We start from the raw sequence: 144,179 nt of genomic DNA, 5'->3' as shown, positions 1-144,179 counted from the left end.
CAATGCCTCGAAATGTCTTCTTGGATCTCTTGTGCCTCCAGAGCGTCTACGTGTCAGTGAAATGTCACTGACTATCTTCTTAGCAATCAATGCCTCAACATGTCCTCCACTGCCTGTAAAGTGTCCTCGTGATAGTGAAGTGTCATTGAATATATTCTTAGCAATCATTGCCTCGAAATGTCCTATAAGATCTCTTCTGCTGTCTCCTCGTGACATAGAAGTGCCACTCAATATAATCTTGGTAATGAATGCGTCGAGTTGTCATGAAACTCTTCTGCCTCCAGGGTGTCTTCATGACAGTAAAGTGTCACTGAATATCTTCTTAGCAATCAATGCCTCGAAATGTCCTCTTAGAAATCTTCTACCTCCAGGATGTCTTCGTGACCGTCCTAATGGACTGTCTTTGTGACAGTGGTTGGTTGGTTTGTTGTTTAACGCCGCACTCAGCAATATTCAATATGACTATATGACGGCTGTCTGTAAATAATCGAGTCTGGACCAGACTATCCAGTGATTAATATCATGAGCATCGATACACGCAATTGGGATCGATGACATGCATCAACCAAGTCAGCGAGCCTGACCACCCGATCCCGTTAGTCGCCTTTTACGACAAGCAGAGTCACCTTTTACGGTAAGCATGGGTTGCTGAAGACCTATTCTACCCCGGAATCTTCACGGGTCTTTTGTGACAGTGAAGTATCATTGAATATATTCTTAGCAATCATTGCCTCGAAATGTCCTATTAGATCTCTTCTGCTGTCTCTTCATGACAGGGAAGTGTCACTTGGTATATTCATGTCAATCAATGCCTCGAGATGCCTTCCTGGATCTCTTATGCCTCCATAGTGTCTTCGTGGCAGTGAAATATCACTGACTATCTTCTTAGCAATCAATGCCTCGAAATGTCTTCTCAGAAACCTACTGCCTGTAGGGTGGCTTTGTGACAGTGAAATATCATTGAATATATTCTTAGTAATCATTGCCTCGAAATGTCCTCTTAGAAATCTTATGCTCCCAGGGTGTATTCGTGTCAGAAAAGTGCCACTTGATACATTCTTAGCAATCAATGCCTCGAGATGTGCAGTTTCAACTCTTCTGCCTCTCGTGTGTCTTCGTGACATTGAAGAGTCATTGAATATCCTTTTAGCAATCAATGCATCGACCTGTCCTCTTGGAAGCTTTCTGCCTCTAAAGTGTCTTCGTGACAGTGAAGTGTCACTGAATAGCTTCTTAACAATCAATGCTTCGAAATGTCCTCTTAGAAAAATTATGCCTACAGGGTGCCTTCGTGACAGTGACGAGTGACAGTGACGAGTCACTGAATATCTTTTTAGCAATCAATGCCTCAAAATGTCCTCTTAGATCTCTTCTGGGGTGTATTCGTGCCGGTGAGGTGCCACGTGTCACTGAATATCATCTCAGCAGTCAATGCCTCGAAATGTTATCTGAGAAATCGTCTGCCTTCAGGGTGTATTCGTGACAGAGAAGTGCCACTTAATACATCCTTTGCAATCATTGCTTCGAAATGTCCTCTTAGATCTCTTCTTGGCATTCTTCCTCCCAGTGAGGTGTCACTGAATATCTTCTCAGCAGTCAATGCCTCGAAATGTTCTCTTAGAAATCTGCCTTCAGGATGTCTTCGTTACAGTCCTGATGGAACTCTTCTGCTTCTAGGGTGTCTTCGTGACAGTGAAATGTCATTGAATATATTCTTAGCAATCAATGCATCGAAATGTCCTCTCAAAAATCTTCTGCCTCCAGGGCGTCTTCGTGGCAGAGAAGTGTCACTTGGTATACTCTTGGCCATCAATGCTTCAAAATGTGCTCTTAGAATTCTTCAGTCTCCAGGTTGTCTTCGTGACTGTGAAGTGCCACTCAAAATATTTTTGACAAATTAAAAACTTCACATTTTTAAAAGTAATCCCATATATGATATACAACGGACAAATGTATCAGAGAAGGTACTTTTTAATCATTAATGTCCAAAGAAGGATTTGAATTAATGGTGGTAACCATAATTTGTTCCAAGCACCTACGGTATTCGGTAATAACATCAACAGTTTTAAATCATAAGTCCCAAGCACGAGAATCTGATGGCACACAAGTTCAGTAGCGTGTATGGCCACCATGTGCGTTGACAACTGCCACACAAGGCCTCCGCATAGACCATTTGATGCTTGTGAACAAATGATCGGGAAGACGACGCAATTGTTGCTGCAAAATGGTGCCAAGATCTTGCTAATTCTGTGGTTGGTTCTGGAGAGTGCGCAGACTTTTGCCAAGAGCATCCCAGACGTGTTCGATGGGATTGAGGTCGGGAGACCTTGGCGGCCAGTCCATGACGTTGACTCCCGCATTCGGAAGGAAATTCCTTGTCAAAATTGCTTTATGGGGTCTGGCATTGTCGTGTTGGAAGATCAAACCGGGTGCATGTGCTGCCATAAAAGGCAGAAGTTCTGGTGCCAGTACCTGGTCGCGGTAAGCAGCAGCGTTGAGGTTGCCACGGATGACAAGAAGCCTGGAACGTGCATTGCCACAGAAAGCACCCCACACCATGACACTTCCGCCTCGAAATCTGTCAACTTCCTGTACACAACACTAGGCGTAACGTTCATGACGGCGCCTCCACACCCTCGCCCTACCATCAGCAAATCGAAGATTAAATCGGGATTCATCACTGAAGACGGCTTGATTCCTATTCCTCTGAGTCCATCGTAAGTGTCGCTATGCCCACAATTGACGTTGACGTCTGTGTAATTGAGTCAGAATCGGCCCGCTGTATGGCCGTCGTGCTTGAAGGTGAGCAGTTCTCAGACGGTTTCGAACAGTTTGCGCACTCAGTCTACCCCTAAACAGTTCATTTCTGGTTGATGTAGCCGTCAAAAATCGGTTACGGAGGTGATGTTAGACAATCTGACGATCCTCTGCATGTGACGTCACACGTGGTCGGTATTATGAGTCACCTTTTACACGTGACCAGTTGCAGGTGAAAAACCAATTTTGCCCCTATAGTGCTGTGCACATGATTTTGATCGATTCACCTTCAGAAAATTGGTGTTATCTGAAGACAATACGTGGACATTACTGTTTAAATACACAATAAGGGCCCACAATGATAACTTGTCAAAAAGTTAAAGTTTTAGGATTTTGAAGTTGTTAATTTGGTTCAATATATTTACGTATTTCTTTGAAACTAATGCTTACTTATTCTGGGTATGCAATCAACAAAACCTATGGGTACAAAATCACTACATTTCAACCGGATTTCATGGAGTGATGGGATAGTAAAAAGGAGATATATCGCCTGTAGGTTTCCTTTTCACATTTTAAAAAAAGAATCGGTTTTTTTCCATGTTTGTGCTACCTTTTACTTGAGACCTGCAACATGTATTCTTTCCAAATGTAAGAAACACATTCTATTCTAATAAGAAAGGTGCAGTCCAAATGTTCATTTTGATATGTGTATTTTATGAAACAATATTCTTTTCTTACAAGTTGTGAATGTGTTTTTTTTAATTCAACATCGTGCGACCTTTAAAGTGAGAACTGCCACATGGGTTCTCTTCAAATTTAAGGAACACTTTTTTATATACATTGGAGAGATGCAGTGCGAAGGTTGATTTTGATCAACACAGAATGTTTTTTTTATTTTCTGTTTGTGCTACCTTTTACTTGAGAGCTGCTAAATGGATTCTTTCCAAGTGTGAGAAACACTTTCTATACTAATAGAAGAGATGCAGTGCAAATGTTGATTTTCATATATGTATTTTATTAAACAGTATGATTTTTTGCATATTTTGAACCTAGAATGTTGTGTTTAATTCTATGTTTGTGCTAGCTTTTACTTGAGAACTGCTGCAGGGATTCTTTCCAAATGTGAGAAACACTTTCTATACAAATATGAGAGGTGCAGTACAAATGTTGATTTTGATATGTGTATTTTATGAAACAATATGATTTTTTGCATGTTTTGAACACAGAATTTTTGTTTTGATGCTATGTTTGTGCTAGCTTTTACTTGAGAACTGCTGCATGGATTCTTTCCAAATGTGAGAAACACTTTCTATACAAATATGAGAGGTGCAGTACAAATGTTGATTTTGATATGTGTATTTTCGGAACAAATATTGTTTGAATGAGTTGAGGTTACCCTTGTTCATTTTAGTGTTAAAGCTTTTCTGCCAATGTATGATCCAAGAGCATCATGGTATTACTGTCCATGTCACCTTCCCAGTTTTAGCAGTTTTGAACAGTTTAATGACTTGGGCGGGTGGAGGTAGTACTGCTGAGATCTTTTTCAGACATCAAATTATTATTTGGGGGAAGGCAACTTTTTAATGTCAAAATATGTCCCATTCCTTGTAATTTTATAATATTTGTGTCATTGTTTTATTCAGTTACCAAGGCAAAAGCAGTGACCATGGATAAGGTTGAAGATCATCCCTGTGATAAGTTCGTCTGATTCCTCATTTGAGGACTGAAAAGGCTCCTCAAACACTTAGCCCAAGTTCTGACTTGTCATTTAACAAATAAATAAAGGTCACCTAAACCAGAATTCGACTGTCATTTTGTCGCTGTCATCATATTTTTTAATGGATCAAGGCAATCAATCATAGGACATCCGATGCATGGACTATTTTGCCTGTCTCAGTGTTGCTCTCAATGCTGAATGTATTGGGTAAGGCCAAGGAAAATTAAATGTTTCAATTTGTGCCGGGCTTATTGTCTGATGGTTTTTAATTTGCAAACTCGTGGGGAAATAATATATCTTTTAATAGTGTTGAAACATTTGTGAACAATTTGCGCATAGTCTTGAAATTTGTTTTGGAAAGTAAATATTATATCACGAAATTATGCATGTAATTATAACCATTTTGAATTTTGTCTTGGCCGTATTTGAAACTATGTATACCGAGGTACCCTGCCAGAAGACAGCACATTTAATTGACATACTCTTTCATGGATAGAGTTCAGAGTGAATTCAGCTTGCAGAATTTACTGCTTGATACCTAATATTGTAATCAGATTGGTACAAACATTTCAAGCTGCCTGGGAGGTATTGAGTAATAAAACAGGCGTAATCTAACGTTGGACCAACGATGTCTATCAACGTTGGGCCAACGTTGTTTTGACGGACGGCACAACGTCTGACTTCTTTCTGGGATGTGTCATGTACCCTGTGATCTGTGCCCTGTACTATTTTTTGTGATATCTGATGTGATTAATTGCATATTTGTGATGTGTGATGTACCATGTACCATGTGTGTTATGTATCCAGTGATCTGTGTCATGTAATGTTTATGTTTGTGATATGCGATGTTATTGATTTTAAGTGTGCCATGTACCATATGTGTCATGTATCAAGTGATATGTGTCATGTAACGTATTTTCGTGATATGTGATTCATGGTACATTTATGATGTGCCATGTGCCATATGTGTCATGTACCCTTTGATCTGTGTCATGTAATTTTTTTTATGCGATATGTGATGTGATTAAGTGTTAATGTATGATGTTCCCTGCAATAATATATGCAAACATCTTTTATAATAAAAATTTAGATGTTTCCTTTTTTATGTTTGTACATGTTTTGAACTTAGAATGTGTTTTTTAATTTAAAATTGTGCTACCTTTAACCGGAGAACTGCTACATGGATTCTTTCCAAATTTGAGGAACACTTTCTATACAAATAGGAGAGGTGAAGAGCAAAGCTTGATTTTCATAAGTGTATTTTTTATGAAACAATATGATTTTGTACATGTTTTGAACTTAGAATGTTTTATTTAAATTCATCATTGTGCGACCTTTAAGTTGAGATATTAATTGGAGAGATGTCGTGCAAAGGTTGATTTTGGTGTGTTTATTTTTTGAAACAATATGATTTTGTACATGTTTTGAACTAAGAATGTGTTTTTCTATTCAACATTGCTCGACCTTTAACTTGATATATTAATTGGAGAGATGTCGTGCAAAGGTTGATTTTGATATGTTTATTTTATGAAACGATATGATATTTTCACATGTTTTGAATACAGAATGTTGTTTTAAATTCTATGTTTGTGCTACCTTTTACTTGAGAGCTCCTGTATGGATTCTTTCCAATTCGAGGAACACTTTCCATACAAATGTGAGTGGTGCATTGCAAATGTTGATTTTGATATGTATATTTTATGAATCAATATGATTTTTTACTTGTTTTGAACTGAGAATGGTTTTTTTAATTCAACATTGTGCGACCTTTGACTTGAGATATCAGTTGGAGAGATGTATTGCAAAAGTTGATTTTGATATGTTGATTTTATGAAACAATATGAAATTCTTGAAAATGTTTTGAACATAGAATGTTTTTCTTTAATTATTCTATGTTTGTGCTACCTTTTACTAGAGAGTTCCCGAAAGGATTCTTTCCAAATGTAAGAAACTCTTTCTATACAAATAGAAGAGGTGCAGTGCAAATGTTGATTTTCATATATGTATTTTATTAAACAGTATGATTTTTTGCATATTTTGAACCTAGAATGTTGTTTTTAATTCTATGTTTGTGCTAGCTTTTACTTGAGAACTGCTGCATGGATTCTTTCCAAATGTGAGAAACACTTTCTATACAAATATGAGAGGTGCAGTACAAATGTTGATTTTGATATGTGTATTTTCGGAACAAATATTGTTTGAATGAGTTGAGGTTACCCTTGTTCATTTTAGTGTTAAAAGCTTTTCTGCCAATGTATGATCCAAGAGCATCATGGTATTACTGTCCTGTCACCTTCCCAGTTTTAGCAGTTTTGAACAGATTAATGACTTGGACGGGTGGAGGTAGCACTGCTGAGATCTTTTTCAGACATCAAATTATTATTTGGGGGAAGGCAACTTTTTAATGTCAAAATATGTCCCTTTCCTTGTAATTTTATAATATTTGTGTCATTGTTTTATTCAGTTACCAAGGCAAAAGCAGTGACCATGGATAAGGTTGAAGATCATCCCTGTGATAAGTTCGTCTGATTCCTCATTTGAGGACTGAAAAGGCTCCTCAACCACTTGGCCCAAGTTCTGACTTGTCATTGAACAAATAAATAAAGGTCACCTAAACCAGAATTCGACTGTCATTTTGTCGCTGTCATCATATTTTTTAATGGATCAAGGCAATCAATCATAGGACATCCGATGCATGGACTATTTTGCCTGTCTCAGTGTTGCTCTCAATACTGAATGTTTTGGGTAAGGCCAAGGAAAATTAAATGTTGCAATTTGTGCCGGGCTTATTGTCTGATGGTTTTTAATTTGCAAACTCGTGGGGAAATAATATATCTTTTAATAGTGTTGAAACATTTGTGAACAATTTGCGCATAGTCTTGAAATTTGTTTTGGAAAGTAAATATTATATCACGAAATTATGTATGTAATTATAACCATTTTGAATTTTGTCTTGGCCGTATTTGAAACTATGTATACCGAGGTACCCTGCCAGAAGACAGCACATTTAATTGACATACTCTTTCATGGATAGAGTTCAGAGTGAATTCAGCTTGCAGAATTTACTGCTTGATACCTAATATTGTAATCAGATTGGTACAAACATTTCAAGCTGCCTGGGAGGTATTGAGTAATAAAACAGGCGTAATCTAACGTTGGACCAACGATGTCTATCAACGTTGGGCCAACGTTGTTTTGACAGACGGCACAACGTCTGACTTCCTTCTGGGATGTGTCATGTACCCTGTGATCTGTGCCCTGTACTATTTTTTGTGATATCTGATGTGATTAATTGCATATTTGTGATGTGTGATGTACCATGTACCATGTGTGTTATGTATCCAGTGATCTGTGTCATGTAATGTTTATGTTTGTGATATGCGATGTTATTGATTTTAAATGTGCCATGTACAATATGTGTCATGTATCCAGTGATATGTGTCATGTAACGTATTTTCGTGATATGTGATTCATTGTACATTTATGATGTGCCATGTGCCATATGTGTCATGTACCCTTTGATCTGTGTCATGTAATTTTTTTTATGCGATATGTGATGTGATTAAGTGTTAATGTATGATGTTCCCTGCAATAATATATGCAAACATCTTTTATAATAAAAATTTAGATGTTTCCTTTTTTAATGATATCCCAAATCTAAAAGGGCGGTTGATAAAGTCATACCAAGGATATACGTATGTCCATCCTTCCAAAGACATTTTGTGTGTGAGTGCATTGGAAAGGTTCATTTTGATATGTGTATTTTATGAAACAATATGATTTTTTACTTGTTTTGAACTTAGAATGTTTTTTTTTAATTCAACATTGTGCGACCTTTAACTTGAGATATTAATTGGAGAGATGCAGTGCAAAGGTTGATTTTGATGTGTTTATTTTATGAAAGAATATGATTTTGTACATGTTTTGAACTTAGAATGGGTTTTTCAATTCAAAATTGTGCTACCTTTAACCGGAGAACTACTACATGGATTCTTTCCAAATTTGAGGAACACTTTCTATACAAATAGGAGAGGTGAAGAGCAAAGCTTGATTTTCATAAGTGTATTTTTTATGAAACAATATGATTTTGTACATGTTTTGAACTTAGAATGTTTTATTTTAATTCATCATTGTGCGACCTTTAAGTTGAGATATTAATTGGAGAGATGTCGTGCAAAGGTTGATTTTGGTGTGTTTATTTTATTAAACAATATGATTTTGTACATGTTTTGAACTAAGAATGTGTTTTTCTATTCAACATTGCTCGACCTTTAACTTGATATATTAATTGGAGAGATGTCGTGCAAAGGTTGATTTTGATATGTTTATTTTATGAAACGATATGAAATTTTCACATGTTTTGAATACAGAATGTTGTTTTAAATTCTATGTTTGTGCTACCTTTTACTTGAGAGCTCCCACATGGATTCTTTCCAAATGTAAGAAACTCTTTCTATACTAATAGAAGAGGTGCAGTGCAAATGTTGATTTTCATATATGTATTTTATTAAACAGCATGATTTTTTGCATATTTTGAACCCAGAATGTTGTTTTTAATTCTATGTTTGTGCTAGCTTTTACTTGAGAACTGCTGCATGGGTTCTTTCCAATTCGAGGAACACTCTCCATACAAATGTGAGTGGTGCGTTGCAAATGTTGATTTTGATATGTATATTTTATGAAACAATATGATTTTTTACATGTTTTTAACTGAGAATGGGTTTTTTTAATTCAACATTGTGCGACCTTTGACTTGAGATATCAGTTGGAGAGATGTATTGCAAAAGTTGATTTTGATATGTTTATTTTATGAAACAATATGATTTTGTACATGTTTTGAACTTAGAATGTGTTTTTCTATTCAACATTGTTCGACCTTTAACTTGATATATTAATTGGAGAGATGTCGTGCAAAGGTTGATTTTGATATGTTTATTTTATGAAACGATATGAAATTTATACATGTTTTGAATACAGAATGTTGTTTTAAATTCTATGTTTGTGCTACCTTTTACTTGAGAGCTCCTGTATGGATTCTTTCCAATTCGAGGAACACTTTCCATACAAATGTGAGTGGTGCATTGCAAATGTTGATTTTGATATGTATATTTTATGAAACAATATGATTTTTTACATGTTTTTAACTGAGAATGTTTTTTTTTAATTCAACATTGTGCGACCTTTGACTTGAGATATCAGTTGGAGAGATGTATTGCAAAAGTTGATTTTGATATGTTGATTTTATGAAATATGAAATTCTTGAAAATGTTTTGAACAAAGAATGTTTTTCTTTAATTATTCTATGTTTGTGCTACCTTTTACTTGAGAGCTCCCACATGGATTCTTTCCAAATGTAAGAAACTTTTTCTATACTAATAGAAGAGGTGCAGTGCAAATGTTGATTTTCATATATGTATTTTATTAAACAGTATGATTTTTTGCATATTTTGAACCTAGAATGTTGTTTTTAATTCTATGTTTGTGCTAGCTTTTACTTGAGAACTGCTGCATGGATTCTTTCCAAACGTGAGAAACACTTTCTATACAAATATGAGAGGTGCAGTACAAATGTTGATTTTGATATGTGTATTTTCGGAACAAATATTGTTTGAATGAGTTGAGGTTACCCTTGTTCATTTTAGTGTTAAAGCTTTTCTGCCAATGTATGATCCAAGAGCATCATGGTATTACTGTCCATGTCACCTTCCCAGTTTTAGCAGTTTTGAACAGATTAATGACTATGACGGGTGGAGGTAGCACTGCTGAGATCTTTTTCAGACATCAAATTATTATTTGGGGGAAGGCAACTTTTTAATGTCAAAATATGTCCCTTTCCTTGTAATTTTATAATATTTGTGTCATTGTTTTATTCAGTTACCAAGGCAAAAGCAGTGACCATGGATAAGGTTGAAGATCATCCCTGTGATAAGTTCGTCTGATTCCTCATTTGAGGACTGAAAAGGCTCCTCAAACACTTGGCCCAAGTTCTGACTTGTCATTTAACAAATAAATAAAGATCACCTAAACCAGAATTCGACTGTCATTTTGTCGCTGTCATCATATTTTTTAATGGATCAAGGTAATCAATCATAGGACATCCGATGCATGGACTATTTTGCCTGTCTCAGTGTTGCTCTCAATGCTGAATGTATTGGGTAAGGCCAAGGAAAATTAAATGTTTCAATTTGTGCCGGGCTTATTGTCTGATGGTTTTTAATTTGCAAACTCGTGGGGAAATAATATATCTTTTAATAGTGTTGAAACATTTGTGAACAATTTGCGCATAGTCTTGAAAGTTGTTTTGGAAAATAAATATTATACCACGAAATTATGCATGTAATTATAACCATTTTGAATTTTGTCTTGGCCGTATTTGAAACTATGTATACCGAGGTACCCTGCCAGAAGACAGCACATTTAATTGACATACTCTTTCTCGGATAGAGTTCAGAGTGAATTCAGCTTGCAGAATTTACTGCTTGATACCTAATATTGTAATCAGATTGGTACAAACATTTCAAGCTGCCTGGGAGGTATTGAGTAATAAAACAGGCGTAATCTAACGTTGGACCAACGATGTCTATCAACGTTGGGCCAACGTTGTTTTGACGGACGGCACCACGTCTGACTTCTTTCTGGGATGTGTCATGTACCCTGTGATCTGTGCCCTGTGCTATTTTTTGTGATATCTGATGTGATTAATTGCATATTTGTGATGTGTGATGTACCATGTACCATGTGTGTTATGTATCCAGTGATCTGTGTCATGTAATGTTTATGTTTGTGATATGCGATGTTATTGATTTTAAGTGTGCCATGTACCATATGTGTCATGTATCCAGTGATATGTGTCATGTAACGTATTTTCGTGATATGTGATTCATTGTACATTTATGATGTGCCATGTGCCATATGTGTCATGTACCCTTTGATCTGTGTCATGTAATTTTTTTTATGCGATATGTGATGTGATGTGATTAAGTGTTAATGTATGATGTTCCCTGCAATAATATATGCAAACATCTTTTATAATAAAAATTTAGATGTTTCCTTTTTTAATGATATCCCAAATCTAAAAGGGCGGTTGATAAAGTCATACCAAGGATATACGTATGTCCGTCCTAACAAAGACATTTTGTGTGTGAGTGCAGAGGAAAGGTTCATTTTGATATGTGTATTTTATGAAACAATATGATTATTTACTTGTGTTTTTTAATTTAAAATTGTGCTACCTTTAACCGGAGAACTACTACATGGATTCTTTCCAAATTTGAGGAACACTTTCTATACAAATAAGGAGAGGTGAAGAGCAAAGCTTGATTTTCATAAGTGTATTTTTTATGAAACAATATGATTTTGTACATGTTTTGAACTTAGAATGTTTTATTTTAATTCATCATTGTGCGACCTTTAAGTTGAGATATTAATTGGAGAGATGTCGTGCAAAGGTTGATTTTGGTGTGTTTATTTTATTAAATAATATGATTTTGTACATGTTTTGAACTAAGAATGTGTTTTTCTATTCAACATTGCTCGACCTTTAACTTGATATATTAATTGGAGAGATGTCGTGCAAAGGTTGATTTTGATATGTTTATTTTATGAAACGATATGAAATTTTCACATGTTTTGAATACAGAATGTTGTTTTAAATTCTATGTTTGTGAGACCTGTTACTTGAGAGCTCCTGTATGGATTCTTTCCAATTCGAGGAACACTTTCTATACAAATGTGAGTGGTGCATTGCAAATGTTGATTTTGATATGTATAAATTATAAAACAATATGAATATTTACATGTTTTGAACTGAGAATGTGTTTTTTAATTCAACATTGTGCTACCTTTAACCGGAGAACTACTACATGGATTCTTTCAATATAAGGTTACCCTTGTTCAGTTTAGTGTTAATATCTTTTCTGCCAATGTATGATCCAAGAGCATCATGGTATTACTGTCCATGTCACCTTCCCAGTTTTAGCAGTTTTGAACAGTTTAATGACTTGGACGGGTGGAGGTAGCACTGCTGAGACTTTTTTCAGACATCAAATTATTATTTTTAATGTCAAAATATGTCATTCAAAAGTATGCTACCTTAAACCGGAGAACTGCTACATGGATTCTTTCCAAATTTGAGGAACTCTTTCTATACAAATAGGAGAGGTGCAGTGCAAAGGTTGTTTTGATGTGTTGATTTTATGAATGAATGAATGGCATGGTTTGAACATGCATGTTTTGAATGTTTTTTTAATTATTCTATGTTTGTGCTACCTTTTACTTGAGAGCTTCTACATAGATTCTTTCCAAATGTAAGGAACTTTTTCTATACTAATAGAAGAGGTGCAGTGCAAATGTTGATTTTCGTATATGTATTTTATTAAACAGTATGATTTTTTGCATATTTTTAACCCAGAATGTTGTTTTTAATTCTATGTTTGTGCTAGCTTTTACTTGAGAACTGCTGCATGGGTTCTTTCCAATTCGAGGAACACTTTCCATACAAATGTGAGTGGTGCATTGCAAATGTTGATTTTGATATGTATATTTTATGAAACAATGTGATTTTTTACATGTTTTTAACTGAGAATGGTTTTTTTTAATTCAACATTGTGCGACCTTTGACTTGAGATATCAGTTGGAGAGATGTATTGCAAAAGTTGATTTTGATATGTTGATTTTATGAAACAATATGAAATTCTTGAAAATGTTTTGAACAAAGAATGTTTTTCTTTAATTATTCTATGTTTGTGCTACCTTTTACTTGAGAGCTCCCACATGGATTCTTTCCAAATGGATTAATGTCAAAATATGTCATTCAAAAGTATGCTACCTTAAACCGGAGAACTGCTAAATGGATTCTTTCCAAATTTGAGGAACTCTTTCTATACAAATAGGAGAGGTGCAGTGCAAAGGTTGTTTTGATGTGTTGATTTTATGAATGAATGAATGGCATGGTTTGAACATGCATGTTTTGAATGTTTTTTTAATTATTCTATGTTTGTGCTACCTTTTACTTGAGAGCTTCTACATAGATTCTTTCCAAATGTAAGAAACACTTTCTATACTAATCGAAATATTCTCTTGGATCTTTCTGCCTCCAGGGTGTCTTCGTGACAGTGAAGTGTCATTGAACATGTTCTTGGCAATCAGTGTCTCATGTCTCGAAATGTCCTCTTGGATCTTTCTGCCTCCAAGGTGTCATTGTGACAGTGACGTGTCACTAAATATCTTATTTGCATTCATTGCCTCAAGATGCGTTATGTCACCGTTTCTCTCCAGAATGTCTTCGAGGTGTTGCTGAATATCTTCTCAGCAATCAATGCTTCGAAATTACCTCCTAGAAATCTTCTCCCTCCAGGTTGTCTTCGTGAAGGAGAAGTTCGGCTTAATACATTCTTGGAAATCTTTTCTTCCTCCAGAACGTCTTCGTGACAGCAAAGTGTCACTTGATATATTCTTGGCAGCAATCAATGCCTCCAGGATATCTTCATGACAGTGAAGTGTCATTGAATATATTCTTAATAATCAATGCCTCGAAATGTCCTCTTGAAACGTTTCTGCTTCAAGAGTGTCTTCATGACAGTGAGTGCCACTCAATATATTCTTGGCAATCATTGCCTCGGGATGTCCTCATGGAATTCATCTGCCTCCAGGGTGTCTTCGTGCCAGAGAAGTGCCACTTAAAAATTCTTGGCAAACAATGCCTCGAAATGTGCACGTTGATCTCTTCTGCCTCCAAAGTGCCTTCGTGACAGTCAGTTTCCACTGAATATCTTATTAGCAGCATCACTGTATTCATAAGTCTTCTTGACCCCCTTTTGCCTCCAGTGTGTGACCGTCGTTATCCAGTGGTCGGGCATGCTTCAGGCGGATACAAAGAGGCCGACACTGCCTCTGACAACCAAACAATCCCCGATTTTGAACCTAAATCTAAATAATTTGGAAGTGTCTTTCTATAAAGAGATGCGCCTACGTGCAGGTTGTTAGTACGGGTTAGTGCAGGTTAGTACAGTGTTAAGTCTCTGAACCTAACGTGCCTCAGAAGCATACCCGACCCTTAGATCGAGGTCTCCAGAGGTCTTATTTGGGTACCAGTGACAATTGGAGTTGGGAAACCTGGTCCTGGAGAGTCTCCTGGTGTTGCTTTTTGCCTCAATGATGTCTTCTTGGCCATTTTCCGCCCCCAGAAGTCTTGTTGGCACTCTAATGCTTCCTGTGTTTCTTCGTGACAGTCAATTGCCACTGAACAGCTTCTTGGCAAACATTGCCCCCAGACGTCTCCTTGCAACTCGTCTGTGTCTCTTCTGTGATTTGTTAAAGACTATCCTCTTGGACATCAATGTTTCCAGAAGAAATCAAGGCACCTTTCAGCCTCAATGGTGTCGTCGTGACAGTGAAGTGCCACTGAATATCTTCTTGGCAGTCATTGGTTCAAGAATTCTAGGATGTCTTCTTTACAGTGAATTGTCACCGAATATCTTCTCGGAAACAATCGCTTCATGAGTTGCAGGACGCCGTCGTGAAAGTGAATTTTCACTGAAAATCTTTTTGGCAATCATAACTCATAGATGGCTTATTGGCCCTGTCCTGCCTCCAGGGTGTCTTCGTGACAGTGAAGTGTCACTGAATATCTTTTCAGCAATTAATGCCTCGAAATGTCATCTTAGCACACTTCTGCCTTCAGTTTGTCTTCGTGAAATTAATTACCACTGAATTTCTTCTTAGCAATCAATGCATCGACATGTCCTCTTGAAACGTTACTACTTCCAGGGTGTCTTCGTGACAGTGAAGTGTCACTGAATATCTGTTCAGCAATCAATGCCTCGACATGTTCCATTGAAACGTTACTACTTCCAGGGTGTCTTCGTGACAGTGAAGTGTCACTGAATATCTTTTCAGCAATCAATTACCACTGAATATTTTCATAGCAATCAATGCCTGGAAATGTCCTCATTGAATTCTGTATCCAAGGCGTCTTCGTGACAGTATTAATGGTATTAAGTGTCACTGAATATCTTTTCAGCAATCAATGTCTCTTAGCACACTTCTGCCTTCAGGGTATATTTTTGGCAATTAATGCCTCGAAATATGCACTTTGATCTCTTCTGCCTCCAGGGTGTCTTCATGACAGTGAAGTGTCATTGAATATATTCTTAGCAACCAATGCCTCGAAATGTCCTATTAGATCTCTTCTGCTTCCAGGGTGTATTCGTGTCAGAAAAGTGCCACTTGATTCATTCTTAGCAATCAATGCCTCTAGATGTGCAGTTTCATACCTTCTGCCTCTCGTGACAGTGACGAGTCACTGAATATCTTTTGAGCAATCAATGCCTCGAAATGTCCAATCAGAAAACTTCTGCCTCCAGGATGTCATCGTGACCGTGAAGTGTCACTGAATAGCTTCTTAACAATAAATGCTTCGAAAGTTTCTCTTAGAAATCTTATGCCTCAAGGGTGCCTCCGTGACAGTGACGAGTCACTGAATATCTTTTTAGCAACCAATGCCTCAAAATGTCCTCTTAGCTCACTTCTGGGGTGTATTCGTGCAAGTGAGGTGCCACGTGTCACTGAATACCATCTCAGCAGTCAATGCCTCTAAATGTTATCTGAGAAATCGTCTGCATTCAGGGTGTCTTCGTGACAGTCCTATTGGATCTCTTCAACCCCATGGGTGTCCCCAGAGAAGTGCCACTTATTACATTCTTTGCAATCATTGCTTCGAAATATCCTCTTGAAACTTTTCTGCCTCAAGCTTTCTAAGCATCAAAACTTTAATGAGTTTATTTATAATCTGAACTTATTTACATAGTAACAAAACGATTTATTTGCAGCATAATGCAGATTGTGTAAAATAATCATACTATTTGTAATTTTATGACTCCTTGCTGAAATCGGAAGCACATACAGCATCGTACATATCGAAGTCTAAGTTTTGAAGCCGAAATCGGAAATAGTCATGGATTCTACGCTCGATGATTTTCGAATTGTTTTTTGAAACAGGGCGGCAGGGATAGATATATAACATTTTGATGTGACATAAATGTACCAAATAATGGTGTTATTGGTCTATCATTGCAAGAAGGACAATTTAGAAAGTCTTTACAAACTTTTTCTGAGAATCTCCCGTTCTCAGAACGGATGGGTGGGTGAGTGAGTATGGTTTTACGCCGCTTTTTTCAATATTCAAGAAATATCACGGTGGAGAACACCAGAAATTGGCTTCACACATTGTACCCATGTCGGGAATCTACCCCGGGTCTTCGGCGTGACGAGCGAACGCTTTAACCATTATGCTATCCGACAGCCCCTCTCAGAACGGATGAAACAAGATACACGTGATGTTTGTGATGTACCATAAAAATATTTTCTACCCAAAATGTTTATTGATTTTGTACCAATGAATATATAACAATCGATCTATATAATTATATTTCTTTTTACATGTATATTGCAAACTAATATTTACGTATATTTTGAACTAATGCAAACTTATACTGGGTATTCAATCAACAGAAATTATGGGTAAAAAATCACAACATTTCAACCGGATTTCGTGGTGTGATGGGATAGTAAAAAGGAGATATATCGCCTGTTTCCTTTTCACATTTTAAAACAAGAATGTTTTTTTTATTCCATGTTTGTGCTACCTTTTGCTGGAGAGCTGCAACATGGATTCTTTCCAAATGTAAGAAACACATTCTATTCTAATATAAAAGGTGCAGTCCAAATGTTGATTTTGATGTGTGTATTTTATGAAACATTATTATTTTTTTACAAGTTTTGAATGTTTTTTTTAAATTCAACATTGTGCGACCTTTAACGTGAGAACTGCTACACGTGTGCTTCCTTTTACTTGAGAGTGATAAGTTCGTCTGATGCTTCATTTGAGGACTGAAAAGGCTCTTCAACCACTCGGCCCAATTTCTAACTTGTCATTTAACAAATAGATAGAGGTCACCTAAACCCGAATTCTATTGTCATTTTGTTGCTGTCATATTTTTTAATGGATCAAGACAATGAGTTATAGGAGATCCGATGCATGGACTATTTTGCCTGTCTCAGTGCTCTTCCTCGGAAAGAGTTCATTCAGAGTGAATTAAGCTTGCAGAACTTACTGCTTGTTACCTGATATTTTAACCAGGTTGGAACAAACATTTCAACTGCCTGGTATGTATTGAGGAATAAAACAGGCGTAATCTAACGTTGGGCCAACGATGTCTATCAACGTTGGGCCAACGTTGTTTTGACAGACGGCACAACGTCTGACTTCTTTCTGGGATGTGTCATGTACCCTGTGATCTGTGTCATGTAATATTTTTTGTGATAACTGATGTGATTAATTGCATATTTGTAATGTGTGATGTGCCATGTACCATATGTGTCATGTATCCTGTGATCCGTGTCATCTTATGGTTTTTTTGTGTGATATGTCATGTGATTATTTGTATATGCGTGATTTGCCATCTGACATATGTGTCATGTATGCTGTGATATGTGTCATTGAATTTGTAAAAAAAAATTATATACAATGTGATTAATTTTATATGTGTGATGTGTGATGTGTGATGTGCCATGTACCATATGTGTAATGTACCCAGTGATATGTATCATGTCATGTTTTTGTTTGTGATATGTGATGTGATTGATTTTATATATGTGATGTACTATGTACCATATGTGTCATGTATCCAGTGATCTGTGTCATGTAACGTATTTTCGTGATATTTATGATGTGCCATGTGCCGTAAGTGTCATGTATCCTGTGATCTGTGTCATGTACTGTTTTTGTTTGAGATATGTGATGTGATTATTTGTATTTGCGTTATGTGCCATGTACCATATGTGTCATGTATCCAGTGATCTGTGTCATGTATTTTTTTGTGATATGTGATGTGATTTATTGTATATTTGTGATTTGCCATCTGACATATATGTCATGTATCCTGTGATATGTGTTATTGAATTTCAATTTATTTATTTTTATATGCAATGTGATTAATTTTATATGTGTGATGTGTGATGTGTGATGTGCCATGTACCATGTGTGTCATGTATCCAGTGGTCTGTGTCATATAACGTATTTTCGTGATATGTGATTCATTGTACATTTATGATGTGCCATGTGCCGCATGTGTCATGTATCCTGTGATCTGTGTCATATATGTTTTTGTGATATGTGATTTATTGTATATTTGTGATGTGTCATGTGCCATATGTGTCATGTACCCTTTGATATGTGTCATGTCATGTTTTTTGTGCGTTATGTGATGTGATTAAGTGTTAATGTGTGATGTGCCCTGCAAAATATATACAAACATCATTGATAATAAAAATTTAGATGTTTATTATTTAATGATACCCCCAACTAAAAGGGCGGGTTTGTAAAGCCATACCAAGAATATCTGTCTGTCCTTTCAAAGACATTTTTTGGTGTAAGTGCAGTGGAAAAGTTGATTTTGATATGTATATTTTAATAAAACAACATGATTTTTTTCTTGTTTTGAACTTAGAATGTTTTCTTTTTAATTCAACATTGTGCGACCTTCAACTTGAGATATTAATTGGAGAGATGCAGTGGAAAGGTTGATTTTGATATGTGTATTTTATGAAACAATAGGATTTAGTACATGTTTTGAACTTAGGATGTTTTTGGTTTTTTTATTTAACATTGTGCGACCTTTAAGTTAAGAACTACTACCTGGATCCTTTCCAAATTTGAGGAACACTTTTTATACAAATAGGAGAGGTGCAGTGCAAATGTTGATTTTGATATGTATTTTTTATGAAACAATATGATTTTTTACATGTTTTGAATTTTGAATGTTTGTTTTTTTCATTTAACATGGAGCTACCTTTAATTTGAGACATTAATTGGAGAGAAGTAGTGCAAAGGTGGATTTTGATATGTTTATTTTATGAAACAATATGAAATTTTTACATGTTTTGAACATAGAATGTTTTATTATTCTATGTTTGTGCTACCTTTTACTTGAGGGCTGCCACATGGATTCTTTCCAAATGTAAGAAACACTTTCTATACAAATATGAGAGGAGCCGTGCAAATGTTGATCTTGATATGCGTATTTTCGGAACAAATATTATTTGTTTCATGTTTTGAACTTTGATAAAATGAATGAGTCGAGGTTTCCCTTGTTCATTTTAGTGTTAAAAGCTTTTCTGCCAACGTACGATCCAAGAGCATCATGGTACTGATGTCCATGCCATCTTCCCAGTTGTAGCAGTTTTTAACAATTTAATGACTTGGACGGGTGGAGGAAGCACTGCTGAGACTTTTTACAAACAACAAATTACTATTTGGGGCAAGGCAACTTTTTCATGTCAAAATATGTCCCTTACCTTGTAATTTTATAATATTTGTGTCATTGTTTTATTCAGTTACCAAGGCAAAAGCAGTGACCATGGATAAGGTTGAAGATCATCCCTGTGATAAGTTCGTCTGATTCCTCATTTGAGGACTGAAAAGGCTCCTCAACCACTTGGTTCTGACTTGTCATTTAACAAATAAATAAAGGTCACCTAAACCAGAACTCGATTGTCATTTTGTTGCTGTTATCATATTTTTTAATGGATCAAGGCAATCAATCATAGGAGATCCGATGCATGGACTATTTTGACTGTCTCAGTGTTGCTCTCAATACTGAATGTATGGGGTAAGGCCAAGGAAAATTAAATGTTTCATTTCGTGCCTGGATTTTTGTCTGATGGTTTTTAATTTGCAAACTCGTGGGAAAATCATATATCTTTTAATAGTGTTGAAAAATTTGTGAACAATTTGCGCATAGTCTTGAAAGTTGTTTTGGAAAGTAAACGTTGTATCACGAAATTGTTCACGTAACTAAAAACATTTTGAATTTTGCAATGGCCGTATTTGAAACTATGTATGCCGAGGTACCCTGCCAGAAGACAGCGCATTTCATTAACATACTCTTCCTCGGATAGAGTTCAGAGTGAATTCAGCCCGCAGAACTAACTGCTTGTTACCTAATATTGTAATCAGATTGGTACAAACATTTCAAGCTGCCTGGGAGGTATTGAGTAATAAAACAGGCGTAATCTAACGTTGGACCAACGATGTCTATCAACGTTGGGCCAACGTTGTTTTGACAGACGGCACAACGTCTGACTTCTTTCTGGGATGTGTCATGTACCCTGTGATCTGTGCCGTGTAATATTTTTTGTGATATCTGATGTGATTAATTGCATATTTGTGATGTGTGATGTACCATGTACCATGTGTGTTATGTATCCAGTGATCTGTGTCATGTAACGTATTTTCGTGATATGTGATTCATTGTACATTTATGATGTGCCATGTGCCATATGTATCATGTACCCTTTGATCTGTGTCATGTAATTTTTTTTTATGCCATATTTAGATGTGATTAAGTGTTAATGTATGATGTTCCCTGCAATAATATATACAAACATCTTTTATAATAAAAATTTAGATGTTTCCTTTTTTAATGATATCCCAAATCTAAAAGGGCGGGTTGATAAAGCCATACCAAGGATATACCTCTGTCCGTCCTTCCAAAGACATTTTGTGTGTGAGTGCAGTGAAAAGGTTCATTTTGATATGTGTATTTTATGAAACAATATGATTATTTACTTGTTTTGAACTTAGAATGGGTTTTTTTAATTCAACATTGTGCGATCTTTAACTTGAGATATTAATTGGAGAGATGCAGTGCAAAGGTTGATTTTGATGTATTTATTTTATGAAAGAATATGATTTTGTACATGTTTTGAACTTAGAATGGGTTTTTTAATTTAAAATTGTGCTACCTTTAACCGGAGAACTGCTACATGGATTCTTTCCAAATTTGAGGAACACTTTCTATACAAATAAGGAGAGGTGAAGAGCAAAGCTTGATTTTCATAAGTGTATTTTTTATGAAACAATATGATTTTGTACATGTTTTGAACTTAGAATGTTTTATTTTAATTCATCATTGTGCGACCTTTAAGTTCAGATATTATTTGGAGAGATGTCGTGCAAAGGTTGATTTTGGTGTGTTTATTTTATGAAACAATATGATTTTGTAGATGTTTTGAACTTAGAATGTGTTTTTCTATTCAACATTGTTCGACCTTTAACTTGATATATTAATTGGAGAGATGTCGTGCAAAGGTTGATTTTGATATGTTTATTTTATGAAACGATATGAAATTTTCACATGTTTTGAATACAGAATGTTGTTTTAAATTCTATGTTTGTGCTACCTTTTACTTGAGAGCTCCTGTATGGATTCTTTCCAATTCGAGGAACACTCTCCATACAAATGTGAGTGGTGCATTGCAAATGTTGATTTTGATATGTATATTTTATAAAACAATATGATTTTTTACATGTTTTTAACTGAGAATGGGTTTTTTAATTCAACTTTGTGCGACCATTGACTTGAGATATCAGTTGGAGAGATGTATTGCCAAAGTTGATTTTGATATGTTGATTTTATGAAACAATATGAAATTCTTGAAAATGTTTTGAACATAGAATGTTTTTCTTTTATTATTCTATGTTTGTGCTACCTTTTACTTGAGAGCTCCCACATGGATTCTTTCCAAATGTAAGAAACTCTTTTTATACTAATAGAAGAGATGCAGTGCAAATGTTGATTTTCATATATGTATTTTATTAAACAGTATGATTTGTTTGCATATTTTGAACCTAGAATGTTGTTTTTAATTCTATGTTTGTGCTAGCTTTTACTTGAGAACTGCTGCATGGATTCTTTCCAAATGTAAGAAACTCTTTCTATACTAATAGAAGAGATGCAGTGCAAATGTTGATTTTCATATATGTATTTTATTAAACAGTATGATTTGTTTGCATATTTTGAACCTAGAATGTTGTTTTTAATTCTATGTTTGTGCTAGCTTTTACTTGAGAACTGCTGCATGGATTCTTTCCAAATGTGAGAAACACTTTCTATACAAATATGAGAGGTGCAGTACAAATGTTGATTTTGATATGTGTATTTTCGGAACAAATATTGTTTGAATGAGTTGAGGTTACCCTTGTTCATTTTAGTGTTAAAAGCTTTTCTGCCAATGTATGATCCAAGAGCATCATGGTATTACTGCCCATGTCACCTTCCCAGTTTTAGCAGTTTTGAACAGTTTAATTACTTGGACGGGTGGAGGTAGCACTGCTGAGATCTTTTTCAGACATCAAATTATTATTTGGGGGAAGGCAACTTTTTAATGTCAAAATATGTCCCTTTCCTTGTAATTTTATAATATTTGTGTCATTGTTTTATTCAGTTACCAAGGCAAAAGCAGTGACCATGGATAAGGTTGAAGATCATCCCTGTGATAAGTTCGTCTGATTCCTCATTTGAGGACTGAAAAGGCTCCTCAAACACTTGGCCCAAGTTCTGACTTGTCATTTAACAAATAAATAAAGGTCACCTAAACCAGAATTCGACTGTCATTTTGTCGCTGTCATCATATTTTTAATGGATCAAGGCAATCAATCATAGGACATCCGATGCATGGACTATTTTGCCTGTCTCAGTGTTGCTCTCAATACTGAATGTATGGGGTAAGGCCAAGGAAAATTAAATGTTTCAATTTGTGCCGGGCTTATTGTCTGATGGTTTTTAATTTGCAAACTCGTGGGGAAATAATATATCTTTTAATAGTGTTGAAACAATTGTGAACAATTTGCGCATAGTCTTGAAAGTTGTTTTGGAAAGTAAATATTATATCACGAAATTATGCATGTAATTATAACCATTTTGAATTTTGTCTTGGCCGTATTTGAAACTATGTATACCGAGGTACCCTGCCAGAAGACAGCACATTTAATTGACATACTCTTTCATGGATAGAGTTCAGAGTGAATTCAGCTTGCAGAATTTACTGCTTGATACCTAATATTGTAATCAGATTGGTACAAACATTTCAAGCTGCCTGGGAGGTATTGAGTAATAAAACAGGCGTAATCTAACGTTGGACCAACGATGTCTATCAACGTTGGGCCAACGTTGTTTTGACAGACGGCACAACGTCTGACTTCTTTCTGGGATGTGTCATGTACACTACTGCCTAAAAGTTCATTCCCCTAACACGCGTTGAGAACGCGTGTAACACGCATGTGACACGGGTGTGCAACGGGTGTGCAGCGCGTGTGCCACGCGTGTAACACGGGACCGGGTTCCAGTTGAAGTTGACAAAATTATCAAATGAATAGTGAGATAAAACAAAACAGTGAGATGTGAAATTTGAGTTAATGAGCGGCCATTGAGCTGTGTTCACCAGACCGTAAATACAAGGTCGGCCTGTCTTAATTAGTGTTCGGTTGTTAGACTTTTATGGCATGACCCATTCCACTAGGGTCCCGTCTAGCCATTGTGGCTAGCCGACAGTAGAACAGTAGTGAATTTAGATGCGAGTTTATTGCTAGGGGAACCCCCGTGTTGACACGATTGTCGCGGGTTGGTAAATGTCCGCCATTAATAAAATGACTGTTTGTGGATTTGCGAACATATTCATTTGCCCACACGAGTCATTCCATTTGATTGCAAATATGACGTTTTTCGTTCGCCAAATTTATGCTTTAGACAGTACAATTATGATATAGCCGTTACCACTACTAATGTCTCATTATTTCACGTAGGAATATGTCCCATTTCCCCACACCCCACTTTCTGTTTTGTATTTTGAAAGAATAAATAAAAGAAGGTTTTGTGTGGGACACTTTTATACTAATTATAAGAGGATGTTGTAAATGAATATGAACAGCCATGCTGTCTGACTGTTGATAGAATTTGAGATCTTCACAATCACCGGGTGTGACCATGTAGACAGAATCTCGTTAGGGTTTGTGATTTTTACATTTGCCCAATGACCATAGTGAGTATTGCTGGGGATACCAAACGTAACAGTTTATTATTAGAGGTTGTGAGTACCTATACCACGTAGATAGGATATATTTAGGATTTTAATCCTTCTTTGAGAGGCATTTAGAAGTTGGAGTACTACGTTAGGATAAGATTTATGGGTGACTTTAATCCTTTCTTTCTCTGTGGGTAATCCTTTCACGTTGATTGGAGGAAGTCACTCAACCAGGTCATGACAGGTCGTGAGTTTACTCACTAACTACTGTGAGCGTTTTTGGCATAACATCTTTTGTTGTATAAACATAGAAACGATGCTCACTCACTGTTAATCTTCTGCAGTTTGCTGGCAAAGTGGGGATAAACCTCAGTGTCAAAGACGATCAAACTTAGTTCGAATACTTGTTTATATGTGACATCTCCCAAATGGGGACATGTTCATAAACTTGGCAAGTGATGATGAATTTTAATATTAATATTATTATAGTTTATGAAATTGTTAATAAAACTTTAATAAAATTGTGCTTCACTCTCACGAAAAATATATTGTCTGTGAGTAAATTTATATATCACGTTTCATCGGCATTTTTCAGTGATATTGGGACTACATGAAACATGGCTGGTTTTACATTTCTGATACAGGTGCTTGACTGACTGAGTAGTTCATGATCAATTAGATATGTTTAAATCAGTCAAGTTTGCAACAATAGATGAATAAGTTGATACATTTGGACCGCAGTTACCGATTAACAACTTAAGACATAGAGACAGGGAGGAGATATATAACCAAACCTATGGTCCTGTTGAGACAGTTGACAGTTAGAACGTTGGATTAAATGACAGTAACTAATTTGAACATTCCCCAGTAATATCATAAAATACATCATAACTCATAACAGTCCGAGAAACAGCTTCCAGCCATATACTAGTATTGAAGGGACAATCGCTTTTGACAGTTTAAAAATAAACTCACCTTAAGGTGCTTGGCAAGTCAAAACTGACCTCCCTGAATATGTTTTTTAGGTTTGACAGCAACTATGCTTGTGGATTTCAGAGATAGACATGATTTGTTAGCTAGATGTTATTACAATAAGCGAAAATGTCTTAAAAGTCCACAGTTTGTTTAATAGTACAAAAAGTGTGTTATAGATCTATCATTGTTTTCTTTTATTGAACATAATATTTGCACTATATTGCTGTGAGCTGTAAATAATCTAGCCTCCCCATGTACGTAACTTACATATATTTATGTATGACCAGAACAGCAAATAAAGTTCTGGTAGATAGGTACCTCGGAGATTTAACGTGCGCTTTCCGACTTAAGCCTATCTCGCACACGGGGAAGCACTTATACTATTAGGGTAAAAAAGCGTAATGATTAAATAAAGAAGTGCCACTACTCTGGAAGAAGTGGTACAAGTCTGTGTAGTTTGTGATGTCGTACTCGATGTCCTGCCCCCCCCCCCCCCCCTTCTTGTGCACCATGACGAAAGGGACTCCTTGTTTGGCGTAGAGATGTTCCTTTGGGGTGTTGATCTGGTCAACCTTGAGATCCGGCCGGGCCTGGTAGTGGTTGATCGGAATGTCTGACTTTTCCACTAGTAATTAAAGTTCTTTGGTATGACCTCTTTTATCCCTGCTGACGTTATCCTAATGTTCAATTTCAGTCTGCCTCACCAAGCGTCAGAAAGCATTGTACATGTTCTGATAAACCATACTGATGCAATTAAGCAAATGAATATTTGCTGTGGGCAAATATCTATTTTCTATATATATATTTGTGGATATGAAGCATTCTAGTTAATTGTGGATACACTGGGCAGACAGAATTGTGTTTATTTCCAGGCCATCCTGATCGTCGTTTACTACTATAAGGTGTATGTTTTGAGGCAAGATCAAAGGCGCCGCACAGCATTTATTAGATAACAGACGGGGTCGTCCGTTTCGCTTTAAACAACCACCCCACCCTGTCTGTAGGAGTTATATAATCGGTGCGCAAATAACTGTGTCAAGTCCACTGCCGGGCTGATGCGGTGTCAGTGTCAGGGATGAACATGAATGCTCAAATTATAGACCTGTAGCACTCACAAGTTGCTCAGCCAAAATATTTGAAAAGTGTATATTCAATTCTCTGATAACAGCAAATATAACCTTAGAAATAGATTCAACATACAAACAATCAAATGTAGAACACAGACCTATGCTTTATAATAATTTCTTCTGGATATGATCAACCTGCGGAACCCTCTATCCGATGAAGTAACTAATGCTCGCTCATTAAAAGAAATCAAATCATTAATTAATCGTTCTGATGCAATTACTAATAATTTTGACTTCAAATATTTTCATAGATCATGCCAAATTGTCACTGTCGCCTTAGGCTCGGCTGCAGTGACTTAAACGCTGATAAGTTTAGACGACATGTATCAGACATACCAGACTGCACTTGTGCATATCACCTTGAAGATGCAATTCACTTTTTTCTATAACTGTCAAAAAATACGATAATATCAGAAACACTGTGTATTTCTACACACATGGGTATGGTCTAAAAATGATATTACGTGGAAGTAGTTAAGCAGTTCTACAAACATGACTCTTCTTAAATCAGTTCACGACATCATTGTCAAAAGCAAAAGGTTTGAGTAGCTTAATTTTATGCATGTAGTAAAGGAAAACTGCATTTCCTTATTTCACAGACACCACTTGCTTCAGTGTATTGGCTTCGTGTATTTCATTTGTGCATTTTGTATGTTTATGTTCATCACTCTCTTATATATATCCAGCTGTTGTTAAGTTGTTACCTGGAGTGGTATTACATAAGCAAGTTTTGCTTGTTTACCGATCCAGATTTCTTTTGAAATAAAAATACGTTTAAGCCAACACAGCTAACCCTAAAACACATGATTGTAAACTATTCAAAAAGGGGCACTAATCTCTGGCTTCTTCTCGGGTGTCGGACTCAAACTCAAACTCATTTATTCTTAGAATAACATGACATACAATTATCTACAATTTTTATTATGTACAATTTAACAAAAATAATAAAAATAGGATACGTGGATACTAATACAATTTACCAATTGTATTGTACACATTGTTAAGGAATTTAGATAGGCCTTTTAGATTTCTTACACTGTTAGTGGTCATAATTTTCTTAAATGTTTGGAAACTTAAGATATTGCTTATTTAAGAGTTCATATCGCCGTTGGTGAAAAGCTTCACATTGGAATAAATAATGCAATTCATCTCCCATAGCGATAGATTCACAGAGTGGACACTGGCTGTCTTCCCTGGGAATGTTCAGCCATCGACCTGTTTCAACTGGTAACCCTTGGTTAAAAAGTTCTGACTTTAATTTTGAGAGCAGTAGATATTTCGCAAATGAAGGTTGATTCTTCAGGTAATACGACCTTTGGATTTCCGCTTGGGCTTTCTAGCTGCCGTGAGTCAATTTGCTCGTTAACGCAACCGAGCGTGACAAGAGACTGGGCTACCAGTCTGCAAGGACAGCTAAATAAGCTTACGCATTTTTGAAAACTGATTGGCTACCCGTGATCTATGAAGATTTCAACAAAGGGCGCATGGTAATTAATTTCTTCAGTCTAAACAAACAGACAAATAACGGCGAAAGCTCATCGGATGTCGTTATTTGGAAATACCCCTGATGGTTACAGTTTAATAATAAAAAAGTATCCCTGAGTGAAAGCATTTGCGGATTTCGGATTGCGTGGATGATACAATTACTACTCCCTTGTTGTCATCCACATTTTCTGGTATAGCCCTACACTTGTGTATTTGTCGTAATTCACTTGCTGCTCAGTTAATGAATTTATAACATGTATACTTAGTTGTAGCACCACACAGATTATAAAGGTTCAAATTTGGTCTTTCTTGTACCTGGGGTAATTATTCAATCTAAATCCAGGTTTGAAGTGAGGTGGAATGTGAGTTATGTGATACGCACGTGGCAGCCCAGCAAGAGATGTATGGTCAGTTGCTTTACTTTTTTTTGTAAATCAACTGATCATTCCCAGACATCAAAGGATCAACAGGCAATACGTTGATTGATTAATTACTGTTATCTTGCACAGTGGATATGTCAAAAGTAAGTGTTTATATGTGAAGGTAGGTTTACTAAACCTAGGCAATACACTCATATCATGGCGTGAAGTACAGATGTAAAAACAACATACTTTGTTCAAAGGGTAACCGATAATACACTGACTAGTTGTTCATTGTTATCTAACTCAATGTATGTTTTTAAGAACCGAGGACATTATAAAAATAGTTGTCACGTGGGCTTTCTCAGCTAACTTGGCAGCTATGTGAAACAATTGAAACAAACTAAGTGATCAGTTAAGAAACAAACACGGGTTATAATATTCGATACATTTAAATAACGTTTAAAACGATATATTTAAATATTTTAATATATTTCATATATATTCCAAATATTGTTTCCAAATAATTATTATTAAAGTATTTGATTCTCACATAGACATTTGACATCGAATAAGTATTTTTGTACAGCTGCAGACGCAATGGATATTGTTCCTTTATGTTGATATTCCCGGATACATTATAACTTTGGTAGGTTGTAATAATTATATTTGCATTTTGTTTTCATTCATTCGCTGCAGCTTTGAACAGAATCATTCTTGTTCCTTTCCGTTTGGTTGGGAAGTTTTTCGATGCGCGATAGACGTTGTTTTCACAAGTATTTTCTTTTGTAAGCGTGTATATGTTACAGTCAATGTGTAAAATATGATTCACTCAGGCAATTTATTAAATATCTAAATATTTCAGTCATTTTACAAATTGACTGAATAATCCATTCATTTATTTAACCGACAGACTAAAAATGATAAAGACGATCAAAAGAGCTTAAACACATCACAATATATTAATTATGCTAAGAAAAGAAGCCCAACAATACAGAACTGTACTTGGTGATGATATTAAACATAAACAAATATTTGGAATTCGTTATCATATTAATAAAGATGGACATATTTTTCAGTTAATTTGTAAAATAAACTGAATATTTAGGCGTTTAATAAATTTCCTTAGTGAAATGCTCCCCACAAATATACCTACATTTCCAAAACTGTATTTCATTTTTGTTGACCAATGTGACCATACATCCTTCTACTTTCAATAAAAATGCGCTTACGAATGGCGAGCACAGGTCGCGAACAAGTCTAGATTTCTGCTATATCATCCGGGTACTCACTGGAAAATACAGTAATGCACAGGTAACAACTACTCCCGCGGAATTGCTTTAGATCAGTGCTCCTTTGTACGTTGAAATACTATATTTTGTGAATGCCAAAATGATGTATCAAGGATCAAGTAGAAGATACATTGACCGTAGCGCTGGGAGTTTATTCAACAGACCCGTGAAAATAACACTGCTGTTTCTTACTATTTATTTTAGATGACGCAGTCAAAGCTCACTTCTCCTGGCGGCCATTATCGAACGGCCAGCTAAAACACAACCCCGCGCTTACGTCTACAGGTCTCTTCCTGTAGTACGGTAATTAGTATTCTCTCCCTCAAGTGTATCCTCAATGATATAACCCACCCTCATTAATTACATGCTGCTCTTTCCCAGCCTCACGGCTATGGAGCTGAGATAAAGAGTCCAAGTCATCATAAAGTAATTAGGGTCCAATAAAAACAATGCGCCGCCAAACCTCATACATATTATCACTGAAAGTCGTTCTACAGACGGTTAATGTCAAATCACAATAAAAGCATTTCAATTGCAATAACATGTTCCAGGACCATGTATTCTCTTAACACAATCGGATTTAGAAGCAATGGTCGTATAAAACAAGACAGATCTATTTAAACACAACAGTATTCATGTTATTCCCACAAAATCACATAAAGAAAGGAGACATTAGCAAATACATGTGTATTATCATTTTTCGTCAGGATAACAAAATTTTCTCTCCTTGTTACCACCTCAAGGTTCAGCTTAAGACGGGTCCTCCTTTGGTCAAAAGTTTGTTCCCCCTCTAATGAGTGTGTCACGCGTTGCACACGAGTGGCGGACGGGGTGCACACCCGTGTGCAACGCGTTGCACACGGGTATCACACGCGTGACCAACCCGATGCACACTGGTTGCGTAACGCGTTGCCCATGCGTGTAAGGGGAAGGAACTTCTAGGCAGTAGTGTACCCTGTGATCTGTGCCGTGTAATATTTTTTTGTGATATCTGATGTGATTAATTGCATATTTGTGATGTGTGATGTACCATGTGTGTTATGTATCCAGTGATCTGTGTCATGTAATGTTTATGTTTGTGATATGCGATGTTATTGATTTTAAATGTGCCATGTACCATATGTGTCATGTATCCAGTGATATGTGTCATGTAACGTATTTTCGTGATATGTGATTCATTGTACATTTATGATGTGCCATGTGCCATATGTATCATGTACCCTTTGATCTGTGTCATGTAATTTTTTTTTATGCCATATTTAGATGTGATTAAGTGTTAATGTATGATGTTCCCTGCAATAATATATACAAACATCTTTTATAATAAAAATTTAGATGTTTCCTTTTTTAATGATATCCCAAATCTAAAAGGGCGGGTTGATAAAGCCAAACCAAGGATATACCTCTGTCCGTCCTTCCGAGGACATTTTGTGTGTGAGTGCAGAGAAAAGGTTCATTTTGATATGTGTATTTTATGAAACAATATGATTATTTACTTGTTTTGAACTTAGAATGGGTTTTTTTAATTCAACATTGTGCGATCTTTAACTTGAGATATTAATTGGAGAGATGCAGTGCAAAGGTTGATTTTGATGTATTTATTTTATGAAAGAATATGATTTTGTACATGTTTTGAACTTAGAATGGGTTTTTTAATTTAAAATTGTGCTACTTTTAACCGGAGAACTGCTACATGGATTCTTTCCAAATTTGAGGAACACTTTCTATACAAATAGGAGAGGTGAAGAGCAAAGCTTGATTTTCATAAGTGTATTTTTTAAGAAACAATATGATTTTGTACATGTTTTGAACTTAGAATGTTTTATTTTAATTCATCATTGTGCGACCTTTAAGTTCAGATATTATTTGGAGAGATGTCGTGCAAAGGTTGATTTTGGTGTGTTTATTTTATGAAACAATATGATTTTGTAGATGTTTTGAACTTAGAATGTGTTTTTCTATTCAACATTGTTCGACCTTTAACTTGAAATATTAATTGGAGAGATGTCGTGCAAAGGTTGATTTTGATATGTTTATTTTATGAAACGATATGAAATTTTCACATGTTTTGAATACAGAATGTTGTTTTAAATTCTATGTTTGTGCTACCTTTTACTTGAGAGCTCCTGTATGGATTCTTTCCAATTCGAGGAACACTCTCCATACAAATGTGAGTGGTGCATTGCAAATGTTGATTTTGATATGTATATTTTATGAAACAATATGATTTTTTACATGTTTTTAACTGAGAATGGGTTTTTTAATTCAACATTGTGCGACCATTGACTTGAGATATCAGTTGGAGAGATGTATTGCCAAAGTTGATTTTGATATGTTGATTTTATGAAACAATATGAAATTCTTGAAAATGTTTTGAACATAGAATGTTTTTTCTTTTATTATTCTATGTTTGTGCTACCTTTTACTTGAGAGCTCCCACATGGATTCTTTCCAAATGTAAGAAACTATTTCTATACTAATAGAAGAGATGCAGTGCAAATGTTGATTTTCATATATGTATTTTATTAAACAGTATGATTTGTTTGCATATTTTGAACCTAGAATGTTGTTTTTAATTCTATGTTTGTGCTAGCTTTTACTTGAGAACTGCTGCATGGATTCTTTCCAAATGTGAGAAACACTTTCTATACAAATATGAGAGGTGCAGTACAAATGTTGATTTTGATATGTGTATTTTCGGAACAAATATTGTTTGAATGAGTTGAGGTTACCCTTGTTCATTTTAGTGTTAAAAGCTTTTCTGCCAATGTATGATCCAAGAGCATCATGGTATTACTGCCCATGTCACCTTCCCAGTTTTAGCAGTTTTGAACAGTTTAATGACTTGGACGGGTGGAGGTAGCACTGCTGAGATCTTTTTCAGACATCAAATTATTATTTGGGGGAAGGCAACTTTTTAATGTCAAAATATGTCCCTTTCCTTGTAATTTTATAATATTTGTGTCATTGTTTTATTCAGTTACCAAGGCAAAAGCAGTGACCATGGATAAGGTTGAAGATCATCCCTGTGATAAGTTCGTCTGATTCCTCATTTGAGGACTGAAAAGGCTCCTCAACCACTTGGCCCAAGTTCTGACTTGTCATTTAACAAATAAATAAAGGTCACCTAAACCAGAATTCGACTGTCATTTTGTCGCTGTCATCATATTTTTTAATGGATCAAGGCAATCAATCATAGGACATCCGATGCATGGACTATTTTGCCTGTCTCAGTGTTGCTCTCAATACTGAATGTATGGGGTAGGGCCAAGGAAAATTAAATGTTTCAATTTGTGCCGGGCTTATTGTCTGATGGTTTTTAATTTGCAAACTCGTGGGGAAATAATATATCTTTTAATAGTGTTGAAACAATTGTGAACAATTTGCGCATAGTCTTGAAAGTTGTTTTGGAATGTAAATATTATATCACGAAATTATGCATGTAATTATAACCATTTTGAATTTTGTCTTGGCCGTATTTGAAACTATGTATACCGAGGTACCCTGCCAGAAGACAGCACATTTAATTGACATACTCTTTCATGGATAGAGTTCAGAGTGAATTCAGCTTGCAGAATTTACTGCTTGATACCTAATATTGTAATCAGATTGGTACAAACATTTCAAGCTGCCTTGGAGGTATTGAGTAATAAAACAGGCGTAATCTAACGTTGGACCAACGATGTCTATCAACGTTGGGCCAACGATGTCTATCAACGTTGGGCCAACGTTGTTTTGACAGACGGCACAACGTCTGACTTCTTTCTGGGATGTGTCATGTACCCTGTGATCTGTGCCGTGTAATTTTTTTTGTGATATCTGATGTGATTAATTGCATATTTGTGATGTGTGATGTACCATGTACCATGTGTGTCATGTATCCAGTGATATGTGTCATGTAACGTATTTTCGTGATATGTGATTCATTGTACATTTATGATGTGCCATGTGCCATATGTATCATGTACCCTTTGATCTGTGTCATGTAATTTTTTTTATGCCATATTTAGATGTGATTAAGTGTTAATGTATGATGTTCCCTGCAATAATATATACAAACATCTTTTATAATAAAAATTTAGATGTTTCCTTTTTTAATGATATCCCAAATCTAAAAGGGCGGGTTGATAAAGCCATACCAAGGATATACCTCTGTCCGTCCTTCCAAAGACATTTTGTGTGTGAGTGCAGTGAAAAGGTTCATTTTGATATGTGTATTTTATGAAACAATATGATTATTTACTTGTTTTGAACTTAGAATTGGTTTTTTTAATTCAACATTGTGCGATCTTTAACTTGAGATATTAATTGGAGAGATGCAGTGCAAAGGTTGATTTTGATGTATTTATTTTATGAAAGAATATGATTTTGTACATGTTTTGAACTTAGATTGGGTTTTTTAATTTAAAATTGTGCTACCTTTAACCGGAGAACTGCTACATGGATTCTTTCCAAATTTGAGGAACACTTTCTATACAAATAGGAGAGGTGAAGAGCAAAGCTTGATTTTCATAAGTGTATTTTTTATGAAACAATATGATTTTGTACATGTTTTGAACTTAGAAAGTTTTATTCTAATTCATCATTGTGCGACCTTTAAGTTCAGATATTATTTGGAGAGATGTCGTGCAAAGGTTGATTTTGGTGTGTTTATTTTATGAAACAATATGATTTTGTAGATGTTTTGAACTTAGAATGTGTTTTTCTATTCAACATTGTTCGACCTTTAACTTGAAATATTAATTGGAGAGATGTCGTGCAAAGGTTGATTTTGATATGTTTATTTTATGAAACGATATGAAATTTTCACATGTTTTGAATACAGAATGTTGTTTTAAATTCTATGTTTGTGCTACATTTTACTTGAGAGCTCCTGTATGGATTCTTTCCAATTCGAGGAACACTCTCCATACAAATGTGAGTGGTGCATTGCAAATGTTGATTTTGATATGTATATTTTATGAAACAATATGATTTTTTACATGTTTTTAACTGAGAATGGGTTTTTTAATTCAACATTGTGCGACCATTGACTTGAGATATCAGTTGGAGAGATGTATTGCCAAAGTTGATTTTGATATGTTGATTTTATGAAACAATATGAAATTCTTGAAAATGTTTTGAACATAGAATGTTTTTCTTTTATTATTCTATGTTTGTGCTACCTTTTACTTGAGAGCTCCCACATGGATTCTTTCCAAATGTAAGAAACTCTTTCTATACTAATAGAAGAGATGCAGTGCAAATGTTGATTTTCATATATGTATTTTATTAAACAGTATGATTTGTTTGCATATTTTGAACCTAGAATGTTGTTTTTAATTCTATGTTTGTGCTAGCTTTTACTTGAAAACTGCTGCATGGATTCTTTCCAAATGTGAGAAACACTTTCTATACAAATATGAGAGGTGCAGTACAAATGTTGATTTTGATATGTGTATTTTCGGAACAAATATTGTTTGAATGAGTTGAGGTTACCCTTGTTCATTTTAGTGTTAAAAGCTTTTCTGCCAATGTATGATCCAAGAGCATCATGGTATTACTGTCCATGTCACCTTCCCAGTTTTAGTAGTTTTGAACAGTTTAATGACTTGGGCGGGTGGAGGTAGCACTGCTGAGATCTTTTTCAGACATCAAATTATTATTTGGGGGAAGGCAACTTTTTAATGTCAAAATATGTCCCTTTCCTTGTAATTTTATAATATTTGTGTCATTGTTTTATTCAGTTACCAAGGCAAAAGCAGTGACCATGGATAAGGTTGAAGATCATCCCTGTGATAAGTTCGTCTGATTCCTCATTTGAGGACTGAAAAGGCTCCTCAAACACTTGGCCCAAGTTCTGACTTGTCATTTAACAAATAAATAAAGGTCACCTAAACCAGAATTCGACTGTCATTTTGTCGCTGTCATCATATTTTTTAATGGATCAAGGCAATCAATCATAGGACAACCGATGCATGGACTATTTTGCCTGTCTCAGTGTTGCTCTCAATACTGAATGTATGGGGTAGGGCCAAGGAAAATTAAATGTTTCAATTTGTGCCGGGCTTATTGTCTGATGGTTTTTAATTTGCAAACTCGTGGGGAAATAATATATCTTTTAATAGTGTTGAAACATTTGTGAATAATTTGCGCATAGTCTTGAAAGTTGTTTTGGAAAGTAAATATTATATCACGAAATTATGCATGTAATTATAACCATTTTGAATTTTGTCTTGGCCGTATTTGAAACTATGTATACCGAGGTACCCTGCCAGAAGACAGCACATTTAATTGACATACACTTTCATGGATAGAGTTCAGAGTGAATTCAGCTTGCAGAATTTACTGCTTGATACCTAATATTGTAATCAGATTGGTACAAACATTTCAAGCTGCCTGGGAGGTATTGAGTAATAAAACAGGCGTAATCTAACGTTGGACCAACGATGTCTATCAACGTTGGGCCAACGTTGTTTTGACAGACGGTACAACGTCTGACTTCTTTCTGGGATGTGTCATGTACCCTGTGATCTGTGCCGTGTAATATTTTTTGTGATATCTGATGTGATTAATTGCATATTTGTGATCTGTGATGTACCATGTACCATGTGTGTTATGTATCCAGTGATCTGTGTCATGTAATGTTTATGTTTGTGATATGCGATTTTATAGATTTTAAATGTGCCATGTACCATATGTGTCATGTATCCAGTGATATGTGTCATGTAACGTATTTTCGTGATATGTGATTCATTGTACATTTATGATGTGCCATGTGCCATATGTATCATGTACCCTTTGATCTGTGTCATGTAATTTTTTTTATGCCATATTTAGATGTGATTAAGTGTTAATGTATGATGTTCCCTGCAATAATATATACAAACATCTTTTATAATAAAAATTTAGATGTTTCCTTTTTTAATGATATCCCAAATCTAAAAGGGCGGGTTGATAAAGCCAAACCAAGGATATACCTCTGTCCGTCCTTCCGAGGACATTTTGTGTGTGAGTGCAGTGAAAAGGTTCATTTTGATATGTGTATTTTATGAAACAATATGATTATTTACTTGTTTTGAACTTAGAATGGTTTTTTTTAATTCAACATTGTGCGATCTTTAACTTGAGATATTAATTGGAGAGATGCAGTGCAAAGGTTGATTTTGATGTATTTATTTTATGAAAGAATATGATTTTGTACATGTTTTGAACTTAGATTGGGTTTTTTAATTTAAAATTGTGCTACTTTTAACCGGAGAACTGCTACATGGATTCTTTCCAAATTTGAGGAACACTTTCTATACAAATAGGAGAGGTGAAGAGCAAAGCTTGATTTTCATAAGTGTATTTTTTATGAAACAATATGATTTTGTACATGTTTTGAACTTAGAAAGTTTTATTTTAATTCATCATTGTGCGACCTTTAAGTTCAGATATTATTTGGAGAGATGTCGTGCAAAGGTTGATTTTGGTGTGTTTATTTTATGAAACAATATGATTTTGTAGATGTTTTGAACTTAGAATGTGTTTTTCTATTCAACATTGTTCGACCTTTAACTTGATATATTAATTGGAGAGATGTCGTGCAAAGGTTGATTTTGATATGTTTATTTTATGAAACGATATGAAATTTTCACATGTTTTGAATACAGAATGTTGTTTTAAATTCTATGTTTGTGCTACCTTTTACTTGAGAGCTCCTGTATGGATTCTTTCCAATTCGAGGAACACTCTCCATACAAATGTGAGTGGTGCATTGCAAATGTTGATTTTGATATGTATATTTTATGAAACAATATGATTTTTTACATGTTTTTAACTGAGAATGTTTTTTTTAATTCAACATTGTGCGACCATTGACTTGAGATATCAGTTGGAGAGATGTATTGCAAAAGTTGATTTTGATATGTTGATTTTATGAAACAATATGAAATTCTTGAAAATGTTTTGAACATAGAATGTTTTTCTTTAATTATTCTATGTTTGTGCTACCTTTTACTTGAGAGCTTCTACATAGATTTTTTCCAAATGTAAGAAACACTTTCTATACTAATCGAAATATTCTCTTGGATCTTTCTGCCTCCAGGGTGTCTTCGTGACAGTGAAGTGTCATTGAACATGTTCTTGGCAATCAGTGTCTCATGTCTCGAAATGTCCTCTTGGATCTTTCTGCCTCCAAGGTGTCATTGTGACAGTGACGTGTCACTAAATATCTTATTTGCATTCATTGCCTCAAGATGCGTTATGTCACCGTTTCTCTCCAGAATGTCTTCGTGACAGTGAGGTGTTGCTGAATATCTTCTCAGCAATCAATGCTTCGAAATTACCTCCTAGAAATCTTCTCCCTCCAGGTTGTCTTCGTGAAGGAGAAGTTCGACTTAATACATTCTTGGAAATCTTTTCTTCCTCCAGAACGTCTTCGTGACAGCAAAGTGTCACTTGTTACATTCTTGGCAGCAATCAATGCCTCCAGGATATCTTCATGACAGTGAAGTGTCATTGAATATATTCTTAATAATCAATGCCTCGAAATGTCCTCTTGAAACGTTTCTGCTTCAAGAGTGTCTTCATGACAGTGAGTGCCTCTTAATATATTCTTGGCAGTCATTGCCTCGGGATGTCCTCATGGAATTCTTCTGCCTCCAGGGTGTCTTCGTGCCAGAGAAGTGCCACTTAATAATTCTTGGCAAACAATGCCTCGAAATGTGCACGTTGATCTCTTCTGCCTCCAAAGTGTCTTCGTGACAGTCAGTTTCCACTGAATATCTTATTAGCAGCATCACTGCATTCATGAGTCTTCTTGACCCCCTTTTGCCTCCAGTGTATGACCGTCGTTATCCAGTGGTCGGGCATGCTTCAGGCGGATACAAAGAGGCTGACACTGCCTCTGACAACCAAACAATCCCCGATTTTGAACCTAAATCTAAATAATTTGGAAGTGTCTTTCTATAAAGTGATGCGCCTACGTGCAGGTTGTTAGTGCGGGTTAGTGCAGGTTAGTACAGTGTTAAGTCTCTGAACCTAACGTGCCTCAGAAGCATACCCGACCCTTAGATCGAGGTCTCCAGAGGTCTTATTTGGGTACCAGTGACAATTGGCGTTGGGAAACCTGGTCCTGGAGAGTCTCCTGGTGATGCCTTTTGCCTCAATGATGTCTTCTTGGTCATTTTCCGCCCCCAGAAGTCTTGTTGGCACTCTAATGCTTCCTGTGTTTCTTCGTGACAGTCAATTGCCACTGAACAGCTTTTGACAAACATTGCCTCCAGACGTCTCCTTGCAGATCGTCTGTGTCTCTTCTGTGATTTGTTAAAGACTATCCTCTTGGACATCAATGTTTCCAGAAGAAATCAAGGCACCTTTCAGCCTCAATGGTGTCGTCGTGACAGTGAAGTGCCACTGAATATCTTCTTGGCAGTCATTGGTTCAAGAATTCTAGGATGTCTTCTTGACAGTGAATTGTCACCGAATATCTTCTAGGAAACAATTGCTTCATGAGCTGCAGGACGTCGTCGTAAAAGTGAATTTTCACTGAAAATCTTTTTGGAAATCATAACTCGTAGATGGCTTATTGGCCCTGTCCTGCCTCCGGGGTGTCTTCGTGAAAGTGAATTACCACTGAATTTCTTCTTAGCAATCAATGCATCGACATGTCCTCTTGAAACGTTACTACTTCCAGGGTGTCTTCGTGACAGTGAAGGTCACTGAATATCTGTTCAGCAACCAATGCATCGACATGTTCCATTGAAACGTTTCTCCTTCCAGGGTGTCTTCGTGACAGTGAAGTGTCACTGAATATCTTTTCAGCAATCAATTACCACCGAATATTTTCTTAGCAATCAATGCCTGGAGATGTCCTGATTGAATTCTGTATCCAGGGCGTCTTCGTGACAGTATTAATGGTATTAAGTGTCACTGAATATCTTTTCAGCAAGCAATGTCTCTTAGCACACTTCTGCCTTCAGGGTATATTTTTGGCAATTAATGCCTCGAAATATGCACTTTGATCTCTTCTGCCTCCAGGGTGTCTTCATGACAGTGAAGTGTCATTGAATATATTCTTAGCAACCAATGCCTCGAAATGTTCTATTAGATCTCGTCTGCTTCCAGGGTGTATTCGTGTCAGAAAAGTGCCACTTGATACATTCTTAGCAATCAATGCCTCTAGATGTGCAGTTTCATACCTTCTGCCTCTCGTGACAGTGACGAGTCACAGAATATCTTTTTAGCAATCAATGCCTCGAAATGTCCAATCAGAAAACTTCTGCCTCCAGGATGTCATCGTGACCGTGAAGTGTCACTGAATAGCTTCTTAACAATAAATGCTTCGAAAGTTTCTCTTAGAAATCTTATGCCTCAAGGGTGCCTTCGTGACAGTGACGAGTCACTGAATATCTTTTTAGCAACCAATGCCTCAAAATGTCCTCTTAGCTCACTTCTGGGGTGTATTCGTGCAAGTGAGGTGCCACGTGTCACTGAATACCATCTCAGCAGTCAATGCCTCGAAATGTTATCTGAGAAATCGTCTGCATTCAGGGTGTCTTCGTGACAGTCCTATTGGATCTCTTCAACCCCCTGGGTGTCCCCAGAGAAGTGCCACTTATTACATTCTTTGCAATCATTGCTTCGAAATATCCTCTTGAAACTTTTCTGCCTCAAGCTTTCTAAGCATCAAAACTTTAATGAGTTTATTTATAATCTGAACTTATTTACATAGTAACAAAACGATTTATTTGCAGCATAATGCAGATTATGTAAAATAATCAAACTATTTGTAATTTTATGACTCCTTGCTGAAATCGGAAGCACATACAGCATCGTACATATCGAAGTCTAAGTTTTGAAGCCGAAATCGGAAATAGTCATGGATTCTACGCTCGATGATTTTCGAATTGTTTTTTGAAACAGGGCGGCGGGGATAGATATATAACATATTGATGTGACATAAATGTACCCAAATAATGGTGTTATTGGTCTATCATTGCAAGAAGGACAATTTAGAAAGTCTTTACAAACTTTTTCTGAGAATCTCCCGTTCTCAGAACGGATGGGTGGGTGAGTGAGTATGGTTTTACGCCGCTTTTTTCAATATTCAAGAAATATCACGGTGGAGAACACCAGAAATTGGCTTCACACATTGTACCCATGTCGGGAATCTACCCCGGGTCTTCGGCGTGACGAGCGAACGCTTTAACCATTATGCTATTCCGACAGCCCCTCTCAGAACGGATGAAACAAGATACACGTGATGTTTGTGTTGTATCATAAAAATATTTTCTACCCAAAATGTTTATTGATTTTGTACCAATGAATATATAACAATCGATCTATATAATTATATTTCTTTTTACATGTATATTGCAAACTAATATTTACGTATATTTTGAAACTAATGCCAACTTATACTGGGTATTCAATCAACAGAAATTATGGGTACAAAATCACAACATTTCAACCGGATTTCGTGGTGTGATGGGATAGTAAAAAGGAGATATATCGCCTGTTTCCTTTTCACATTTTAAAACAAGAATGTTTTTTTTATTCCATGTTTGTGCTACCTTTTGCTGCAGAGCTGCAACATGGATTCTTTCCAAATGTAAGAAACACATTCTATTCTAATATAAAAGGTGCAGTCCAAATGTTGATTTTGATGTGTGTATTTTATGAAACATTATTATTTTTTTACAAGTTTTGATTGTTTTTTTAAATTCAACATTGTGCGACCTTTAACGTGAGAACTGCTACACGTGTGCTTCCTTTTACTTGAGAGTGATAAGTTCGTCCGATGCTTCATTTGAGGACTGAAAAGGCTCCTCAACTATTCGGCCCAATTTCTAACTTGTCATTTAACAAATAGATAGAGGTCACCTAAACCCGAATTCTATTGTCATTTTGTTGCTGTCATCATATTTTTTAATGGATCAAGGCAATCAATCATAGGACATCCGATGCATGGACTATTTTGCCTGTCTCAGTGCTCTTCCTCGGATAGAGTTCATTCAGAGTGAATTAAGCTTACAGAACTTACTGCTTGTTACCTGATATTTTAACCAGGTTGGAACAAACATTTCAAGCTGCCTGGGAGGTATTGAGTAATAAAACAGGCGTAATCTAACGTTGGGCCAACGTTGTTTTGACAGACGGCACAACGTCTGACTTCTTTCTGGGATGTGTCATGTACCCTGTGATCTGTGTCATGTAATATTTTTTGTGATATATGATGTGATTAATTGCATATTTGTAATGTGTGATGTGCCATGTACCATATGTGTCATGTATCCTGTGATACGTGTCATGTTATGGGTTTTTTGTGTGATATGTCATGTGATTATTTGTATATGCGTGATTTGCCATCTGATATATATGTCATGTATGCTGTGATATGTGTCATTGAATTTGTAAAAAATTATATACAATGTGATTAATTTTATATGTGTGATGTGTGATGTGTGATGTGCCATGTACCATATGTGTAATGTACCCAGTGATATGTATCATGTAATGTTTTTGTTTGTGATATGTGATGTGATTGATTTTATATATGTGATGTACTATGTACCATATGTGTCATGTATCCTGTGATCTGTGTCATGTACTGTTTTTGTTTGAGATATGTGATGTGATTATTTGTATTTGCGTTATGTGCGATGTACCATATGTGTCATGTATCCAGTGATCTGTGTCATGTATTTTTTGTGATATGTGATGTGATTTATTGTATATTTGTGATTTGCCATCTGACATATATGTCATGTATCCTGTGATATGTGTTATTGAATTTCAATTTATTTATTTTTATATGCAATGTGATTAATTTTATATGTGTGATGTGTGATGTGCCATGTACCATATGTGTCATGTATCCAGTGATCTGTGTCATATAACGTATTTTCGTGATATGTGATTCATTGTACATTTATGATGTGCCATGTGCCGCATGTGTCATGTATCCTGTGATCTGTGTCATATATGTTTTTGTGATATGTGATTTATTGTATATTTGTGATGTGTCATGTGCCATGTGTGTCATGTACCCTTTGATATGTGTCATGTCATGTTTTTTGTGCGTTATGTGATGTGATTAAGTGTTAATGTGTGATGTGCCCTGCAAAATATATACAAACATCATTGATAATAAAAATTTAGATGTTTCTTATTTAATGATACCCCCAACTAAAAGGGCGGGTTTGTAAAGCCATACCAAGGATATCTGTCTGTCCTTTCAAAGACATTTTTTGGTGTAAGTGCAGTGGAAAAGTTGATTTTGATATGTATATTTTAATAAAACAATATGATTTTTTTTCTTGTTTTGAACTTAGAATGTTTTCTTTTTAATTCAACATTGTGCGACCATCAACTTGAGATATTAATTGGAGAGATGCAGTGGAAAGGTTGATTTTGATATGTGTATTTTATGAAACAATAGGATTTAGTACATGTTTTGAACTTAGGATGTTTTTGTTTTTTTTATTCAACATTGTGCGACCTTTAAGTTAAGAACTACTACCTGGATCCTTTCCAAATTTGAGGAACACTTTTTATACAAATAGGAGAGGTGCTGTGCAAATGTTGATTTTGATATGTATTTTTTTATGAAACAATATGATTTTTTACATGTTTTGAATTTTGAATGTATGGTTTTTTCATTTAACATTGAGCTACCTTTAATTTGAGACATTAATTGGAGAGAAGTAGTGCAAAGGTGGATTTTGATATGTTTATTTTATGAATCAATATGAAATATTTACATGTTTTGAACATAGAATGTTTTATTATTCTATGTTTGTGCTACCTTTTACTTGAGAGCTGCCACATGGATTCTTTCCAAATGTAAGAAACACTTTCTATACAAATATGAGAGGAGCCGTGCAAATGTTGATCTTGATATGCGTATTTTCGGAACAAATATTATTTGTTTCATGTTTTGAACTTTGATAAAATGAATGAGTCGAGGTTTCCCTTGTTCATTTTAGTGTTAAAAGCTTTTCTGCCAACGTACGATCCAAGAGCATCATGGTATTGATGTCCATGCCACCTTCCCAGTTGTAGCAGTTTTTAACAATTTAATGACTTGGACGGGTGGAGGAAGCACTGCTGAGACTTTTTACAAACAACAAATTACTATTTGGGGCAAGGCAACTTTTTCATGTCAAAATATGTCCCTTACCTTGTAATTTTATAATATTTGTGTCATTGTTTTATTCAGTTACCAAGGCAAAAGCAGTGACCATGGATAAGGTTGAAGATCATCCCTGTGATAAGTTCGTCTGATTCCTCATTTGAGGACTGAAAAGGCTCCTCTGGTTCTGACTTGTCATTTAACAAATAAATAAAGGTCACCCAAACCAGAACTCGATTGTCATTTTGTTGCTGTTATCATATTTTTTAATGGATCAAGGCAATCAATCATAGGAGATCCGATGCATGGACTATTTTGCCTGTCTCAGTGTTGCTCTCAATGCTGAATGTATGGGGTAAGGCCAAGGAAAATTAAATGTTTCATTTCGTGCCTGGATTTTTGTCTGATGATTTTTAATTTGCAAACTCGTGGGAAAATCATATATCTTTTAATAGTGTTGAAAAATTTGTGAACAATTTGCGCATAGTCTTGAAAGTTGTTTTGGAAAATAAATGTTGCATCACGAAATTGTTCACGTAACTAAAAACATTTTGAATTTTGTCATGGCCGTATTTGAAACTATGTATGCCGAGGTACCCTGCCAGAAGACAGCGCATTTCATTAACATACTCTTCCTCGGATAGATTTCAGAGTGAATTCAGACCGCAGAACTAACTGCCTGTTACCTGATATTTTAACCAGGTTGGTACAAACATTTCAAGCTGCCTGGGATGTATTGAGTAATAAAACAGGCGTAATCTAACGTTGGGCCAACGCTGTCTATCAACGTTGGGCCAACGTTGTTTTGACGGACGGCACAACGACTGACTTCTTTCTGGGATGTGTCATGTACCCTGTGATCTGCGTCGTGTAATATTTTTTGTGATATATGATGTGATTAATTGCATATTTGTGATGTGTGATGTGCCATGTGCCATGTACCATATGTGTCATGTATCCTGTGCTTTGTGTCATGTAATGTTTTCTTTTGGTGATATGCCATGTGATTATTTGTATATGCGTGATGCGCCATGTGACATGTGTCATGTATGCTGTGATATGTGTCAAGGCATGTTGTTTTTTTAATTTTTCATATGCAATGTGATTCATTTTATATGTGTGATGAGTGATGTGCGATGTACCATATGTGTCATGTATCCAGTGATCTGTGTCATGTAATGTTTTTATTTGGTGATATGTGATGTGATTATTCGTATATCCGTGATGTGCCATGTGACATATGTGTCGTGTATCCTGTGATATGTGTCATGGAATTGTTTGGGTGTTTTTAATATGCAATGTGATTAACTTTATATGTGTGCTGTGTGATTTGTGATGTGCCATGTACCATGTGTGTCATGTATCCAGTGATCTGTGTCATGTAATGTATTTTCTTGATATGTGATTAATTGTACATTTATGATGTGCCATGTGCCGTATGTGTCATGTATCCTGTGATCTGTGCCATGTATTCTTTTGTGGGATAAGTGATTAATTGTATATTTGTGATGAGCCATGTGCCATATGTGTCATGTACCCTTTGATCTGTGTCATGTAAATTTTTTTATGCGATATGTGATGTGAATAAATGTTAATGTGTGATGTGCCCTGCAATAATATATACAAACATCTTTAATAATAAAAAAATATATGTTTCTTTTTTAATGATATCCCGAATCTAAAAGGGCGGGTTGATAAAGCCATACCAAGGATATCCGTCTGTCCGTTTATCCAAAGACATTTTTGTGTGTTAGTGTAGTGGAAGATTGATTTTGATATGTATATTTTATGAAACAATATGATGTTTTACTTGTTTTGAACACAGACTGTTGTTTTTAATTCTATGTTTGTGCTACCTTTTACTTGAGAGTTCCCACATGGATTCTTTCCAAATGTAAGAAACACTTTCTATACTAATAGAAGAGGTGCAGTGCAAATGTTGATTTTGATATATGTATTTTATGAAACAATATGGTTTTTTTGCATGTTTTGAACCTAGAATGATGTTTTTAATTCTATGTTTGTACTACCTTTTACTTGAGAACTGCTGTATGGATTCTTTCCAAATGTGAGACACACTTTCTATACCAATAGGAGAATTGCAGTGCAAATGTTGATTTTGATATGTGTATTTTCGGAACAAATATTATTTGTTTCATGTTTTGAACATTGAAAAAGGAATGAGTCGGGGTTACCCTTGTTCATTTTAGTGTTAAAAGCTTTTCTGCCAATGTATGATCCAAGAGCATCATGGTATTTTTGTCCATGCCACATTCCCAGTTTTTGCAGTTCTTAACAATTTAATGACTTGGACGGGTGGAGGTAGCACTGCTGAGATCTTTTTCAGACATCAAATTATTGTATGAGGGAAGGCAACTTTTTAAGGATCAAAATTATGTCTCTTACCTTGGAATATAATCATAATGTGTAATTGTTTTATTCAGTTACCAAGGCAAAAGCAGTGACCATGGATAAGGTTGAAGATCCACCCTGTGATAAGTTTGTCTGATTCCTCATTTGAGGACTGAAAAGGCCCCTCAACCACTCAACCCAAGTTCTGACTTGTCATTTAACAAATAAATAATGGTCACCTAAACCAAAACTCGATTGTCATTTTGTTGCTGTTATCATATTTTTTAATGGATCAAGGCAATCAATCATAGGAGATCCGATGCATGGACTATTTTGCCTGTCTCAGTGTTGCTCCCAATGCTGAATGTTTGGGATAAGGCCAAGGGAAATTAAATGTTTCAATTTGTGCGGGGCTTATTGCCTGATGGTTTTTAATTTGCAAACTCGTGGGAAAATCATTTATCTTTTAATAGTGTTGAAACACTTGTGAAGAATTTGCACATAGTCTTGAAAATTGTTTTGAAAAGTAAATATTATATCACGAAATTGTTCACGTAATTAAAAACAATTTGAATTCTGTCTTGGCCGCATTTGAAACTATGTCTGCCGAGGTACCCTGCCAGAAGACAGCGCATTTCATTGACATGCTCTTTCATGGATAGAGTTCAAAGTGAATTCAGCTTGCAGAATGTAGTGCTTGTTACATCATGTCTCATATAGATTGCTACAAACATTTCATGCTGCCTGGGATGTATTGAGAAATAAAACAGGCGTAATCTAACGTTGGGGTAACGTTGGCTATCAACGTTGGGTCAACGTTGTTTTGATCGGCGGTCCTACGTTGGGCCAACGTTGGTGCAAAGTTTGATTATGATGTGTATATTTTCGGAAAAAATATTATTCTTTACATGTTTTTAACTTCGAATATTTCTTCATATTTCAACTCTTTCATCGTCAGAGTTCAAAGTGAATTCGACTTACAGAATGTAGTGGTTGTTACCTGATGTCTTAACTAGATTGGTACAAACATTTCAGGCTGACTGGGCGGTATTGAAGAATTAAACAGTCGTGATCTAACGTTTGGCCAACGTTGGCTTTCAACGTTGGGCCAACCTTATTTTGATCGGCGGTCCTACGTAGGGCCAACGTTGGTGCAATGTTTGATTTTGATATGTATATTTTCGGAAACAAATGTGATTCTTTACATGTTTTTAACTTCGAATATTTCTTTTCATTCAACTCTTTCATGGTCAGTGTTCAAAGTGAATTCAGCTTGCAGAATGTAGTGCTTGTTACATCATGTCTCAAATAGATTGGTACAACCATTTCAGGCTGACTGGCTGGTATTGAAGAATAAAACAGGCGCAATCTAACAACGTTGGCTATCAACGTCGGGCCAACGTTATTTTGATCGGCGGTCCTACGTTGGGCCAACGTTGGTGCAAAGTTTGATTATGATGTGTATATTTTCGGAAAAAATATTATTCTTTACATTTTTGTAACTTCGAATATTTCTTTATATTTCAACTCTTTCATCGTCAGAGTTCAAAGTGAATTCAACTTGCAGAATGTAGTGGTTGTTACCTGATGTCTTAACTTGATTGGTACAAACATTTCAGGCTGACTTGGCGGTATTGAGGAATAAAACAGGCGTAATCTAACGTTGGGGCAACGTTGGCTTTCAACGTTGGGCCAACGTTATTTTGATCGGCGGTCATACGTTGGGCCAACGTTCGTGCAATGTCTGATTTTGATGTGTATATTTTCGGAAAGAAATATGATTCTTTACATGTTTTTAACTTCGAATATTTTTTTTATTTCAACTCTTTCGCAGATATATACTGAGTCAAATTAAAAACTTCACATTTTTAAAAGTGATCCCATATATGATATACAACGGACAAATGTATCAGAGAAGGTAATTTTAAATCATTTATGTCCAAAGAAGGATTTTAATTAACGGTGGTAACCATAATTTGTTCCAAGCACCTACGGTATTCGGTAATAACATCAACAGTTTAAATCATAAGTCCTAAGCACGAGAATCTGATGGCACACAAGTTCAGTAGCGTGTATAGGCACCATGTGCGTTGACAACTGCAACACAACGCCTCCGCATGGACCTTGTGATGCTTGTGAAATAATGATTGGGAAGACGACGCCATTGTTACTGCAAAATGGTGCCAAGATCTAGCAAATTCTGTGGTTGGTTCTGGAGAGTGCGCAGACTTCTGCCAAGAGCATCCCAGACGTGTTCGATGGGATTAAGGTCGGGAGACCCTGACGGCCAATCCATGACGTTGACTCCCGCATTCCGAAGGAAATTCCTTGTCAAAATTGCTGTGTGGGGTCTGGCATAGTCGTGTTGGAAGATCAAACAGGGTCCATGTGCTGCCATAAAAAGCAGCAGTTCTGGTGCCAGTACATGGTCCCGGTAAGCAGCAGCGTTGAGGTTGCCACGGATGTCAAGAAGCCTGGAGCGTGCATTGCCACAGAAATCTCCACACACCATGACACTTCCGCCTCGAAATCTGTCAACTTCCTGTATACATCACTGGGCGTAACGTTCATGACGGCGCCTCCACACCCTCGCCCTACCAACAGCAAATCGAAGATTAAATCGGGATTCATCACTGAAGACGACTTGATTCCAATTCCTCTGAGTCCATCGTAAGTGTCGCTGTGCCCACAATTGACGTTGACGTCTGTGTAATTGAGTCAGAATCGGCCCGCAGTATGGCCGTCGTGCTTGAAGGTGAGCAGTTCTCAGACGGTTTCGAACAGTTTGCGCACTCAGTCTACCCCTAAACAGTTCATTTCTGGTTGATGTAGCCGTCAAAAATCGGTTACGCAGGTGACGTAAGACAATCTGACGATCCTCTGCATGTGACGTCACACGTGGTCGACCTGGCCGAGGGATATAAGCGGGGATACCCGTTTGCTGTAGACGCGTCTGTAAATCATAAACATGCCGATAGCACGTTCACGTTGCACATTTGAAACTCGTGGCATGACAAATGCCGTACAGACTTTTGTTTTCTTGTGTGTTTTTTTGTTAATGACTGCTAACAAGTATGGCTGAAACACGTGCGGTATTATGGCCACGAGACCAGTTGCACGTGAAAAACCACTTTTGCCACTATAGTTCTGTGCACATGATTTTGATCGATTCACCTGCACAAAAACGGGTGTTATCTGAAGACAATACGTGGCCATTACTGTTTAAATACACAATAAAGGCCCACAATGATAACTGGTCAAAATGTTAAAATTTTAGGATTGTGAAGTTTTTGATTTGGTTCAGTATAGTTCAAAGTGAATTCTGCTTGCAGAATGTAGAGCTTCTTACATCATGTCTCAAATAGATTGGTACAAACATTTCAGGGTGCCTGGGAGGTATTAAGGAATAAAACAGGCGTAATCTAACGTTGGGCCAACGTTGGCTATCAACGTTGGGCCAACGTTTTTTTGATCGGCGGTCCTATGTTGGGCCAATGTTGGTGCAAAGTTTGATTTTGATATGTATATTTTCGGAAAGAAATATGATTCTTTACATGTTTTTAACTTCGAATATTTCTTTTTATTTCAACTCTTTCATGGATAGAGTTCAAAGTGAATTCAGCTTGCAGGATGTAGTGCTTGTTACATTATGTCTCAAATAGATTGGTACAACCATTTCAGGCTGACTGGGCGGTTTTGAGGGATAAAACAGGCGCAATCTAACGTTGGGCCAACGTTGGGTCAACCTTAATTTGATCGGCGGTCGTACGTTAGGCCAACGTTGGTGCAAAGTTTAATTTGGTTATGTATATTTTCGGAAAACAAATACGATACTTTACATGTTTTTAATTTCGAATATTTCTTTTATTTCAACTCTTTCATGGTCAGAGTTCAAAGTGAATTCAGCTTGCAGAATGAAGTGCTTGTTACCTGATGTCTTAACTAGATTGGTACAAACATTTCAGGCTGACTTGGCGGTATTGAGAAATAAAACAGGCGTTATCTAACGTTGGGCCAACATTGGCTATCAACATTGGGCCAACGTTATTTTGATCGGCGATCCTATGTTGGGCCAACGTTCGTGCAATGTTTGAATTTGATATGTATATTTTCGGAAAGAAATATGATTCTTTACATGTTTTTAACTTCGAATATTTCTTTTTATTTCAACTCTTTCATGGATAGAGTTCAAAGTGAATTCAGCTTGCAGGATGTAGTGCTTGTGACATTATGTCTCAAATATATTGGTACAACCATTTCAGGCTGACTGGGCGGTATTGAAGAATAAAACAGGCGCAATATAACGTTGGGCCAACGTTGGGTCAACCTTAATATGATCGGCGGTCGTACGTTGGTGCAAAGTTTGATTTTGATATGTATATTTTCGGAAAACAAATATGATACTTTACATGTTTTTAATTTCGAATATTTCTTTTTATTTCAACTCTTTCATGGTTAGAGTTCAAAGAGAATTCAGCTTGCAGAATGATTTGCTTGTTACCTGATGTGTTAACTAGATTGGTACAAACATTTCAGGGTGCCTGGGAGGTATTGAGGAATAAAACAGGCGTAATCTAACGTTGGGCCAACGTTAGCTATCAACATTGGGCCAACGTTATTTTGATCGGCGGTCCTACGTTGGGCCAATGTTGGTGCAAAGTTTGATTTTGATATGTATATTTTCGGAAAGAAATATGATTCTTTACATGTTTTTAACTTCGAATATTTCTTTTTATTTCAACTCTTTCATGGATAGAGTTCAAAGTGAATTCAGCTTGCAGGATGTAGTGCTTGTTACATTATGTCTCAAATAGATTGGTACAACCATTTCAGGCTGACTGGGCGGTTTTGAGGGATAAAACAGGCGCAATCTAACGTTGGGCCAACGTTGGGTCAACCTTAATTTGATCGGCGGTCGTACGTTAGGCCAACGTTGGTGCAAAGTTTAATTTGGTTATGTATATTTTCGGAAAACAAATACGATACTTTACATGTTTTTAATTTCGAATATTTCTTTTTATTTCAACTCTTTCATGGTCAGAGTTCAAAGTGAATTCAGCTTGCAGAATGAAGTGCTTGTTACCTGATGTCTTAACTAGATTGGTACAAACATTTCAGGCTGACTTGGCGGTATTGAGAAATAAAACAGGCGTTATCTAACGTTGGGCCAACATTGGCTATCAACATTTGGCCAACGTTATTTTGATCGGCGGTCCTATGTTGGGCCAACGTTCGTGCAATGTTTGAATTTGATATGTATATTTTCGGAAAGAAATATGATTCTTTACATGTTTTTAACTTCGAATATTTCTTTTTATTTCAACTCTTTCATGGATAGAGTTCAAAGTGAATTCAGCTTGCAGGATGTAGTGCTTGTTACATTATGTCTCAAATAGATTGGTACAACCATTTCAGGCTGACTGGGCGGTATTGAAGAATAAAACAGGCGCAATCTAACGTTGGGCCAACGTTGGGTCAACCTTAATTTGATCGGCGGTCGTACGTTGGTGCAAAGTTTGATTTTGATATGTATATTTTCGGAAAACAAATATGATACTTTACATGTTTTTAATTTCGAATATTTCTTTTTATTTCAACTCTTTCATGGTTAGAGTTCAAAGAGAATTCAGCTTGCAGAATGATTTGCTTGTTACCTGATGTGTTAACTAGATTGGTACAAACATTTCAGGGTGCCTGGGAGGTATTGAGGAATAAAACAGGCGTAATCTAACGTTGGGCCAACGTTAGCTATCAACATTGGGCCAACGTTATTTTGATCGGCGGTCCTACGTTGGGCCAATGTTGGTGCAAAGTTTGATTTTGATATCTATATTTTCTGAAAAAGATATGATTCTTTACATGTTTTTAACTTCGAATATTTCTTTTTATTTCAACTCTTTCATGGATAGACTTCAAAGTGAATTCAGCTTGCAGGATGTAGTGCTTGTTACATTATGTCTCAAATAGATTGGTACAACCATTTCAGGCTGACTGGGCGGTTTTGAGGGATAAAACAGGCGCAATCTAACGTTGGGCCAACGTTGGGTCAACCTTAATTTGATCGGCGGTCGTACGTTAGGCCAACGTTGGTGCAAAGTTTATTTGGTTATGTATATGTATGTATGAAAAAGATATGATTCTTTACATGTTTTTAACTTCGAATATTTCTTTTTATTTCAATTCTTTCACGGCTAGAGTTCAAAGTGAATTCAACTTGCAAAAAGTATGACTTGTTACCTGATATTTTAACCAGATTGGTACAAACATTTCTGGCTGCCAGGGAGGTATTGAGGAATAAAACAGGCGTAATCTAACGTTGGGCCGAGTGATCTGTGTCATGGAATGTTGTTTGTGATATATGATAGGAGTAATTGTATATGTGTGATATGCCATATGCGCCCTGTATCCCGTGATATATGTCATGTAATGTGTGTAACTGTATATATGTGATGTGTTTTATATGTCATGCATCATGTGATCTGTCATACAATGTTTTTGTTGTAATGTGTGATGTGATAAATTGATATTTGTGATGTGCCATATATGTCATGTATGCGTGCCATATGCGTCATATCATAGTCATTGTATATGTGTGATGTGGCATGTGCCATATCTGTCATGTATCCTGTGATATGTGTCATGTATTTTTTGTGTTATGTGAGTAATTGTATAAGTGTGATGTGCCATGTGCAATATGTGTCATGTATCCTGTGATCTGTAGCATGCAATGTTTTTGTTGCTATATGTGATGTGATCAATTGATATTTGTGATGTGCCATATATGTCATGTATGCGTGCCATATGCGTCATATCACATGTGGTATATTTCATTTCATATATCATTTGTCATTTTATATGTGAGGTGAGATATGTGTAATGCGATGTTATATGCAATGTGTCCAATGTCTTGCGATATATATCAGGAGATATGTTTCATGTGACGTTTGTCATGAATTCGTTTATATGTGTCCTGTATCGTGCGTCATGTATTAAGTAATGTGCCATATATATCATGTATCCTGTGATATGTGTTCTGTAATGTATTATGTGATATGTGATTAACCTTTTATGCGTGATGTGTCTTGTTTCATGTGATATTCGATATGTTTATGATATGTATCATTTTACCTGTGATATGTGTCATGTATTCTGTGGTATGAGCCCCGAAAGGTTTTTCGTAATATGGGGCGTCCGGTATTTGTCATGTGGCATATGATGTGTGTAGTGTCCTGTTTTGTCATGTGTCATGTCCAAGGTGATATATACGTCTCATATGTCGTGTGTCGTATCATGTGAAATTTGATTTGTGTGATGTATCATGTGTTGTGTCACGCGAAATATGTCATGGCATACATTGAACGTTATGTAATATGTTATAGTGAGTGAGTGAGTGAGTATAGTTTTACGCATCTTTTAGCATTATTCCAGCAATATCACGGCGGAGGACACCAGAAATGGGCTTCACACATTGTCTCCATGTGGGGAATCGAACCCGGGTCTGAAGCGTGTCGAGCGAACGCTTTAACCACAAGGCTACTCCATCGGCCCTTATGTTATATATTTCATGTGATATTTGATATTTGCCATTCCTCGTGGATACATGTGAAATGCGTTATGTGTCATGTCATGTGTGTCATGCGATAGTTGACGGGTAGCATGTATGAAATGTAATATAGGATGCGTGATGTGTGATGTGTGATGTGTGATAAACAATGTTACTCAATAATCTTACTCAGTATTCGCATGATAGAGTAACCCTGAAACATCGCTACAAACATTAAAGTTGCTATCCATAACCGTTTTATGTCCCCATGTTCCTACAACTTCTAAATGGCTAACAAAGAGTATTTTACAATTAAATGAGCATTAGACCGGTGTATACAAAGTAGTATCTTGCTGTTTAAAAGAGGAATACTGGCTGTCAACTCATCTCTCATCAATGTTATGCAACAAACAGACACCGAGTTATGTTCGGGGTAGTGAGTGAAATGTGTCGACCATATCCGACACTACTCGTGAGAACACCAGAGATTATGTCATAGAGTTCACAGAGTAATAGTTCATTACTTTCTGTTCACGAGGTCACGGCAAGACCTTTTTGTCTCCAGCATTAAGACTTTAAATTACGTATAAATTACTCTGGCATTTAAACTTTAATTACGTACATACTTTGTTAATAAAGATTTTCAATGGGCGCTCATGACCATCTGTTTCGCTATGTTATTGTGTAAGCGTTGTATGCTAATCGGTAAACACACGGAAGTAACAGCTGTAAATACGTAAACTATGCCATTTCATTTCAAAATAATGTTTAATGCAATTTAATTAGGTTTACACGTTTGAAGTAGTCGAACTTGAGAATGTAAAGCTTTTGGAAGCACGTGAATAAAGATGAATATCGTCAAAGAAACATCGATGTGATATACTAGTCATTAACAATAAATGTTGACAAACTGCAGCAATTACTTGTAAATGAATTTACAGGGTTTCTGTCGCGAAATCGTAATATGACAGCTTCTTTTATCAGTAAACATTCAATATTTGTAGAGACATCGTATTTAGAAACTGCAGACATGTTACATTGCGGCGCATGCGCATGTTGTAAAGTGCATCTGGTGTTGCGGTAATGTCCGAACTCCCTACCCTTATTCTGGTGTAGAAACATTAAAATGTCCTCTGATTATGTAGGATATATGGTAGCATTTACGTGGTTTATAGCTCCTTACCGATATGTAGTTCGCTTTGGGACAGCACGCTTCAGATCTTGCCCCACGTGCGGGCACGTGCGTTTGTCGGTTGCATGCCGATTTAGTGTTTTATGGTTATACAGGTGGGTTGGACGGGTGGATTTAATTAGGAAATGATGTAAGCTATGTGATGTAGCTACATTGACCGATTGTGTTGGGAGGTTTGGAAGGGTGGTTTGTTTGTCCTCGTAGACTGTGTTAAGGATGCTGTAGTGATTATTTATTAAAGTGGCTTAGTTAGGGGTTTGTTCGTCTGCTTTAGGCTGCTTCTGGGTTTTATTCTTAAGGTATAAGTAAGTAGGATTGTTGGCTTAATAATGTAAATTTTAGTTAGGAATAGTATTGACTAATTTGTAATTGTTGTTTTATATTTTGTTGTGTGTTTTTTATTTTCTGTAATAAACTGTGAATCACCTCCCTACATCCAACGAACTGAGGTCGTAAAGGACAGACGGAGGGACCGTAGACACATTCTTTAGTATTTTCGGCATCAATATCTCCTTGATAAAAAAATCACAACGCAAAGTCATGAAAAAATTAGGTGTCTAAATGTGCCCAAAGCCTGTCCTGTTACAAGTGACACACCAAGCTGTCACTAACAGGTGAGGTGACCCTCCTAACACAAGTACCCCACCCCTACCCTCATTGTTTTTACCAATCACCCGTCTGACTGATCATAAATATCCAACGGTAGGTGTTGACAAGGGCGCAGGTTTTATCACACGGTTGTTTTACAACATGGATTTTTTGTGAAATCACAGTGTCTATTAAATTATATTTAATAAAAGCATAACTTACGTTTGGTAATATTTGTATTTACCCGGTTGTGTTTCTTCAAAACAAAGAAATGATTTTTGAATGAAGGAACACGCGCTGGTTCATGGGACAAATGTTTACATGACGCTAAACATTGAATTATATTAGACATCGGTTGAGTTATATGTCTTGACTGCCAAAAATATCAGACTTGTGCAAAGGAAAATTGGTCACCACGTGGTTTTTCGACAACATATTGCTGCGCTTTTCACACCTTAGGATGTCTCCGCGGAAACAACACGATCAACTGTGTAAAACCGGCCACAATGCTTAGAGTTTCTGGACAACAGATTTTTAAAGAATGAAAATTGGACGTGGTGTAGATAAGGGTAGAAAAAATCTTTACCTCGTTGTTTGTCCATTGAACTGTCTCCATGTGGGTCGGGCGGGGTTCGAGCTTGCAATTGCTGCGTGCTTGTTTTTTTTCCCAGTGTGTGGGAGGGGGTTGTGTTTGTAAAAAAGTCATATAGGCAATATACACCAGACGCACATTTCTCAACTCCGACTTCTTGGAATGCTCTCTGTGAACACGTTTTGGTGGACGTCCATTTTGGGGAATCACGTCGACTATTCATGTCTACTCTTCCTCTCTTCGTTCCGTTTTCTTTATCATCAGTGTATGTTTCAAACAGTTCATTTTCAAAATAAATTCCATCACGTTGTCCAAGCCGTCTGTGTATTGCTTTGAAAATGTCAGTGCGTGTATCCTCCACACTTTGGATATCGTAGGCCGTCTTCCTTGCTGTGAGAACTGGTCAGTGCTTCAATGACCCTGCACGGGCTGCCCATTGTTTGTTGATTGCCTGGACGCTGGGTCAGTCAGCAGTGACAATACTTGTGTAGATTCGCCTTCACATTTGTTTACATTTTGGACACTTGATTTTAAGCAAAACGCTCAATAATGTTCATGATTCACTCACATATACCCATTCCGGGTTGCTTCAAGGTCAAATTACATTATTTTTGCACAACATCATCTCATAATTAACGCGATTGTGACGTAGCATTCTTTTCAGCGACATGCTATTCAGGCGCATGCGCATCCTGCTATGATCTACACTAACACCCAATGTGAATACGTACCAATATACATGTTGAACTCAATGTGTTAAATCTGATTCATTTAGGCAATTTCTAAAATGTCTAAATATTTTAGTCATTTTACAAATTAAGTGACAAATCTGTGCATTGTCCATTGACACGCTGACTGATTATACACATTGTCTGAAACATAATGTTCTGTGTTGACAACCGGGCTGTGCACATGTAGCACTTTAAAAAGCCACGACGCATACTGGCATCCAGGGTGTACATGTGCCACTATATATAGCTACGTTGTATACTGACATCCTGGGTGTACATGTGTCACTATATATAGCTACGTTGTATACAGACATCCTGGGTGTACATCTGTCACTATATATAGCTACATTATATACTATCATTCTGTGTGTACATGTACCACTATATAAAATTCTAGGTGTACATGTGACAGTATATATAGCTACGTTGAAAACTGACATCTTGGATGCGCATGTGTCACTATATATAGCTACGTTGTGTACTCCCGTCCTGGGACTGCATGTGTCGCTATATATAGCTACGTTGTAAACTAACATCCCGGGCGTGCATGTGTCACTATAAACAGCTACATTATAATGAATGAATGAATGAATGAATGAATGAATGAATGTGTACATGTGTCACTATATATAGCTACGTTGAATACTGACATCCTAGGTGTACATGTGTCACTATGTATAGATACGTTGTATACTGACATCCTGCGTGTACATGTGTCACCATAGATAGCTACGCTGTATACTAACATCCTGGGTGTACATGTGTCACTATAAACAGCTACATTATATACTAACATCCTGGTTGTGCAGGTGTCACCAGGTAAACCTATTTCATATACTGACACACTTGGCATGCACGTGTCACTGCATATAGCTACATTGTATACTGACATCCTCTGTGTACATGTGTCACTTTATATACCTACGATGTATACTGACATCCTGGGTGTACATATACTACTACATACAGCTACGTTCTTACTGACATCGTAGGTGTACATGTGTCACTATGTATAGCTACGTTGCATACTGACATCCTGTGTGTACGTGTGTCACTATATAAAGCTACGTTGTATACAGACATCATGGGTGTACATGTGTCACTATATATAGCTACGTTGTATACTGACATCCTGGGTGTACATGTGTCACTATATATAGCTACGTTGTATACTGACATCATGGGTGTACATGTGTCACTATATATAGCTACGTTGAATACTGACATCCTAGGTGTACAGATGTCACTATGTATAGATACGTTTTATACTGATATCCTGGTTATGCAGGTGTCACCAGGTAAACCTATTTCATATACTGACACACTTGGCGTGCACGTGTCACTACATATAGCTACGTTGTATACTGACATCCTCTGTGTACATGTGTCACTTTATATACCTACGTTGTATAATGCCACCCTGGGTCTACATGTGTCACTATATATAGCTACGTTGTATACTGACACCCTGTGTGTACATGTGTCACTTTATATAGCTACGTTGTATACTGACATCCTGAATGTACATGTGTCACTATGTATAACTCTGTTGTATACTGACACCCTGTGTATACATATGTACATCTACCACTACATATAGCTACGTTGTATACTGAATTTCCCTGTATATTTGTACCACTTTATAAAGCTATGTGTCACTTTATATAGCTACGTTGTATACTGACATCCTAGGTGTACATGTGTCACTATGTATAGCTACGTTGTATACTAACAACCTGGGTGTGCATGTGTCACCATAGATAGCTACGCTGTATAATAACATCCCGGGTGTACAATGTACCTGTGTCACTATATATAGCTACGTTCTATACTAACATCTTCGGTCTACATGTATCACTATATATAGCTACGTTGTATACTGACATCTTAGGTGTGCATATGTCACTATTTATAGCTACGTTGTGTACTGACATTCTTGGTGTGCATGTATTACTATATGTAACTGCGTTGTAAAATGACTTCCTGGGTGTGCATGTATCACTATGTATAGCTACACTACTGCCTTGAAGTTCATTCCCCTTACACGCAACCCGTGTGCACCCCGTTGGTCACTCGAACCCGTCCGCGACGTGTGTGATACCCGTGTGCAACGCGTGACACACTCATTAGAGGGAGAACAAACTTTTGTCCAAAGTAGGATCAATGTCTAGCTGAACCTGGACGTTCTCTAGAGTTTATTTCCTCCAAGTTTCAGGCCATAGGCCGATAGAACATACATGATATCAATAAAGTGTATGTATAAATACATGAAATTAATATAATACATAAATAATATATCAGTGAATTGTGAGTGACTCGCGTAATCTAAAAGCGTGGTAGATATATTGAGCAAGTTGTGTAATAGTGTATTTACATTTAGAAGACATAAGATTTACAAATTTTTCATATGATGGATTAGTGTGAAAATATGTATCAATAAAATGTAAACGTAATGTTGAATATGAAGTACAAATAAGGAGGAAATGATATTCATTTTCAATGTAGTTGAAGTCCAATTTTTGACATTGTGGGCAAAATCTTTTGTTTTCTTCTATATTGGTATGACGTCCAGTTTCGATCATAAGTTTATGGCAGCTGCATCGGAATCTTGTTAGGGTTTCTTTATAGATCTTCTTGTTTACTTCCTGAAGGTACATTTCTATTGTTAATACCGATTTGAAAGTTAAATATGTTTTAAGTTTTGATTTTTGAGATAGGTTTTCAGTCCAACGTTGTTGACCACAGTCCACGATACGTTGTTTGAATTGTGAAATGAATATTTGCGGATCTCCAACATCTTGAATTATCCAGGCGTAGCCAAATCCATACTTGAAAAGAATGTTTTTTTATATATTTTGCCCATGATATACGGCCAGCTTCATCTAATTTGTACATCGTTAAATACGTTTGCTTCGGTAGACGATCAGTGTTCATAGAGATTAATTTTGTCCAATATTTAATACATTTACTAATATAATACACATATAATCGTTGTCTTCCAGTTTCACCAAGAACAGCGTCATTGCTTGCATTATTTGGTAGGTAAAGAATCCGTTTGTAATATTTAGTCTGTACCATCTCTATAGTTTCGTAGTATTGGAAACCCCAAACTTCAGAGACATATGTTAATATTGGTAAAACCATGGATTCGAACATCTTGATTGCAGTAGTGATTGGTAATCCTCCACATAGATAGTTTATTTAATAGATATAATGACATACTTTTTCTGCTTGTTGTGAAAGTGTTGCCGTTGCTTTTGTCCATAGCAATTTAGCAGTGACAAATAGTCCCAAATATTTATAAGATGAAACAGTCTCTATCTTTTCTTCTCTGTAAGTCCAATTTTCATAGTTCCTTAAACGTCCACCATTTCTAAAAACGATTATCTTTGATTTGTTCATATTTAGAGACAGTCCCCATTTTTTACAAAATTCACTTATACATTTGATCTGTTGTTGTAATCTTCCAGTGGTATCGGCAGTGTTGGCAACATCATCGGCGTATAATAAAGAACAAATATTTGGTGCTTCTTCTGAGATGACTATTCCACGAGAGTCAGATTGAATTAGTTCGTTGACCAATTCATTTGTAAACAGGCAAAAGAGTGTCGGGCTGATCATGCATCCTTGTCGTGTTCCAATAAAACAGTTAAAATATTCAGTTAAACCATTATCAGTTCTCACACAAGCTTTTAGTTTCGAATACATATCTCGTAGAATTTTTAGAACGTTTCCATGGATACCATATTTCATAAGCCGATGCCAAAGCAAGTTATGGTGAACAGTCAAACGCTTTGCTGAAGTCAATGAAGAGACAATAAAATCTTCCACCGGTTGATTTTGATAGGTATTTCTGTATCATTCCATACAATGTGAAAATACTGTCGACTGTTTAGCGTCCTTTTCTAAAACCAAACTGGTTTTCATATAATATATTATTGTCATCACACCATAGCTGCAGGCGTTCGTTGATCATTTTTGTGAATATTTTCCCCAAAACGGGTAATAATGAAATGCCTCTATATATAATTATTCACACTGTTCGTATCTCCATCTTTATACATCGGACATATAACTGCTCTGCACCATGATTCCGGATAAACACCCGATTTCATTATCTCGTTAAACAGATGCACACATATAGGAACAATAATATCCAAAGAATTCAGAAATAGTTCAGAAGAGATCCCATCACATCCTGGTGCTTTATTTGATTTCATGTTGATAATGGCTGTCTTCACTTCATCACTTGATATCTCTCTGTTTACGTCTTCAGGGGATCCACGTTCACAAGCCTCACATACATCATTGTCATGCTGTGATATGTCTGATTTTACTAAATCTTCAGTAGATGACTTCGAACGGGGAGAATTTAATAGATTCTGGAAATATGAAAACCATCCCCAAGAACTGATACTGTTTGTTTTCCTGCAACATTTTATTTTCTTGATTTCCTTCCACAGTTTGTTGTTATCACTTTTTATCTCATTAAATCTATCTCTGAGTGAACGCTGAAATTCATCTTGTTTCTGTTTGCATAATTCTTTAAAGGTTCGTCTGTGCTGTTTATATACTTGGTAATCTTCATCTCTATCCGTGTCTCTGAATCTATCCAGTGCAAAATACTTCTCCGACTTCAGTCTATCACAATCTGCGTCCCACCATGCAGGCTGAACCTAGACGTGGTAACAAGGCGATAACGTTTCGATTTCCTGACGAAAAATGTTAACACACATTTTATTTTATGTACTTGCTGATGTCTCATTTTTAGATGTGATTTTGTTGGAAAATATGAGGAGTACTGTTGTGGCTTCTACATGATGTTTTCCGATGGTGTTAAGAGAATACATGATCCTGTTAAATGTTATTGCTATTCAAATGGGTTTTTTTGTGATTTGACATTAAAAGTCTGTTGTACGACTTTCAGTGATCATGTTTATGAGGTTTGGTGGAGCATTGTTTTCATTGGACCCTAATTATTTTATGATGGTTGGGTCTCTTTGTCTCAGCTCCATAGCCGTGACGCTGGGAAAGGGCAGCATTTAATTAATGAGAGTAGGTTATATCATGGAGGATACACTTGAGGGAGAGGGTTCTACTAATTACCGTACCACAGGAAGAGACCTGTAGACGTGAGCGCGGGGTTGTGGGTGTGCTCCCATTAGTCATACGGCCCATTAGTCATACGGGTTAAAACAACATATGGTTGACTGCACCAACAACTACCTTTGTAATACCCACAATTAAAGTGGAATGATCCAAGAAACACAAAATTACAACTTTTAATAATCTTTATTAAGATGTAAGATGGCCGTTGCATAATGGCCGCCAGGAGTGCTAAACATTGAGCTAAAGCATTGTTGTTTTCACGGGCCTGTTGAATAAATTCCCGGCGCTGCTGTCCATATATCTTCTACTTGATCCTGGATACATCATTTTGGCATTTTCAACGTACATTAATGGTTTACTAGTTATATCTTTTAGAGTATTTGTCAATTGTGTCGAACGTACAAGCAATAATTGTAATTTTTGGTGACATATAAATATAAAACGTCTCATTTAAAACATGAAGTAAGTACGATAGTAAATAATAATATTCAAATCGCATTAAAATACAATGATAACAAGATTCATATGTAACCCTAAAGCCTGTGTTCCACATTCATAGCCAGGAGGACAGCTGCTGACTAAACAAAGGGAAGAAGCTTGCCTTTACATATACTGAACCAAATTAAAAACTTCACAATCCTAAAATTTTAACATTTTGACCAGTTATCATTGTGGGCCCTTATTGTGTATTTAAACAGTAATGGCCACGTATTGTCTTCAGATAACAATATCTGTCAAGTGATCTTTTCTTGATTCCGAGCCTTGCGCATAACCATTGTCATGACCTGGTTGAGTGACTTCCTTCAATCAACGTGAAAGGATTACCCACAGAGAAAGAAAGGATTAAAATCCTAAAGATATCCTATCCAAATGGTATAAGTACTCACAACCAATTTCCTCTAATAGTAAACTGTCACCTTTGGTATCCCCAACAATCCTCACCATGGTCATTGGGCAAATGTAAAAATCACAAACCTTAACGAGATTCTGTCTACATGGTCACACCCGGTCATTGTGAAGATCTAAAATTCTATCAACAGTGAGACAACATGGCTGTTCATAATCATTTCCAATATCCTCTTAGAATTAGTGATAAATATGTTAAGTCCCACACTAAACATTCTCTTAATAATTCTTACAAAATACCAAACAGAAAGTGGGGTGTGGGAAAATGGGACATATTCCTACGTGAAATAATAAGACATAAGTAGTGATGACTGTTCTATCATAATTGTACTATCTAAAGCATGAATTTGGCGAACGAAAAACATTATATTCATAGTCACCTTCAATGACTAACGTGGGCAAAACTTAAAACGAATATGTCCGCAATCCACAAACAATCACTTCACAAATCATGCTAATGGCGAGCATTTACCAACCCGCGACAATCGTGTCAACTTGGGGATTCCCCTAGCAATAAACTCGCTTCTAAACTCACTGCTGTTCTACTGTCGGGTAGCCACGATGGCTAGACTGGACCCTTCTGGAATGGTTCATGCCATAAAAGTCCAACAACGGAACACTAATTAAGACGGGCCGACCTTGTGTTCATGGTCTGGTGAACACAGGTCAATGGCGGCTCGTTAACTCAAGATTCACATCTCACTGTTTTGATTTATCTCACTATTCTTTTAATATGTTTTCCAACTTCAACTGAAACCCGGTCCCGTGTTACACACATGGCACACGCGTGTGCAACGAGTGACTCACGCGTGCTCAACGGGTTGCACACGCGCTGCACATCCGTTGCACACCAGTGTCATATGCGTGTTACACGCGTTCTCAACGCGTGTTAGGGGAATGAGGTGGTGAAATGGGGTTTAACGTCGCGTCCAAGATTATTGCACTTATATAGCGACGTGCATGCACGTGTATGTGTGTGTGGCTGCTTGTACTAGTCCGGACTGATGCCGATTTATAGTGCTAGCTCACTGAGATACCATGCCGCAGTTTAACATGAATACCCCACTCAGACACAGTATACTGACTCCGAGCTGACCAGTCCTTGTTTTAGCCCCTTGATGCCGAGCGCCAGACAGGGTAACAACAAGTACCATCTTTTAACGTCTTTTGGTATGACGCGGCTGGGGATCGAACCCCGGACCTTCCGCTCTCCGGGCGGATGCTCTACCATTAGACCACGGAGGCGGTCGTTAGGGGAATGAACTTTTAGGCAGTAGTGTATGTGTGTGAAAAATAACACTGACAAATAACACAAAACTTCGCATTGAAAATATATTTATGTTTCCCATGTAAAATAAAACAGAAAACAATCTTGCATGTTATATTGTAAACACACTGGTGAGTGTGAGAGTATGGTATTACACAACTACAACATCCAAGCAGTATCACAGAGGGCCCCCGAGAATGAGCTCAGGGACCCTAATATCTTTTCAGTAACAACTTTAAAACATTAGCTTGTTTTCTCTTAATGGAGGTGCACATCACATTTGGAGCCCACAACATTTTTTTTTCACGACATGGAACAAATTTGTGGAACAAATTGTTTGAAAAATAAATCCCCTCGCCCTGTCTTTTATTTTTTAACACTCAATACATTCTAGTTTTGCTATTGTATCCTGGCAAACTGGCTGAGAAATCAGTTAAACAAGAAACTTGTTCGGGCTTAATACTATCTCAACTCACATTGGCAAAATGTTGGCATTTTTTCAATAGTATGCATCTAACTGTACACTTGACAAGCCCACAACAGATAACAGTTTGTTTTGATTTTGTTGAACATAATTTTGGCTAGCCAGATGTTTTTACATTAAGCATGTTTACATGACACTTTTTATGGATAACAACTTCAATTATTCTTCTTATTATCCATTAAAAGTGTCATGTTTTTATGTGCTTCCAACTTCTAAATGTCTTTCAAAAAATTCATTAACAATGTTATCAGCACAAAAGATTAACTCTGGTCCTATGAAAGAATTGGACGGTCCTTAACTTTTGAGTAGGAAATAACCATTGAAGGAATGCCCATGTTACGTCTACTTCTGGGGTGTTGTACTCTAGCAGCTATATACAATACAGATCACAAAGAAATCATTCACATTTGTCTCACCATGAAGTCACTTTATAACCTGCCAGGGGGGTCAGTTCTCCCATTGATAATGAACATCCTGATACAATGTCCACCACCTCCATTGGGGAGGCCTTCAAAGGCTTAATGTCAGATAAGAATGTTGATTCCTGAAGTGTTGGTGAGTGAGTGAGTGAGTTGGGTTTAACGCCGCTTTTAACAGTATTCCAGTTATATCACGGCGTGTCAGCTTAATGTGGGAGGAAAGCCCCAAGTGATGCAGGTCTCAGACGTTTACCACTTCTGTGAAACCCACGAGCACGGGTATGGTGCTGACAAACCTAGAAACATAATCGGGGCGAACCGGGATTCGAACCCACAATCATAGGTTTCTGGCGTGCCCAAGGGACGCAACTCTGCACAGCGAATCGCGGCACCTTAGACGACTGGGCCATCCGTGCCCTCCCTGAAGTTTTGGATTGGGTTAAAAGGTTTTCAAGTTTTCCCAAATCAACTTTTCAAGGATCGAAGATCAAGTCAATAAATGGCATCATCAAATGATTTTTTCTGAAAATGAACATTACACAATCCTTTGTAAGACGTGTTGTAATACAAGAAAGAGCATCAGTTGACCTTTCTTGGTGAACTGGTTTTCTCAATAATTTGTTATGCAACAGTGCTACGATTGTGTGCTTCCTGTTGGCAAGTTTCTAACAATTTAGTTGTAGGAGGGGTGTAAGGTATTTTTCAGAACTTCAGGAATTAAGATTTTTATCTGACCTCAAACAATTGAAGTGCTCCCTTTACACAATACATTGCTGAAGCTGATGGAACTTTATGGCAGGGGCCAGGGCCTGGTATTTTGAGACCAGTCTTCAGTCAGCTACAGCTGTGAAACCACATTTTTTAATTCTAATTATGAGCCTAAATATATGTTTGTCAATTATTGTGCGCAAAAAATGTCATTTTGTTGAGACAATTTCTTTCTTTTATAACAGTCTGAAGCATATTTATTTTTAAAGCATTTTCTGCAACAATGTTTTTGGCAATAAAAACCCAGCCCTCCTTAAGATCAGTCAGTCCCTTAGGTGTTGAAAAGTTCAAGGTCTTCAACATTCCAGCCTGTGTGATACTGAACCAAACCTGGTGACACATGGCCCTTCATGAACAGCACAAGCTGCAATGTCAGCAAAATCAATGAAAGCCCAATAAATGCAAATCCAGGACAACATGTCCAGACAAGGTGTAAATAAGTGAAACCTGTCTGACTCAAAACAATTGTAGTTTTCCATTCTTCGAGAACACTTAGAACCAATATTTGCTTGTAGTCAGATCACGGTATGATCATTAATATATTCTTCTCAAAAGAAGAACATCCTATTCTATAGTCATAGAATTCTATGTTTCATACTACTATAGCTAATCTGTCATGTTTCATATTACTATAGTTGATTTGTCATGTTTCATATTACTATAGTTGATTTGTCATGTTTCATATTACTATAGCTAATAAGTCATGTTTCATATTACTATAGTTAATCTGTCATGTTTCATACTGCTATAGTTAATCTGTCATGTTTCATATTACTATAGCTAATAAGTCATGTTTCATATTACTATAGCTAATCTGTCATGTTTCATATTACTATAGTTAATAAGTCATGTTTCATATTACTATAGATAATCTGTCATGTTTCATATTACTATAGTCAATCTGTCATGTTTCATACTACTATAGCTAATCTGTCATGTTTCATACTACTATAGTTAATCTGTCATGTTTCATATTACTATAGCTAATCTGTCATGTTTCATATTACTAAAGTTAATCTTTCATGGGAAGACAGATTAACCGTAGCCATATGAAAGAATCAGGCTTTCTTTTGAGTAGTATACATCACATCAATATGTCAAAAGCTACGTCAACTTACAAGAAGTGAACAAGGTATGTCTGTGCTACTTTTCTCGAACGTTTAGTCCGGATTCCTTGTCAACCAAATCTTCATTAACAAATAGGTGCTTACTGTGGCAGAATAAAAACATGTCACTCATAAAGAAATGAAATGTTGAGGTCAGAAGCACAAAACAAATGTGTATGCCTATCTGTGTTTGACCTTATGTGATATGTCCCAATAAACTAGGGAGGGTGGGAGGTGGCCCAGTTGTCTAAGGCAGTTGTTGGAGCTGTGTTCCTTAGGCCTGCCAGGATCCTGTGACCTTGTGTTTGAATCCCAGATTGGCCCTGATTATGGTTTGTCAGCAATATAATAATGCTCATGGGTGGTATATGCAGTCATTGACTTTAACCACTAGTCCAAAGGCCGCGTCTAGTAAATTTCGCATTGGTCCAATAAGTTCAGTTATAAAGAGTGAGTGAGTGAGTGAGTTGGGTTTAACACCGCTTTTAACAGTATTCCAGTTATATCACGGCGTGTCAGCTTAATGTGGGAGGAAAGCCCGAAGTGATGCAGGTCTTAGAGGTTTACCACTTCGGTGAAACCCACGAGCACGGGTATGGTGCTGACAAACCTAGAAACATAATCGGGGTGTACCGGGATTCGAACCGACAATCATAGGAGTTATAAAGAGTCCATGTGATAACACTAAAATGTAAAATGTAAAATGATGCTAAGAGCTGAGTTTGGGGTAGTAGACTCAAAAGTTGTTGGCACAGAGCAGAAAAGGTCGACGTCCTTCATCACTTTGTATTTATGTTCGCCCCTCCTTTCTACAAACACACTTCTACAACTACATAAGGTGGAGTGAGTGATATAGGATCTAGTCTTATTGAAGACGTTGGCAATGGCACATCTGGTCAAACTCATGGTCAAGGCCCGGTGAAGACAAACCAAGGATCATAACTGGAGTGATTCTCGGATTCAAACCAATGACGCTGGCAGCCAAGGGACACAATTCACACAGCTGGGATAGGAACTTAGATGAAGGTTTTGGATAATGATGGGTTAGGGTTAAGGTTAAGGTTAGTGTAAGGGTTAAGGTTTTTGGTAGTGGCTGGGTTAGGGTTGAGGTTTTTGGTAGTGGCTGGGTTAGGGTTGAGGTTTTTGGTAGTGGCTGGGTTAGGGTTTGTGGCTTTTGGTAGTTGCTGGGTTAGGGTTGAGGTTTTGGGTAGTGGCTGGGTTAGGGTTAAGGTTTTGGGTAGTGGCTGGGTTAGGGTTAGCTGGATGGAAGACACTCTGCACATGGCTAAACAGTTTTGGGTAGTGGCTGGGTAAGGGTTGAGGTTTTGGGTAGTGGCTGGTTTAGGGTTGAGGTTTTGGGTAGTGGCTGGGTTAGGGTTGAGGTTTTGGGTAGTGGCTGGGTTAGGGATGAGGTTTTGGGTAGTGGCTGGGTTAGGGTTGAGGTTTTTGGTAGTGGCTGGGTTAGGGTTGAGGTTTTTGGTAGTGGCTGGGTTAGGGTTGAGGCTTTTGGTAGTTGCTGGGTTAGGGTTGAGGTTTTGGGTAGTGGCTGGGTTAGGGTTAAGGTTTTGGGTAGTGGCTGGGTTAGGGTTAGCTGGATGGAAGACACTCTGCACATGGCTAAACAGTTTATACACTGCTGTCTGTAAAAACTGGTGATACCTATATCAAGTAACATTTATTTACACCAACTGCCACATGCAAAGCACAACTTACATTTCATTATCGTCATTATATATCAATAAAGTAAATGACATATTCAACATATTTGGCTATCTTATCATTCACAAGACATCTCAGTACAGTGAAAACTCATTAATATAGAAAGTACCTTTCCTTGTGAAATCATCAGGATTAATAAATTTCCGGATTAACGAATCATGGGTTCATGGGTGCAGAGTAATGTGACTATATATGTGATGGTGGGATTCCAGAACAACCGGTCCAGGCTTATGAGGCCTCACTTTAGCCATGGTAACGGAGCCTTGATGATACTTGGATCATAAGAGTAACTGAACAAGTATCCTGTGGGGACTGTGGGAGAGGGTTAAGGTTAGGGTTAGGGTTAGGGTTAGGGTTAGGGTTAGGGTAGGGTTAGGGTGCCTCATACCGTCCAAAGAGTCAACTAAAATGGTTCTTGGCCAATCATGTATCAATGTAGGGCATAGTCTTGTTTGTTTGTCATAGGAATAGCTAAAATATTGCCGACATAGGCATAAAACAAACATAATTACTGTATGTGACGTAATAAGCGCCCCACTCTAATAAGCGCCCATGGCGATATTTACTAATATATTGGCTAGTGAACAATCCCAATTAGCACCTCTTCCGATTGATCAATGTAAATTATTATGGGCAATTAAATTCTGGAAAAATATATCTGTCGTATAAAAACATTTCAGGCTGCCAGCATAAACTACAAAATTTATCTTCAACTCTGTTTTTTTCACCAAAATAATATTCTAATAAGAGCCCCCTATTTCTAATTTTGAGAGCGCCCTGGATGCTTATTATGTCAAATACAGTATAATTCAAATGTATCTTTCACAGAATCACATGATCTTCATGAATGTACAGATAATCTCAGTTTGTGAAACATGCTTAAATGGTGATACCATGCATCCTGTGACCATCACAGAAACTCCATATAAAAGACAGTGGATCCACTTTCAGAAACTCCATATAAAAGACAGTGGATCCAGTCTCAGAAACTCCATATAAAAGACAGTGGATCCAGTCTCAGAAACTCTATATAAAAGACAGTGGATCCAGTATCAGAAACTCCATAGAACAGACAGTGGATCAAGTATCAGAAACTCTACATAAAAGACAGTGGATCCAATATCAGAAACTCGACCTAAAAGACAGTGGATCCAGTATCAGAAACTCCATATAACAGACAGTGGATCCAGTATCAGAAACTCTATATAAAAGACAGTGGATCCAGTATCAGAAACTCCATATAAAAGACAGTGGATCCAGTATCAGAAACTCCATATAAAAGACAGTGGATCCAGTATCAGAAACTCTATATAACAGACAGTGGATCCAGTATCAGAAACTCTATAAAACAGACAGTGGATCCAGTATCAGAAACTCCATATAAAAGACAGTAGATCCAGTATCAGAAACTCCATAGAACAGACAGTGGATCCAATATCAGAAACTCGACATAAAAGACAGTGGATCCAGTATCAGAAACTCGACATAAAAGACAGTGGATCCAGTATCAGAAACTCCATATAACAGACAGTGGATCCAGTATCAGAAACTCTATATAACAGACAGTGGATCCAGTATCAGAAACTCTATATAACAGACAGTGGATCCAGTATCAGAAACTCCATATAAAAGACAGTGGATCCAGTATCAGAAACTCCATATAAAAGACAGTGGATCCAGTATCAGAAACTCTATATAACAGACTAGGGAGCCAGTATCAGAAACTCTATATAACAGACAGTGGATCCAGTATCAGAAACTTCATATAACAGACAGTGGATCCAGTATCAGAAACTCCATAGAACAGACAGTGGATCCAGTATCAGAAACTCCATATAAAAGACAGTGGATCCAGTATCAGAAACTCTATATAAAAGACAGTGGAATCAGTATCAGAAACTCCACATCAAAGAAAGCACCAGATACTGTTCACAGAAGCCGATGGCTCTAACATGGACGAGGATGCCATCCACGAGCTGAGTTTATACATCTGTACCAACAATCAACCATACATGTAGTCACCCATGGTCATTTATACTCAAGGTCAAGTTTATCACAAGTATTTTCACACGTTGTTCCCGATATCATAACAACACAGATACTCCGAGATCTTCCGGTAGAAATACTACCAGGTCAAATAGAATATTAGTTGTCAGCTATCATTGTCAAGTAAGGTCAAGGTTGTAATGGACGTGCTCAATAACAACCGTCTGAAGATCACAAAGTTTGTTTCCACTTGGAAACATGTGTCGTTGTCAGCAAAGCACAGGTATTCTCCGAGAAGACAAGCCATCAGGTCACATCACTTCATCCGTTTGTATGCCACAGTTTGCTGAATCACAAAAAATACTGAATCAAATGACATTTGATATATGATTTTATGAGAACGGGAAACAGGATATTATCATATTCTTACAAATGGGGAGTCATAACAGCTATGTGAGTGAGTGAGTATGGTTTTACGCCGCTTTTAGTAATGTTCCAGCAATATCACGGCAGGAAGACACATTGTACCCACGTGGGGAATTGAACCAATGTCTTCGGCTTGACAAGCAAATACTTTAATCATGAGGCTACCCCCCTCTCCCCCCCCAGAAACAACTTACACCCAGCACTTGGTAACTGCATGAGTGAGTGAATGTTGTTCCAATAAATCAAGTCTGTGCCCGACAAATCAGTCGTTGATATTTTTAGCAATGGATCATGTTGTCAGGGTACAATGACAACCAGAGGTGGGTGAAATGGCGTTTAACATCACGTCCAAGATTATTGCATTTATATAGCATGTGCATGCACATGTGTGTTCGGCTGCTTGTAGTATGGACTAATGCCGATTTTATAACACTAGCCCACTGATTATAAGACCCGTGAAGATTCCGGGGTAGAATAGGTCTTCAGCAACCCATGCTTGCCGTAAAAGGCGACTGTGCTTGTCGTAAAAGGCGACTAACCAGATCGGGTGGTCAGGCTAGCTGACTTGGTTGATGCATGTCATTGATCCCAATTGCGTGGATCGATGCTCATGATATTAATCACTGGATTGTCTGGTCCAGACTCGATTATTTACAGACCGCCGTCATATAGCTGGAATATTGCTGAGTGCGGCGTAAAACAACCAACCCACTGATTATACCACTACCATGCCACAGATTCACATGAATACCCCACTCAGACACAGTATACCGACTCCGAGCTGACCAGTCCTTGTTTTAGCCCCTTAAAACCGAGCGTCAGACAGGGTAACAACAAGTACCATCTTTTAACGTCTTTTGGTATGACGCAGCCAGGGATCGAACCTCTGACCTTCCGCTCTGCGGGCGGATCTCTACCACTGGACCACGGAGGCGGTCAATGACAATGAGAGGCTGGCCAATCAATCACTGTTTTAGTGGGCTCCTAATCTTTGCTCAAAATCAATAGGCAGAGCTCAGCCATTGGTCTCAACAGGCCTGACAAACACAAACCAGTATGGCTCGGTCCATGCTTGCCGTGAATACCCTGACCATGTCTCAATTGTTTGATTCAGGTAAATCCGGGGTAGAATAGGTCTTCAGCAACCCATGCTTGCCCTAAGAGGTGACTATGCTTGTCGTAAGAGGCAACTAATGGGATCAGACTCGCTGACTTGATGCATGTGATCATATCCAAATTGCGTTGATCGATGCTCATGATGTCAATTACTGGATTGTCTGGTCCTGCCTCAATTATTAACAGACCGCCGTCGTATAGCTGGAATATTGCTGAGTATGGCGTTAAACATCAAACAAACAAACATGACATGGCACACCACGGTCATTGGTTTCAACAGCCAGGTAAATAAAAGTGACAGAAACCCTTTCCATAAGCATAAGAAAGTCCATTGTGCCATTCCAACTATATCACTCACCGGCATTATTCGGTCCTTGGTTTCTATGGGCAGGAGAAATGCCGTGATGGCACAGATAAAGCAAAGCAAGCCGTACAGCCATGTTGCTGCAATGATGGATGCTGCCAGGAGGACCTGTGCTACAAATGGGGTGATCATCGCCCCGACGCGGGCCCAGGAAGAGGCTGTGCCCATGCCCAGCGTGCGTATAGACGTCGGGTACACCTGGAACATGTCACAGCGCTTGTACAGTCGTAGACAGAAACAGTGAATATATGCCTAACAATAGGTGGAGGAGGAACACTTGTGATGATATTGAACTTTTTACAGGGCTATTTCCATGACCATGACTATTTCAGGATGCAACAACTAAGTGAGTGAGTTGGCTTTAACACCGCTTTTAACAGTATTCCAGTTATATCGCGGTGTGTCAGCTTAATGTGGGAGGAAAGCCCCAAGTGATGCAGGTCTCAGACGTTAACCACTTCGGTGAAACCCACGAGCACGGGTATGGTGCTGACAAACCTAGAAACATAGTCGGGGCGAACCAGGATTCGAACCCACAATCATAGGTTTCTGGCGTGCCCAAGGGACGCAATCTGCACAGCGAATCGCGGCGCCTTAGACGGCTGGGCCACCTGTGCCCCTTGCACCAACTACGAACCAATAGCAGTTACAATGTCAGTATATACAGACTAGTTAGCTTGAGTACAGGTGTATAAGCATGCTCCGATCTACATTGCTGCTCTTCCAATCACATCCACTCGGACAACCTCGGGCAAATCCCTGCTACTTTGCTTCAGTGTGCATCTTGAATTGGCCAGATGCACTGTGTAGCGTCAGGTAAGTATAAAAACATTGCATTTAATCAGAAATGCTCATGTGTATTAGGGCTGGAACGAGTCCAAATTTACCATATAGTTCTAGATCATTTTTGTCATTAAACAATATATCAAGTGACTAACCACGGGTTGGGGTAGTCCTGTGGGACCCGGGTCATTCTCAGTTCCCACCTGACCAGTGTACCCAAGTACACATCCCAACCCCAGCACCAACTGATTACTAACAGTGAATATACATATCTCTCTCAGTATTTCTAATTATTCAAACATTCTGCTTGATTCAAAGTATACTTATCCTGAATCTTGATCACCGTCTACTGACCTCCTTAATATGCTGTGCCTTGACCTCGAACATTACTGAGTTTATAGTTTCTTACTAATTATATGACTAATTAGTTGACCAATGAACTCACCTACGATGAGTATATATTTGACCCCTCACCTTTCATGAGTATATGTGACCCCTGACCCCATCTCTGCTGAGTGTATATGAGTGACCCCTGACCTCATCTCTGATGACTATATATGTGTGACCCCTGACCTCATCTCTGATGACTATATATGTGTGACCCCTGACCTCATCTCTGATGACTATATATGAGTGACCCCTGACCTCACCTCTGGTGACTATATATGTGTGACCCCTGACCTCATCTCTGATGACTATATATGTGTGACGCCTGACCTCATCTCTGGTGACTATATATGTGTGACCCCTGACCTCATCTCTGGTGACTATATATGTGTGACCCCTGACCTCATCTCTGATGAGTTTATATGAGTGACCCCTGACCTCATCTCTGATGAGTATATATGAATGACCCCCGACCTCAGCTCTGATGACTATATATGAGTGACCCCTGACCTCACCTCTGATGAGTATATATGAGTGACCCCTGACCTCAGCTCTGATGACTATATATGAGTGACCCCTGACCTCATCTCTGATGACTATATGAGTGACCCCTGACCTCATCTCTGGTGACTATATATGTGTGACCCCTGACCTCATCTCTGGTGACTATATATGTGTGACCCCTGACCTCATCTCTGGTGACTATATATGTGTGACCCCTGACCTCATCTCTGATGAGTTTATATGAGTGACCCCTGACCTCATCTCTGATGAGTATATATGAATGACCCCCGACCTCAGCTCTGATGACTATATATGAGTGACCCCTGACCTCACCTCTGATGAGTATATATGTGTGACCCCTGACCTCATCTCTGATGAGTATATATGAGTGACCCCTGACCTCATCTCTGATGAGTATATATGTGTGACCCTTGACCTCATCTCTGATGACTATATATGAGTGACCCCTGACCTCACCTCTGGTGACTATATATGTGTGACCCCTGACCTCATCTCTGATGAGTATATATGTGTGACCCCTGACCTCATCTGATGACTATATATGTGTGACCCCTGACCTCATCTCTGATGAGTATATATGAGTGACCCCTGACCTCATCTGATGACTATATATGAGTGACCCCTGACCTCACCTCTGATGAGTATATATATATCCAGTTGAAGGTGGCGGCAGAGAAACCTCGGACAGCAAACATGAAGCCGGTGAGGACGCTCCTGGACACGGGGATCTGGAGGAGGATGAAGAATAGACCGCACCCAGATAGGTTCACTGTTCCTGTGATCCGACGACCAACCCGGTCAATCAGCAGCCAGTTCACTGGCAAACCTATAACAAAACAGGGTCAATCAGCAGCCAGTTGACTGGCAAACCTATAACAAAACAGGGTCAATCAGCAGCCAGTTGACTGGCAAACCTATAACAAAACAGGGTCATTCAGCAGTCAGTTGACTCAGGTACTCCGCTACATCTACAAGACAATCAATAGTCCGTAAGCGGGAGCCCAAAGTAAGGTTATTCATACCCATTTCAATCACGAGATTTGGCTTGGGCTCCAAATATGCCTCGACAGAAAGGTTGTCCAAACCTTTAGAAAGCTAACCTACATGACATGTTTATTTCGACCAGATCAGAGGCCATATTCGACCACAAATCTCCAGCAAATGACAGTAAAATTTCCAATTTAACCAATATTGTGATTTCCCCTCAGTTTGCCTGCCAACTTAAAGGCACATAGTTTTGAATCCTGAATAAATCCCTCATACATGAACTCTGCTAGACATATACTTACATATGAATTCTCCTAGTGTTGATATAATCATCGTCCTGTAATCATCAGCCGTCAGGTAATTGCACGAACACACATCACTATCTGAAACAGGAGACAACATTCACTGGCACATCACACATCACTCTCTGAAACAGGAGACAACGTTCACTGGCACATCTCACATCACTCTCTGAAACAAGAGACAACGTTAACTGGCACATCCAACATCACTCTCTGAAACAGGAGACAACGTTCACTGGCACATCTCACATCACTCTCTGAAACAAGAGACAACGTTAACTGGCACATCCAACATCACTCTCTGAAACAGGAGACAACGTTCACTGGCACATCTCACATCACTCTCTGAAACAAGAGACAACGTTAACTGGCACATCCAACATCACTCTCTGAAACAGGAGACAACGTTCACTGGCACATCACACATCACTGACAGATTTTGTTGATGATAGTACATTGTATAACTACATTTACAAATCTGGCAATTCAAAAACATGAGTGAGTGAGTATTGATTTATGTCATTCTTAGCAACGTCACAACAGGGGAGGTGATAATAGGCATGCAATTCAGTGTGCACAGAGTAATGTCCCTTGGGCACACCAGAACCTTATGATTGAGGGTCTGAATCCCAGTTGCCCAAATTATGTTTCTAGGTTTGTCAGCACCATACCCGTGCTCATGGGTTTCACCGAAGTGCATCACTTTAGTACACGCTGTGATATAACTGGAATACTGTTCAAAGCGGCGTTCAAACCAATTCACCCTCAAGTTGTAGTTACATTTTTCATTTTCTACTCGCAGGATCTCAGCGCTTGCTAGCACCATGCCGTAGTATGAGAAGGCCGTCCCAAACCACAGCAACCAGAGCTGCAGGGTCGAGCGGAGGTAGTTCTTGTTGAACAGGTCAGAAAACTTGCCACGCTCCACCTGAAACATGGCCACATTGTATGCTCACTACAGTGCATCAGTTGACATCTATTTTTGGCAAGAGAGTTGCAGACGTAAGGTTTTTTTACATTGTCACTCTCAACATGAGAATACTGCACACAAGGCCGTAGTTAACTTTTTTTGACAGGGGGGGGCAAATATTTGAACAAGTATCACTTGTCCACAACTTGTATTTTCAAGTCAAATAGAACTGTTTTCTATAAACAAAATCAAATTCAAACAAATCTTCCATTTGTTTTAATTCTTTTACAATGGCAGATTAAAACATGTCGGCAAGATAAATTTGTTGTATTAAACCACATATGCCTCTCGTGATACTGCTACAACTTATACTTGTTTTTTTTGGTTTGACAGTGGTCTGGAAATAACTGACTTTGGATAAGACAATCCAGTGATGGTTAATGCCAGCAATTATCCATGTCTTCAGGGTACGATGACACAAAATCAACCAAATCACTGAGCCGGACCATCCAATCCACATGGTTGCCTCTTACAACAAGCATTGGGGCGGTCGGGTAGCCTAGTGGTTAAAGCGTTCGCTCGTCACACCGAAGACCCGGGTTCGATTCCCGACATGGGTACAATGTGTGAAGCCCATTTGTGGTGTCCCCCGCTGGGATATTGCTGGAATATTGCTAAAAGCGGCGTAAAACCATACTCACTCACTACAACAAGCATAAGTTGCTGGGGAATAATTCTATCCCAGAATCACCAGTGTTCCTCATATGTACTAAGGGCAGTGTTTAAAATACCCGCTGACCATCAGTCCAAGATGGTCTATTTTGCTGACGGATGGTCAGTTTTGAAAAGTTGCATGCCCAATGGTCAGGAGTTTAATAAAGTTACCAAGTTACCAATCCACCAGTTTATTTATATTGACTGAGAACTAGCAGAACTCACATTAAACAGTTCTATTCTTAAGTTTGCCCTTTTGTAAATTTTATTCATCAGCCTAGAAAATTCCTGACTGGCAACATTTTATTTGGTCCAGTAACTTAGCAATGTCTCCAGTCCAGTTGCCTGACTGAAATTGTGGGGAATGTTATACACTGCTTAGGTCCTTGCTTTAGTAAGCAGCCACCACTGTACTCTGCCCTCCCTCACACATACACATGCTTTATTTTATGTCCCATACTTATATAACACTTACCTAATTCCTCCCTTTGTTGTTTATCAAAACTATTTTGAAGCCTAACTAGTCACAATTAAGCTGGTCAAAGAAAACATAGTCCTTAGTAACATCATACAGTGATCGCTCGCTATTGCGCTCTTCGATAAAGCGCTACTTTGGTTACTATGCATGGTAACGCATGGCTCCCATAATTTATGTACACTTTTAATACTGAGAGTTTTACACAGACATGATTGTATCGTTGTTCGTTGTTCATTTGTACCTTGAAAACCTCTTGTGCAAGGGCAGATCAAGCATTCTTTAAAGGGAGGGGGCCTAAATATAAAATCCTCTCTCCGATAATTTTACTGCCAGACACCCCCTTTTGAAAACCAAATGTAGTAGCCTGTAGTAGCCTGTAGTAGCCTGTACCCACCTCCACAGCTTCTGTTTGTACTAATCTCCCCTTGGGTAGAGATGTTTTGTTTATTTTGGCAGCTCGCTGTAACGCTGCTAGCGCCTCGTCATGCCGACCGGCTGCAACCAGGAACCGGGCAGACTCAGGGATAAACTGTAACAGAACAATACTCCACAGGTAACAGAACAATAGTCCATATTAACAGAACAATACTCCATATGTAACGGAACAATACTCCATATGTAACAGAACAATACTCCATATGTAAAGGAACAATACTCCATACGTAACAGTACATTACTCCAAATGTAACAAAACAATACTCCATATGTAAAGGAACAATACTCCATATGTAAGAGACGAATACTCCATATGCAACAGAACAATTCTCCATATGTAACAGAACAATACTCCATATGTAACAGAACAATACTCCATATGTAACAGAACAATACTCCATATGTAAAGGAACAATACTCCATATGTAACAGAACAATACTCCATACGTAACAGAACAATACTCCATATGTAACACAACAATACTCCATATGTAACAGAACAATACTCCATATGTAACAGAACAATACTCCATATGTAAAGGAACAATACTCCATATGTAACACAACAATACTCCATACGTAACAGAACAATACTCCATATGTAACAGAACAATACTCCATATGTAACAGAACAATACTCCATATGCAACAGAACAATACTCTATATGTAAAGGAACAATACTCCATATGTAACAAAACAATACTCCATATGTAAAGGAACAATACTCCATATGCAACAGAACAATACTCTATACGTAAGAGAACAATACTCCATATATAACAGGACGATACTCCATATGTAACAGAACAATACTCCACATGTAACACAACAATACTCCATATGTAACACAACAATACTCCATACGTAACAGAACAATACTCCATATGTAACAGAACAATACTCCATATGTAACAAAACAATACTCCATATGTAAAGGAACAATACTCCATATGCAACAGAACAATACTCTATACGTAAGAGAACAATACTCCATATATAACAGAACAATACTCCATATGTAACAGAACAATACTCCATATGTAAAGGAACAATACTCCATATGTAACAGAACAATACTCCATATATAACAGAACAATACTCCATATGTAACAGAACAATACTCCATATGTAACACAACAATACTCCACATGTAACAGAACAATACTCCATATGTAACAGAACAATACTCCATATGTAACACAACAATACTCCATATCTCATAGAACAATACTCCATATGTAACAGAACAATACTCCATATGTAACAGAACAATACTCCATATGTAACAGGAACAATACTCCATATCTAACAGAACAATACTCCATATGCAACAGAACAATACTCTATATGTAACAGAACAATACTCCATATGTAACAAAACAATACTCCATATGTAAAGGAACAATACTCCATATGCAACCGAACAATACTCTATACGTAAGAGAACAATACTCCATATATAACAGGACAATACTCCATATGTAACAGAACAATACTCCACATGTAACAGAACAATACTCCATATGAAACACAACATTACTCCATACGTAACAGAACAATACTCCATATGTAACAGAACAATACTCCATATGTAACAAAACAATACTCTATATGTAAAGGAACAATACTCCATATGCAACAGAACAATACTCTATACGTAAGAGAACAATACTCCATATATAACAGAACAATACTCCATATGTAACAGAACAATAGTCCATATGTAACAGAACAATACTCCACATGTAACACAACAATACTCCATATGTAACACAACAATACTGGATGTCACAGAACAATACTCCATATGTAACACAACAATACTCCATATGTCATAAAACAATACTCCATATGTAACAGAACAATACTCCATATGTAACAGAACAATACTCCATATGTAACACAACAATACTCCATATGTAACACAACAATACTCCATATGTAACAGAACAATACTCCATATGTAACAAAACAATACTCCATATGTAACAGAACAATACTCCATAGCTCATAGAACAATACTTCATATGTAACAGAACAATACTCCATAGCTCATAGAACAATACTTCATATGTTACAGAACAATACTCCATATGTAACAGAACAATACTGGATGTCACAGAACAATACTCCACATGTAACACAACAATATTCCATATGTAACACAACAATACTCCATATGTAACAGAACAATACTCCATATGTAACAGAACAATACTCCATATGTAACAGGAACAATACTCCATATCTAACAGAACAATACTCCATATGCAACAGAACAATACTCCATAGCTCATAGAACAATACTTCATATGTAACAGAACAATACTCCATAGCTCATAGAACAATACTTCATATGTTACAGAACAATACTCCATATGTAACACAACAATACTCCATTGGAACAGAACAATACATAAAAAACGACTCAACATAAGAACATAAGAAGCATGTTCAGCGCATCTCACGCACTCACTCACTCACTCACTCTGGACGTCTCCTGAATGTGTGAACACACAGGACTACTTACACAGAGAAAGAACAAGGCCATAACAATGGGAATAGCAGACAAAACCAGCAGCCATCGCCAGCCCAGCGTGGGGATCACCACTGACGCGAGGAACATCTCAAACATGCTGCCAGACGCCCAGAATATCTGCAGACACGAAACACAGAATATCTGCAGACACAGAAACACACTCAGTTGGATATTTTCAATTATGATATATACTTACAAGAAAAATAACATACAATGTTACCATACAGGTAGAAAGATTAAATGTAAGAATTTTACGACACTTTCACATGCGCACTTTACGGATTCTCAATGCTGATTGGACAGCTGAAGAAAGTTCACATCATTACACTATTCATTCATTTGGGACTCACCAGTGAGGTACGAGGAATTACGGATAGAGTCACCAGTGAGGTACGAGGAATTACGGAAAGAGTCACCAGTGAGGTACGGGGAATTACGGATAGTGTTACCAGTGGGGTACGAGGAATTACAGGATAGAGTCACCAGTGAGGTACGAGGAATTACGGATAGAGTCACCAGTGAGGTACGAGGAATTACGGATAGAGTCACCAGTGGGGTACAAGGAATTACGGATAGAGTTACCAGTGGGGTACGAGGAATTACAGATAGAGTTACGAGGAATTACGGATAGAGTTACCAGTGGTGTATGAGGAATTACGGATAGAGTTACCAGTGAGGTAGGAGGAATTATGGATAGAGTTACCAGTGAGGTACGAGGAATTACAGATAGAGCTACCAGTGAGGTACGAGGAATTACGGATAGTGTTACCAGTGAGGTAGGAGGAATTACGGACAGAGCTACCAGTGAGGTAAAAGGAATTACGGATAGAGCTACCAGTGAGGTACGAGGAATTACGGATAGAATTACCAGCGGGGTACAAGGAATTACGGATAGAGTTACCAGCGGGGTACCAGGAATTACGGATCAGAGAGTTACCAGTGAGGTACAACGAATTACGGATTAGAGTTACCAGCGGGGTACAGGGAATTACGGATTGGAAAGTTACCAGCGAGGTACGAGGAATTACGGATTAGAAAATTACCAGCGGGGTACAAGGAATTACGAATTAGAGAGTAACCGTCGAGGTATGAAAAATTACGGATTAGAGAGTTATTGCAAGGTAAGATGAATTCCGGATTAGACAGTTACAAGCAAGCAATAAATAGAATGGGAATTACCTTGAAGTGTTATTCCCCAAGCTAAACCAATCAGATATCTATGTTTGTTGGAACCTCCAAAGGTTATTGTAGCTAACACAGTTTGGTATGTTCAATCTATATGATGTCAATAAAAAGAATTATTGACCAAATAATGCAATATGAATAAAGCCTATGCTTCCATACAGTCTAAAAGTGTCTGTGTGGGTACAGCATGGACACTCATAGGTCATGGGCTACCAGTCATGGCTACTCACCTGGCCTGATATAAGCAGTCTGGCTCGATACTTGGATGGGACGTACTCCGCCAGCAAGGCAAACCTGCAACATGGTGGGACATCATCAAACATGGGGTCGTGAGCTTCTCACAACTCATAGCCGTATCCTGAAGTGGAGCCAGTTTGTTGAACATCTACCATTTGGAGCCAATATGTTAAACACCAACCCTTTGTAGCCAGTTTCTTGAACACCAACCCTTTGGAGCCAGTTTGTTGAACACCTACCCCTTGGAGCCAGTATGTTAAAATCATGCCCCTTGGAGCCAGTATGTGAAAAAGCTGCCGCTTTGAGCCAATATGTTAAACATCTCCCCCTTGGAGCCAGTATGTTAAACACCCACCCCTTGGAGCCAGTGTGTTAAACACATGCCCCTTGGAGCCAGTATGTGAAACACATACACCTTGGAGCCAGTATGTTAAACACATACCCCTTGGAGCCAGTGTGTAAAACACATGCCCCTTGGAGCCAGTATGTGAAACACATGCACCTTGGAGCCAGTATGTTAAACACATACCCCTTGGAGCCAGTGTGTAAAACACATGCCCCTTGGAGCCAGTGTGTGAAATACATGCACCTTGGAGCCAGTATGTAAAACACCTACCCCTTGGAGCCAGTATGTTAAACACATGCCCCTTGGAGCCAGTATGTTAAACACATGCCCCTTGGAGCCAGTATGTGAAACACCTACCCCTTGGAGCCAGTATGTTAAACACATGCCCCTTGGAGCCAGTATGTTGAACACATGCCCCTTGGAGCCAGTATGTTAAACACATGCCCCTTGGAGCCAGTTTGTTAAACACCTACCCCTTGGAGCCAGTATGTTAAACACAGGCCCCTTGGAGCCAGTATGTTAAACACCTACCCCTTGGAGCCAGTTTGTTAAACACCCACCCCTTGGAGCCAGTTTGTTAAACACCTACCCCTTGGAGCCAGTATGTTAAACACCCACCCCTTGGAGCCAGTATGTGAAACACATACCCCTTGAAGCCAGTATGTGAAACACATGCCCCTTGGAGCCAGTATGTGAAACACCCACCCCTTGGAGCCAGTATGTGAAACACATGCCCCTTGGAGCCAGTATGTGAAACACCCACCCCTTGGAGCCAGTATGTGAAACACATGCCCCTAGGAGCCAGTATGTGAAACACCCACCCCTTGGAGCCAGTTTGTTAAACACCCACCCCTTGGAGCCAGTATGTGAAACACATACCCCTTGGAGCCAGTATGTGAAACACATGCCCCTTGGAGCCAGTATGTGAAACACCCACCCCTTGGAGCCAGTATGTGAAACACATGCCCCTTGGAGCCAGTATGTGAAACACCCACCCCTTGGAGCCAGTATGTGAAACACATGCCCCTTGGAGCCAGTATGTGAAACACCCACCCCTTGGAGCCAGTTTGTTAAACACCCACCCCTTGGAGCCAGTATGTGAAACACATACCCCTTGAAGCCAGTATGTGAAACACCCACCCCTTGGAGCCAGTTTGTTAAACACCTACCCCTTGGAGCCAGTATGTGAAACACATGCCCCTTGGAGCCAGTTTGTTAAACACCTACCCCTTGGAGCCAGTATGTGAAACACCCACCCCTTGGAGCCAGTTTGTTAAACACCCACCCCTTGGAGCCAGTATGTGAAACACATACCCCTTGAAGCCAGTATGTGAAACACCCACCCCTTGGAGCCAGTATGTTAAACACATGCCCCTTGGAGCCAGTATGTTAAACACGTGCCCCTTGGAGCCAGTATGTGAAACACATGCCCCTTGGAGCCAGTATGTGAAACACATGCCCCTTGGAGCCAATATGTTAAACACATGCCCCTTGGAGCAAGTATGTTAAACACGTGCCCCTTGGAGCCAGAGTGTGAAGTGCCTACCCCTTGGAGCCAGTATGTTGAACACCTACCCCTTGGAGCCAGTATGTTGAACACCTACCCCTTGGAGCCAGTATGTGAAACACATACCCCTTGAAGCCAGTATGTGAAACACATGCCCCTTGGAGCCAGTATGTTGAACACCTACCCCTTGGAGCCTATACTTTACAGACCTACTCCTTTGAGCCAGCATGATAAGCACTTTCCCCTGATAGAGAAACCCAGTGTGTTGAACACTTTCCCCTTTTGGAGAAACCTAGTATATTTAACACTTTCCCCTAATGGAAAAACCAAGTATATTTAACACTTTCCCCTAATGGAGAAATGCAGTATATTTAACACTTTCCCCTAATGGAGAAACCTAGTATATTTAACACTTCCCCTAATGGAGAAACCTAGTATATTTAACACTTTCCCCTAATGGAGAAACCCAGTATATTTAACACTTTCCCCAAATGGAGCCACCCAGTATATTTAACACTTTCCCCTAATGGAGAAACCTAGTATATTTAACACTTTCCCTTCTTGGAGCCACCCAGTATATTTAACACTTTCCCCTAATGGAGAAACCCAGTATATTTAACACTTTCCCCTCTTGGAGCCACCCAGTATATTTAACACTTTCCCCAAATGGAGAAACCTAGTATATATAACACTTTCCCCTAAGGGAGAAACCCAGTATATTTAACACTTTCCCCACATGGAGAAACCTTGTATATTAAACACTTTCCCCTAATGGAGAAACCTAGTATATTTAACACTTTCCCCTAATGGAGAAACCCAGTATATTTAACACTTCCCCAAATGGAGAAACCCAGTATTTTTAACACTTTCCCCAAATGGAGAAACCTTGTATATTTAACACTTTCCCCTAATGGAGAAACCTAGTATATTTAACACTTTCCCCTAATGGAGAAACCTAGTATATTTAACACTTTCCCCTAATGGAGAAACCTAGTATATTTAATACTTCCCCAAATGGACCTACTCAATGTGTTGAACATTTTCCCCTCTTGGAGCCACCCAGTATATTTAACACTTACCCCTAATGGAGAAACCCAGTATATTTAACACTTTCCCCTCTTGGAGCCACCCAGTATATTTAACACTTTCCCCAAATGGAGAAACCTAGTATATATAACACTTTCCCCTAAGGGAGAAACCCAGTATATTTAACACTTTCCCCACATGGAGAAACCTTGTATATTTAACACTTTCCCCTAATGGAGAAACCTAGTATATTTAACACTTTCCCCTAATGGAGAAACCCAGTATATTTAACACTTCCCCAAATGGAGAAACCTAGTATATTTAACACTTTCCCCAAATGGAGAAACCTTGTATATTTAACACTTTCCCCAAATGGAGAAACCTTGTATATTTAACACTTTCCCCTAATAGAGAAACCTAGTATATTTAACACTTTCCCCTAATGGAGAAACCTAGTATATTTAACACTTCCCCTAATGGACCTACTATGAGTTGAACATTTTCCCCTCTTGAAGCCACCCTGCACATTGAACACTTTCCCCTCTTGGATCCACCCAGTATGTTGAACACTTCCCCAATATAGGGCCACCCTCGTATGTAACAAACCTACCCCTGGGGTGAGCCCCCCATTCCGGCGCCGACCAAACTCCGTAGAATGAGGATCCAAGTGTAGCTGGGACTGGCAGAAGTCAACATCCCGAAGTATCCAATCCACACCACCACTATGAACAGAGTCTGTGGAAACAAGCACACGTCAGTTATATATCACGTCAGTTGTCACGTCAGCAATATCACATGTCAGTTATATATCACGTCAGTTGTCACGTCAGCAATATCACATGTCAGTTATATATCACGTCAGTTGTCACGTCAGCAATATCACATGTCAGTTATATCATGTGTCAGTTATATCACATGTCAGTTATATCACATCCGCTATATCACATGTCAGTTATATCACATGTCACTTATATCATGTGTCAGTTATATCACATGTCAGTTATATCACGGGTCAGTTATATCACATGTCAGTTATATCATGTGTCAGTTATATCACATGTCAGTTATATCACGGGTCAGTTATATCACATGTCACTTATATCACTTCAGTAATATCACATGTCAGTTATATCATGTGTCAGTTATATCATGTGTCAGTTATATCATGTGTCAGTTATATCACATGTCACTTATATCACTTCAGTTATATAAGGTGTCAATTATATCACATGTCACTTATATCACATCCGCTTTATCACATGTCAGTTATATCATGTATCAGTTATATCACATGTCAGTTATATCATGTCAGCTATATCACATGTCAGTTATATCATGTCAGTTATATCACATGTCAGTTATATCATGTATCAGTTATATCACATGTCAGTTATATCATGTCAGCTATATCACATGTCAGTTATATCACGTCAGCTATATCATATGTCAGTTATGTCATGTGTCAGTTATATTACATGTCACTTATATCACATCCGCTATATCACGTGTCAGTTATATAACACATTAGTTACATCACATGTCACCTATATCACATGTAATCAGTAATATCATGTGTCAGTTATATTGCATGTCTGTTATATCATGTGTCAGTTATATCACATGTCAGTTAATCATGTCAGCTGTATCACATGTCAGTTATATCGCATGTCTGTTATATCATATGTCAGTTATATCACATGTCAGTTATATCATGTATCAGTTATATCACATGTCAGTTATATCACGTCAGCTATATCACATGTCAGTTATATCATGTCAGCTATACCATATGTCAGTTATGTCATGTGTCAGTTATATCACATGTCACTTATATCACATCCGCTATATCACGTGTCAGTTATATAACACATTAGTTACATCACATGTCACCTATATCACATGTAATCAGTAATATCATGTGTCAGTTATATCACATGTCAGTTAATCATGTCAGCTGTATCACATGTCAGTTATATCGCATGTCTGTTATATCATGTGTCAGTTAAATCACATGTCAGTTATATCATATGTCAGTTATATCGCATGTCAGTTATATCATGTGTCAGTTATATCATGTGTCAGTTATATCACATGTCAGTTAATCATATCAGCTGTATCACATGTCAGTTATATCACATGTCACTTATATCATGTGTCAGTCATATCATGTCAGTTATATCATATGTCAGTTATATCACATGCCATTTATATCATATGTCAGTTACATGATGTGTCAGTTATGTAAGCTGTTAGTTACATCATGTGTCAATTATATCACATGTCAATCATATCACATGTCACTTATATCACATATCAGTTATATCACATATCAGTTATATCACGTCAGTTATATCACATCAGTTATATTATGTCAGTTATATCACATGCCTGCTATATCATGTGTCAGTTATATCACATGTCAGTTATATCATGTTAGTTATATCACATGTCAGTTATATCATGTGTCAGTTATATCACATGTCAGTTATATCACATCAGTTATCTCATGTCAGTTATATCACATCAGTTATCTCATGTCAGTTATATCACATGTCAGTTATATCATGTGTCAGTTATATCACATGTCAGTTATATCATGTCAGTTATCTCATGTCAATTATATCATGCCAGTTATATCACGTCAGTTATGTCCTATGTCAATTTTATATCATGTATGAGTTATATCAAATAGCTTTCCAAAATCTTACCATTTTCCTGCCAATCTTGTCTCCAGACATTCCAAAAATTGGTGACATTATTCCCATGCCAAGAAACACCACCTGCAGTGAATGATGAACACAGATCTACAATACCACACAAACAATGATACATGCATAACAAATATTTGGCCTGTCGTCTTTGATAGGCATTTAGAAGTTGGGAGAACATGAATGCATCACACTTATTTATCGATGAACCTTCATTCCCCTGATGAAGGAACAAGAATTAGCTCTAAAACGTCATACAAAGAATAAAAAAAGTTGCTGTCCGTAAAAAAAGTGTCATGCATTCAATTGGCATGTCATATAACATAAGAGCCAAAATATTACATTAGCCAGTTATGAATAGCTGCATGAGCTTAATAAACAGAAGGAAGCTTTACTAGCTCTGGGCTAGCTGCTATGTGAATATGTTCAGTGTAACTAGTCTTATCATAAACAGATATAGTAGCAGAATCATGCAAATTAGTTCACAAGAAGACAATTGCGAAGTAGTGCACCAGTCATGACAAAGTAGATAATGTATTTTTCATAGAACACACATTAAAGAGCTTTAGTATATTGATTATCATAAATAATAAAGACTGTTTTTACGTAAAAGGCATTCATAAATCAATCATAAATAAATAAACCAGACAAATAAAGATGGCTGCATTACCGTTGTGAGCAGTGCCACCTGGTAGTGTTCCAGACTCCACTCACATCTCAAGGCAGGGGAGAGAACTGCAAGAAGCAACATTTCCAAGGCATCTGCAGCCTAAAGATAGAACACATACATAAAATAAGATACATCGGAGTACATACAAGGCAGATAACTGATCTCAGACATATAATGCAGAAGGGAAATAACTGGTGCTACCGAGAAGGGGAGACAATAGGTGCTACACAGAAGGGGAGAAAACAAGTGTTAAATAGAAGGGGAAAAACCTAGTGCTACATAGAAGGGGAGACAACAGGTGCTATACGGAAGGGGAGATAACTAGTGTTATATAAAAGGGCAGACAACATGTGCTACACAGAAGGGGAGATAACTGGTGTTACATAGAAGGGGAGACAACAGTTGCTACCAGGCTCCTCACAGTGATAGCCTTTTCATGGAGCTCTCTATACTATCGCTGCCACCAGTCAAAACTCCCCACTGTAATAGGTGGCCCCAACCATGCTTGGAGTTGAACTCCAACCGAATGACCATTATGTTTACAAACAAGTGACAACTGTCGTGATGCCGAATACACTAACCGCTGCTAAATTACTGTTCTTTGCTTGTCAATTTGAATTTCTATTTCATTAAAAATATCATGTAATTGATATAGTAAGAATGTAACGGAGACGTTGGTTGATTTTCCGTTAGTCTGCAATCTCAAACCAATCTGATTATACAAACAACAAAGTAAATTCATCTGGAAAACATAGTCAGTCGTAAACTTTTTCAAAATAAAATATGATGGCTTTCCCAAAGACATAAAAGTATAAACGTTACTACATTTGGGGTTAGAGGGCAAATTTCAAGATTCTTGTAATGGCCACGCCCACACTGGTGGCAGCGATGTAACTGAGAGTGTAACAAAGGTGTCAAGCGCTGGGAAGGAGCTTGAGTTGCTACATGGAACGGGAGACAACAGGTGCTACACAAAAAGGGGATAACTAGTGCTACACTGAAGGGGAGATAACTAGTGCTACATTGAAGGGGAGATAACTAGTGCTACACAAAAAGGGGATAACTAGTGCTACACTGAAGGGGAGATAACAAGTGCTACATTGAAGGGGAGATAACTAGTGCTACATTGAAGGGGAGATAACTAGTGCTACACTGAAGGGGAGATAACTAGTACTACATTGAAGGGGAGATAACTAGTGCTACATTGTAGGGGAGATTACTAGTGCTACATTGAAGGGGAGATAACTAGTGCTACACTGAAGGGGAGATGACTAGTGCTACAATGAAGGGGAGATAACTAGTGCTACATTGAAGGGAAGATAACTAGTGCTATGTTGAAGGAGAGATAACTAGTGCTACATTGAAGGGGATATAACTAGTACTACAATGAAGGGGAGATAACTAGTGCTACATTATGGGGAGATAACTAGTGCTACATTGAAGGGGAGATAACTAGTGCTACATTGAAGGGGAGATAACTAGTGCTACATTGAAGGAGAGATAACTAATGCTACATTGAAGGGGAGATAACTAGTGCTACATTGAAGGGGAGATAACTAGTGCTACACTGAAGGGGAGATGACTAGTGCTACATTGAAGGGAAGATAACTAGTGCTAGGTTAAGGGGAGAAAACTAGTGCTGCGTTGCAGGGGAGATAACTAGTGCAACATTGAAGGGGATATAACTAGTGCTCAGTTAAGGGGAGATAACTAGTGCTACGTTGAAGGGGATATAACTAGTACTACAATGAAGGGGAGATAACTAGTGCTACACTGAAGGGGAGATAACTAGTGCTACACTGAAGGGGATAACTAGTGCTACATTGAAGGGGAGATAACTAGTGCTACACTGAAGGGGAGATAACTAGTGCTACATTGAAGGGGAGATGACTAGTGCTACACTGAAGGGGAGATAACTAGTGCTAGGTTAAGGGGAGATAACTTATGCTACATTGAAGGGGAAATAACTAATGCTACATAGAAGGGGAGATAACTCGTTCTACATAGAAGGGGAGATAACTTGTGCTACATAGAAGGGAAGATAACTAATGCAACATAGAAGGGGAGATAACTAATGCTAGATAGAGGGGGTTACTAATGCTACATAGAAGGGGAGATAACTAGCGGTACATAGAAGGGGAGATAACTGGTACTTTATTCAGGGGTCACCAGGGCCGACTTACCGTGATGATTCCGCAGACAACAAAGAGTCTTAACTGGAACCAGCCGATTCCAATTGACTCCACCGCCTCCTCCACAGTGAATGTGTCCTTGACCTTTTCTTTCTTCCCATCATCCTCCTGTTCTTCTGTGTACTGCATATCAAACAGCACCTCGTCATCCGAGTCGGTAAGTCCGTCCTCACACAGGAAGGCAGTAGTCTCAGGGGAAGCTGAAGGATAACAGTAATTACTCTAAAATATGTTTTCATTCATAAAAAACAGATGATGAGCACTGCATATATATACCAAGTTTCATTGAAAAAGATTGAAGAGTTTATAAGTTACGGCTCAGAATAAGATAGGATTGCCCAAATCGCCAAAGAGTTGTGTCCCTTAGGTGAGCAAGGATGTGTTCATATCCCAGATTAACCCTGAATGATAAAAATCTTTGTTTCGTCAGCACCATATATGAGCTCACTGGTTTACCACAGTTGCAAATGTCTAAGACATGCATCACTTTGGGTTCCATCCTGTATGATAGAACTGAAACACTATTCAAAATGGCATTTCAACCCATCCTGCTACCTCACCTGCTCACAACTGAAGATGTTGTGGTAACAACAATACATTTATTGACCTCTTTCAGAAGCTGCAGTCAATAATCAAAACCAAAATATTTTGTTAACTGACCTCAGATAAAACACATAGTTTGAGAGATCTTACTTACATGGAAAGAATTTCCTTACTCCAAAGTTTTTTAACATTTGAAACAGTCAGTTCAAAATTAATCAAATAAATACTCGGTAACATCTGCAAGTTTGCAAACTCATAATAAGGGTCTTGTTCAATAAAGCTCAACAACAGTTGTAAGTCTATGTAAAATACGGGAGGTACGATCACCTTAGCGCTACGATAACTTTTGTGGAAGGGACCCCTTGTCTCAGAAATGTCAAGCATTATGATGACATCGCCCTATTGTTGTTGCAGTTGATTCTGAGTCAGTTGGGTGGATGAGTTGGGTTTAACACTGCTTATAACAGTATTCCAGTTATATCGCAGTTTGTCATCTTAATGTGGGAGGTAAGCCCGAAGTGATGCAGGTGTCAGACGATTACCACTTTGGTGAAACCCAAGAGTACGGGTTGGGTGCTGACAAACCTAGAAACATAATTGGGGTGAATCGGGATTCAAACCCACAATCATAGGTTTCTGGCGTGACCAAGGGACGCAACTCTGCACAGCGAATCACAGTGCCTTAGACGACTGGGCCACCCGTGCCCCCTAAAAGTCTGGATGGCAGACAGTCGATATACAATACAATGGGGTTAAACAATTGGGATTAGCATCTTATAAATAACGGCAATTAAGAGTTTCAAGGCATATAGATGACATGGCTCCAGGATAATTAGCCTTTGGAATTAAATGTTCATTCAGACAATGGTTGTCGTAAATCAGTCACAATGACACCACTGTAGGTCATAATGCAGAGTTTTAGAGAAATTATCTATCAACCATAGCATGGTTAATTCAGAGAAATCACTTGAATCTCTTGATTCCGGGAGTTGAATCAAGTCGCCATACAGGGCTCGTTGATTCTCATCACAGAATCAGATTCAAGTGATTTCTCCACTACAAAAGTTGTAGGCATTTTGTCCTAGAGTTAGTCTGAAACTCATCAACATCTCTGCAGCCTAACTAGAGACTATGACATTCTATTCCAGGCAGTTAGACACACAATGTTAATTTGCTGGGTCAGGAGCACCCCCAGGGATGACCTGGTTGTGGTGACCCCAGGTCTGGATATCCCTAGGCTGGGTCAGGAGCACCCCCAGGGATGACCGGGTTACGGTGACCCTAGGTCTGGATATCCCTAGTCCGGGTCAGGAGCACCCCCAGGGATGACCGGGTTACGGTGACCCCAGGTCTGGATATCCCTAGTCCGGGTCAGGAGCACCCCCAGGGATGACCAGGTTGTGGTGACCCCAGGTCTGGATATCCCTAGGCTGGGTCAGGAGCACCCCCAGGGATGACCTGGTTGTGGTGACCCCAGGTCTGGATATCCCTAGGCTGGGTCAGGAGCACCCCCAGGGATGCCCGGGTTGTGGTGACCCCAGGTCTGGATATCCCTAGTCCGGGTCAGGAGCACCCCCAGGGATGACCGGGTTGTGGTGACCCCAGGTCTGGATATTCCCAGTCCGGGTCAGGAGCACCCCCAGGGATGACCGGGTCGCTGTGACCCCTGGTCCGGTAGATCCCTGGGATGACCGGGTGCCTGTGACCGCAGGGTCCGGATATCCCTAGTCCTGGTCAGGAGCACCCCCAGGGATGACCGGGTTGTGGTGACCCCAGGTATGGATATTCCCAGTCCGGGTCAGGAGCACCCCCAGGGATGACCGGGTCGCTGCGACTCCAGGTCTGGATATTCCTAGGCTGGGTCAGGAGCACCCCAGGGATGACCGGGTTGTGGTGACCCCAGGTCTGGATATCCCTAGGCTGGGTCAGGAGCACCCCCAGGGATGACCGGGTTACGGTGACCCCAGGTCTGGATATCCCTTGTCTGGGTCAGGAGCACCCCCAGGACAATGCAGAGGTCGTCCGGGTCTTCGACCCCAGGACACCGACACCTCTCTGTGGCTCTCTCTTCCTAAATCATCATTCTCATTAGCAGCCCCCATTTTGCCAAAATATTAATAAATTTGAATTTCTATCATACTACTTGTTTTGTTGTCATTGCACAAAATCAACTCTAGTTTAATTGACACTGCTCACTTTGTTTAGCTATGAACCCATTTTTTACAAATCTTGCACTCATCACAACTCCTGTACATATCCATGTCACATAATTGTGCGTTGACATATAGCCTACCATTACATGTAATACAGACTGATCAGAATAGTTCACAGTCTCGAAATATAGAAGTATAAGATGGGAGTTGTCTATGATTCAAAACTGAGTGCCCTTGTGTCATAGATTCCGCTCCCTAATGTACATCGAACATTCTCATACAATGTATGCTCCCTCTTGTAACAGCATGGTGATCATTCCAGTGATCAGCAAATGTGCACGCCAACCTTATGAACTATATAAACTGTTCTAAAGACTGACAGTGTTTGTTATGTGGAGGTACCACACCTTGAGAACCAAATTGAGAAATAATTGTTACTTTGTTAAAATTGGGATTTTTATCATTTCTTTTTTTTCAAATTTAACATTGTATATTAACACTTTATTCTATGCAAACAACTGAATTATGTAAAACTTATCATCCAAAACTGGCTCCCACAGGAGATATCGCTTGGGTTAGATCAAGCGATATCTACATTGTAGATATGTTTAGTCAGTTAACTCCCTTGCTTCAGGAGATGGAAATTCAACAGTGTTCAATTGGATGACTATTTGGCTATTGGAATTGTGTAATTCACATCTGAATGAAAATATTATGGCGAATGGGTCCAGGATATTTATCATAATAAAATGGAGATATAACGTGTACATAATACACTGGATTATCGAAGGAGAGGTCTAGTTAAAACCCTGGTCTCGTCATACAAAAGACTTTAAAAGATGGTACTTGCAACCCTGCCTGGCACTCAGCACTAAGGGGCTAATACAAGGACTGGACAGCCAGGAGTCAGTATCCTGTGTCTGAGTGGGGTGTCCACTAGGGCAGGGACGGGCAACTCAGGTACCCGGGTCAGCTGGGTCCTGAGTAGGACCCGGGTACCCACAGGACTACCCAGACCCGTGGTTAATCATGTGATATGTTGTTTAATGACAAAAAATTATCTGGAACTCTATAGTTACACAACAAGTCACTAATGCATTTCTTTCTGACTATACACCCATTCCTTTTGACTTTTCATATGGTTGAATAAAGATATAACTTAAATCAACTTCAGTGTATGAATGACCAGATTGTTTAATATATGTATCTAAATACGTTTTGCCAGGGCTATGCTAAAAATGTTCCCAATCGGACATTTTGAGACATCTCCTGAGACCTACAGTGGGTACCCGAGTAGGGTCAGGTAATAGGGGGGTGGGAACCCGGGTAGTAAATTTGGACTCGTCCCAGCCCTAGTAACCACATTAAAGCTATAAAACCAACGTAAGTCCAAACTCCTACCAGCAACCACACACACATGCATGTCGCTATATAAATGCAATAATTTTAAACGCAACATTAAACATGTTAAACCCAATTCACTTTCATCTCTGGGGTCATGGTAGTTAGACTGTAGATAACACTATGGCCATGTAGAATGATGCAGTTGGACAATGCATATGAAGCCCGGATGTTATGGGAGTATTGATATCTCAAGGACAAGTATATTGATTGTCTATGCACTTATTCCAACATCATAATAATACATTTATGATGGACAATTGATGCATTCAATGGACAGAGGCAATAAACCTCGCCTTCCTAACACAATAATCGCTTGTGCAAGCACCTGCTTCAGACTCAACATGAGACATTAAGGTAATTTGTATAGTTATAGTACATATGCATGTTCCTTTGGTTCTTTGCATAACGAGAGGGGGGCGGATGTCTATGTCTATGTCAGACGGTGAGTGCACGAGGACTGACGTAATACATTGTGCACCTCGGCATGCAGTTATCATATACACGGCGGAACAAGCCGATTGATCTCGGAATGTATTACAAATTGCAGCGCCACCTATGATCCTGGGTTCGAACCCCCAGTTCGCCCCAATCATGTTTGTTTGTAAACAATGCTCGAGTTAACATCTGAGACCTGCATCACTTCAGGCTTTCCTCCAACATCAAGCTGACACGCAGTGATATAACTGGAATACTGTTCAAAGGGGCATTAAAATCCAACTCACTCACTTACTCTGTATGGTGAGTGGGTGAGTGAGTGAAGTTTTACACTGCTTTTAGCAATATTCCAGCAATATCACGGCGGGGGCACCAGAAATGGGCATCACACATTGTACCCATGTCTTCGGTGTGACGAGCGAGCGAATGCTTTAACCACAAGGCTACCCAACCCCCCTCTCTGTATGATGAGTGAATGAGTGAGTGAGTTTGGTTTAACGCCGCTTTTAACAGTATTCCAGTTATATCACGGCGTGTCAGCTAAATGTGGGAGGAAAGCCCGAAGTGATGCAGGTCTCGAACGTTTACCACTTCGGTGAAACCCACGAGCACGGGTATGGGGCAGGACAAACCAAGAAACATAATCGGGGCGTACCGGGATTTGAACCCACAATCATAGGTTTCTGGCATGCCCAAGGGAGTAACTCTCCACAGCGAATTGCGGCGCCTTAGACGACTGGGCCACCCGTGCCCCCCTCTGTATGATGAAACATGTCAGGTAAATATCTGTACCAAACATTATGTGGCATCACATCCATTGACTGTTAATTTACACCTACGTCTTGGGAAAAAATAACAATTTTTTTAAAGAGCCTCCTATTTCACATTTTGAAGAAACCAAAATTAGTTGTGGCCTAATATTGACATTTTAGTCAACTCTCGGACCTTGTGCCCCAGAATCCTCACATGGGTCCACCCAAAGACATTATATAACACATTTTGGAAAAAGAAGTTTCTCAATTTGAATTCTCTTTTTTATCAAAATAATAATATGATAATTGTAACACCATGAACAAATCTTATTCCATGAAAGTGCCATCATGATAATCTCCACTTCACCAAGTTACCTAATGTTAAGGTATCTCAGTGAGCTAGCACTATAAATCGGCATCAGTCCGGACTAGTACAAGAAACCACACACTAGCTCGTGCATGCACGTCGCTATATAAGTGCAATAATCTTGGACGCGACGTTATAGCCAATTTCACCTCACCTCAGCTCACCCAATAGACAGCAAGAAAAAAAGGAGCAAATACATTTTACAGTATACAAAGTTAAACGCCTCAATCCGAATGGTTTAAATTTTGGAGTTTTGATATTTGAGGTCGTCTCATTGTAAAATAGATATCTCTTACTTTTCAATTTGGATCTGTGCACTTTTGCAGGGTTAATGTCTAGAATGTCAAAAACATCCTATACTTTGATATTGAATGATGGGTTATCACCAGCCATTTTTTATGGATCAATATGTAAGTTATCAATGTATTCATATGCATGTTTTTGTTGTGAAAAGGCTTAATTTTGAGGTATCAAATGGAAAATTGATACCTCATTTTAACCAATCAGAATCACATATTCTACAACTGCAAACTACTACCAAATAACAATTAACATCATAAAGAATAACTGATGAAATGCAATGTGCAGATATTCTTAGGCCACAGCAAACTTCAAAGATAAAAAACATCTCCGAAGTAATAACATACATGTTGCTAAACAAATGAACAGTCTGCAATTGAAACAGTATAAGTGCTTAGTTTTTCCAACAAAACGGACACACACAAAGAACTTCATGTTGAATAAAGTAAATTTTTATTTACTTTTACCAATTTAAGCTTATAAACCATGAAAGAACATTATTGTACACAAAAGAACACCAAACACTTGCGGTTGTCTCAAAGTAAGAGATGCTTCTTGCGTATTCCTTCTTTATTCATCATTTTCGGTTGGGTTGAACCTCGGAGAACTTGAAGTATTTACATAGGGCCCTTCAACTTCAACACATGGCGTTTGACTGTACTTTAAGCTGTCACGGGTTGCTGTGTATTTGCTGATGTATATACTACTCAACATTTGCTAAGGACCAGAAGTCATCTTTGGCAAAGGGTATCCTTAACAAATTGTGAATAGTATATTTTTGACAAGGCATGGGATATGCTGATCTATTTTTCAATGTGAGAGCGAAGTTGGGTTTAACTTAATTGTATACAATATTATGATTGCATTACTGACATACCTACTTACCAAAACAAGCTGTCTTCTTAAATACATAATACATGCCTAATTTATAAAAATAAAACAAATTTTGTTGAAATTAACATAGTGGAATAACTGATACTGACTTGATCTAGAGTATATATTTTATTCATTCTTCAACAGAATAATGTATTTTAAACAGTATATTATCAGAAATTAAAACAATGCGTTTTATTCAACATTTTTGTGTGGTTTAAAATGTGACAATATAAAACAAATGTCATCAGTTTTCCTGGACTCTAAGGGAGTAGGAGATGGGGTGGTGATCTGTCTGGCAAATACTTTCATTCAGAAACAATCAAAATGTACACCATGTCAAGCAATATAAATAAATACCTCTACTAGACGTTTAGCTATGAACCCATCTTTTACAAAACTTGCACTAAACTAGACGTAGCGAAAACATATACAAAGAGATTTTCATGAACAGTTCAAGGTTAAAGCATAAATATTAGGGCTGGGATGGGTAACTCGGGTACTCGGGTCAGTTGGGTACTGAGTAGGACCCGGGTACCCAGATGACTACCCGGACCCGTGGTTAGTCACATGATATCAAATCTTTTGGTTTGGTTTGGTTTGTTGTTTTACGCCGCACTCAGCAATATTCCAGCCATATGATGGCGGTCTGTAAATAATCAAGTCTGGGCCAGACAATCTAATGATTGACACATCGATCCATGCAATTGGGATACAATGACACCCGTTAGTCGCCTTTTACAAGCATTGAGTCATGCTTTGGAAATATAGACATAAAGATTTGGAATATATACTACCAACAAAAAATAAGGGAAATGATGAAATGATAGTGAAGGTGGAATGACAATAACGTCTGTAAAAAATTATTTCGGGCAGGTAGATCAATACCTGCTTCATCCACCATGTTGGGCTTTACATGCACACTGTTGATTAACCAATCTCATTAAAATCAGATCTTAGTTCTCGCTACCGCTAAACAAAGATCTGAGGACATCCCATTAGGGGTCACGTCAGAACAACCTTTCATCCGACCGTCCCTTACCAGATCATGAAAGTGACAGTCGGAATGTGATTTCTAATCATGCAGCCTCGAAAACGTTAAAACGGGGTATTCCGAACGATAGTTACGGGCTTAACGACTGAATCTATACAATCTAGACCATATATTAGCCATTCTAGAACTTTCTTTTGTTCAGGTTTCAAATTTTTATGCGAGAATTTGTCAAAATATGTTTCGAAGCATAGTCGCCAATTTGAAATTAGTGCCATAAAGCACGAGAAAGCTGCCTTCTGATTGGCTAATGTCGACTTCTTGTCAGTAATTCCATTGGTCGGTCAGAGTTTGCGAAAGGTTGGTCTGACGTGACCCGTAATGGGATGTCCTCAGATCTTTGTTTAGCGGCAGCAAGAACTAAGATCTGATTTTAATGAGATTGTTGATTAACTTGCGTATGGTTGCCCTTGGTATTGCCCGCCATTCCTCCTGGAGAGCTACCCCAAGCTTGGCCACATGGGCAGGTGCTTGGTCTCTGGGGAACACTCTCCGTCCGAGAAAATCAAACAGATCATCTACAGGGGACATGTCAGGGGACTTAGCGGGCAGTCCAATGTCCATTCACAATAATCAAATCAGTTTGCCTGTCATGTGTGATACCACCCCACACCATGGCACTACCACCCCCATGGTCACAAACTGTTAGCCTTGCATACCGATCATCAACACATCACCAACAATATTTTCTGCCACCTGTGAAGGCAAAACCTTGATTCTTCTGTAAACGTGGTTTAATGCCATTGGTGAACAGCCATCCCTGATGTTGCCTAGCCCATCCCAATCTTTGCTAGCTGTTAGGGTCACACACGCCATTAATGTAACAAGTATTTGTCACAGAGTGACGAAATATCCCCCGCCTGTACACCATAGTACCAAATATGAAGACAATCCAGCGATTAGTTCTTGAGATATTGTGGCAACACCGTTTTCCAACTCCAAAAGCAGATTTGCCTGCTGTGACCTTGAAAATGGGGTCAAGGTCACCAAATCTGACAGGTGTATGCAGTGTCTGTATATACACTATAGTTCCAAATATGAAGACAATCCAGCGATTAGTTCTTGAGATATCGCGGCAACACCGTTTTCTAACTCCAAAAGCAGATTTGCCTGCTGTGACCTTGACAATGGGGTCAAGGTCACCAAAACCGACTGGTGTCTGCGGTGTCTGTATATACACCATAGTTCCAAATATGAAGACAATCCAGTGTTTAGTTCTTGAGATATCGCGGCAACACCGTTTTCCAACTCCAAAAGCAGATTTGCCTGCTGTGACCTTGAAAATGGGATCCAGGTCACCAAAACCGACTGGTGTCTGCGGAGTCTGTATATACACCATAGTTCCAAATATGAAGACAATCCAGTGTTTAGTTCTTGAGATATCGCGGCAACACCGTTTTCCAACTCTAAAAGCAGATTTGTCTGCTGTGACCTTGAAAATGGGATCAAGGTCACCAAAACCGACTGGTGTCTGCGGAGTCTGTATATACACCATAGTTCCAAATATGAAGACAATTCAGTGTTTAGTTCTTGAGATATCGCGGCAACACCATTTTCCAACTCTAAAAGCAGATTTGTCTGCTGTGACCTTGAAAATGGGATCAAGGTCACCAAAACCGACTGGTGTCTGCGGAGTCTGTATATACACCATAGTTCCAAATATGAAGACAATCCAGTGTTTAGTTCTTGAGATATCGCGGCAAGAAACAGGTGGGACGTACGGACGGACGTACGGACGTACGGACGTACGGTCGTGAATACTATATCCCCCGCTTCGCGCTTTCGCGCGGCGGGGGATAATGAGACAATCTTGTATATGTGCCATTTTTTAGGCCTGCCACGCCAAGGTCTCACTGCTACCCCACCCTTTGACAGTTCTTGTTCCACAGTCGAGAAATTACAATTTTGATTTGCCAAACGACTTGGGATACAGTCGTCCCCCTCCACTCTCTATCATACCCACAATTCACCATTTTGTCTGTTCCTTGAGATTCTGTCTCGGCGGCATTCTAAAGCATGTGCTTAGCTCAAATGCATTAGTGATTTTCAGTTCCTCTATAGGCTGGTTGGTTGGTGTTGTTTAACGCCGCACTCAGCAATATTCCAGCTATATGACGGCGGTCTGTAAATAATCGAGTCTGGACCAGACAATCCAGTGATTAATATCATGAGTATCGATCCATGCAATTGGGATCGATGACATGCATCAACCAAGTCAGCGAGCCTGACCACCTGATCCCGTAAGTCGCCTTTTACGACAAGCATAGTCACCTTTTACGGCAAGCATGGGTTGCTGAAGACCTATTCTACCCCGGATCTTCACGGGTTTCCTCTATTGGCACCCACACTTTCACGTCTTGGTGCATCACATACTGTTCATGCATAACATGAAATTTCACTGTAATTAGAGGTTGCCTTCAGATGCAATGCCACTCCATTGTAAACATACAACGATTACTACATTCAAATCATTAGTTCCCATACTTATTGTCGATTGAATATCATCAAACATATCCGAATTTTGTAAATGTAAATTGATCCTTAACTGAGATCACATCAGAATATTAATTGCCTCTGTATTGATGAAAGAAATAGCAGAGCACTTGTTGTTGACACCAGAACATATGGTGCATGTAGACTTGGAGCCAGTCCACTTCTGTATGGGCAGGGGACAAAGCAGCTATTTTTGACCAATATTTGACCAACCTTTTTCAATTTATTCTGACCCATTGGATCTTTATTACAATTTGTCAGGTTTTCTTTTTTAAATTTCAATAAAAAAAGATATGAACCTTGATTTCATAACACGTCAAATAAATTATGTGGCTAACATCTGTTCAACAAATTTTCAGAAACAGAAGAATACCCTATTTTCACACTACCGCTTCCAAAGTGTAGTGGATTGAGCTGGAGTCTGCCCAGTGAGTGGCAGGTCAGAGGTTCCATCCCGGCCACATCAAACCAAACAACGTTAAAAGATGATACTGGTTGTTACCTTGCCTGGTGCTTTGAATTAAGGGGATGAAAAAAGGACTGGTCAGCTTAGAGTCAGAAAATTGTGTGTGTGGGTGAAATCCATAGTAAACTGCCACATGGTATCTCAGTGGGCTAGCACTGGGCAGACACACAGACAGACAGACAGACAGAAACACAGACAGACAGACACACACACAGACAGACACACAGACAGACACACACACAGACAGACACACACAGACACACAGACACACACACACACACAGACAGACACACACACAGACAGACACACAGACAGACAGACAGACAGACACACACAGACAGACAGACACACACACACACAGACAGACAGACAGACACACACACACACACACACACACACACACACACACACCACAGATACACACACCACAGATACATGAATGGAGCTATACTTGAGTGTTGTTAAACATCCTTTCACTTCACCTCTTTCTGTATATAGTAAGATAGTTTCCACATCAACACTTCTGTCTTCAAAGACTCTTGGCCCTTTTACCTGCCACAATCGGAGGAGCAATCATCCCTGGCCTGTTTTGTTACAGTGTGAAACAAATGGGAGGATACCAGGAGGACAGGATACGAGGAAGGACACCAGATTGTTGGTGACAGTGACAGATTTCTCCACACAGTTGGTTCTCTGAATGCCTTCATCTTAACGACATGGTCCCATGGACTGGCTACAACTGGGAAGATCCGTAAAGATCCGGGTAGAACAGGTCTTCAGTAGTCCATGCTTGCCGTAAAAAGCGACTATGCTTGTCGTAAGAGGCGACTAGGGGGATCGGGTATACAGACTCGCTGACTTGGTTGATGCATGTCATCGAATCCCAAATGCATGGATCAATGCTCATGACATCAATCACTGGATTGTCTGGTCCAGACTCGATTATTTACAGACCGCTGTCATATAGCTGTAATATTGCTGAGTGCGGCGTTAAACAACAAACAAACCAACAATGGGGGAGCTGATCAACACCCAGTCAGGCAATCACTCTCATACATAATGTTGATCATTTTCCAATGAGTGCAACTATTTTTCATTAATTAGCATTTCATTCCATGGCTGTGCTTAGTAATTGTCATACCAAATGTGCTGAAACATTGATCTTCAAAGCAAGACAAGGCCTTGCACCAGCATATATCAAGAACATGATTTGTGAGTATGAACCTAGAAGCAATTACTGTGCATACCCACGTCATGAACAACCAGATTTGGTGATCACTGCTTTGCGCGAGCAGCTCCAATGTTGGGGAACAGCCCACCACTTGACATCAGAAGTTCCCAAGACCTGGGCAGCTTCCAGAGCAGACTGAAGACCTACCTCTTCAGGATCACTTACTTGCAGTAGAACCCCATCTGTGTGAGAGTTTCCTGCCAGCGCTTTTGAGCAGTTTTCTTAACTGGATACCAGCGCTTAAGAAATGCTTAATAATTTTTTTTATAGTTATTTTTATAGAAGAACAGATACCCTTGACACAGTCTACTGAACTGCCACTTCAGTTAGGCAATGGAGAAACAAGCTTTATAATGATACCGAGTACAGCATCCTTGTAAATGGACCTCCAACAATGTTTAAATTTAAATCTCTGCACTTGTACACAGCAGACATTAAATTAATTCAAAATTAACATATCATTTTAAGTTTCAACAAAATCAATATATGCACTACCGTGACACTGAATTGTCTGGTCCATCACTTGATTGTCTGGTTTGCATACAAGCCACTGCCGCGAGGCAGAAGTACTCCTGTGCCATGTCAGGCAACAGACAAACGCTTACATTAGGGCTGGGACGGGTAACTCGGGTACTCGGGTCAGGTGGGTCCTGAGTAGGACCCGGGTACCCACAGGACTACCCGTACCCGTGGTTAGTCATGTGATATATTGTTAAATGACAAAAACTCACTCAAGCTCAGCGGTTACTCTACAAGTCGCTAATGTTCGCATTTCCTCCTGACGATGCACACATCAATTTGACTGTATATGTTTGAGTAAAGTTCAAGCTTCAAGCTTCAGTAAACTTCAGTGAACGCATGTTTGAGTAAAGATCAAGCTTCAATAAACTTCAGTGAACGCATGATTTGATTGTTTGATACATGTATCTATATAGTATCTGTATCTTTTAGCCAGGGCTGAGTTAAAACAATTACCAATCAGACATTTTGTTCCCAACTCTTTAAACTGAGGGTACCCGGGTAGGGTCGGGTAATAGGGGGTTGGGTACCCGGGTAGTTAATATGGACTTGTTCCAGCCCTAGCTTACAGTTTTATGCAAATTGTATGCGTGGCAGGACGGCTACCAGTGGAGCGGGACATGCTTTCCATTTTCAGTAGTCAATTCACATTTTTTGCCTTTTACACCCACTGTGGTCTGTTTCGTCAAATAATCAGGACTGGTTGTCCTCTGGCATAAACGTATATTAAAATACCAAGAGGTTGCAGACAAGGTGACACCCTCTCAACTTATTTATTTCTAATCTGTGCAGAATTCTTGTAAATGCTTAGAGAAAATGAAATAGTTAAATAATACTATAATTTTACTGAATGGCTCTAAAATGATTTTTAATACAACATCTGACACTCTAAATTGTTATGCCAGCTTTAATGGGCTTAAAGTAACGATTGAATTCGACAAGCGTTAATTTGGAGGTAAACATACTGGGTTTTCAATGTAAAGCTATGTTTACTGTAAATTTGATGGCATTAAACTGAATTTGTTAATTCAATGTTATACAAAGTGCTGTCAAATCTACAGGTAACGTAGTTCTATATTTAAAACACAGTATATTATCAACATTTCCCGTGCATGACAACATTAAACACACACGTTTGGGGGTAAACGTAGATTATAATTGAAGTGACATGGTTTGAGTACAATGTTTTAAGGTTGTGGATCTGAATTAAGGAATTTCTGAAAATAGTCTCCAAACTAAGTATTTCATTCATACTTTAAGTGAGTGAGTGAGTTAGGTTTAACGCTGCTTTTAACAGTATTCCAGTTATATCCCAGTGTGTCAGTTAAATGTTGGAGGAAAGCCCGAATTGATGCAGGTCTCGAAAGTTTACCACTTCGGTGAAACCCACGAGCACGGGTATGGTGCAGGACAAACCTAGAAACATGATCGGGGCGAACCGGGATTTGAACCCACAATCATAGGTTTCTGGCGTGCCCAGGGACGCAACTCTGCACAGCGAATCACGGCGCCTTAGACGACTGGGCCCCCCTTACCTTAAGATTGCTTTTAACACCATTATACTTTACTCCCATATGTGAGGCATTGGAAGTGTGTAGAATAGCAATTTTGTAAGTAAAGACACTTAAGGAAGTTGAAGGGAGCCTTGTAAGGGTTAGTTTGTTTTGGTTTTTTTGTTTGTTGTTTAACGCCACACTCAGCAATATTTCAGCTATATGAGGGATAATCGAGTCTGGACCAGACAATCTAATGATTGACACATCGATCCATGCAATTGGGATACGATGACATGCATCAACCAAGTCAGCGAGCCTGACCATCCGATCCTGTTAGTCGCCTCTTACAACAATCATAGTTGCCTTGTATGGCGAGCATGGGTTGCTGAAGACCTATTCTACCCCTGATCTTCCACATCGCACATCACTATTATGACACACCTCTCTCATTGTGCTACAAAGGATATAACATCAGAGTCGAACATAGAGAACTTCAATATTTCAGTGTGCATCACTATTTTACAAAAGATACGACGTCACAGTTGTGGGAGGGAGAGATGCCAAATTTCAAACTCTCTGTTGTCCCCAATAATTCATTACACACCCAAAGACAATTTTAGGAAACACTACGGGGCATTTTGTAACCTACAATTACATATTATATGATCATGTGGCTGTCAGATATGCTGTTTCAATAAGTGGTGGTTATTCTGATTTGAAACATCTAACTTACCAATCAGAATTGAGTATTTTACAGTCATGGCAAACATATATCAAAAGGGTGAAAACTCAAAATCAGGAAAATATTAATAAGCTGCTTCCTGCGTATTTTCCACAATGAAAACATTGTCATAACCCAGGAACGCAGCAACGCGGATCTACATAAAGACTACTCCACTAAACACTGTCATAACCCAGGAACGCAGCAACTGGGATCTACATTAAGACTACTCCACTAAACATTGTCATAACCGAGGAATGCAGCAACTGGGATCTACATAAAGACTACTCCACTAAACACTGTCATAACCCAGGAACGCAGCAACTGGGATCTACATAAAGACTACTCCACTAAACACTGTCATAACCCAGGAACGCAGCAACTGGGATCTACATAAAGACTACTCCACTAAACACTGTCATAACCGAGGAACGCAGCAACTGGGATCTACATTAAGACTACTCCACTAAACACTGTCATAACCCAGGAACACAGCAACTGGGATCTACATACAGACTACTCCACTAAACACTGTCATAACCCAGGAACACAGCAACTGGGATCTACATTAAGACTACTCCACTAAACACTGTCATAACCGAGGAACGCAGCAACTGGGATCTACATTTAGACTACTCCACTAAACACTGTCATAACCCAGGAACGCAGCAACTGGGATCTACATACAGACTACTCCACTAAACACTGTCATAACCGAGGAACACAGCAACTGGGATCTACATTAAGACTACTCCACTAAACACTGTCATAACCCAGGAATGCAGCAACTGGGATCTACATTAAGACTACTCCACTAAACACTGTCATAACCCAGGAACGCAGCAACTGGGATCTACATAAAGACTACTCCACTAAACCCTGTCATAACCGAGGAACGCAGCAACTGGGATCTACATTAAGACTACTCCACTAAACACTGTCATAACCCAGGAACGCAGCAACTGGGATCTACATTAAGACTACTCCACTAAACACTGTCATAACCCAGGAGACGGCCTCCGTGGTCTTGTGGTAGAGCGTCCGCCCGGAGAGCGGAAGGTCCAGAGTTCGATCCCGGGCCGCGTCATACAAAAAGACGTTAAAAGATTGTACTTGTTGTTACCCTGTCTGGCGCTCGGCATTAAGGGGCTAAAACAAGGACTGGTCGGCTCGGAGTCAGTATACTGTGTCTGAGTGGGGTATTCATGTTAAACTGCGGCATGGTATCTCAGTGAGCTAGCACTATAAATCGGCATCAGTCCGGACTAGTACAAGCAGCCACACACACAAATACACGTGCAAGCACGTCGCTATATAAGTGCAATAATCTTGGACGCGACGTTAAACCCAATTTCACCTCGCCTCACCTCATAACCCAGGAATCCAGCAACTGGGATCTACATAAAGACTACTCCACTAAACACTGTCATAACCGAGGAACGCAGCAACTGGGATCTACATTAAGACTACTCCACTAAACACTGTCATAACCCAGGAACGCAGCAACTGGGATCTACATAAAGACTACTCCACTAAACACTGTCATAACCCAGGAACGCAGCAACTGGGATCTACATTAAGACTACTCCACTAAACACTGTCATAACCCAGGAACGCAGCAACTGGGATCTACATTAAGACTACTCCACTAAACATTGTCATAACCCAGGAACGCAGCAACTGGGATCTACATTAAGACTACTCCACTAAACACTGTCATAACCCAGGAACGCAGCAACTGGGATCTACATACAGACTACTCCACTAAACACTGTCATAACCCAGGAACGCAGCAACTGGGATCTACATTAAGACTACTCCACTAAACATTGTCATAACCCAGGAACGCAGCAACTGGGATCTACATTAAGACTACTCCACTAAACACTGTCATAACCCAGTAACGCAGCAACTGGGATCTAAATAAAGACTACTCCACTAAACACTGTTATAACCCAGGAGCACAGCAACTGGGATCCACATTAGGACTACTCCACTAAACACTGTCATAACCCAGGAACGCAGCAACTGGGATCTACATTAAGACTACTCCACTAAACACTGTCATAACCCAGTAACGCAGCAACTGGGATCTACATTAAGACTACTCCACTAAACACTGTCATAACCCAGGAACGCAGCAACTGGGATCTACATTAAGACTACTCTACTAAACACTGTCATAACCCAGTAACGCAGCAACTGGGATCTAAATAAAGACTACTCCACTAAACACTGTTATAACCCAGGAGCACAGCAACTGGGATCTACATTAAGACTACTCCACTAAACACTGTCATAACCCAGGAACGCAGCAACTGGGATCTACATTAAGACTACTCCACTAAACACTGTCATAACCCAGGAACGCAGCAACTGGGATCTACATAAAGACTACTCCACTAAACACTGTCATAACCCAGGAACGCAGCAACTGGGATCTACATTAAGACTACTCCACTAAACATTGTCATAACCCAGGAACGCAGCAACTGGGATCTACATTAAGACTACTCCACTAAACACTGTCATAACCCAGGAACGCAGCAACTGGGATCTACATTAAGACTACTCCACTAAACACTGTCATAACCCAGGAACGCAGCAACTGGGATCTAAATAAAGACTACTCCACTAAACACTGTCATTACCCAGGAACGCAGCAACTGGGATCTACATAAAGACTACTCCACTAAACATTGTTATAACCCAGGAACGCAGCAACTGGGATCTACATAAAGACTACTCCACTAAACATTGTTATAACCCAGGAACGCAGCAACTGGGATCTACATAAAGACTACTCCACTAAACACTGTCATAACCCAGGAACGCAGCAACTGGGATCTACATAAAGACTACTCCACTAAACATTGTTATAACCCAGGAACACAGCAACTGGGATCTACATAAAGACTACTCCACTAAACACTGTCATAACCCAGGAACGCAGCAACTGGGATCTACATAAAGACTACTCCACTAAACACTGTTATAACCCAGGAGCACAGCAACTGGGATCTACTCCACTAAACACTGTCATAACCCAGGAACACAGCAACTGGGATCTACATAAAGACTACTCCACTAAACACTGTTATAACCCAGGAGCACAGCAACTGGGATCTACTCCACTAAACACTGTCATAACCCAGGAACACAGCAACTGGGATCTACATAAAGACTACTCCACTAAACACTGTCATAACCCAGGAACGCAGCAACTGGGATCTACATAAAGACTACTCCACTAAACACTGTCATAACCCAGGAACGCAGCAACTGGGATCTACATAAAGACGACTCCACTAAACACTGTTATAACCCAGGAACGCAGCAACTGGGATCTACATAAAGACTACTCCACTAAACACTGTCATAACCCAGGAACGCAGCAACTGGGATCTACATTAAGACTACTCCACTAAACACTGTCATAACCCAGGAACGCAGCAACTGGGATCTACATAAAGACTACTCCACTAAACACTGTTATAACCCAGGAGCACAGCAACTGGGATCTACTCCACTAAACACTGTCATAACCCAGGAACACAGCAACTGGGATCTACATAAAGACTACTCCACTAAACACTGTCATGACCCAGGAACGCAGCAACTGGGATCTACATAAAGACTACTCCACTAAACACTGTCATAACCCAGGAACACAGCAACTGGGATCTTCTCCACTAAGCACTGTCATAACCCAGGAACACAGCAACTGGGATCTACATAAAGACTACTCCACTAAACACTGTTATAACCCAGGAGCACAGCAACTGGGATCTACTCCACTAAACACTGTCATAACCCAGGAACACAGCAACTGGGATCAACATAAAGACTACTCCACTAAACACTGTCATAACCCAGGAACGCAGCAACTGGGATCTACATAAAGACTACTCCACTAAACACTGTTATAACCCAGGAGCACAGCAACTGGGATCTACTCCACTAAACACTGTCATAACCCAGGAACACAGCAACTGGGATCTACATAAAGACTACTCCACTAAACACTGTTATAACCCAGGAGCACAGCAACTGGGATCTACTCCACTAAACACTGTCATAACCCAGGAACACAGCAACTGGGATCTACATAAAGACTACTCCACTAAACACTGTCATGACCCAGGAACGCAGCAACTGGGATCTACATAAAGACTACTCCACTAAACACTGTCATAACCCAGGAACGCAGCAACTGGGATCTACATTAAGACTACTCCACTAAACACTGTCATAACCCAGGAACGCAGCAACTGGGATCTACATAAAGACTACTCCACTAAACACTGTCATAACCCAGGAACACAGCACTGGGATCTACTCCACTAAGCACTGTCATAACCCAGGAACGCAGCAACTGGGATCTACATTAAGACAACTCCACTAAACACTGTTATAACCCAGGAACGCAGCAACTGGGATCTACATAAAGACTACTCCACTAAACACTGTCATAACCCAGGAACGCAGCAACTGGGATCTACATTAAGACTACTCCACTAAACACTGTCATAACCCAGGAACGCAGCAACTGGGATCTACATAAAGACTACTCCACTAAACACTGTTATAACCCAGGAGCACAGCAACTGGGATCTACTCCACTAAACACTGTCATAACCCAGGAACGCAGCAACTGGGATCTACATTAAGACTACTCCACTAAACACTGTCATAACCCAGGAACGCAGCAACTAGGATCTACATACAGACTACTCCACTAAACACTGTCATAACCCAGGAACGCAGCAACTGGGATCTTCATAAAGACTACTCCACTAAAAACTATTGTAAAGTTTCAAGAAAAGTATGACAAAACTTCAATTGAGTATATACTACTCAAGAAAAGTTACAGAACACTACAAAAGTAGTGAAAAGTTGGAAGAATGATATTGGATGATAAATAAAATCTCACCCTTGTGTCTTTTGATATCAAATATATCAACACTTGTTGAAATATTTGATATCAAAAGACACTCGGGTGAGACTCTCCATATATATGACTGAGACTGCACATCTTCATCATGGACATGCAATACTTACTTCAAGCCATCCAAGCCAGTGTCTGTAAACATTACAGCAACAATCAAGTACCTACTCGACGCAATCCGATCCGGAGTCGACAAACGTTGCAGCAATAATGCAGGAATGTTAAGTACAAGCAATAATTAGATCAGTGAGGCTGGTGCTGACACCGTGCACATTGCCTCAACCAACATGGCGACAAGACTGACATTCAGCAAGGCAGTTGGTGACATTTTCACAAAGTCTTCATTTCCCGGTAATTGCTCACTTACCACTGGTCCATATGCAGTGCTGCACCAGCAAATCTACACAAGTTAATCACGCGCTGATTCAGATCCATCAGACACATTAACTATATCCAATTAAATAAAACTTCCTTCACCTTCAACTAAAACCATCATTACCACTATACCATCACTGTTTCTGGTTTTACAACTTTGCCTTAAATCTGGCGAAGGGACTGGGCGTATATTATTGGAGGGGGGAGGGGGGAGGGGTTGGCTGTATCATATTTTGCTGACTCACATAATCTGTAACATTTTGTCATGGCTCTCCAAAATACATGCAACATTTTTTCACGCCCCCCCCCCCCCCCCGTAATGACTGACTAGTCCCTAAATAATGTTCGAATTTATAACAATTAGATGATGTCATTTTTTCATTCCCCATCCATGTAGTCGTGATAAATTTCACACACCCCTTCATTGTGTCATTTTGCATGACCTCCTTAATCTCTCCTTCCCATCACCCACCCCACCCCACCCCTACTCCCACCTCCCACCCCATAATAAAAAGTGACTAGTCCCAAACGCATATCATGATCTTACTGGAAAACATATTTCTTGGTTTGTGAACTGATCAGGTTAGGAAATTTTTTGGTTTGTTTTGGTTTTTTTTAAAAACTTGCCATGTGAGCAGTGTTAGTAAATCATGTATTGTTTGTATCTCAGTTAAAAAACTATTTCATGCATTATTTTTTGTGGTAAACAAATGATACGGGCAGGTGTTAACAGTAGGTTTACCTATTTTTGCAAGCAACTGGTGTTATCCCTGATTTTCAGTGATCCATTCATACCATGTTGACTGCTATTTTGCCATTTACGCCCTAAAAACCTGTTTCGTCAGAAATTTAGACTGGTTATTCTCTGGCGCTGATGTTTAATATTTGCATACATTTGTTTTATCTTGCCTTAATACAGGTGAAAGAAATAAAACTTTTCAAAAACAAACATTCTTGATATAACTCAAATTAAAACTAATTCTCTCCTGCATCTTGCATAATGACCAAGAAAGGTAACTGATATTAAGTAAGCAATACATTCATTGTACCTTTTGACATGATTGAATGTATTATTCATACAGTTTGCAATTTGGTTTTTCAATTCATAATTCAATTGACAGAAATATAATAGTGAGTGAGTGAGTGAGTGAGTGAGTATGGTTTTATGCCACTCTTAGCAATATTCCATCAATATCACGATGGGGGACTTGGAAAATGGGCTTCACACATTGTACCCATGTGGGGAATCAAACCCGGGTCTTCTCTGTGATAAGCCAACACTTTAACCACTGGGCTACCCCATCGCCTCCATAAATATAATAACAATATTCAATCACGACAAGAGGCCCCTTAAAATAACAGATAGTATACACCAGCATTTTTAAGAAATTATAGTCACAAAAGCAAGTCAACTGCCTGTAAAAAACATGAGAATATGTGGCAGAAGTCAAATAGGGAATTACATCAAACATATTCTTTGTCCCTGATGAGTGACTTAGTTACTGCGTCATTTTTGTCACTAATTTCAACTTAGCATTTTAAGTTTGTTTGTTTGTTTTTTGTTGTTTAACACTGCATTTAGCAATATTCCAGCTATATGACAGTGGTATGTAAATAATTGAGTTTGGACCAGACAATCCAGTGATTGATAACATGAGCATCGATCTATGCAATTGGGATACTATGATATGCATCAACCAAGTCAGCGAGCCTGACCACCCAATCCTGTTAGTTGCCTCTTACAACAAGCATAGTCACCTTTTACGGCAAGCATGGGTTGCTGAAGACCTATTTTACCCCGGATCTTCATAGGGTTGCATCTAAAGTATTCTTTAACTTGTTTAAGAGCCAGTACAATATTAAAAATTCAAATTTCTTATTTCTTTATTTAGATTGAAAAGCCAAATATTATACAAGAATAGCTGGTGATTTACTCTGCAGCACCATGCAACACAATACAACGATGCATTTCAATCAAGTTGACCAAGATTCAAGCGTTCTCTAATTGTCCATCAACGCCAGATCAATACCTACATGATATATCTACAGCAAATACTTGTTTTGGTAACCAAATGAAAATACTGTTTACCTAAAAATGTATTCTTACCTTATCCTATGTGCTTAAGACATGTCCTGCGAATATGAGCAACAGTGCTGTGGTCCGACGTGTGCATTCACTGAATCTATCGCCAGGTGTTACAGCTAAACAATGATGCCCTCAATAAATATCAATACCTCCACATCCAACAATACATGCCATACACCCTCAACCACGGCCCCACAGCAATCTCTAGGCCTTCTATTGTAGCTCTCCTATGTTAGAAATGAATCAACAGTATATGCCCTAAGTTAGAAATACTCATATGAAGCATATACTGTGAGAGACAGACTAATAGTGTAGAACCAGTGAATGTACATGTCGGACCACGGCAATGCTGCTCGTACTTATATTGTACACATCTTATGTGATAAATATTTATACAGCCCATATCTTATGTGATAAACACCTATATTATACACATCTTATGTGATAAATACTTATATTGTACACATCTTATGTGATAAACACTTATATTGTACACATCTTATGTGATAAATATTTATACAGCACATATCTTATGTGATAAACACCTATATTATACACATCTTATGTGATAAACACTTATATTGTACACATCTTATGTGATAAGTATTAATATAGCACACATCTTATGTGATAAATATTTATATTGCACATTTCTTATGTGATAAATATTTATATTGCACATTTCTTATGTGATAAATTCTTATGTTGCACATGTCTTATGTGATAATTATTTATTTTGCACATATTTTATGTGATATATATATTGCATAATTACAGTGTACATATCCTTTGTTATAAATACTCATATTGTACATATTGTATGTGATAAATACTTACATTGCATATCTCGTATGTGATAATACTTACATTGAACATATCCTATGTCATAAATACTTACCGCTATATTATGAATATTGTGCACATCCTATTTGATAAATGCTTACATTATTAATAGCCTATGTCATAAATAGCTATATTGTATATCATGCTTACATCCCCTTTCAAATAATTATCATGAACAGTACTACGTTTATAACGAACACGCTTATAATAAACTGACGGATATAACAAACTTATTTTGGGGTCCAGACCATTTGTGTGTATATGCTGTATATATGCTTATAGCGAACTATGGTTATAACAAACTAAAATTATTGGTCCCATTTGAATTCGTCATTACCATAGTTTACTGTATGTACTGTTTTGGTACACACATCATGTGTGATCTTCATATACTGTGTAATTTTCCACGTGAGAAATACTAATATCATGTAGTTTACTGTGTGTACTGTTTTGGTACACACATCATGTGTGATCTTCATATACTGTGTAATTTTCCACGGGAGAAATACTAATATCATGTAGTTTACTGTGTGTACTGTTTTGGTACACACATCATGTGTGATCTTCATATACTGTGTAATTTTCCACGGGAGAAATACTAATATCATGTAGTTTACTGTGTGGTCTGTTTTGGTACACACATCATGTGTGATCTTCATATACTGTGTAATTTTCCACGGGAGAAATACTAATATCATGTATATTTACATATTTTATGTGGGAAATAGTTATTTTATGTATATTGTACATATTTTATATCGGAAATACTAATATCACGTACCGTATTCGACGTTATAAGCACCCCGCCCTAATAAGCCCCCACGGCGATATTTGCTGATATATTGGCAAGTGAACCATCCCAATTAGCACCCCTTCCAATTGATTAATGTACACAAGACTTATTTATTCGTGTTTGTTACGCACTCGTGTGTTATATGCACCCTTAATTATGGGCAATTAAATTCTGGAAAAATATATCTGTCGTGTATAATACGCACAGACTTTTCTTTTGTATCATTTCAGGCTGTTAGCATCAACCACGAAGTTTAGGATCTTTCAACTGTTTTTTTTTCACCAAAATTATGTTCTAATAAGAGCCCCTTATTTCTAATGTTGAGAGCGCCCTTGGCGCTTATTACGTCTAATACAGTATATGTACATATTCTATGTAAGTGAACAAATAGGTGGGGATTTCCACTAGGGCTGGGATGGGTAACTCCGGTACTCGGGTCGGGTGGGTCCTGAGTAGGACCCGGGTACCCACAGGACTCCCCGGACCTGTGGTTTGTCACGTGACATATTGTTTGATGACAAAAACTCACTATAGCTCAGTGGTTACACTACAAGTCGTTAATGTTCGCATTTCTTTCTGACGATGCACACATTCCCTTTGACTTGTAAATGTTTGAGTAACAATAAAGTCAACTTCAGTGAACGCATGATCTGATTGTTTGATACATGTATCTAAGTAGTTTTAGCCAGGGCTGCGGTAAAACAATTACCAATCAGACATTTTGTTCCCTACTCTTGAGACTTGCAGTGGGTACCCGGGTAGGTAATAGAGGGTCGGGTACCCGGGTTGTAAATTTGGACTCGTCCCATCCCTAATTTCAGTGCTCTTAACATCATCTCATGCCTCTTAGCTTGATGTTAGAAAAAAGCCCAAAGTCATGCATGAGGTAAAGGTTTACTACGACCAGGCGTATAATTAGGGCAAATCCGGAACTGAACTCAAGATATGCAGATCCTGGACAACCAAGGGACACAACTCTGTATAGTGCATTGTAGTGCTTTAGATTATTGGGCCTCCACATATCCAATGTAATTAATTCTAATATTGCATATTCCAAATAAACATGCCTATGTCATATTTTCCGAGGAAATTGGAAATTCACACACTGATAATTACTAATATGCTCTCTTAATAATAAAATACCTATGATCAATACATGCTAATACTATCGCACTTCCCCTTGCACTTAGTCATACAGTGTAGCTGTGATAGAAGACCAATTACACCTAACACCTGCTGATAAGTAGTAGATCAGTTCAATAACGTGTATTGATCAGCTATAACTACAACCTGTTGAAGAGAATTGTCTGTGTGGCTCAGTTCACTGGCCTGTGCAACACTCCATGGATTACAGATTTCCCAAACGATATCTTCACCCGGTAGGTCGTTCGAAATATAAATTAGCTGAATTTTCTTTTGTAGCCTTTAATATGTTTCATTTTAGCTTGAGCCAGTTTGATTAATGGGGAAAACCTAATGCTGATACAGTGTAACATGTTAGTGTGAGACAGTGCCATGGTGTGAGTGAGTGAGTGAGTGAGGTTTTATGCGGCTTTTAGCAATATTCCAGCAATATCAGGTCAGGGGAAAAGTGGTTAAAGCGGTCGCTCGTCACGCCAAAGACCCAGGTGCGAATCCCCACATGGGTACAATGTGTGAAGCCCATTTCTGGTGTCCTCCATGTGATATTATTGGAATATTGCTAAAAGCGGCTTTAAACCATACTCACTCACTCATTCTATTACCCACTCACCCACCCACTCACTCACCCAACAACTCACTCACTCACTCACTCACTCTATCACTCACTCACTGTCACTCACCCACCAACTCACTCACTCACTCACTCTGTCAGCCACCCACCAACTCACCCACCCACTCACTCTGTCAGCCACCCACCAACTCACCCACCAACTCACTCACTCTGTCACCCACCCACCAACTCACTCACCCACCAACTCACTCACCCACCAACTCACTCACCCACCAACTCACTCTATTACTCTATCACCCACTCTATACACTGGCCACACAGACCTGGTCCCAGCTGGAGGTGTCAAGGCCAGGAGTCAGGGCTGTCTGCAGCAGGGGTGAGGCGGAGACTGAGGGAAGAATCTTGTCCCAGCATCTGCTTACATCCTGTCCTTCCTCAGCTGCCCCTGACAGTGACCAGCATGTGTACACACAACGCCTCCACCAGCTATCACTCGATTATTCCACCTGAACAAACACTTCATGTACAGAATACATGTCCTGATGTAAAACCTAGTGAAGACATAACTTCGGAAATAGTCGATAGTTGGTCTGTTCCATAAAATCCTGTTTAATCAATCAAAAACAAAACTGAAGGTTGAGGTTGATGAATTTACACTGGCTTACACTGATATATTCCACATAACTGACATTGTTAATGGTCTGACCATTATTATTCTAGGGTGTGGGCCTGAGATTATAAAAAAAAATGTTTCCAAAAATACTGGAAAAAAATAATTTAGCCACAGGTATTACACTAAAAGCATAATCATTCTCTGTCAGGCTGAATGTTGTTAAGAAGAATAAAACATGAGTCAGTTCCTCTATTCAGAGTGAGTGAGTGAGTGAGTTGGGTTTAACGCCACTTTTAACAGTATTCCAGTTATATCACGGCGTGTCAGCTTAATGTGGGAGGAAAGCCCGAAGTGATGCAGGTCTCAGACATTTACCACTTCGGTGAAACCCACGAGCACGGGTATGGTGCTGACAAACCTAAAAACATAATCGGGGCGAACCAGGATTAAAACCCACAATCATAGGTTTCTGGCGTGCCAAAGGGACGCAACTCTGCACAGCAAATCACGGCGCCTTAGACGACTGGGCCACCCATGCCCCCTCCTCTATTCAGAGATCATGGTACATCCATTTACTTCCAACAGTTAATTATACAATCTCAATCCTGTATCTCAATCCGTTCCATCACTGGCAAAACCCACAGGCTCATGACCGGACATATGCTACGTGGAACATTTATCACAGCAACCTTATTGACAGCAAGCAAGGGTGGCTGCCCCGAGGATACTGGTGAATTCTCACACTGATGCTTTGATTGCCTGTGAATAAGCCCTGCCCAGGCCTCCAGCCTTAGAAACCTGTATTTTTCAAGATGAGTTCAGAGGATGAGTGCAAGTCCTCAAAGTTTGTTGTTGTTTTTTTTTTTGTTGTTTAATGCTGCACTCAACAATATTCAGCGGTCTGTAAATAATCAAGTCTGAACCAGTGACTGACATCATGAGATTCGATCCATGCAATTGGGATACGATGACATGCATCAACCAAGTCAGCGAGCCTCACCACATGATTCCTGTTAGTCGCCTCTTACAACAAGCATAGTCGTCTTTTACGGCAACATGGGTTGTTGAAGATCTATTCCAACACGGCGGGTCTTCACGGGTCCCTCAGAGTTTGTATCTTGTCCTGTAGACTGACATTTAGTCCCAGAAATAAAGTTATCTTATTTAAAAATATATATCTACAAAATAACAATTATAAAATCCAGAAGCAGCCAAGAGCAATTCTTAATTTCAGGCTAGAGCTGAGACAATTTAGACTTGCCCAATCATTCTAGACTTGAGATGGATTACTTTTTTAATTTATTTTCTAGGGTCTCGGAGACAGACTATTAGTCTTGCTGGACTGACTCGTAGCAAAATGAGTGAGTAAGTGAGTATGGTTTTGCACCGCTTTTAGCAATATTCCAGTAATATCACAGCAGGGGACACCAGAAATTGGCTTCAGACATGGTACCCATGTCGGGAATCGAACCTGGGTCCTCGGCGTGACAAGCTAACGCTTTAACCACTAGGCTACCAGACCGCCCCTTGTAGCAAAATGAAAGCATGGAGAACTGGTAAAGTATTATAGCTCTCAAATGTTACCACAGAGTTACCACCTGTCGAGTTTCACAGCGTGAACATACTGGTCATTGCGGGCTACCATCATTGAATTATTAGTTGTCCCAAGCACAGTATAGTAGTCTCGGGCTAGAGGACTAGCATGAATTCTGAAGGCTGGGCTTAATATGAGTGCAGGTCTGCAAAAGCAAGAAAATCTTATTTCTGTGTTGGGGAAACATGACATCTGCCACACAGTCAGTACAGAGCCATCTGGTGGAGTGACAGCGATACACTATGACCTGGAAACCTGATAACTGTCACACATATCCCTTGGATGATGCAAACAAAGCGGCACCTAACAAACTGAAAAGCTGAGCATGAATGCTCCCTAGCGCACCTGAATTATGTTTAAAGTCTGATTACAATTCTGTGCGCACATTTTAGATAAATTCTAGCTGAGATCATTCATAGAAAGTTTCCATAGGACTCGTGGTTTCGGAGATGTCGAAAATGCAGTAACAGAAAAACAGGGGTGTTGGTTGATAGAAAATCACAATCTGCACACCAAAAATACTACTTGTCATACAACATACTACATACTAAAGAATGATAAAGAAATGCATGGTCAATGGGGAAAATGACATTTTCAATAAGCCTGAAGTCAGATCGGAATTCTGTGAGCACTTTCAGAGACACACAAGCTAGGATCAGTCATAAAAGTATCAGCTCCATAAGACTTGTACTTTCCGAGCAGTTTCATGCAAAACATGTAAAAGTTAACAGATGGACGGACAACTGGACGGCAGACAATGCTCCACAGTATAAGGTCACATGACAGGCGAGCTAAAAGTATATGTGAAAGGTTAACACCAGCCGCAAACATAAATCAGTATGCACATAAGTTTGATATGAATAAACCTTGAAATTTGATAGCTGAATGCATTTCAATGATATAAATACACTGAAATTGTAACAAGAGTTTGCCACTAACGTGGCTATATCCCCCACCCCTGTTGCAGAATTTATGACATAATTAAATCTAAACAAACCCTAACCTTTTTTAACCGAGGTGGAACTTGTCATGGAAATTGTAAAAAAAGAAGAGTTTGGAACCGAAGTCCATCTTGTTGCCATGGAAAAGTACAAAATAAAAATTTCTAAAATTTCTAAATAGCAAAAGGCACCAGTTCAGCATGTACTTGACAGACCTGCAAAGTTTCATGAAAAAATATTGAATGGTTTCTGAGTTATGCTCAGGAAACGAAACATGACAGACGGACGGACGGAGCCCGTTTCTATATAATAAATAAATGAAGCAATATTTAAAGTTCCATGAATGGCGATGACATTCTGACGATTTACTCATACCTGTGTTTTTCCAGACCCAAAATATCATGTCCTGTATGCATAAAATTAAGAATGGACATGTTGGAATAATTGAAACGAATTAAATTGAAGCATGTGCACAGGGTTTCTCACTATGTTCACCTATTTTAATACAATCAATTTTCAGACATTCTGCCAATTCTTCCAACAAGGAGATCCCCATCTGTAGCCCTGGCCAGTAACACTATTTATCTCCCTTTAAAAGTTTTGGCAGAGTTGCAGTTCTTGGTGTCCTTCACTTCACTTGAAATTTATCAAATTAATCAAAATGGCATCACACAACCAAAGAATTTCTGAACCGACAACTGTTAACGTTGATAATGCAATCAAAGATTACCTGTATCAGGGTCAAAATATCAACTTGGTCAGTAAGTTAAAGGACCACAGAAAATCTGCCAACTCAAATGCAAGAGTCAAAAGTGTACCACTTTACCATTGGGGTGATGCCAAAAGTCCCCAGTGATGGTCTCGTCAATTATCTTGTTGACATTTTACAATGACACGCATTTTACACTGACAGACATTTTACACTGACAGACATTTTACACTGACAGGCATTTTACACTGACAGGCCTTTTACAATGACACGCATTTTACACTGGCAGGCATTTTACACTGACAGACATTTTACACTGACAGACATTTTACAATGACACGCATTTTACACTGGCAGGCATTTTACACTGACAGACATTTTACACTGACAGACATTTTACAATGACAGGCATTTTACAATGACAGGCCTTTTACAATGACACGCATTTTACACTGGCAGGCATTTTACAATGACAGGCATTTTACACTGGCAGGCATTTTACAATGACAGGCATTTTACACTGGCAGGCATTTTACAATGACAGACATTTACAGCACCGTATCATGACTCTCTGATAGGCTCATTCACCTTGCTGTGAAACAACATATGCTGGACTATCGGGTTTGGTTTCCAAGGTTACTGGGTGTATTCACGCTGCTGAATGTGAACGTGATGCCAGGTTGTAACACTATTTTATCTGTTTAAAAATATTATCAGCTTGAGTTACCTCATGTACGTGTTTTGTTTTTCACTTCCATTAAAAAAGTCTTCACTATTTTAAAATATGCATAAACAAACAAAATACATTATAAAAACAATACTTACAAAGCAATGTTCAAGACATTAATACCGACAAGGCAATGTGAATTTAGTTCACTGACAAAATTTCAAGTTTGATGTCTGTACTGAAAAATCTATACGATAGTGTACAATGTTTCAAGACCTGTTTTTATCATGAGATATTGCCCCACACCAAATCAATCACCAAAATTATGTAAACAATATACTATATATAAAAATTAAATTGCCATTCTTTACTTTGGAGGGGGGGTCGGGTAGCCTCTGTGGTTAAAGCGTTCACTCATCACGGCAAAAACACGGGTTTAATTTCCTACATCGGTACAATGTGTGAAGCCAATTTCAGGTGTCCCCCATTGTGATATTGCTGGAATATTGCTAAAAGCAGCGTAAAACCATACTTGCTCACTCACATTACTTCGGAACTCATCTGTAACCAAAATTTGTTGTAATGAATATACTCTTGTTCTCTTTGTTTATACGATGACCGATGCACTGAAGAAAAAGCATTCTGATTCAAGAGCAGTCAGTGAGCTACTGTTAAATAAAAGTTTCATATCAGTGTTAAATTAACTTTCCGTTTTTAAAATGAAATTCGGCTAGGCCCATGGTGACAGTGTTGTCAAGACAAAATCTTGCCAAAAGAAATTGTTCCATTGAGCAAGGGTGTGCATTCGTACCCCTGCGCAGATCCAGGTTAGAAGTGGACTTCAACAACACATGTTGGTCGTAGGAGGCGACTTATGGGATCGGGTGGTCAGGGTCACTGACTTGGCTGATGCTTATCCCAATTGCGTAGATTGATGCTCATGATGTCAATCACTGGATTATCTGGACCAGACTTATCATTTACAGACTGTCACCATACAGCTGGAATATCGCGGCGTGCGGTGTTAAGCAACAAACACACAAACAACGTTTGGACTGGTTGACATCACCAACAAGAAAAGAGTGAGTGAGTTGGGTTTAACGCCGCTTTTAACAGTATTACAGTTATATCGCGGCGTGTCAGCTTAATATGGGAGGAAAGCCGGAAGTGATGCAGGTCTCAGACGTTTACCACTTCGGTGAAACCCACGAGCACGGGTATGGTGCTGACCAACCTAGAAACATAATCGGGGCGAACCGGGATTCGAACCCACAATCATAGGTTTATGGCGTGCCCAAGGGACGCAACTCTGCACAGCGAATCGCGGCGCCTTAGATGACTCGGCCACCCGTGCCACCAACAAGAAAAGGAATGGCCCAGATGCTTCCACATCAAAAGAATACTAATGGAACAAACCACAGGCAAGAAGTCCTAAGTGAAAAAAGGTGACACATCTTGCTTTCAAGAAACAAAAGTTTAATGACAATGGAAGTCGTCATGTACCCAAAAAATAAAAAAGAAGCAATGTCAAGGATGAACACCAACCATCCCCATCAGAGTCTCCAATCTACAGGAATGTACTCCACAAATACACTAAAATATTGGTGTAAAAGGAACTTTTGTTGTTGAGTATATCATGAGACCCGTGAAGATCTGGGGTAAAACTGGTCTTCAGCAACCCATGCTTGTCGTAAGAGGTGACTAGCGGGATCGGGTGGTGGGGCTTGCTGACTTGGTTGATGCAGGTCTTCGTATCACAACTGTGTGGATCGATGCTCATGATGTAATGATTATCTCGTCCAGCCTTGATTATTTACAGACTACCGTCACATAGCTGGACTATTGCTGAGTGTGGCGTTAAACAACTAACAAGCTAACAAACAAACAAACAAATCTAAATATATCATGATAGATCAAATATCCTGAAATATTTTTATGGGTTTCCCTATGTTTGTATCAGTATATATACTACTCATAAGAAGTTAAAGAACACTCGATTCTTTCATATTACTATAGTTAACAGGTCATGGCATGGCAAACTTCTTTTGAATGGTATATATCGTCTTTCACACAGCCACTCCATTATGAAAATTTCAAATCTGAAATCTCAAATCAATACACAGCCCTGACAACATACGGTCACTTACCTTCCTGGCAAAAATGTGTTGATACACACCTTAATATGTAAACATTTACACCGAAGTTCAGAAATTCTGATAAAGCAGATAAGAATTCCAGGTACACATGAGACAATTCTGGTGATCTGAGCTCTACGATATCCGTCTGAGAAGGCACCAGCTGTCTACTGTGAAAGGGAGTATCAACTATCAGGAACATTAAAACATTGTCGGACTTGATGATACGTGTGATGATATCTATCAATGACAGATCATCAGGAAAAACATATTAATAATCCATGACAGATGATGCCTTCGGGACATAACATTACATTTATTAGTTAGTGGACCAATAAACTTACATAAGGATAAACAAAAAAATATTGTCTGTTTTATTGTTATTTTATTTGTCATGAAGTTGTTTAGGTTTGTTGGTTTAGTGGGAGAATGGAAATGTTTACAGGACAGGTTGTTATACAATACTATGTACCTTATAGTCTATAATAGGCGCCCCATGCGGCTCAGAATTGACAAAGGGGGCGCTTATTAAAACGATACACCACAACATGAATCTGTTTTCGTAGTCCACACTTAGTGAGCAAGCTTAGTTCCAACATTTTGAAACAAAAACATTTTTTTATGATAGTTACAAGAAATTATATATCCCTTTTGCTCTGCTGTAAACATTCTGTAATATACACAGGAAAATAGGGACTGTCCCATAAATTGTCGGTTTTTCAAGGGGCACTTATAAAGAGTACTTACAGATTGGTCTAGATGTTGATCACGGGGTGCTTATTGAGCAGGGTGCTTATTGAATTGAATTGAATTGAATTGAATTGAATTGAATTGAATTGAATTGAATTGAATTGAATTGAATTGAATTGAATTGAATTGAATTGAATTGAATTGAATTGAATTAGGAAACAGGAAACAAATTAAATAATGCTCTGGCCAATAGGTTTTTACATTGTAGTTACCATGATCAGTGCCATGTGCGAATCTGAGACATTACAGTCTCTGTCAAAAAGATTACCATATTCGACGTAATAAGCGCACAGGGTGCTCTTAAAATTAGGAATAGGGGGTTCTTATTAGAATATAATTTTGGTGGAAAAAAAACGTAGTTAAAAGATCATAAATTTCGTTGATTATGCAGACAGCCTGAATGATATAAAAGAAAAGTCTATGCGTTTTACACACGACAAACATATTTTTCCAGAATTTAATTGCCAGTAATTAAGGGTACATATAACACACGAGTGTGTATTATACACGAATAAATAAGTCTTATGCACATTGATCAATCGGAAGGGGTGCAAATTGTGATTGTTCACCAGGCAATATATTAGCAAATATCGCCGTGGGCGCTTATTATGTCGAATACGGTATCACTAACTGCTAACTTGATATTCATCCTAACACATCAAATAACCTGTTAAGTCATCCTTGAAAACAAAGGTAACTGGATACTATCAAACATGCTAAGGGGCGGTCGGGTAGATAAGTGGTTGAACATTCGCTCGTCCCGATTCCCGACGTGGGAACAATGTGTGAAGCCCATTTCTGGTGTCCCCCGCCATGATATTGCTGGAATATTGCTAAAAGCGGCGTAAAATCACTCACTCACTCACTCGCTCAAACATGCCAATCATATTCCTGTTATATTTGTTTGTTTAACTCGATGTTTAAATCATTGGAATCACGCACGTTGAGACGCCCAACTCTAACACCGTATTCGTGCATGATTCCCGTGCACCCTTTCGAGTTGAGTTGATTGGTTCAACTGTGTCATATGGCCCTGTGACGCAGGGGTAGCATTATGCAGATGGCTGTTACAATGAATGCTCGTTCCACCCGTGACAAACAGGTCTGGTTGTTGATGAAATATAGTGATAGCTAAATAGACAGATTTTTTATTCATGCATCGATCGTCTTTAAATGTAATATCCAGTTATGTATGACTGTTTAATAATCTCATACCAACTTTGACTGGAGTAGGTCCAATAGTTTTTCAGTACCTGGGTAGGGTCGGGTAATAGGGGGGGGGTACCCGGTTAGTAAATTTGGACTCGTCCCAGCCCTACACTCTATGCATTCCACAAAATGAACAAAATCATGTCATAGACTGACTGACATAATCCTCCAGTATTCAGTGTACCATATGTCCATTCTATTCTGATAAATACCATTATCATAACTCTATGTCAGAATGATGAGATCTGATTGGTTCATGTGACCTTGATAAAATACTGTGTAACCCTCCTAGGAGGGGAATCAATGAATCAGCGTGGGAATAAATCTCTTTTACCCCACCACGAGCAAATTGGGCTGCATGTGGATTTCTGAGAGACAGAATAAATCCCTTATACCTCGCTTCAAAGCGAAAAGCTGCACGCTTTTTCCAAGGCAATGGAAGTCACGTGACATAGTACAAGTTTAACCTCAGCTCAAGGGAACAGCTGTTTTCTATCAATTTTGAATTTATGTTAATTCTTTTACAATGCCACGTTAAAACATGTTGGTAAGATAAATTTGTTGTAACAGGATCAGTCAGGGTCAATGTTTTATTTTTGTGTACCTCGCTTGGTTTTATACCACTCACCTCCGGCTCATAGTATAAAACCTAATGCGGGACTCATAATTCTCCACGTACCCCTCGTGATCCTGCTACAACTTATATTACCATACCTCCATGTCAGAATGATGAGATCTGATTGGTCCACGTGATCTTGATAAAATACCATGTAACCCGCCTTGGAGGGTAATAAATTTCTCAGCAGGGGAATAAAATCTCTTATACCCCGCCTAGAGCACTACAGGCTGCACGTGCATTTCTGACCGACAGGATAAATCCTCTAAACCCAGCTTCAAAGTGAAAAGCTGCCCGCTTTTTCTGAGTCAATGGAAGTCACGTGACATAGCACAAGTTAACCTCAGTTCAATCGAACAGCTGTTTTCTATCAATTTTGAATTTGTGTTAATTCTTTTATCTCCGGCTCGTGGTATAAAACCTAACACTGAACACATAAAACCCATGTACCCTTCACGCTACAACTTATATTGATACATACAGGTAGTAGAAACATCTGGTAAACTATCTGGTAACAGATCACTTGCTGGAAGTGATCAGTGTATCAACACAATGGGCAGTATCCGTCAATGGCGTCCTAGGGTCGCTATACTCTCATATAACTCTCAGGTAAACTATCTGGTAACAGATCACTGGAGCATTGTCTTGCAGGAGACGGACACCCTTGGTCAGCATCCCACGCCTCTTAAGCTTGATAGCGTCCCGCAATTTCCGCAGCAGTGAAGCATAATAAGCTCCTGTAATTGTGGTACCCTTTGCCAAGAAATCCATCATCACTACTCCGTGCTGGTCCCAAAACACCGTGAGCATGACCTTGCCTGCACAGATTTGGACACGTGCCTTCTTTTTGGGCAGGTGACTCCACATGCTTCCATTGCATCGACTGAACTTTAGTCTCAGGATCATAGTGATGGACCCATGTTTCATCCTGTGTGATAAGTCTGTCAAAATAGTTTGCCTGTTTTTTTGGCACATGTCCAAAAGATCCTTTGAGCAATTGACTCGTTCCTGCTTTTGGAAAGGTGTGAGCAGCCTGGGAATCCACAATGCAGACACCTTATGCATGTTCAAATTGTCATGGATGATTTTTTCCACAGACCCTACAGACCCTATCTTGACATCTTGTGCTAACTGGCGAACAGTTATACGTCGGTTTGCCAAAATGGCGGCCTCCACTTGATGGATAGTGTCCTCATCAATGGCTGAATGGGGGCGACCAGGAATGGCAGCTGTTTCCACAGATGTCTGACCACACTTGAACTGGTGATGCCAGTGTTTAACAACGTCATATGATGGGGCATCTTCCCCATAAGTTGCTTTCATTTCATCGAAAGTTTCTTTTGGTGTGCAACCTTTCAAATATAAAAACCTAATCACTGCTCGGTATTCTACTGGCTGCATTGTCCCACCCTACTCGATCATAACACCTGTAAAAGTGGTAAGATTAATAGTTCGGTGCTGCAGACATAACCCATAGATACATGTATCATTACACATGTGAAATTTATGCTAACCCTAAGTGGTTTAGGGGAAATCTTTAATGAACACCCCTCGTATATGGGCCAGTACAAGCAGATCTTACAAGACTAGATCATACAAATTTTACTTGACACAGGCTTTGGACATACATGTTTTACCAAGTGTCTCAAATTGCAGACACCAGTGTTTGCACTGAAAATGTACTTGAAAAACATTGAACATGCTTATTATTTTCTTTTTTTATAAATACTGTACATTAATATTCCGATAAATTCCTGATACAATGTGCATATTTCCCATTTTCTGACTGACATATCATATAATACAAATATAACATAAAGTTTAACATATTATTTTTGAAATTTATGTCAATTTTCTGCTGAATTCCTCATAACATGTGCGCAGCTTTCATTCCCATGTTATAGGAAACAGTTGTTGCTCGGTTGTTTTTCTGGACTTCCCGCATTCGATGTAATAAGCACCCTGGGCGCTCTCAAAGTTAGAAATAGAGGGCTCTTATCCTGCTTATTGGAATATTATGTTGGTGAAAAAAAAACAGTTGAAAGATTGTAAATTTCGTGGTTTATGCTGACAGCCTGAAATGTTTGTATTCGACAGATATATTTTTCCAGAATTTAATTGCCCATAATTAAGGGTGCATATAACACACGAGTGCGTATAATATGCGAATAAATGAGTCTTGTGTACATTGATCAATCGGAAGGGGTGCTGACCATGCTGATTAGGATTGCTTTTATTAGCAGTGATTAGAGCGGGGCGCTAATTACGTCGAATACGGTATAAACCTCTGATGACAACACACTACAGTAACAAAAGGTTCTTCTAAATGTTGAAAGGCTAAATGTTACTTACAAGGCAGGCAATATAAACAATGCCTCAGGTGTTCGGGTGGAATGCCCAGGACCTGATGAATACATTTCAATTGTAATACCAAGGTTTTACAATTAATGTTTCATTAACTTGACTCTTGATGTGAACACAATTGTGTTTGATGATTGGTTAAAAGTCATACTTTTTTTAACAAGAAACCTCCATGACGTAAATCCAACCTGCAACCTCACATATCGTGTTAAGTTTTGTAACCCACTGTTTTCCCACTGAGCTACTGGGGCAGGTGATGAGAAGTTGTTCAGATCATCATGTCATGACTCCAGCTAGTCCATGTTGCACATGGCTTTTCTCTCACACGCTTAGAGCAAATTCCTTTTATACCACGATACACTGTATTGCTTCACTATAAGGTATGTTGATGTGTTCTTATTTATTCCGGTATTTCTTTCCAGGCCTCATCCCCTAGCCCCAATCCCCAGGCCTCATCCTCAACCCCCAGGCCTCTTCCCCGACCTCCAGACCTCATCCCCAACCCCCAACCCCAAGGTGCCCAGGCCTCATCCCTTAGTCCCACCAAACATTCAGGCCTCACCCTCTAGCCCCAACCTCCAGGCCTCATCCCCAACCCTCAGGCCTCATCCCCTAGTCCCAACCCCCAGGCCTCATCACCAAGCCAACCACCAGGCTTCATTTCCACCCCCAGGCCTCATCCCCTAGCCCCAACCCCCAGGCCTCATCCCCTAGTCCCAACCTCCAGGCCTCATCCCCTAGTCCCAACCTCCAGGCCTCATCCCCTAGCCCCAACCCCCAGGCCTCATTCCTACCCCACCGGGCCTTATCCCTAACCCCCAGGCCTCATCCCCACATCTCAATCTACTTATTAAAATGACAGGTTACTAATAAAATACCAACGGTTTCAAATAGCATCCTTACCTGTCCATCAGTTTCACACACAAGGCTTCCCAAGCTAAATGAGTGGTGACTTCATGAATAATTTTAAACCAGTAAATCAACTGTACAAAAAATACACAACATATTTCTTACCTTCGTCATATTCACTTGCAGCAGTCTTCAAAGCAGAATATCCCATCCCAGATAACCTGTTCCCGGTGCTTCCATTCCATAGTTTCCGTGACATCTTGCTGATTCACAAAGTCAGCATCCCACTTCTAATCCTCGTCCCACCAGCCACTGAGTACCTGCATGAATACAAACATGCATAGACATGACAGACAGTTTCATATTACACTACCAATATATGCCTATTCATTAGTTATTATCATGGACAGTGCAGCATTGATCATGGACATCATGTCCTGCTGTTGTCAATAACACTCTCAAAAACATTCTAAAACACTAACACATGAAGCTTTTAGAGGCAGGTAGAAAAAGATTACCGTATTCGACGTAATAAGCAACCAGGGCGCTCTCAAAATTAGAAATAGGGGGCTCTTATTAGAATATTATTTTGGTGAAAAAAGGTGAGTTGAAAGATCGAAAATGTTGTGGTTCATGCTGACAGCCTGAAATGTTTATATATGACAGATATATTTTTACAGGATTTTATTGCCTATAATTAAGGGTGCATATAACAGACGAGTGTGTATTATAGTGTCGTAAAGCTTGAGAAAGCTGCCTACTGATAGGCTAATGTCGATTTCTTGTCAGTCATTTCATTGATCGGTCAAAGTTCGCGAGAGGTCGTTCTGACATGACCCGTAATGGGATATCCCCAGATCCTTGTTTAGCGGTAGCGAAAACTAAGTTCTGATTTTAATTAGATTGGGACAACATGGCATTCTGTTCTTTGGTGCTGAAAATTTTTATCAAGAGGTTTGAACAGTGACCGTTAAAAGAACCGCAAACCATAGAATCATATAGAGAAGTATCTACGTTAAAAAGAGATGTTTTCAACGTGTACCAATTAATGACAAAACTAACAATCAGTCAAGTGTTGCCACAGTGTCTGTATTCTTATCACGATATGCATGTGATTTCCAAAGGTTTCACGCTAATCCTGCACGAGACACATGGTGCAAATCGAGTCATGGATCCATGACTTCACATGATGCGTTCATGAGCACCAGTTCACACAACATACCAGTATGTTCGTGTGTGCAGCCAACCAATCTAATATCTCTTAATTATGAGTCATATATTAACCAACATGTATGGTATTCGCATTTCTTTGGACAGTGAGTAAATATTTGTAATTTGAGGCATGACACAGTTCAACCAATACAGTCCCCTTAATCCGACATGGCTGGTTGCATATGATTATATCGGATTAACGAGTATGTTGGATAAACGAAATAAAGTACCAAAGTTCGTCGGTCATAGTTCGCAGACGGGTCTTCTGACGTGACCTGTAATGAGATATCCTCAGCGTATCTGATTTTAATGAGATTGAGGTAATCTAAACATGTGAATAATCCTGTTTTCTTTATTTAAAGCATAAATTGTTTATTGTTAAGCAAAGTTACTGCAGCTTTGTAATATGCAGCTACCAGCTGACTCGTCTCGCATCAAAACACTGGCTGTTTCCTGTGGAAATAATTTGACATGTGAAATCATTCTTATAAAACTATGCATGGCATGTCACACTTGAGCAAGAGAATTATTACAAACTCAACCATGGAAAACCAGTACAGACAAGCAGTAAATTTGTATGTACATATTTTAGTTAATTAAGTTGTCAGCTACCATCATTGGAGACTCAGTGCAATCGGTTACTACGGAAATGTGAGCTCTAAATCAAAGTAAACTGAGTCAAATTAAAAACTTCACATTTTTAAAAGTAATCCCATATATGATATACAATGGACAGATGTATCAGAGAAGGTAATTTCTAATCATTCATGTCCAAAGAAGGATTTTAATTAACGGTGGTAACCATAATTTGTTCCAAGCACCTACGGTATTCTGTAATATTATCAACAGTTTAAATCATAAGTCCCAAGCACAAGAATCTGATGGCACACAAGTTCAGTAGCATGTATGACCACCATGTGCGTTGACAACTGCCACACAACGCCTCTGCAAGGACCTTGTGATGCTTGTGAACACATGATTGGGAAGACGACGCCATTGTTGCTGCAAAATGGTGCCAAGATCCGCCAAGGGCATCCCAGACATGTTCGATGGGATTGAGGTCGGGAGACCTTGACAGCCAGTCCATGACGTTGACTCCTGCATTCTGAAGGAAATTCCTTGTCAAAATTGCTGTGTGGGGTCTGGCATTGTCGCGTTGGAAGATCAAACCGGGTCCATGTGCTGCCATAAAAGGCAGAAGTTCTGGTGCCAGTACATGGTCCCGGTAAGCAGCAGCGTTGATGTTGCCACGGATGACAAGAAGCCTGGAACGTGCATTGCCACAGAAAGCACCCCACATCATGACACTTCCGCCTCGAAATCTGTCAACTTCCTGTACACAACACTGGGCGTAACGTTCATGACGGCGCCTCCACACCCTCGCCCTACCATCAGCAAATCGAAGATTAAATCGGGATTCATCACTGAAGACGACTTGATTCCAATTCCTCTGAGTCAATCGTAAGTGTCGCTATGCCCACAATTGACGTTGACGTCTGTGTAATTGAGTCAGAATCGGCCCGCTGTATGGCCGTCGTGCTTGAAGGTGAGCAGTTCTCAGACGGTTTCAAACAATTTGCGCACTCAGTCTACCCCTAAACAGTTCATTTCTGGTTGATGTAGCCATCAAAAACGTTTACGGAGGTGACGTAAGACAATCTGACGATCCTCTGCATGTGGTCAACCTGGCTGAGGGCGATCAGCGGTGGTACCCGTTTGGTGTAGACGCGTCTGTAAAACATAAACAGTCCGTCGACTACAACCCATCGTCTTTGCGACTTCAGCTATGGACGTTCCCGTCTGCAACATGCTGATGGCACGTTCACGTTGCACATTTGAAAGGCGTGGCATGACAAATGGCCGTAAAGACTTTTTTTTGTGTGTTTTTTTTTTTAATGACTGCTAACAAGTATGGCTGAAAACACGTGCGGTATTATGGCCACGTGACTAGTTGCACGTGAAAAAGCACTTTTGCCACTATAGTGCTGTGCACATGATTTTGATCGATTCACCTGCACAAAAACGGGTGTTATCTGAAGACAATACGTGGCCATTACTGTTTAAATACACAATAAGGGCCCACAATGATAACTGGTCAAAATGTTGAAATTTTAGGATAGTGAAGTTTTTAATTTGGTTCAGTATATATAAAAATAGCAAACGTGAGAAACCCATTTCAGAACCGGTATGAAACATATGAATTCCAGGGCCGTGATTGGCTACTCCATGGTGAGGACCTGAGGTCAAATTATGACGGACTACTTTTCCTGACTGTAATTCATTGACAAGTTGTGCTTTGGTCAAATTCACCTTCGTCTGTGAAGAAACTTTACAGATTTAGAGTGTTAATAAATGTTTGTATTATCACCTTGATGATACACAGATATGGTGGACACTTTTATTGTGTAGGGTCACACTAGGTATGTGTAGTAAGCAGTAGGTCGGATGACGTCACAAATGACCGTTGTTATGTATTAATCCGCCATGAGATAATGATGAGAATAGACAAAATATGCATTGAATCGATGCTAAAATGGCGCTATCTTAGGGTGTGTAAGAAACGGTGTGTACTGCACTCATGCCTGTTAGATACAATGTATATCAAAACTTGTTTCAAAGCTCACATTCGCTCGTTAGATGCCTTTTCAAATAAATCATTTTAAGATAAATGGTTTCTGACAGACACTAGTGTAGTAATCTTTATATATAAAACCGCTTCATGTCTATGTAGCAGGGCGTGGCGTCATCCCACAGATGACATCCTTACCTTGTCAGCTTGCTGACGGTGTTAACCTCTTAGGTCATGTGGACAAGGTGTCCGACCTCGGATCAGAAGGTCCGTGGTTCGAATCCCATCAAGGGACTCGAAAATTTTATGGCCGTAACATCTACATGGTCTATATGTCAGACCTTGCAAAAATGCAAAAAAGTTAAAACACAACTCCGACATTTTGGTTGATAATGCAAAACCTCGAGGAGAAGGGTTTTAAGTAATTATGAACCATCTAAATTCATATAATACCAGAAAGAAAAAAAACAATGGCATACCTTATTAAACAAATTCGAAGACAGTAGACCATGAAAGAGAGAGAGACCATGTGCAACATGCATACAAATGAAGTCATGACATATGAGACTGAACACCCTTCCATCACCTGCCCCAGTGGCTCAGTGGGTTACAATGCTAACCTGTCAAAAATCAATATTAGATGCATATTAAATGGCTGTTTAAGCAATTGAACAGCAAAACCTAGGTCTTAAAATTCAAATATAAAATGTCTAAGAAGGCCTCATTTGAAAGTTGTACCTCTCTAGGTCACTATGAGATAGCCAGACACCTTTAATACTATAGACGAAAGGGCAGTGTATTATACTAAAAGCACACCAGACACATGAAGTGTGTTGAGCGATGAGCTGAACATATTATAAACACCTGTTGTAGTATCTCAATATCTCATACTCATAACACACAATATTAATTTCATATCAAGATGTGATGCTACAACAGAGCATCTATGTCTGAATAATAAAATGGTCTTCTATGAAATGACTTAAAATGTTCTTGAAAACTGTTTCTAGGATGGAGTGAGTGAATTGGTTTAACGATTGGGATGGGTAACTCGGGTACCCGGGTTGGGTACCCATGGACCCGTGGTTTGCCACATGATATATTTTATGACGACTAAGCATAACAACAAATCTGCCATGATTATCGCTACAAGTTGATGAATAGGTTTGCATGGCATCATTTCTGCCTTTTACATATTTGTGAAAAGGGCATTTTATCCATGTATTTGAATAGTTTTTGCCAAGGCTCCGGTAAAGAAATTCCCAATCGGACATGAGCATCAATCCATGTAATTGGGATACAATGAAAACACTTGAAAAATATGTTCACGCAGTTCTCGATTAAAATTTTGAAAACTGAGCAAACGAACAATCGGGAAAGTATAATATATGGTTGAGATTGTATGAAAGTGCTTCCCACGTACTGTGCAACGCCTCCTCCATTCAAATGTTTATCCCACGGAAGCGAAAGATAGACAATAATTTTGATGGAATCAGTCGTACGGGCCGTAACTGTCGTTCAGAATACCCCATGTTAACGTTTTCGAGGTTGCATGATTAGAAAACACATTCCGACTGTCACTTTTATGATCTGGTAAGCGAGGCTTCGATTGGTTGGATGAAACTACAGCGCCTTAAATGACTGGGCCTTCCATGCACCCCTCATCCCCGAAACAAAATATACGGACATGAAGTACACAAAGGATATTATTTGAGTGTTAATGAAATACCATGCTTCCGACTTGAATGTCTAAATTCTGGTATTTCCCGAAGTGATAGAGAGGGAAATACCAGAATTTAGGCACGAGTGTCGTAAACATAGTATGACATGAACACTCATATAATGTTCTATTTATTACTGAAGAAGATGTCTACATACAGAGACAAACTTAAGTGTTTACCAATAATAACAGCAAGTTTGTCCAATGACGTCAACAATCTTCAGCTATGAAGTCGTTTCTAGTGTGACACATCAATCCGACCTCATGTCACAATAAGATTCAAATGATGTCAACAATGCCATCTGGATGACTGAAACAATACAATGTTGCCTAATGACGTGATATGACCCTAGGGCACATATGATTTTTATGAACCGTGATATGTTTTCCGTTGTAGGTGATAAGTACATGTATGACATTGCAATCCTTCACTAAGTAACAGATTGAGTCTCTAACACAACATCTGTTGCTAATTAATACAGGATGGTTAGTGAGATACATCCGACAGATAGATTTATGCATCACCAGTGAGGCCTTCAGTAGACAGTACTTGATCAATTCATGGTCAGGAAATTGCAGCAACATGTGCTTCGCTGTACATTTTCTCCAACAAAATAACAACATGATGATGATCGATTCAGGAATTGATCTAGACCTGCATAGATGCCTATGTTCTGTTCCACGTCTGCAGCAAATGCCATTAAATCTTCGCAAATTGGAATTAAAACGCAATTTAAAGAAGAGGCTAAGAGCAATGAGTGAATTAACTTTTATTTGATACATACCGGGGCATTTGTCAATAATTTGGGGGGGGGGGGGGGGGGGGGGGGGGGATATCAAAACTCATTATGCGCACCCCTTCTACCCAGCTGTGTTTTTCAGGAAAAAAGTGTGTACTATACTCAAGAAAATACGGTATATGACAAAGGAAGATAATCTTTCAATTTGAGTTGCAAGTAGGTGATTCTAAATATCATCCAAAGTAATTTTCATCTGAGGAATGTGTGAAAAAAAAGTTGGTTTCGCAATTACAAATGGTGAAATCAGCTCAGTCAACTGAATGATATGGAACAATGTCACATAAAACTTATTATCATACCTCCCGGTCAGAATGATGGGATCTGATTGGTCCACGTGATCTTGGTAAAATACTGTGTAAACCCACCTTGGAGGGTAATAAATTTCTCAGCAGGGGAATAAATCTCTTATACCCCGCCTAGAGCACTACAGGCTGCACATGCATTTCTGACCGACAGAATAAATCCTTTATACCCCGCTTCAAAGCAAAAGCTGCACGCTTTTTCCGTGCCAATGGATGTCACGTGACATAGCGCAAGCTAACTTCAGCTCAATCGAGCAGCTGTTTTCCATCAATTTAGGATTTATTTGAATTATTTTACAATGTATTATTAAACCATGTGGGTAAGAAAAATTTGTTGAAGCAGGATTACGAGAGGTACATGGGGTTTTATGTGTCCCGCGTTAGGTTTTATACCACGAGCACGCCTTGGAGGGAAATAGCTTCTCAGCGTGAGAATAAATCCATTATACCCTGCCACAGGCAAGACAGGCTGCACATGGATTTCTGAGAGGCTGAACAAATCCCTTATACCCCGCTTAGAAGTAAAAAGCTGCACGCTTTTTCCGAGTCAATGGAAGTCACATGACATAACACGAGTTAACCTCAGCTCAATCAAACATCTGTCTTCTATCAATTTTGAATTTGTTTTAATTCTTTTTAAATGCCACATTAAAACCTGTCGGTAAGATAAATTCGTTGTTCCAGGATCACTCAGGATATATGGTGGTTTATGCGTCCCTCGTAATATTGTATGAAACCTAACGCGGGACACATAAAACCCAATGTACCAATTGTGATACTGCTACAACTTATACTGCGATGTCATGAACAATGGGTGATGTCACTAGGCTGTGACGTCATGAACAGTGGGTGGTGGCATCAGGCAGTGACGTCATGAACAATGGGTGGTGGCATCAGACTGTGATGTCATGAACAGTGGGTGATGTCATCAGGCCGTGACGTCATGAACAATTGGTGGTGGCATCAGACTGTGATGTCATGAACAGTGGGTGGTGGCATCAGGCAGTGACGTCATGAACAATGGGTGATGGTATCAGACTGACATCATGAACAATGGGTGATGGTATCAGACTGACATCATGAACAATGGGTGATGTCATCAGGCAGTGACATCTTGAACAATGGGTGGTGGCATCAGACTGATGTCATGAACAGTGGGTGGTGGCATCAGGCAGTGACGTCATGAACAATGGGTGATGGTATCAGACTGACATCATGAACAATTGGTGATGTCATCAGGCAGTGACGTCATGAACAATGGGTGGTGGCATCAGACTGTGATGTCATGAACAATGGCTGATGGCATAAGACTGTGACGTCATGAACAATGGGTGATGGCATCAGACTGTGATGTCATGAACAATGGGTGGTGGCATCAGGCTATGACATCACGAACAGTGGGTGGTGGCATCAGACTGTGACGTCATGAAAAGTGGGTGATGTCATCAGGCAGTGACATCATGAACAATGGGTGATGGTATAAGGCTGACATCATGAACAATGGGTAATGGCATAAGACTGACATCATGAACAATGGGTGATGGCATCAGTCTGTGACATCATGGACAATGGGTGGTGGCATCAGGCTGTGACATCATGAACAATGGGTGGTGGCATCAGGCTGTGACATCATGAACAGTGGGTGATGGTATCAGACTGACATCATGAACAATGGATGGTGGCATCAGACTGACATCATGAACAATGGGTGATGTCACCTGTGACAATGCATCACAATGAGCACTTCACACAAAATAAAACAACTGGCATGAACTAGTCAATCACCATGCACACACATTATAATACTCAGTAACAACTGCTGCCCCAATAGCCACGCCCCTTCAGGGGATATTGTGAATCACTCACCGGCGACGATGTATGTAATTACAATTTGTCCTACTTGAACTATTAAATGTTCATTATTAAGCTGTAAATCAGACCATCAGTTGTCAGATGGAGGCCTGATTATTTGCTGCAGCAATGGAATTATCAATTTTTAATAACTTACAGTCCAATAATCAACAGTCCAATCAAATCAGCAAAAGCAAATGACAGGTGACCAACAATACTGATTGACTGGGGTCTAGTAATATAACACACTAGGTTGTGGGAGACAGCTGTGGCAATATACAGTCATATTTAGCCCTCTTCCAAGTAAGACTAGTGAAGAATTGACTCAATATGTTTTGCACACAGCGGATTTACACAAAGTGTACACACTGGTTTTACGTCTATACTTCCTGTAAAGTCTGAAAGTATACCCCTCCCTTCAAAGTTTACCTGGGTAGATTCTTGGGCCTTCCAGAATCTACCCCCCTTTCCCAGAATCAACCCCCGGGGGTATACTCTGGGAGTTCCCAGAATCTACCCCAGGTTATAATCTGGGAGCTCCCAGAAAAAAACACAAGGTTATAACTATAATCTAGGAGTTCCCAGAAACTACGCCAGCCCTTTTTGATTTAAACATTTATATTTCGTCAATGTCCTTAAAACTGTGACAGTGACCGATTCAGGACAACCATTGTCAAATGAATATTTAATTTGAACATTTAATTCCAAAGGCTAATTACCATGGTTACCCTGAAGTCATGACATGTTCATGATGAGAATCACTTAATTGCCTTACTTCTCATGCTTACAAGATGCTTGTAATGGTCAAAATGCTCACTCTATTTCCTATCAGTAATGTTAACTCAATTGGTGTATGGAGGTATAAAATCTGGTTAATAATATTTCCACAAATTGTCAATTGCATATAACAACAGTATTATACAGTATTGAATAATAGTAGTAATGGGTAAGCTGTTTATATTAATTTCATGGTTTTGAATGTTATGTATCATTTTTTATCCTGTGCCAATTTTATGCCAACCTTAATAAGAGGGGAGATAATCACAGATTGGTGTGGTCAAATCACTATATATGTGGTTTGAGCAACATGCATGGGGAAGTCATGCGAGGAATGGAAGTGAGTTCTAAAGTAATAGTGGCACAATTATTCACTTATATGGCAATTCATAGATAGGAATTCGTTGCAAATGCATCTTCTTAATTTCTACCATACATAGTAACTTAATTCTTTATAATTTAGGGTTTGTGGTGATTTACACTAGGGTTGCGACGGGTACTCGAGTACCCGATAACGGGTCGGGTAGCTTAGGACTTGAGTCCAATTTTCAGGACTCGAGTACCCGTTCAGGGGAGATAACTCTAATCGCCTTTCGTAACTCGTAAGTCACTTCAAAATGGACGACAAAGCGGACAAACGTTCAAATGTTTTAGGTAAGCCATGCAGGCATATAATAAAAAACCTAAAACCTTAGAATAGATCAATAGATGTTTGATGACCTTTTATTCGCAAAAGCATTACAAACAAGTAGGACAACATTGAACTACGGGTACTCGAGTCCGGTTCGGGTATTGTCTGCCGGGTACTCGAGTTCAGTTTTTGTACCCGGTCGCAACCCTAATTTACACTTGGCTTATGGAAATATGGCCTACACTTCAACTTTTGTTATACATAAGTATTCTCATGGCCTAAAGTTGTTATGAAAGGTATATGAAATATTAAGCTTCCTGTTTATTTAGTGCAGTATTTTTGCAGATTTTATTGGGTTATCATGTACTTTGTGTAGTTTCCAAGTTTGTGCTGTAACTTACACTATTGTCAACCTTTGTGAAGAAAACAGACCAACCTAGTATAATATTGCTGTATTATGTAGTAAATGGGTTATATTAGGGAAAATAAAAGCCATACACACCATGAAGTTCTTTCTATCTGTTACAGTCAATTTAATGTTTGAACATGAGACACAAGAATAAGAAAAGAATAAAGAATCAAGAATTTGAAATTCATGTTGTGATCAACATAGCTAATACCAATTGTTAATCCCCATTCACCTGTACATTGACGAGCCATCCTGAACGAGCTGTGCAACTATGTCACTTCTCATTATTACTGATTATATTTATGACTTCATCTGTGTCAGATAACCTTGGATGTATAAGCCTTGGTCCAGGGATGAACAAAAAGAAGATCTTACCCTAAACCTAGCAAGGGTAGGCTAGGTGCTCCAGCACCAACACAACAATTACTACACTATGTGCTGACCTGGCACAAGTGCTTCTCATATACATACCTACTTGTATAAAGCAAACTTGTATATACTACAAGCCTACGACTCCATTTTGTCACATCCTACCAAGAACAGGACACCGAACCCTTGCATATAGGAATAATCAAATAATCATTATGAATATTAAGTGGGTCTCTAATAAATATGCAAAATGCAAGTTGTTAAAACTCAAAACTTACTGAAATCAATGCTTATATAAATAAATATATCAACAATAACTTCACGGACTGCATATTTCGTCAGTAAACACAAACAACTGTAGACAATAATACAAAATCAGTTTGGTTTATGGAAACTTAAACACAAAAACAGTTGCTCGGTTAGCTATTCAACAGCCACGGAACCAGCTGCCAATTTATTTAGTTTCCATTACAACTTCTGCATAAATAAACATACTTCATTATCGAGCGACCACCAACTATTCTATTGAAAATTATGTTAAAAGCTAATTTCGGCACAGATTCATCATATGAAAAAATCTGGTGTTCATAACTTTGTTTTAGCAGAAAAAATCTAAGAACTGATTATAATGTTACCGTATTCGACGTAATAAGCGCCCAGAGCGCTCTCAAAATTAGAAATAAAGGGCTCTTATTAGAATATTATTTTGGTGAAAAAAACAGTTGAAAGATAAATTTTCTGGTTTATGCTGACAGCCTGAAATGTTTATATACAACAGATATATTTTTCCAGAATTTAATTGCCCACAATTGAGGGTGCATATTACACAAGAGTGCGTATTATACACCAATAAATAGGTCTTGTGTACATTGATCAATCGGAAGGGGTGCTAATTGGGATTGTTCACTAGTCAATATATTAGCAAATATCGCCGTGGGCGCTTATTAGAGCGGGGCGCTTATTAGAGCGGGGCGCTTATTACGTCGAATACGGTACTTATATCAACCCTTACCCTTATTTCTGATTTTTGTTACTGACGATTACTGTAAGACATTTTGTGGGAAAGAATAATGGGGTATTTTTTGTTTGATTCAAACAGTGGTTAAAAACTCCATAACTGTCTGTACAAAGAGGGGCAGTGCATTGTCCAGCAAATGTACAGCCAAATCCCTGCCACACACATTAACCATAACCCATGATACAATCATAGAAGGACTTTTTAATATCAACAGGAACTAGCTGAAACAAGTAGAATTAATACTGTGTTAATTCTCAATTCTCAAGAATTTGCTGGAATTTTCAAATGGAGTTACTGACTTTGGTTCAATACAGGTGTTGCAACCATAACATTTCTGAGTCCCATGGAGCGGTCGGGTGGCCTAGTGGTTAAAGCATCCGCTCGTCACGCCGAAGACCCGGGTTCGATTCCAAACATGGTTACAATGTGTGAAGCCCATTTCTGGTGTCCCCCGCCGTGATATTGCTGGAATATTGCTAAAAGCGGCGTAAAACCACACTAACTCACCCACTCATACGATATCCTGTTTGTCAACCTGGACAGGGCGGTATGGTAGCCTAGTGGTTAAAGCATCCGCTCGTCACGCCGAAGACCCGGGTTCGATTCCTGACATGGGTACAATGTGTGAAGCCCATTTCTGGTGTCCCCCGCTGGAATATTGCTAAAATCGGCGTAAAACCTCCCTCACTCTGAATCCCAAGATGGAATTTGAACCACACACATTCTGATGTGAGGTCGGATGCCTTATCCACATGACCAAAGAGGTTAACCCCATCAGCAAGCTGACAGGGATTAGATGTCATCAATGGGATGACTACAAGCCCTGCTGCACAACGGTCGGTCGTATTCCAGCTATTCACAGCAGGAGACACCTAGATTGCACATATTGTAGAGTTTTTTCAATGTGTTAATAAAATAACTGTTTCAACTCACTGAGAACTCATTAATAGCACTATGAACAACAATAATTTAAATGTAATGTCTAATTCCTCTGATTGGACAATTCATGGGTGAGCAGCTGGATTATCTGCTAAAAGTTAGTTGTGGAAGATTTTGTAGAAATGTCTTCTCAGAGTAGAAATAACCTTATCTCGCAGAAAATCCCATTTTTTGCAAAACTCATAGAGAATTTTGTATCGGCCGCAGAATTCGTCGAATGCACTGCAGTATTTTAACATGTGAGTTGAAAGCTGGTTTTAAACGTGCAAACATGTTTTTAGGACGTGGACGTTTTATTGATGTGTTTGTAAGAAGTCAGATTTTTACCTTCCTCTCAATAAAAGTTTGAAATGTACCAAATTTTCTTGAGTTTAGAGGGCACTTTTTAAAAAAAAACAACACACCTTTGTCAAGGGAGGTGTGCATAATACACGCCATAATGAGTTTTGATGTTTACCGAGTGCACGTAACACTGGAAATACCAAACAACAAATCTGTACTGATTTACACAATTTATTCATATAATTACACTGTCTGAGTATAAAAAGTGCTCACTGAATATCAGGAATTATGTTTGTTATCTATTTTACTGATTTTATTAAAAATTTCATTCAATTTTGTTTACATTAATTTTTGCGAATTTTTGTGAAGTGATCGGTACATTGCTCAACCTCACTGTAGCAAAGCAACCACGGTCTGGTTTAGCAGAACAGGAAAGACGGTGTAAATGGTAAATCATCATGTCTTGTTATGTTTTATCTCAAATTTCAAAATTCTATTTACCAAATTTGTTATCGACTGTTCGTTTACCGTTTCGATGAAGGGATACGATGTTATTTTCTCTGAGCATAATACTTGAAAATTTGTTTTTATTTTCTTATGGTGTTTGTAAAATGATGGGGGTTTTTACCCGATACAAGCCAAGACTGTATCGATATATTGTTTTGGCATAAAGAACCGATATGTACCAGTGTACTGGATATTGATCCAGGCCTACCACAATCTATGCTGGTTGTAAGTGGCTACAATGGATCTGATGGTCCAGCCGGGTGACTTGGTTGATGCATGACATGATATCCGAATTGTAACATTGTTAAATTATAACTTTAGAAAATAGCTCATAGTACTGTGTTCTGAATATTGTAAATGTATTGGTTAGAGAAGTAGAAAGTAATTTTTTTTAAGGGGGAGAAATGTTGTGCATGTTAGGTATGTTTACATTGTAAGTGCGCCAATGCGCACGTGCAGTGACGTCACTTTAGATGTGACGTCATTATGTTGTGGTAACCTAGGCAGCTGTGTGAGGCAGTGCCAGTTCTACATTAAACAGTGATTGAGCCAACTACGGTTTTGTTATGTATTAAAGATTTGATGTTCCTCCAATGTGCGGGTCGGACAAATAACATAATACATACACAACAGATGCTTGTGACGTCAATCACTGGATTGTCTTTTGATTGTATTCGGTGAGATTATGATGATAGTTTGCAGTCTCAGCAGCTTCATTACCATGATTACAGGAGTGATAAAACAGGATCATTAAAAACATCCCAGTGAATATTGATTGTTTATAATTTCATTGTAGTTGTATTTAATGAAGGTCACAGTTGAGGTAGCATTTACACAAACATGACACAGCTGTCATGGTGACTAGACTGATGTCATGATCAGCGACAAAAACTAACATTTCCAGTCTATTAGTCCTCACATGTAATAATAGCATATAGCATTGTATAGCAAAGGCCTAAAATAAATATGACCAGTAACAATTTCTAGCTCTGATGATGACAAAAACACTGATGCTATAGTCAGTGGTAGAAACTAGCATTTTCAGTTCACTAGGCCTTATAATGATAAGATATAGCAAAGACCTAAAAACAATATATGACCAGTGACAATTTCTAGCTCTGATGATGACAAAAACACTGATGGCATAGTCCACTGAATTCCACTTATGTTGATACAGGAATAGGGGTAACTGCTTGTCATAAGAAACATTTACATTATCACGTTTCTTTTTTAGCACTATGGTATTAATTTAGTTGTTTTTTTTATCGACCACAGTCTCAAAGGTTGTGGTCAAAAAGCTTAAAGCACGTAATAAATCAAGAGCTTTTGAGCAACCAATCGATCACAGCTGTTATGTCTCGAATCTAGTATCTGGTACTTTAGATTGAGTGATCACATTCGAGGAAAGGATTTTCCATATGTTTCACCTACACCTGTGTCATCACGAGACTGTTTACGTGTGTACGGCTTCCTCAACCGGTAGAGACACGGCAACAATAACATCCCCTCCCATAACCACATCGCAGCATGTCCAGTGCTGTAGATCCCACCCATGGTGTGTGATAATATAACGCTTGTGTTCACCTTGTGTCGTCTCGAAACTGTCCGGTACCAATGACGGTGAACTTTTCAATCCGAGTTCGCTTTCGTGGCAAAGATAAGGCAAGTACGGTATATATCTTTTGGGACATAAATAGCTGACCCTGTCACGTGACCTACACACCGATATGTCACGCATGACTGTCTCATGTCTATGGAAACTGTCAGGTGTATGCATGCACGTTGCATATCAAAATACTACCTCGTGTCGGGCGAATATGCTTGCAAATATACATGCTTGGCGCAAGATAAAATTCCTTAATATCAGACAGCAAGGGATAAAAAATATATGAAATCATAATAGTCTGACACGTCATGCATACCCGGAGCTGGAGCCGTATTCGGGTGTGATTAACGTGACCATGGACTGATCCGCGGAAAAAGATCAGTTTGTAGACAAGAAATTTAGTGTTGACTTCAGTTCAACTTGATATCAGGCTTCAAATTCGCCCACACATAGTACATTTTTAATTCGACCAGGAGAGATCCGGGGTAGAATAGGTCTTCAGCAACACATATGTATGCTTGTCGTAAGAGGCCACTAACGAGATCGGGTGGTCAGTCTCGCTGACTTGGTTGATGCACATCATCGTATCTCAATTGTGTGGATCGATGCTCATGATGTCAATCACTTGATTGTCTGGTCCCGACTCGATTATTTACAGACCGCCGTCATATAGCTGGAATATTGCTGAGTGCGGCGTTAACCAACCAACAAACATGCAAAGTCGCTATATAAGTGCAGTATTCTTAAACGCAATGTTTAACCCCATTTCACCTCACCCACCTGTTGGAATAGTGTTACTATATTATAAGTCCTGGAATTGCTTATAAGGGGATACATTATCATCCATATAGTGTTACAGTAAATAAATACACGAGATGCCTTATCTAATACACAGCATAAAGCATCGACA

General features: G+C 38.8%; 1 protein-coding gene across 5 annotated transcripts; it reads right to left on the bottom strand.

The window, feature by feature from the left end:
* Positions 1 to 68,025: 68,025 nt before the first annotated feature.
* LOC124135223 (putative transporter SVOPL) lies at positions 68,026 to 143,384 on the bottom strand. 5 transcript variants are annotated; one of them, XM_048396338.1, is made up of 14 exons: positions 143,248 to 143,384; positions 128,443 to 128,597; positions 90,262 to 90,470; positions 88,079 to 88,177; positions 87,409 to 87,480; positions 85,311 to 85,435; positions 81,815 to 81,878; positions 80,391 to 80,516; positions 77,819 to 77,953; positions 76,103 to 76,250; positions 75,323 to 75,403; positions 74,666 to 74,859; positions 72,333 to 72,536; positions 68,026 to 70,778 (listed from the first exon to the last, which is right to left on the bottom strand). In XM_048396338.1, the coding sequence occupies exons 2-14, from the start codon at positions 128,534 to 128,536 to the stop codon at positions 70,749 to 70,751; spliced, it is 1,581 nt and encodes a 526-aa protein (XP_048252295.1). In that variant the 5' UTR covers positions 128,537 to 128,597; positions 143,248 to 143,384; the 3' UTR covers positions 68,026 to 70,748. The 5 variants fall into 5 exon arrangements, with proteins under 5 accessions (XP_048252295.1, XP_048252297.1, XP_048252300.1 ...); XM_048396340.1 differs by lacking the exon at positions 143,248 to 143,384 and adding an exon at positions 116,157 to 116,339 and having other exon boundaries at positions 128,443 to 128,577; XM_048396343.1 differs by lacking the exons at positions 128,443 to 128,597; positions 143,248 to 143,384 and adding an exon at positions 122,505 to 122,633.
* Between the last annotated feature and the right edge of the window lie 795 nt (positions 143,385 to 144,179).

Source organism: Haliotis rufescens, unplaced genomic scaffold (assembly GCF_023055435.1).
Source record: "Haliotis rufescens isolate VD_foot unplaced genomic scaffold, xgHalRufe1.0.p SCAF_15, whole genome shotgun sequence".
Taxonomy (NCBI): Eukaryota; Metazoa; Mollusca; class Gastropoda; order Lepetellida; family Haliotidae; genus Haliotis; species Haliotis rufescens.
Note: the sequence above shows the minus strand (reverse complement) of the source record. Positions and strands in the feature narration are given on the sequence as shown.

Excerpts from the sequence above, each read along its gene's own strand:
- LOC124135223 (XM_048396338.1), bottom strand. The coding sequence starts at position 128,536 with ATGTCACGGAAACTATGGAATGGAAGCACCGGGAACAGGTTATCTGGG. Across the intron at positions 87,481-88,078 it reads AGGTGGCACTGCTCACAACG|GTGGTGTTTCTTGGCATGGG; the intron begins GTAATGCAGCCA and ends CATTCACTGCAG. Across the intron at positions 70,779-72,332 it reads CCAAGGACCGAATAATGCCG|CAAACTGTGGCATACAAACG; the intron begins GTGAGTGATATA and ends TTTGTGATTCAG.